Source organism: Bufo gargarizans, chromosome 2 (assembly GCF_014858855.1).
Source record: "Bufo gargarizans isolate SCDJY-AF-19 chromosome 2, ASM1485885v1, whole genome shotgun sequence".
NCBI classification, from domain to species: domain Eukaryota; kingdom Metazoa; phylum Chordata; class Amphibia; order Anura; family Bufonidae; genus Bufo; species Bufo gargarizans.
In genome coordinates, this window is record NC_058081.1 from 109,449,714 (window position 1) to 109,593,892 (window position 144,179).

Here is a 144,179-nt window from a genome sequence, read left to right on the forward strand (position 1 = left end):
GTGAAGACAGAAGACCGGCAGGAGGACCAGAGAGTCTCAGGTAGATGCACACATACAGGAATACACAAGTTATACATCCTGGACACTTTGTTATAACTTTACATTAATCTGATCTGTAGCGCTGAGACCTGAGACAAGCAGAAGGAAGGGGATTCCACATTTACACCTGGGGGGTTATTAGGGGTGGGGGAGGGGTGCTATCCGCCATGTATCCTGGGTGCTCAGTTACTTGGGAGCGACAGCAAGCCATTCTGTCTTGGTCAGGGTGTTTAGATACAGGCCTGAGGCAGTGACGTGTGAATTAGGCCATACACAGTCCAATCTTAAGTATTTCATGTTATTACAGCAATTATTTCTAATCCCCCCAATAGTGTCCTGTATGAGTTGTCAGCAGAGCCTGTGCATGGACAGAATACAGGCTGTCATAAACAGCAGCCTATAGTGTGTACAGTACTGCAGCAGCTTTACAAACTGTATTTATTTAGGTGGTTTGGGGTCTATATATATTATGGGGCGAGTATTAACTCCAGGATTCGTATTCAGGGGTCTGGTCTGCAAGTTTACAAAGTTTTTGTTTTTATGGTGTTCACTGTAAAATGATGTTATCTGTATCCGGCCGGTCATTACAGTCATGGTGATACTAAATATATGTGTTTACTACATGTACAAAATAAAATATTCTAAAACCCAGAACTTTTGTATTTATTCAACAGACCTTTAATTTGTTTTGGTACCAAACATACAACTTTTTGTCCACTTTTTATTCCATCGTTTGGGAGGTGAAGTGACCAAAAAGCAGCAAATCTCACATTGTGTATTTTTTTAAGTGTTCACTGTATGGGTTATTTTAATAGGTTGGAAGTTTACAGGCATGGTGATACCAGTTATGGATATATGGTTATTGTTTGCATTTTCAAATGATAAATGTGGAGGGAAAAAATCATTGTTTAACATATATTTTTTAAATGTTTTGAAACATTTTATTAAACATTTGACACCCGCTGTGTAAGGTATTTTTCAAAGTAGGTGATTGTCTTCGGCCTCTTTCACACTTGCGTTGTCCGGATCCGTCGTGTACTCCACTTGCCGGAGGTACACGCCGGATCCGGAAAAACACAAGTGAACTGAAAGCATTTGAAGACGGATCCGTCTTCAAAATGCGTTCAGTGTTACTATGGCAGCCAGGACGCTATTAAAGTCCTGGTTGCCATAGTAGTAGTGGGGAGCGGGGGAGCAGTATACTTACCGTCCGTGCGGCTCCCAGGGCGCTCCAGAATGACGTCAGAGAGCCCCAGGTGCATGGATGACGTGTACATGCGATCACGTGATCCATGCGCTTGGGGCGCCCTGACGTCACTCTGGAGCGCCCCGGGAGCCGCACGGACGGTAAGTATATTGCTCCCCACTACACTTTACCATGGCTGCCAGGACTTTAGCGTCCCGGCAGCCATGGTAACCATTCAGAAAAAGCTAAATGTCGGATCCGGCAATGCGCCGAAACGACGTTTAGCTTAAGGCCGGATCAATGCCTTTCAATGGGCATTCATTCCGGATCCAGCCTTGCGGCAAGTCTTCAGGATTTTTGACCGGAGCAAAAAGCGCAGCATGCGTATTTTCTCCGGCCAAAAAACTTTAGACATCCTGAAGACATCCTGATGCATCCTGAATGGATTTCTCTCCATTCAGAATGCATTAGGATAATCCTGATCAGGATTCTTCCGGCATAGAGCCCCGACGACGGAACTCTATGCCGGAAGAAAAGAACGCAGGTGTGAAAGAGCCCTTAACAAGAAAAAATAAAAACACCCAATTCACCATTTTGGGTCAACTTGTGCCACCCCCAAAAAAATGAACAAAAAGTGACTAAAAAGTACCCACAAAATGTATTAATAAAAACTGTAGTTAATTTTGTAAAATACAAGCTCTCATACAGCTCTAAAATATAAAAAAGTTGTGGCTGTCAGAAAATCTTGATGCAAAGAAATGCTTTTGTTTATTCAATATAACTGCTCGTATCCAGGAGTTACGACCACCCTGCAATCCCTCAGAGGTGGCCATGCTTGTACACTATAGGAAAAAAGTGCTGGCCTTTCTGGTGGCTGGGACTGCAGGAGTGCGCATAGGCCGGCACTTTTTCCTATAGTGTGCAAGCACGACCACCTAAACTGGATTGCAGGGTGGTCGTAACCCCTGGGTATGAGCAGTGTAAAATTTGATGGAAAAATGAATCAAGCCAGCAAAGGAAGCAATATGGACAATCACAAAACATTAGTAAGTTTCTTGTATTAACTTTCTCTACATGGTAAATGCAACTTACTGTACTGAAGTGAGACAACCCCTTTAAGGGGTTAAGGTACTTGGCCTGTGGTCTGTATTTATTTAGGGGGTCTGTTTTCTGTATTTATTTTGGAGTCTGGTCGGAGTCTGTATTTATCTATGGGTGCAGGATGCTATTAAATAGAATAATATAGTCCCCCACCTGTCTCCATTCCAAGTCTATGGGACTGCTGGAGATAGCCCAGCTCTGTGTTTGGCAATGCAGATTCATTACTGTTGTCAACAATGGTCTATGAGAGTAACAGAAAAGGCCAAGACAATCAATGTGGTATTAATGCCTCAGATGAGAATATGCCTTTAATTGTCTTCTCATGTTTTTCTATTATTTTCCCCCAGTCGAGGACAGTGGTGTTCGGCCAACCTGCTCTAGAAGCACAATCTCCGAGAACATCAGGGAGACACTAATATTCCATCGTGTGCTCGGGCAGGGAAGTTATGGAAAGGTCGTCTTGGCTGAGGATACTTCTAACCATCAGAAGTATGCTGTTAAGATCATCAGCAAAAGAGACATGCTTGCCGACTGTGATGAGGCGGATGTGTTGGTGGAGCACCGCGTGTTACAGCTGGCATCTGGGAGCCCCTTCCTTGTCCACGCGGCCTTTGCATTTCAGACCAAGGTAAACTACTGACAACTTCACTTTTTTCAAATGTCTCCACTCATAACCCAATCAGCAGAAAAGGGGCAGCAGCAGTTGCTGGAGAACCCAAGACCCTTCACTGTAACACCTGACATAATGACTATCCATGTCAGAGCGAATGGGTCTGGTAGAACTGTAGGGACCCCCAGTTATAAGAAGAACAGGGGTCCCTGAGTCCCCCTTCATGTGAATGAAGAGGTAGTTTGCATATGACCAATGCTTTATTTAAAACTCCATTAAAACACATACAAACAGAGCTGTGTGCTCTCTGCTTCCGGGTGCGTACTCATACGCTCCGCGATCTGCAAGATGCGGCTAAAGAGGGGACGTGTGCTATGTTTTGCGGTATGGCTGCACAGACTCAGAAGCACTTGGAAGGACCGGTGTCTGTTTTTGGCAAATCCGTAGTTTGCGGTCTGGAAAAAAGGATGTGGTCATGCGAATGGGACCTAAGGGTTGTCCACCGTGTCTCCATCACAAGACCAGGACAGATTTATAGCAGCTACAGCAAGCAGAGATCATAATAACTGACAATCTGATACTGTATAATCTTTCACTATATACAACAAATAACCGTTACTTAATGAAACTGGAATATCCCTTCAAGGATTACAGAAGCCACTACAATATTCTGTACAGTAAATGTGATCTGATGGTTCAGTAATGGCGTCTTCTATGTCACAGATGCTTTTTCTACTTGGGCTGGAATACATGAGCTGCGGGGACTTTGATCAATTGCTGAGGATAAAGGGGCGGCTTGACATCCCCAGTGCAAGGTAAGTCTGAATATAAAACCTCAGAAGATGCCATGAAATATTAGATACAGCGTCCTGCCTCGTGTAAATCACACTGATGAGATCTGCTCCCCGTTTCTTCTCTGCCGAAGAAGGATTAAAGAAATGTTCCTCAGGAAATGTTAGGGAATGTTTCCCCTCTTCCTTGGGCTGTGATCCCCCATCTGATATTAAAAGACATACAGGAGAACAGATCTCCCCTGTGTGATGTGAAGAAGCCTTAGTCACATTCCCAAATATGGAAACTGAAGGCATACGGAGTACCTTCCTTTTTTTTGCGGATCAATTGAAATGAATGGTTCCGTATATGGTCCGTATACGGAACGCAAAAAACGGAACGTAAAAACGTAAAACGTTTGTGTGCAAGGGGCCTAATGGTGTGAGGGATGTTAAGCCACCATGCAGCCCTGGCAATAAGAAATTGCCTCCTCAGATGACAGTGATAAGATATATATATTTTGACTCTTATTCCAGTGACTGGTAAGAATGTCTAACACTCTTCTGTGTTATCCTCGCATTCTATTCATTGAATTACTTTTCTGACAGATTCTATGCCGCTGAGCTCGTGTGTGGAATCCAATTTCTCCATTCGAAGGGAATCATCCACAGAGACCTCAAGCCCGAGAACATTCTGGTGGCTGAGACGGGCCATATTAAGATCACGGATTTCGGTCTCGCACTTGACAACATGCTTGGAGACCGCACAGCCACCGAATATGCTGGGACAAAGGGCTATGTGGCTCCTGAGGTGAGAAAAAGGGAGTTTCCTCATTTCCACCATTCCATTTGTATTAAAGGGGTTTTCCAGGTTTGGAATATCGGTCGCATATCCTCAGGATCGGCCATCAACATGAAATTGGTGGACGTTCGACTCCTGGCACCCCCCACCTATTACCTGTTTGAAGGGTCCACATTGATGACGTGAGCTCTACAGCCTCCTCATTGATTACTGCACACCATCTACCTGACGTCGGCTACTGCAGCTTCTTCTCATTGACGTGAACGGGACAAGGCTGCAATAACCTGCAGGTAGCGCCCGGCCCTTCATACAGCTGATTGGTGGGGATGTTGAGAGTCAGACCCCAACTGATCTGATACTGATGGCCTATTCTGAAGAAAGATAATGAATACTCTGAACCCAGAAATCCATTTAATAATGGTAAATATTCTTATTATTAATCATTTATTTTCAGATAATTATGTATTGATGAATGCCTCATCTTAACTCATTCCTTTTTACAGACACAGGGGAAGAGTTATCAAGACTCGCACTTTCTGCGCCGGTCTTGATATCTCCTGGGTTGCTCCTGCAGTCCATGTGCCTTACCAAAAATCTACGACATCTCTGAGCGTCCGTACATTTCTGGCTTCAAATGTACCAGAAAACTGTCATAAATAAAGATAAATTATTCACGGGTGGCTGACCATGCCCCTGTGACAAAAACCAAAACAGCAATTCTGGCATTGAGATGTTTTTTTTAATGTTTTTTTTATGGTGTTCTCTTAACAGCAATACGTCTGTATTATTGCAAATAGTGATTTTTCATGCTTTTTTCTACAGAGTGTATGAGGTTCCCCTACAGCAGCAGATGACTTTGTGGTTACAGTTTATCTGCAGCTGGATGGAGGCAGAACATCTTGTCCTCATTCAGCTAAACACCTTGTGTGACCCAATACTACGCTATGCCAGCAATGGCCACAGCCTGAGCACCTACAGTGCGGGTTTATAGTATAAGCCATGTAGTCACTCTTCTCTCCTTTCTGGCAGATGCTGGCTAAGAAGGAGTATGGCGTCGGAGTGGACTGGTATTCATTTGGTGTCATCTTAAAAGAAATGATCACCAGTCAGCGCACTTACCATCCTGCACGCTCCGGCGCTAAAGACATTATTAAAAAGGTCAGTATGTTCCTACATGACACTACTGTATTGTATACAATGTTACATGACAACCTGTGATAGGAGACATCTCCCCCTACAATGCCCCATAGTGCACCATGATCTCCTTCACTAATACTCACCACTGTAGTGTTCAGGAGGGGTCGCCCCTCAGAGGTGCTGCTAGCAGGATAGCAATACACAACCAGCACTTCTGTAGTATACAAGGTGACAATACTGATCTCCACCAGAGAGGATGCTGAGTAGGATGCTGGAGCCACAACTTCTCCAGCACAGTCTCAGCAATAGAACAATGTCTCCCAAAAGTCCCAAGGACTGCCCTGGAGCCAGGTTACATAGGAGCAGCATAAGCTACCTTTTTTACCAGCATGGAGGCAAACATTATAGTCGTTCTCCAGTGGTGACATCGGGCCTAATGGATAATTGGAATAAGAGTTTCCCTTTAAAGTTATAATCTGGTAGTTAAAGGGCTTCTGTCACCCCACTAAAGTGATTTTTTTTTTTTGGGCTAGTGAAATTAGTTATATTGCGATATATGACAATCTAATTGTGTTACTTACTTTGATCCAGCAGTTTCTGCAAAAAACAAAGTTTTATAATATGTAAATTCGGTCTCTACCAGCAAGTAGGGCGGCTACTTGCTGGTAGCTGCTGCAGAAATCCGCCCCCTCGTCGTGTTGATTGACAGGGCCAGCCAGGATCTCCTCCTCCGGCCAGCCCTGTCGGCATTTCAAAAATCGTACGCCTGCGCCGATGACGTCTTCTATTTCAGTGATGTCATCGGCGCAGGCGCACTAACGGAGTTCTGAGGAGACGAGCCTCCTTATCTCAGAGCGCCTGCGCCGAATCAACACAGGCGCGCGATTTTTGAAATGCCGACAGGGCTGGCCAGAGGAGGAGATCCCGGCTGGCCCTGTCAATCAACACGACGAGGGGGCAGATTTCTGCAGCAGCTACCAGCAAGTAGCCGCCCTACTTGCTGGTAGAGACCGAATTTACATATATTAAAACTTCGTTTTTTGCAGAAACTGCTGGATCAAAGTAAGTAACACAATTATATTGTCATATATCGCAATATAACTAATTTCACTAGCCCCAAAAAAAAAAATCACTTTAGTGGGGTGACAGAAGCCCTTTAATGTTCTGAGGACTTGTCTACACACTTAGTCCACCCCTTTGATTGTGGATATTGTTTCCCAGCTAGCCTCTGAAAATGTAAGATATGGAGTCTGATTGGTCCTGGTGCTTAAATGTCTTTACAGTCACTAAGTTATAATTACATTCCTCGTTTTCAGCTCCTCCAGAGAGATCCTGCCAAGCGCTTAGGAGTCCACGGGAACATCCGAGGCCATCATTTCTTCCAGCATATTGACTGGGTCTCAGTGGAAGCCCTTCGGATGACTCCACCACACATCCCTGTAGTAAGTAAATGAAGAGAAGCTCTACCCTGGTCTAGATACACTTTATATACTATATATGATTCTCAATGTCAGGGGCTTGATATAGGGTGGCTACTGGCTTCACCTCAGAAAGACGGACCTCACTCACCCCACCCCCAAACCGATAAACAACGCCCGCATCCGTGAAGCCACGATAGTTGTTGAATGGAGCTGGTCGGAGGCAGACCTCTGTAAGGAGTGTAGGCTACTACCCTAATATGGCATTTAAGATGCTTTATACTTCTCCAGAAAGACTATATCTTATTATGGTGGAGGATGAGTGCATAAGGTGATCATATTATATGTGATAATACTACCACCAGAAGCTTCATATCTGGTCTGTGACGACTTGTGATGATCATATCCTCATTTTTAACTATTTATTTGCTTTTAGCCATCTACACCTCGACGCAGTGCCAGGGGATTCATCCTGGGCACAATGGAGGCAGCAGCGGCCAAGGAGGGACCTTTACCATCTAAACATCAGGCCATTTTCAGAGGGTTTTCATTTGTCACCTGGTAAACCCTCCACCAGCTCTAATGTCATCAGAGCAAGATGTCCTCCTGAGCTCCTGCAGAAGATCGATGGAGGGACAGAAGAACGGACCCAGGTATATAGCTGGAAATAAGTGGTGTTCCTATAAAGCTGTATGAATTTCCTAATGATTCAAGATTTAAGGTGCTCCAAATGTATAGCTTCAGTTTTATGACCATTAGGCTTCATGTACATGAATGTGTTTTGCGGTCCACAAAACATGGATACCAGCCATGTGCGTCAGGCATTTTCCCGTTCCGTAAGTCCCGCCTTATTGTAAAAATTACTTTTCTTATCCACAAATCGAAGAACAATAGGATATGTTCTATTGTGTTTTTTGCAGGGTTACATACGGCTGCATGGATGCGGACAGACAGATGACATCCATGTGCTGTCTGCAATTTTTGTGGCCCCATAAGGATTGGCTCCACCTGTGATCTGCAAAAAATACATTCAGATGTGGACCAAAAATATAATCACGTGCCTGGTGCCTTAAATGATTGTGTAAAATCCCTCATCTTCACATGTAGCGCTCAGTCTTTATATACAGTATTATACCACATCTTGTGGTATTTGTATTGATTCATCCTGTCATATATCCTACAGTGTGAAGACCATGAAGAATTATGACAACAGGACCTGCGATTGGCACTGGGCTGAAGAGAAATAACATCTGGAAGACACTTGATGAGAGAGGACACTGGTCCTGGAGCTCACAGATCAACGCTGGATGACTGTGGGTATGTATACGGGCATTTGATCCAGGGACTATATTCCCACTGCCATATTTGCAGTCAGGAAGGAGTGTTTTTCCCCTTAGATCAGGACAGATTGGCAAATGTCATAAAGGGGTTTTTTCTCACCTTCCTGTGGATCAACACAGTTGCCCTTCCCCCATTCAGCCATTCCCCTAATCAGAAGTACAATTCGGACAACCTTTTGTGGACAGATTATTTAGTAATTGATTCAGGGACTAATCTGACTGCCATGCGTGGAGTCGGGAAGGAATTTTTCCTCATGTGAAGCTGATGGCTGAGGCTCAGTGAGGTTTTTTCGCCTTCCTCTGGATTAATGATATCTGATCCAGGGAAATAGTCTGACTGCCCTAAGCGGAGTCGGGAAGGAATTTTTCCCCCTACAGGGGGTTTTTTCGCCTTCCCCTGAATCAATAAAAGTCAATGGATCTAACATATCCTTGACTTTGATTTGGAGTTTACACCAAATCATCTGTCCCATCATTAATAACATTATAAATGAAATAAAATTCTCTATTCCCCCCTATATTGTTGTGTGCCTGGTCTTATTCCCACTGACGAGCCATGTGCTGCTCAGGGCTGTATTTCACGGGTCTCCTCATATGATGACATATTAAGTTTCTGTTCTACTTTCTGTAAGTAAAAAGAGAACATAAGAATTCATGGTAAAGAAGATTAACCGCCTAACATTCACATTCAAATTGGAAAAACCCTCCCAAAAATGTAACTTTTTTATTTTAGATTTTTATTATGTGTCTGAAGTAAATCCTGTTGGGCACAACTCATGGGACACAATTGCATTTTTTGTCCCTTAGTGACAATTAATTTAATCTTAAGGACCAGTAACATTTTCCCCTTAGTGACCGCCCATACGTGTTTTTACAGCGGTAACTACGGGGCCTTAGGCTGGGCCGTCGCTTTTTTTAACGGCGCCCTAGACTAAGCGCTGCACGGGTTAGCGCTGTACATGAGAGCCGGGCTGTTTAACACTTTACACGCCACAAGTCGTCCTGCAAAAATCAAGTCCTCACACAACTCCATAGAAGGAAAAATAAAAGAGTTATGGGTCTTGGGAAGCGGCAATGCAAAAACATTTTTTTCTTTATTGTACTGACTGAGAATAAAGACATTATGTTATTTATACCAAAAAATTTACGCCGTAAAATTTATAACGGAAAAACCGTGGCAGTATTGCTGTTTTTCCCATCTCCCTCCCAGAAAGAGTTAATAAAAGTTAATCAGAAAGTTATGTGTACCCAAAAATGGCGCCATTAAAAACTACAACTTGTCCTGCAAGAAACAAGCCCTCATAAAGCTATATAGATGGAAAAATAAAAAACGTATAGCTCTTGGAATGCGACAATGAAAAAAGGAAGAAAAACGCTTGGTCAGTAAGTCCCAAAACAGGCTGGTCACTAAGGAGTTAATTTTATTTTTTAATTCAGTAAAATGATAATAATGCCAAATTTCTATATATTTTTATTTTTTCCTCTTGCAGGCTATCAGCTCCCCAACTGCCCCCTCCTCCTCCAGAATGCTTTAGCTGCTCATTTCTCAGATTTGGTAGCAGCTAGAGATATTAGTATTGTTTGAAAGTTGGCATTCTAAACTTTCAAAAAATACCAGAACCACTGCATTTTCTTTACTACATGGGAAGATATCGCTGTTAGAAATCAGAATTCGGTGAATGCCTCTGAAAGTGAAGCAGGTTTTACTGAGTTTATTCTTTAGCTGTATCTCCTGCTGATGTTGTGCTAATGTTGTTATTCTAGTCTTTGAATGCCAGCTTTCAAACAAGACCAGGCCCAGCTGCTAACAATATAGAGATATCAGCAGTTAAAGAGGTCCTCCCTCCTCTTTCTCATTTTGCTCAAGCTGTGCTGGGGCAGAACATTTAAAGTTGTTGTCCAGCAGTAAATATTGATGACCTATCTTCAGCATAGGTACTTAATATCTGATCGGTGGGGTCCGACACCGGGCTCCCCCGCCAATCCTTGTCATCACACTATGTCTTGTTTCCCCTGTAGCAGTGGCGCAGTGTAATTATAAGCACTAGCTCCATTCACTTGAATGAAGTGGGTACTTGTATTACACTGGACAAAGTGCAGTGTAATAAGGAGGAAGCAGCACTCACATGGAGCGCCGCCTGCTCTTCTAACAGCTGATGAGCGGGGGTGCCGGGTGTCGATCAGATATTGATGACCTATCCTGATGATAAGTCATCAATAATAATGGCTGGACAACCCCTTTAAGTGCATTTCCCAAAGCCGAAGTGAGTTCAGGCGAAACTGTTAGGTGATTAATATCCAATATTCATCTGTATTCAGCATTTTTTTTTTACTGAGGACATCAGTATAGAAGATAAAAACGTAATACCTGTAGGATTTGAGGATTTCTGTAAAGAATGAATATAATCACTATTACAGATCACAGCAGGGGCCACATTCACATTCACCTTGTACTGTACCTAGGATGTTAGTAACCAGGTAACATTTATACAGAATTGTCTCTTCATAATGGATATACAAGAACACAGTGGAAGAGAAGATAAAACCATCAATGCTTCTACCAAACACGGAGAGTAAATATCAGAGCTGGTATCTAGAACACACTGTAGTGATGCAGGAACACCTAGACATTTTGTAGTAACACGTTGATAAAAAAACTGCTGAGTAAAGCATTCTTACCAACATTTGTTTTGATGTGGGGCATTATGCACAGACATACCCCAAGCAAGGTCCAGCATGGCTACTTCTGGGTGTGGATTACATAAATCCCACCCAGAATTTGCTGGGATCCTCTCTGAAAATTTGCTACAAAAGCAATATTTGGCCTGGTGATGTCCTGTCAAAAAACAGCCCATGGGGCACTTTGGAGAAATGGCTGCACCACTGGTTCTACACCGAAATCTATGTGACGCTGAGCTGTTGGTGTATCCGAAATGAAGACTAGAGGGTTCTGCTACCATACATTATGCCACCCCACATCATCCTCACCAGTGGGACTGGTGTGATGTTCCCTTGTGAAGGCCTCTTCATGGCATTGTCCACATGGTTTCCAGAGGCTGTTGTTGCCTCCAAGACAAAAGTGGGACTCATTAATGAAGAGAATAGACCTCAATTCCAGCCTCCATTGCCATCTTCTTGTGCACCATGCTAGCATTTGAGAGCGTAGCAAGATGGAACACCTGTAGCTGGACGTCTGGCTCCAAGCCCAATGTCGTGCAAACGTCTTCTGATGGGTCTAATTACCAGATGTGGATTCAGTTACATATTTATTCCCAGAATTTTTTGTACAATCACTCAGAATTGAGAAAGCTCGTTGGAAGAACGAGTGAAACGTTTTCAAGAAATCTACAGTACGTCCAGTTGCCTTGATTTATTCTTTACAGATATATACCATGACCTGGATAAATGAGAACCTTCACAGACTTTTGGGGATGAGGTAGGGTTGCCACCTGGCCGGTATTTTAGGGGCCCTGCCGATGGCGGTAATTAATTTCTTTCTACCGGCAATAATAATTTCGTTGTGGACCGCTCATTAGTATAGCCTTTAAAGGGGTTGTCTCACTTCAGCAAGTGGCATTTAACATGTAGAGAAAGTTACTACAAGACACTTACTAATGTATTGTGATTGTCCATATTACTTCCTTTGCTGGATGGATTCATTATACATTGCTCGTTTCCATGGTTACGACCACCCTTCAATTCATCAGTGGTGGTCATCCTTGCACACTATAGGAAAAAGCACCAGCCCCTCTGGTGGCCGGGACCATGGGAGCTCACATAGGCTGGTGCTGTTTCCTATATTGTACAAGCACGTCCACCGCTCATGCATTGCAGGGTGGTCTGTAACCATGGAAACGAGCAGTGTATAATGTGATAGAAAAATGAATCCAGCCATCAAAGGAGGCAATATGGACAATCACAATACAATAGTACCGTATTTATCGGCGTATAACACGCACAGGCGTATAACACGCACCTTCATTTTAAGAGGGAAATTTCAGGAAAAAAATTTAAATTTCAAATAAAGAACTTTGAAGAAAAATAAGGGTAGCTCAGAACTTTTTTTTATTAATATTATTACCACTTATAAGGTAAATAATGTAAAAGGATGACACTTATGGGGCTCTGTGGATGACACTTATGTCATCCACAGATCCCCATAAGTGTCATCTACAGATCCCCCATCAGATGGATCAGTGTAGAGAGAGGAGGCGGGGACACTCATGGCGGGGCCCGGTGCAGTGACTCTACTCTAATACACCGGGCCCTGCAACTGTTAAACATTCAATCTGATCTCTATATCTAATTGTAGACGCGCTGTACGGTACTTACTGTAGTACGGGAGGTATAACATTAAGACGGCGCAGACCTGCATCTCCCTCCTGATGCGCCGCCTGTCTCAGCTCCCTCCTGATGCGCCGCCTGCCCCAGCTCCCTCCTCATGCGCCGCCTGCCCCAGCTCCCTCCTCATGCGCCGCCTGCCCCAGCTCCCTCCTCATGCGCCGCCTGCCTGCTTATCTCACTTTATGAATGAACAGGCAGGCGGCGCATGACAGAGTGAGCTGGGGCAGGCGCCGTATGACAGAGGGAGCTGGGACAGGCGGCGCATGAGGAGGGAGCTGCGGCAGGCGCTGCGCCGTCTTAATGTTATACCTCCGGTATGTAAAAACATGGCTTCTTAACATTATATCGGCGTATAACACGCATACATCATTTGCCCCCTATTTTCAGGGGGAAAAAGTGCGTGTTATACGCCGATAAATACGGTAAGTGCCTTATACTAACTTTCTCTACATGATAAATGCCACTTACTGAAGTGAGACAACCCTTTTAACTCCCACCCCCATCCCTCCCTTTTGTGTTAAGAAGAAGAAAAAAAAAAGTACTCATTTCCTCCATTTGCTTGAGCCGTGGTGAACACTCACTGCTGATTGGAAGCTCAGGACAGGACCTGCGAGATGTCATCACGCTGGAGCACAGGTCCTGTCCTGAGCTTCCAGTGAGCAGGAAGTGTTCACCATAGTGCGAGCAAATGGAGGAGGTGAGTTTATTTATTTTTTCACAGAGAAGAAAAGGGGACATTACTATTACTGGGGGAGGCACTACTGGGGGCACTAATGGGAGCATTACTATTATTGGTATTAATTCTGGGAAGCACAAATGGGGGAATTATTAATTCTGGGGTGTACTAATGGAGGCATTACTATCACTGGGTACTATGGGGGCATTATTAATTCTGGGGTGTACTAATGGAGGCATTACTATCACTGGGGCACTATGGGGGCATTATTAATTCTAGTGGGCAATAATGGGGGCATTAGTAATTCTGGGGTCACTGATGGAGGCATTACTGGGGGCACTAATAGGAGCATTATTTATTCTGGGGGGCAATAATGGGGGCATTATTCATTCTGAAGGGCACTAAGGCCTCTTTCAGACGGGCGTTGCAGGAAAATGTGCGGGTGCATTGCGGGAACACGCGCAATTTTTCCGCGCGAGTGCAAAACATTGTAATGCGTTTTGCACTTGCGTGAGAAAAATCACACATGTTTGGTACCCAAACCCGAACTTCTTCACAGAAGTTCAGGCTTGGGATTGGTGTTCTGTAGATTGTATCATTTTCCCTTATAACATGGTTATAAGGGAAAATAATAGCATTCTGAATACAGAATGCATAGTACAATAGCGCTGGAGGGGTTAAAAAAAAAAGAAAAAAAATTTTACTCACCTAAATCCACTTGATCGCGCAGCCGGGAATCTCCTTCTGTCATTATCTTAGCTGTGTGCAGCAACAGGACCTCTGGTGATGTCACTCCGGTCATCACATGATCCATCACATGATCTTTTACCATGGTGATGGATCATGTGATGACCGGAGTGACATCACCACAGGTCCCGTTGCTGCACACAGCTAAGAAGAAGACAGAAGAGATGCCGGCTGCGCGATCAAGTGCATTAAGGTGAGTTAAATTATTTATTTATTTTTAACCCCTCCAGCGCTATTGTACTATGCATCCTGTATTCAGAATGCTATTATTTCCCCTTATAACCATGTTATAAGGGAAAATAATAATGATCGGGTCTCCACCCTGATCGTCTCCTAGCAACCGATTATAGAGCATGCTGTGATTTTCACGCAACGCACAAGTGATGCGTGAAAATCACCGCTCATGTGAACAGCCCCATTGAAATGAATAGGTCGGGATTCAGTGCTGGTACAATGCGTTCAACTCACGCATCGCATCCGCGCGGAATACCCGCCCGTGTGAAAGGAGCCTAAAGGAGGCATTATTATTAATGGGGACACTAATGGGGGCATTATTGATTCCGGGGGGCACTAATGAGAGCATTATAAATTCTGGGGGCACTAATGGAGGCATTATTAATTCTGGGGGCACTGATGGAGGCATTACTATTACTGGGGGCACTAATAGGAACATTATTAATTATGGGGGCACTAATGGAGGCATTACTATTACTGAGGCACTAATGGGAGCATTATTAATTCTGGGGGCAATAATGGGGACATTATTCGTTCTGGAGGGCACTAAAGGAGGCATTATTATTAATGGGGACACTAATGGGCGCATTATTGATTCCGGGGGGCACTAATGAGAGCATTATTTATTCTAGGGGCACTAATGGGGGCATTATTAATTCTGGGGGCACTAATGGAGGCATTACAATTACTGGGGACACTAATGGGAGCATTATTAATTCTAGGGGCACTAATGGAGGCATTATTATTAATGGGGACACTAATGGGGGCATTATTGATTCCGGGGGGCACTAATGAGAGCATTACTAATTCTAGGGGCACTAATGGAGGCATTATTAATTCTGGGGGCACTAATGGAGGCATTACTATTACTGGGGGCACTAATAGGAGCATTATTAATTCTGGGGGCACTAATGGAGGCATTACTATTACTGGGGCACTAATGGGAGCATTACTAATTCTGGGGGCACTAATGGAGGCATTATTATTATTGGGGGCACTAATAGGAGCATTATTAATTCTGGGGGGCAATAATGGGGGCATTATTCATTTTGGAGGGCACTAATGGAGGCATTATTATTACTGGGGGCACTAATGGGGGCATTATTAATACCGGGCGGCATTAATGGAGGCATTACTATTACTGGGGGCACTAATGGAGGCATTATTATTACTGGGGGCACTAATAGGGGCATTATTAATTCTGGGGTGCACTAATGGAGTCATTACTATAACTGGGGGCACTAATATGAGTATTATTAATTCCTGGGGGCATTATTAATTCTGGGAAACACTATAGGGGCATTACTATTACTGGAGGCACTAATGGGGGCATTATCAATTCTGGGGGGCAATATCCATTCTGGGAGGCACTAATGAAGGCATTAATATTACGGGGGGAGCACTAATGGGGGCACTATTAATACTGGGAGCCATATTATGACATGGCAGCTTAACCTGACTAGTATTTTGTGTTGGGAAAGGTGGCATCCCTAGGATATAGTTCGCTGAACATGGGGGATGGGGGTCAGTGAAAATTACACCTGCTGTGTGGGAAATACAGTATATTTTATCATGGTTTAAGGCAGTGAATCTATTAGGTATTTTTTAGCTGTGATGTGTGAACTGGGTCGTTACTCTTCATGTTCTGAGGCTGTGGCTTTGTTTGGGGTCATCACCTCTACTCTCTGCCGTTATTATGGGGGCACTGAATCTGGTGCGGTGCGCTGCTCTACCCTCCATTATAGACAGTCAGGCTTCTATAGGCAATGTGAAGTCGCTCCTACAAAAAACGCAAGGAGCAGCACGTGATCTCTGTAACCATGTTATCGAACAAGATGCTTCTAAGACGGAATCCATGTTGCCATAACAACAGGGGGCGGGCCCTGAAGTGCGTCATTCGCCCCGCCCCTCAGGAGGCTTCCAGTAGTGAGGCCGAATCCCCGGCTCGTAGTTCTACATCCTGCCGGCTGGGTGAGCTCATTGGCGGCTACCCTGAGCCGTGCGCCGCCCGAGATGGAGGGCTTCTCGGAGGAGCTGGTGAGCGCCCTGAAGGAGGTGGTCGGCCACAGTAACTGGCAGTGTGTCGGGGACAAGGAGAGGTTTAAATCCTCCTGTACTAAGTAAGAGCCTGCAGGTGGTAAAGTAGAGCCCTGTACAGTATATGCGACCGCTGCACCACATGTAGTAACATGCGACCGCTGCACCACATGTAGTAACGTGTGACCGCTGCACCACATGTAGTAATATGTGACCGCTGCACCACATGTAGTAATATGTGACCGCTGCACCACATGTAGTAATATGTGACCGCTGCACCACATGTAGTAACGTGCGACCGCTGCACCGCATGTAGTAATATGTGACCGCTGCACCACATGTAGTAATATGTGACCGCTGCACCACATGTAGTAACGTGTGACCGCTGCACCACATGTAGTAATATGTGACCGCTGCACCACATGTAGTAATATGTGACCGCTGCACCACATGTAGTAACGTGCGACCGCTGCACCGCATGTAGTAATATGTGACCGCTGCACCACATGTAGTAATATGTGACCGCTGCACCACATGTAGTAATATGTGACCGCTGCACCACATGTAGTAACGTGCGACCGCTGCACCGCATGTAGTAATATGTGACCGCTGCACCGCATGTAGTAATATGTGACCGCTGCACCGCATGTAGTAATATGTGACCGCTGCACCGCATGTAGTAATATGCGACCGCTGCACCACATGTAGTAATATGCGACCGCTGCACCGCATGTAGTAATATGCGACCGCTGCACCGCATGTAGTAATATGTGACCGCTGCACCGCATGTAGTAATATGTGACCGCTGCACCGCATGTAGTAATATGTGACCGCTGCACCGCATGTAGTAATATGTGACCGCTGCACCGCATGTAGTAATATGCGACCGCTGCACCACATGTAGTAATATGTGACCGCTGCACTGCATGTAGTAATATGTGACCGCTGCACCGCATGTAGTAATATGTGACCGCTGCACCGCATGTAGTAATATGTGACCGCTGCACCACATGTAATGATATGTGACCGCTGCACCGCAGGTAGTAACGTGCGACCGCTGCAACGCATGTAGTAACGCGTGACCGCTGCACCCAGTGGCGTAGCTAGAAATGACTGGGCCCCACAGCAAATTTTTGAATGGGGCCCCCCTCCCCCAGTAATTTTTTTGCAACCCCTTCCTTTCATGCCGCCCATTCCTGTGGCTAGTCAAGATCGCTCTCTCAGACCAGGCCCGGCAGATGTTCCATCCGTTTCCTACACTGTCTATACTGTGACTGTATCTAATGTCACTGTGTGATACTGATGAGGGGGCCCTGACAAAATCTTTTAGTCCTCCTCCACCTGGATGGGCCCCTTCTGGGTCAGGGCCCCAAAGCAGCCGCTTCCCCTATAGCTACGCCCCTGGCTGCACCGCATGTAGTAATATGTGACCGCTGCACCACATGTAATGATATGTGACCGCTGCACCACATGTAATGATATGTGACCGCTGCACCACATGTAATGATATGTGACCGCTGCACCACATGTAATGATATGTGACCGCTGCACCACATGTAATGATATGTGACCGCTGCACCACATGTAATGATATGTGACCGCTGCACCACATGTAATGATATGTGACCGCTGCACCACATGTAATGATATGTGACCGCTGCACCACATGTAATGATATGTGACCGCTGCACCACATGTAATGATATGTGACCGCTGCACCACATGTAATGATATGTGACCGCTGCACCACATGTAATGATATGTGACCGCTGCACCACATGTAATGATATGTGACCGCTGCACCACATGTAATGATATGTGACCGCTGCACCACATGTAATGATATGTGACCGCTGCACCACATGTAATGATATGTGACCGCTGCACCACATGTAATGATATGTGACCGCTGCACCACATGTAATGATATGTGACCGCTGCACCACATGTAATGATATGTGACCGCTGCACCACATGTAATGATATGTGACCGCTGCACCACATGTAATGATATGTGACCGCTGCACCACATGTAATGATATGTGACCGCTGCACCACATGTAATGATATGTGACCGCTGCACCACATGTAATGATATGTGACCGCTGCACCACATGTAATGATATGTGACCGCTGCACCGCAGGTAGTAACGTGCGACCGCTGCACCGCAGGTAGTAACGTGCGACCGCTGCACCGCAGGTAGTAACGTGCGACCGCTGCACCGCAGGTAGTAACGTGCGACCGCTGCACCGCAGGTAGTAACGTGCGACCGCTGCACCGCAGGTAGTAACGTGCGACCGCTGCACCGCATGTAGTAACGTGCGACCGCTGCACCGCATGTAGTAACGTGCGACCGCTGCACCGCATGTAGTAACGTGTGACCGCTGCACCGCATGTAGTAACGTGTGACCGCTGCACCGCATGTAGTAACGTGTGACCGCTGCACCGCATGTAGTAACGTGTGACCGCTGCACCGCATGTAGTAACGTGTGACCGCTGCACCGCATGTAGTAACGTGTGACCGCTGCACCGCATGTAGTAACGTGTGACCGCTGCACCGCATGTAGTAGCGTGTGACCGCTGCACCGCATGTAGTAACGTGTGACCGCTGCACCGCATGTAGTGAAATGCGACCGCTGCACCGCATGTAGTAACGTGCGACCGCTGCACCGCATGTAGTAACGTGCGACCGCTGCACCGCATGTAGTAACGTGCGACCGCTGCACCGCATGTAGTAACGTGCGACCGCTGCACCGCAGGTAGTAACGTGCGACCGCTGCACCGCAGGTAGTAACGTGCGACCGCTGCACCGCAGGTAGTAACGTGCGACCGCTGCACCGCAGGTAGTAACGTGCGACCGCTGCACCGCAGGTAGTAACGTGCGACCGCTGCACCGCAGGTAGTAACGTGCGACCGCTGCACCGCAGGTAGTAACGTGCGACCGCTGCACCGCAGGTAGTAACGTGCGACCGCTGCACCGCAGGTAGTAACGTGCGACCGCTGCACCACGTGCCACTCTACCTGTGTAGTAGTGATATGTGTCCGCTGCACCACATGCCACTCTGTGTAGTAATATGTGACCGCTGCACCTCCGTGCCACTCTACCTGTGTAGTAGTGATATGTGTCCGCTGCACCACATGCCACTCTGTGTAGTAATATGTGACCGCTGCACCTCCATGCCACTCTACCTGTGTAGTAGTGATATGTGACCGCTGCACCACGTGCCACTCTACCTGTGTAGTAGTGATATGTGACCGCTGCACCACATGCCACTCTGTGTAGTAATATGTGACCGCTGCACCACATGCCATTCTACCTGTGCAGTAGTGATATGTGACCGCTGCACCACATGCCACTCTACCTGTGCAGTAGTGATATGTGACCGCTGCACCACATGCCACTCTACCTGTGCAGTAGTGATATGTGACCGCTGCACCACATGCCACTCTACCTGTGCAGTAGTGATATGTGACCGCTGCACCACATGCCACTCTACCTGTGCAGTAGTGATATGTGTCCGCTGCACCACATGCCACTCTGTGTAGTAATATGTGACCGCTGCACCTCCGTGCCACTCTACCTGTGCAGTAGTGATATGTGACCGCTGCACCACATGCCACTCTGTGTAGTAATATGTGACCGCTGCACCACATGCCACTCTACCTGTGCAGTAGTGATATGTGACCGCTGCACCACATGCCACTTTACCTGTGCAGTAGTGATATGTGACCGCTGCACCACATGCCACTCTACCTGTGCAGTAGTGATATGTGACCGCTGCACCACATGCCACTTTACCTGTGCAGTAGTGATATGTGACCGCTGCACCACATGCCACTCTACCTGTGTAGTAATATGTGGTGCTCTCTCTCCTTTTATGATCCACTCCTGATTTTGGCTTCAGAAACTGCATTCAATGAACCTGACGCATTCTGTACGGACCTTTGGTAGGGCCTTTACTGAACTGATGCCTCCGATTGTGAGCAGAGGGTTTTCCATCAGATCTGCAGATTGTGCCCGTGGGTGCTGTACGTGTGGCGGTAGTATACATGCTTCTAGGGGAAACTCTTTACAGCATCGGGCGAGACTGGAGCCCAAAGTGCCATGATGGGACAGACAGGGGCGTAGCTAGAACTGACTGGGCCCCACAGCAAATTTTTGTACTGGGCCCCTCCCAAACTTAATGGACGCACTCATACACACACTCGCCACATACATGGACGCACTCACCACATACATGGACGCACTCATACACGCATTCACAACATACATGGACGCACTCATACACGTACTCACCATATACATGGACGCACTCATACAGGCACTCACCATATACATGGACGCACTCATACACGCACTCACCATATACATGGACGCACTCATACACGCACTCACCATATACATGGACGCACTCATACAGGCACTCACCATATACATGGACGCACTCATACAGGCACTCACCATATACATGGACGCACTCATACACGCATTCACCACATACATGGACGCACTCATAAAGGCACTCACAACATACATGGATGCACTCATACACTCACCACATACATGGACGCACTCATACAATCACTCACCACATACATGGACGCACTCATACAGGAACTCACCACATACATGGACTCACTCATACAGGCACTCACCACATACATGGATGCACTCATACACTCACCACATACATGGACGCACTCATACACGCACTCACCACATAAATGGACGCACTCATACAGGAACTCACCACATACATGGACGCACGTATACAGGCACTCACCACATACATGGACGCACTCATACACGCACTCACCACATACATGGATGCACTCATACAGGCACTCACCACATACATGGATGCACTCATACAGGCACTCACCACATACATGGACGCACTCATACACTCACCACATACATGGATGCACTCATACACTCACCACATACATGGATGCACTCATACACTCACCACATACATGGACGCACTCATACACTCACCACATACATGGATGCACTCATACACTCACCACATACATGGACGCACTCATACACTCACCACATACATGGACGCACTCATACACTCACCACATACATGGACGCACTCATACTCTCACCACATACATGGATGCACTCATACACTCACCACATACATGGACGCACTCATACACACACTCACCACATAAATGGACGCACTCATACAGGAACTCACTACATACATGGACGCACGTATACAGGCACTCACCACATACATGGAGGCACTCATACACTCACCACATACATGGACGCTCTAATACAGGCACTCACTACATACATGGACGCACTCATACACTCACCACATACATGGACGCACTCATACAGGCACTCACTACATACATGGACGCACTCATACAGGCACTCACTACATACATGGACGCACTCATACAGGCACTCACCACATATATGGACATATATACTGTGTGTGTGTGTGTGTGTGTGTGTATATATATATATGTATATATATACACACACACACACACACACACACACACACACACACACACACACACACACACACACACACACATTACATACACATGAACTTACAAGTAGTTATACACCTATTTCTACAGACAGACACTTACCTTTCCTGTAGACAGCTGATGTCTGGTCCTCACAGGCAGCCTGGTGAAGTAGGTGCCATCACCCCTCTGTGCCATCCAGTGACAGCAGTAGTAGGTTTTAGGCGGGACCAGTCTCCCTCCATAGTCCCACTCCCAGTCCCTCCTCCCCACAGCAGGACAGGTAACAGGACAGGACTTTTTTTCTCTAGGTTTTTGCCAGAGTCGTGCACTCCTGATTAGCCTGTCTGCCCCATAGGCTGATTTTAATTAGTTTCAGTATAAGGCCTCATGCACACGACCGTTGTGTGCATCCGCGTCCATTCCGTCATTTTTCACAGTTTAGCGGAGGTCCAATTAATTTCTATGGAGCTGTGAAAAAAAACTGATAGTCCTGTCCTATTCTTGTCAGTGGAAATCGGAGGACGGACCCATTCAAGTCAATGGGTCCGTTTAAAAAAAAATGGATGCACAACTGGTATGTCATCCGTGTCTGCGTCCGTGTCTGTTTTTTTTCTACAAGACCTTGGTGCAATAAAATTACACTTTTTATTAACCTTCCTTTTTTTCCCCCTGTCAGACAGACAAAAAAAAAAAAAAAAGGAAGACACAAGGAAACACAACTGAAGCCAAATCACTGACAGTGAAAAAACACTGTCGTGTGCATGAGGCCTAAAGCTGTAGCCTGCTCTCACTACATTCATTGGAAGCCGTCTGGCACAAGGAAAGGTCTTCAGTTTTTTTTCACAGCTCCATAGAAATTAATTGGACCTCCGCTAAGCTGTGAAAAATGACGGAACGGACGCGGATGCTCACAACGGTCGTGTGCATGAGGCCTTATACTGAAACTAATTAAAATCAGCCTATGGGGCAGACAGGCTAATCAGGAGTGCACGACTCACCGGAGTGCCACATCTCCAGCATTGTAAATCTGCTAAGAAAAGGGGGTCAGTCAGCACCTCCCAGTGCGCAGGTGCACGCTGCCATGGCAAAAACCTACAGAAAAAAAGACAATGCAGCAGCACCCTGCAAACCAGATAAAGTACAATAATGCCAAATATTATAGTGCTAATGCTACGCTTATTTCTAAAGTGAGATGCTTGGCAAATGCATTTTGTACAAAGCTGTGGCCTGCTCTTACTACATTCATTGGAAGCCATCTGGCACAAGGAAAGGTATAAAGTGGGCTCAGCGTGCATGTTGGTACCTGCATCCCTTGTAAGTAATGGAGGCCATTATGGCACCAAAAATGGTAAAAGGCAGAGTGGACCCGGCATGCATGTGGATCCAACACTTCCTGAACTTTATGACGGCCATTATGGCGCATAACAGGTAGTATTAAGTGTTAGGACCCATCTAAGGCTACTTTCACACTAGCGTTCGGGTGTCCGCTTGTGAGCTCCGTTTGAAGGGGCTCACAAGTGGCCCCGAACGCATCCGTCCAGCACTAATGCATTCTGAGTGGACGCGGATCCGCTCAGAATGCATCAGTCTGGCAGCGTTCAGCCTCCGCTCAGCAGGCGGACACCCGTGCGGAGGCGTGCGGATCCATCCACACTTACAATGTAAGTCAGTGGGGACGGATCCGTTTGAAGATGACACACTATGGCTCAATCTTCAAACGGATCCGTCCCCCATTGACTTTCAATGTAAAAGTCTGGACGGATCCGTTCAGGCTACTTTTACACTTAGAATTTTTTTTACAATATAATGCAGACGGATCCGTTCGGAACGGAGCCACCGTCTGCATTATATGAGCGGATCCGTCTCAGATGGATCCGCTCTAAACGCAAGTGTGAAAGTAGCCTAACAGAGATCGCCTTGACATTTGGCAGACGGGCTTAGATGGTTTTGTACAAAATGCATTTGCCAAGCATCTCACTTTATAAATAAGTGTAGCATTAGCACTATAATATTTTTTGTGACTATGGCATTATTGTACTTTATCTGGTTTGCAGGGTGCTGCTGCATTGTCTTTTTTCTCTATCAGCATGGCACATTTTCACTTGGCAAGATTTGCCCACTCTTCTTTGCAAAAACACTCCAAATCTGTCAGATTGCGAGGGCATCTCATGTGCTCAGCCCTCTTCAGATCACCCCACAGATTTTCAATCGGATTCAGGTCTGGGCTCTGGCTAGGCCACTCCAAAACTTTAATCTTCTTCTGGTGAAGCCATTCCTTTGTTGATTTGGATGTATGCTTTGGGTCATGTTGTGTTGTTTTTGCACCAAACATGTCTTTTGGAATTATGGCCAAAAAGTTCAACCTTGGTTTCATCAGACCATAACACCTTTTCCCACATGCTTTTGGGAGACTTCAGATGTGTTTTTCCAAAATGTAGCCTGGCTTGGATGTTTTTCTTCGTAAGAAAAGGCTTTCATCTTGCCACTCTACCCCATAGCCCCGACATATGAAGAATATGGGAGATTGTTGTCACATGTACCACACAGCCAGTACTTGCCAGATATTCCTGCAGCTCCTTTAAAGGGCTTATGTCACCCCACTAAAGTCATTTTTTTTATTGGCTACTTATAATCCCTATACTGCGATATATCAATCTATAATGCTATTACTCATTTTAGTTCAGTAGTTAATTAAAAAAACTGACTTTTATAATATGCAAATTACCTGTCTACCAGCAAGTAGGGCGGCTACTTGCTGGTAGCAGCCGTATCCTCCTTTCATAAAGACGCCCCCTCCTCATGTTGATTGACCGGGCCAGCGAGCACTCTCGTCCTCTGCTGGCCCTGTCTGCATTCAAAATCTGGCGCCTGCGCCGTACCTGTCTTCAGTCGGCGCAGGCGCACTGAGACACTGAGAGGAGGACGCTCGCTCGGCCGCTCCTTCCTCAGTGCGCCTGCGCCGGCTGTAGATGTGACGTCATCGGCGCAGGCGCATTGAGGATGAAGCGACCGAGCGAGCGTCCTCCTCTCAGTGCGCCTGTGCCGACTGAAGACAGGTACGGCGCAGGCGCCAGATTTTGAATGCTGACAGGGCCAGCAGAGGACGAGAGCCGCCCTACTTGCTCTTCAGAGCAGGGGGTGCCTGGTTTAATTATACTCGGGTTCTCACCCGAGCACTTTGGTGCTCGACCAACCCTAATATATACAGTTGCAAGAAAAAGTATGTGAACCCTTTGGAATGATATGGATTTATGCACAAATTGGTCCTAAAATGTGATCTGATCTTCATCTAAGTCGCAACAATAGACAATCACAGTCTGCTTAAACTAATAACACACAAAGAATTAAATGTTACCATGTTTTTATTGAACACACCATGCAAACATTCACAGTGGAGGTGGAAAAAGTATGTGAACCCTTGGATTTAATAACTGGTTGAACCTCCTTTGGCAGCAATAACTTCAACCAAACGTTTCCTATAGTTGCAGATCAGATGTGCACAACGGTCAGGAGTAATTCTTGACCATTCCTCTTTACAGAACTGTTTCAGTTCAGCAATATTCTTGGGATGTCTGGTGTGAATCGCTTTCTTGAGATCATGCCACAGCATCTCAATCAGGTTGAGGTCAGGACTCTGACTGGGCCACTCCAGAAGGCAGATTTCCAGAACGTCCCTCCATGACAGCATCCATGGAGGTTGTCCTATTGGTCTCTGTAGGGACAGGAAGCGAGAGAGATTAAAAGGCACCCTCCCCTCCCACTCTCCAGTGTTCTTCCTGTCCCTACAGGGATAGGAGAAGAGAGAAGTCGTTCCCTGCTCTGGGAATGTAAAGGATTTAGGGCTGAGTCTGGTCGGGGGGTTCTAAATGCTAGCACCTCTCGGGGTAGAGGTCCCCTAGCTATCCCCGATGCCTTTTTTTTCTTTACCTTTGGCCGCTGTATTATGGGAAGCCGAGGCCGCTTCTTTCTTCCGGGTGGGAGCTCTGGGATCGGCTGCGGCGCTCCTCCTGCTCGGCGTTCAGACCATGTGACCGGAAGTCGAGGTCACATGGTCAGAAAAAGATGGCGGCGCCCAGGGAACGCTAAACCCTAGGAAATGAGGAGGTGGAGCCGCGCGGCAACGGGATGGACCAGGTAGGACAAATTGAGAGGTCAATTGCTTGTCTGTGTGTGGTATGGAGGTCCAGATGCAGGACACTAGAGCAGACATCCCTGTCCCGGGTCATGTAAGTGCCTAGAGGGGGCTCAGATTGCTCTTTTTTATGCACAATTTAGCTAACTGTCTCTCTCTCTTCCTATGTAGGAAGAGAGAGACGCTATAGTTAAAGCTCTGGGAGAACCAAAAAAGAAAGCCAGAAGATGTGCTTTATGTAAAAATAAAATAAAAAAAATTGCCAGAGTCATATATGTAGTGACCGTCTGGCAAAGATTCTCAGAGAGAAGCAATCTTCTCTCCTATCAGACTTGAGAGTGATTGTGAAAGAGGAGATCCAGGCGGCCAACTCCAGTATGGTTCAGAAACCATGTGCTGGTTCCCCCCCCCCCCCCAAAAGACCTAGAGTGCTAAGGGAGTCAGAGTCCGAAGAAGAGGGATTATATCTTTCAGAAGAGATGGATGATGATCATGGTTCGTCTTATATGGGTGACGATCAGAAAAGATATATTTTTTTTTCTCAAGAAGATTTAGATCCCCTTCTGTCGGCTATAAGGCAGACAATGGATATTGAGGAAGATGAGCAGACTCGCTCAGTGCAGGATGAAATGTTCGGCGGGTTAAAAGCAAAGAAAAAGAAGTTGTTTCTGGTGAACGAGAACTTTAAGGATTTAGTGATCGACGAGTGGGCTGATGCTGATAAGAAGTTATATTTACCGCGTGAATTTAAAAACAGATTGCTGTTCAACCCTGAGGATACAAAACTGTGGGATGTGGTCCCTAAGGTGGATATTCAGGTAGCAAAAGTGGTTAGGAGAACCACACTACCATTTGAAGATTCGGCCCAGGTAAAAGAGCCAATAAATAGGAAAATTGACGGACTACTCGAGAGCATGGGAGGTTTCAGCCAATATTATCAATACTAATATTGCTGCTACTTCTGTAGCCAGATCTTAAGCAAGACGCCCCTAGGGAAGAAATCCTGGGATCATTACCTCTATTTAAAATGGCCGCATCCTTTATGGCAGACGCCTTGGTGGAGTCCATAAGGTTTGCAGCAAAAGCAGATTCCCTAACTAATACGGCTAGAAGAGCATTGTGGCTAAAATCCTGGTCAGGGGATATAGCCTCTAAAAATAAGCTTTGCGCTATACCCCTTAAAGGTAATACCCCTTAAAGGTTCCCACCTCTTTGGGCCGGTACTAGATGAAATTCTGGAAAAGACAGCGGACAAAAAGAAAGGGTTCCCGGAGGAGAAAAGCAAGAAACCTTTGCCCTTTCGTAAGCCGGCCAGCAGTTTCCAAAACGCTCCCAGAAATAAAGGGAAGACGGGGAGGTGGAGCTACCCGAAAGGAGGAAGGGGCCGAGGGTTTCTCTTTAATCCCAATACGAAGACTGAGAGACAATGACGCCAGGCTAGTAGGGGGCAGACTCCAGTTCTTTTGGGAAAATTGGACCTAAATAACCAAAAATCTGTATATTCTGGAATCCATCCAGAAGGGGTTCAGAATAGAGTTCCGCCTTCCTTCTCCACAACTGTTTCAGACCACAGTTTTCCAGTCGGCTTCACTTCAAGATCAGCTTCTGACGGATGTCCAAAAGCTATTAAAATTAGGCGCAATAGTGCAGGTCCCTCCTTCAAAGGAATTCAAGGTTTACTATTCAAAACTGTTCCTCATAACAAAACCAGAGGGATCCAAAAGGACCATCATCAACCTGAAATTCTTACACAGATGGATAATGCATTACCATTTCAAGATGGAGTCAGTAAAATCTACAATCCTGCTGATAGGTCCAGGGGCTTTTCTGTGCACCCTGGATCTAAAAGACGCCTACTACCACATCCCGTTTCAACAATACTTGAGGTTTGCAATCAAGAAAAACGGGAAGATATTACATTACCAGTTCCAGTGCCTCCCGTTTTGGAATGTCATAAGCCCCATGTATCTTCACAAAGGTAGTGGCAGAGATAGTAGCCTACCTAAGACAGAGACAGGTAACTATAATTCCTTACCTAGACGACTTTCTTCTGGTGGAAGACTCAGAAGAGGAGTTAGAGCTTCACAAAGGAAGGACTCTATCTTTGCTCACAAATCTAGGATGGAAGATAAACCTGGAGAAGTCTGATTTGCAGCCGGCAACACAAAAGAAGTTCCTGGGAACTCTCTTAGATTCGGTATCTCAACATTCTTTCCTTCCTCGGGACAAACAAGTCAACATAAGGGAAAGAATAAAATCCTTCAGGCTAAAGAAAAACTGGACACTATGAGAGGCCATGCAGATCCTAGGCCTAATGACCTCATGCATCACGACAGTTCCTTGGGCCCAGTTCCATTCAAGAACTCTCCAGGCGGAAGTCCTCTCATCTTGGGACAAAGACCACAGATCATTAAACTCCAGGATAGCTCTCTCGGACAGAGCAATAGACTCCCTCTCCTGGTGGTTAATAACAGAGAACCTGTCGAGAGGTTTCCTGGAACATGATACCACTCAAGATAATAACCACAGACTCAAGCAGCCGGGGTCGGGGTACTCACTTAGAAGATCAGTTCTTTCAGGGCAGTTAGTCCAGTACAGACGCTCTAAATTCCTCAAACTACAAAGAACTAAAAGCGGTTTGGGAGTCCCTGAAAGCTGCGGAACATCTCCTCAGAGGCCATCATGTCAGAGTATTATCGGACAATATAACAACAGACTGTTACATAAAAAGACAAGGAGGGACAAAAAAGAAACTCCAGGAGTTAGCGAATCTCATCTTCAAATGGTCAGAAAAGATGGTCTTGTCCATCACAGCCACACACCTGAAGGGGTCTCTCAACTCCACAGCGGATTTCCTCGAACCAGGGGAGTGGAAATTGAACCAAGCATTATTCCAGATGATTTGTCAGAAATGGGGGTAACCTCAAGTGGATTTATTCGCGTCCAGCAGGAATACTCAGCTGGACTATTTCTTCTCGCTAGACCCAAGAGGGAAACCACTAGCGGTAGATGCTCTTTCCCTGAAGAGTCTTACGCTTTTCCTCCACTTCCCCTCATACCTTTAATCTTGAAGAAATTGAGAGTAAGTTCAACCACGCTGAGCTTGGCCCAAGAGAGCCTGGTTTTCAGTTCTAAAGATCATGTCCATCAGAGAACCGATGACTCTTCCAAATAGACAGGATCACCTGTCACAAGGACCACTTTTTCATCCCAACATGGACAAACTGAATCTTACAGCTTGGATCCTGAGAGGCAAACCTTAAGAAACAAGTGACTCTCAGATAAGGTAATCTCAACTCCTACAGGGCTGCCGCAAACCCGTCACGAGAGCGATATATAATAAAATATGGAAGAAATTTTCATCCTGGTTGTCGCAAAATCACGCGGATACCAGATCTCCTTCTGTGGGTTGCATATTAGAATTTCTTCAGGAGGGGTTTGATGCAGGACTAAAACCCAGCACACTTAAAGTACAGATTTCGGCACTCGGCTGTTGTTTAGATACACCCCTTGCAGATCATAGATGGATTAGAAGTTTCCTAAGGGCAGCTTCTAGGTTGAGACCCACCTTGAGACAGTCTATTCCCCCATGGAGTCTAAATGTAGTCTTAGAAGGTTTATGTGACCCCCCCTTCCCTTTCAAGCCTATCGATCTTATTCCTGAAAAATCTCTCTCTCTCTCAAGGCGGTATTTCTTCTGGCCATAACCACAGCCCGCAGGATAGGAGAAATTCAGGCATTATCTATTAAAGAACCATACTTAAGGATTCTGGATGATCGCATAATCTTGAAGCTAGATCCAACCTTTTTACCTAAGGTGGTCTCAACCTTCCATAGAGAGCAAGAGCTAACACTCCCTTCATTTTTTTCCTCTCCCAAAAATATACAGGAGAAGAGATTCCAGTGTCTGGATGTTAGGCTAGAATTGTTCTTCTATCTTGACAGGTCAAGTACTTGGAGAAGATCAAGTAATTTATTCATCCAATTTGGTGGGAAGAATAGAGGCCTGAAAGCTTCAAAGCAGACGTTGGCACGGTGGATTAAGGACACCATTAAAGAAACATACAGACTGCAGGAGAAGACATGTCCTTTAGACTTGAAGGCACATTCTACTAGAGCCATGGCAACTTCCTGGGCAGAAAAGGCAGATGCTACAATTGACCAGATTTGCAAGGAGGCAACCCCCCCCCCCCCCCCAGGAGATTAAGTTGTTTGTTCTCCATGGGTGCTGCCATACAGGGACGTCCTGGAAATACTGGTTTAGTTTACTGGTAAATCCCTTTCCAGGAGTCCGACATGACAGCACCCCAGATTACCCTCCCTAGTATAATGGTTCCAACCTTGATGGCAGTGTGAATGTAACATTGTTATTAATAAAGGTGTTGGATCCTATCCGGTGTAGTAATTTGGAAAAACACTGGAGAGTGGGAGGGGAGGGTGCCTTTTAATCTCTCTCACTTCCTGTCCCTACAGAGACCAATAGGACAAACTCCATGGGTGCTGTCAAGTCGGACTCCTGGAAAGGGATTTATTGGTAAACTAAACCAGTATTTTCTTCTGTTTAAGCCATTCTGTTGTTGATTTATTTCTATGCTTTGGGTCGTTGTCCTGTTGCAACACCCATCTTCTGTTGAGCTTCAGCTGGTGAACAGATGGCCTTAAGTTCTCCTGCAAAATGTCTTGATAAACTTGGGAATTCATTTTTCCTTAGATGATAGCAACCCAGCAAAGCAGCCCCAAACCATGATGCCCCCACCATCATACTTCACAGTTGGGATGAGGTTTTGACGTTGGTGTGCTGTGCCTTTCTTTCTCCACACATAGTGTTGTGCGTTTCTTCCAAACAACTCAACTTTGGTTTCATCTGTCCACAGAATATTTTGCCAGTACTGTTGTGGAACATCCAGGTGCTCTTGTGCAAACTGTAAACGTGCAGCAATGTTTTTTTTGGACAGCAGTGGCTTCCTCTGTGGTATCCTTCCATGAAATCCATTCTTGTTTAGTGTTTTACGTATCGTAGATTCGCTAACAGGGATGTTGGCATATGCCAGAGATTTTTGTATGTCTTTAGCTGACACTCTAGGATTCTTATTCACCTCATTGAGCAGTCTGCGCTGTGCTCTTGCAGTCATCTTTACAGGATGGCCACTCCTAGGGAGAGTAGCAGCAGCGCTGAACTTTCTCCATTTATAGACAATTTGTGTCTTACCGTGGACTGATGAACAGCAAGGCTTTTGGAGATACTTTTATAACCCTTTACAGCTTTATGCAAGTCCACAATTCTTAATCATAGGTCTTCTGAGAGCTCTTTTGTGCGAGGCATCATTCACATCAGGCAATGCTTCTTGTGAAAAGCAAACCCAGAACTGGTGTGTGTTTTTTTTTTTTTTTTTTTTTATAAGGCAGGGCAACTGTAACCAACACCTCCAATCTCATCTCATTGATTGGATTCCAGTTGGCTGACACCTCACTCCAATTAGCTCTTGGAGATGTCATTAGTCTAAGGGTTCAAATACTTTTTAACATGTTAACATTTAATTCTTTGTGTGTTATTAGTTTAAGCAGACTGTGATTGTCTATTGTTGTGACTTAGATGAAGATCAGATCACATTTTAGGACCAATTTATGCAGAAATCCATATCATTCCAAAGGGTTCACTGTCACATAATTTTTCTTGCATCTGTGTATGTATATATGTGGCGGGTGCCTGTGTTAAACCCTTGATCACGGGTGTAGATATAAGTAGAAGAAATCCTCGGCACTCCTCTGTAAAACATGAAAAAAAAGTGTCTTTTATTCACACATGTCACACAGCGACGTTTCTGTTCTCTCACAGAACCTTTCTCAAGCCAAGTGAATTACATAGTGCAAAAATGTATACATCACATAATTAATGAATCAACAATTGATGCATGTTTAAAGTACATGCCCCTCTGTCATTTGCAATCCCAGTGTTGTCTTGCAGCCTGTTTAGACTAGACACTAAGTCCATGTCAGCCAGATCTCCATTACAACGATTAAATCCTGTGGTATATCAGTGTCCATGATTGCATATAATAGTTACATACCTGTGTACAATATTTCACGTGCTAACAAAGTGCTATACATATTAAAAACGCTTGGCCACAACATATATAAAGACTCACAAGGGCATATCGCAGGCTGAACACTCCACCAAGGGCTGTAGAACGGGCACATACGCGGCGCGCACCAGCCAGACGTGCCAAAACCTGTGCATCTTCCTACTCGCAATGCGCATGCGCCGCCGTCCCATGTGTCTGCTCACAGCCAGCGCCATCTTAAATAAAGGTAAATTGATGAGCAAATGAACAAGAATGCATAATTAAAGGAGAACATCAGAATCCACTACCACAAATAGACTGAGTAGATTGGATACTGGTCATTACCTCCACTGCCATGGTGCACATTGCAGCACCCCCTAGGTTGGTGGGATCACAGCACGCACACCGCGGATCCAATTATACATTTAACCCCTCGTGGGAATCAGTTTCTATGCGAACTATTCAGTCAAATACGCCCCAATAATAATACAATATGTTCAGCCGTTGTATGTCCATGTAGTTAATCTTCTGTGACTGTTATCTTCACAACTACAAAACAATAATCATGATGGATAAATATTCAATGATTAAGGTTATTTACCTAATAGTAATATAAATATCAGTATATAAAATATAGTTAATTCACTTGTCGTAATAGCAGGAATATGTAACAGGCAGGGTAATGGAATGGAACACCCTAACTCATCATCCCCCCAGTCACTCTAAAGTCAACATTTAGACCTTTTTGGCTTTAATGAGTCCAGGCGAAAAATCCACCTCAACTCCTTTTTCTATCCTCCTATCTTTACTAGAGATAATCTGTCTCCACCTCTTTTTGATATGGTCCAAAATCATGAACCTCAATTCACTTTCCTTATGGTTTTTTCTGCAAAGTGTTTTGACCAGGGTGGATTTGATTTAAATCAAAATTATTTTAAATCACGATTTAAATCACTAGTCAGTAAGGCTTGATTTAAATCATAGTTTTCTACATAAAGACTAATTCTCGCTGGTACAACTTATAATATGCAAGTAGATGAAGATTTTTAGAATAACAACTTTTCATATTAGTTTGATTAGGCTGATTCTGCATTCATAGGTTTGTGGAAGTTAGGATTAAGGTAGTTTTCTCAACTCTGTTCATGTTATAACATTTTTGCTGTGAAAGAAGAGGCACGTGATCTCTGCTGAGTCAAATTCAGTTTTGAGAACTGCAAAAGTAAACCAAGCATCTGTGATAATATCTTGTAGGCAGAGAAACTGCCCAATGATCTTACAAAAACCTCTGGAAGAGCATGACATTGTGAATGGATTAATGGAATTTATTTACCAAAAAAATTACACATATAGAAACATAGAATGTGTCGGCAGATAAGAACCATTTGGCCCATCTAGTCTGCCCAATATACTGAATACTATGGATAGCCCCTGGCCCTATCTTATATGAAGGATGGTCTTATGCCTATCCCATGCATGCTTAAACTCCTTCACTGTATTTGCAGCTACCACTTCTGCAGGAAGGCTATTCCATGCATCCACTACTCTCTCAGTAAAGTAATACTTCCTGATATGACTTTTAAACTTTTGCCCCTCTAATTTAAAACTATGTCCTCGTGTAGCAGTTTTTTTCTTTTAAATATTCTCTCCTCTTTTACCTTGTTGATTCCCTTTATGTATTTAAAAGTTTATATCATATCCCCTCTGTCTCGTCTTTCTTCCAAGCTATACATGTTAAGGTCCTTTAATCTTTCCTGGTAAGTTTTATCCTGCAATCCATGTACCAGTTTAATAGCTTTTCTCTGAACTCTCTCTAAAGTATCAATATCCTTCTGGAGATATGGTCTCCAGTACTGCGCACAATACTCCAAATGAGGTCTCACTAGTGCTCTGTAGAGCGGCATGAGCACCTCCCTCTTTCTACTGGTAATGCCTCTCCCTATACACCCAAGCATTCTGCTAGCATTTCCTGCTGCTCTATGACATGGTCTGCCTACCTTTAAAGGGCTTCTGTCACCCCACAACAGTCTTTTTTTTTTTTTTTTTTTTTTTTGGATAGTTACATTCATTATAGCGCGATATATGAGAATATAATGTTGTCACTTACTTTCATGCGGCCGTTTCTTGAGAAAACGAAGTTTTATAATATGCAAATCCGGTCTCTACCAGCAAGTAGGGCGTCTACTTGCTGGTAGCCGCCGCAAAAAACCGCCCCCTCGTCGTGTTGATTGACAGGGCCAGCCGTGATCTCCTCCTCTGGCCGGCCCTGTCAGTATTTCAAAAATCGCACGCCTCTGTTCATTCGGCGCAGGCGCTCTGAGATGAGGAGGCTCGTCTCCTCAGAACTCCCTCAGTGCGCCTGCGCCCATGACGTCTTCTCTTTCGGTGATGTCATCGGCGCAGGCGCCGGATTTGCATATTATAAAACTTAGTTTACTCAAGAAACGGCCGCATGAAAGTAAGTGACAACATTATATTCTCATATATCGTGCTATAATGAATGTAACTAGCCCAAAAAAAAAAATGACTGTTGTGGGGTGACAGAAGCCCTTTAAGTCTTCTCTCAGATACTGAGGTTAGGACTGTATCACTGATGTTATATTCTGCTCTTAGGTTTTTACGCCCCAGGTGCATTATCATGCACTTATCAACATTACATTTTAGTTGCCAGATTTTTGACTATTCCTCTAGTTTTCCTAAATCCTTTTCCATTTGGTGTATCCCTCCAGGAACATCAACCCTGTTACATATCTTTGTGTCATCAGCAAAAACACACACCTTACCATCGAGGCCTTCTGCAATTTCACTGATAAAGATATTAAACAATATGGGTCCCAGAACAGATCCCTAAGGTACCCCACTGGTAACAAGACCATGGTCTGAATATACTCCATTCAACAATATGGGAGTCCACGTACAGCCTTATTCTACATGATTAAAAAACAAATCTTTATTTCATGATGGAATAACCTTTGGATGGCAATATATTTTCCTCAAAAAGCATTATATATATATATATATATATATATATATATGTGAAAAATAGCCAGCAGCACTCCAAATCAATTCAAAAGTTGATGATTTATTGGACCCAAAATCAGGCGACGTTTAAACAGCTTGTTGCTGTCTTTATCAAGCACGTGCTTGATAAAGACAGCAACAAGCTGTTGAAACGTCGCCTGATTTTGGGTCCAATAAATCATCAACTTTTGAATTGATTTGGAGTGCTGCTGGCTATTTTTCACTTCTAGTACATTGGACCAAGGTGCTGGTCCACACTGGCCGGACGTGCACCCCCTGCTTATACAGTGTGCTGCTTCCTCACTTTCTTCAAAATATATATATATATATATATATATATATATATATATATATATATATATATATATATAATTTAAAGGGAACCTGTCACCCAAAAATCGCCTATTAAGCTGTTTACAGTACCTTATAGTGCTGTATAGTCGTTTCCTGATGCACTTTTTGTTAGTTTTGCAGCATGTATGCTCAGTCAGAAATCGATGTTATATTCAGCTGCTGCCCCGTGCTTCAAGTCAGGCTTGAAGTCACGGGGGCAGCGGCCTCGGCGTCTTACATGGCCCTCTCCCCGCCCCCTGCCTCTGTGACTGACAGCCGAAATCCGATTCCGGGACCGCGCTCAACGGCCGCATGCGCAGTAAAGGGCGGCAGGAGCGCGGTCCCGGCTGCCGCGCGTACTACGCGCCGTCTTACTTTCGCCGCACTGCGCATGCGCCCGACATCCTGTATCAAACGCGCCCGCGCCCGGCATCTGGGCGCGGGCGCGTTTGATACAGGATGTCGGGCGCATGCGCAGTGCGGCGAAAGTAAGACGGCGCGTAGTACGCGCGGCAGCCGGGACCGCGCTCCTGCCGCCCTTTACTGCGCATGCGGCCGTTGAGCGCGGTCCCGGAATCGGATTTCGACTGTCAGTCACAGAGGCAGGGGGCGGGGAGAGGGCCATGTAAGACGCCGAGGCCGCTGCCCCCGTGACTTCAAGCCTGACTTGAAGCACGGGGCAGCAGCTGAATATAACATCGATTTCTGACTGAGCATACATGCTGCAAAACTAACAAAAAGTGCATCAGGAAACGACTATACAGCACTATAAGGTACTGTAAACAGCTTAATAGGCGATTTTTGGGTGACAGGTTCCCTTTAATCATTGATTTTTATCCACCCTGGTTTTGACACTGGTAAATCCCTTCTCTTGTTTCTAATGGTCTGTCTATGGTTATTCAATCTGGTTTTCATATCACAAGTTGTCTCTCCTACATACAACATTTTACAAGGACACCATAATACATAAATCACCCAGGATGAATCACATGTAAGATAATGTTTAATATCGAACCTCTCATTTGTTATAGGGTGTATGAAGACAGAGCCCTTATTCATTAACTTACAATTTACACATCCTAGACATGGAAAACAACCTGTGCGTCTGGGTCTAAGAAATGTCCGTCTCATGCCTCCACTCTCAGGCACCGCAGAACTCACTACCCTGTCCAAAGTGCTGCAAGATCTCTCATACGCCATCATTGGGGGATCTCTAAAAGCAGTTATTGAAGGATAGCTATGCTTCAAGATACCCCACTGCTTCCTTACTATGCTTTCAATAGAGGGACTTAACTCATTGTATGTGGATACCAATGCCAACCTATCCTTTTTATGTTTTATATTTGGTTTCAAAAGTTCCTCCCTCGGTATTGCTTTGGCCAGATGTATAATCGGATTGATCTCTGTGCCATTTTATCCTCTTTGTTTCTTCCACATCCTTCCACATTTTATCCAGAAACATGCGTTGCCTTTCCAGAAAAACATCCACGTCATTAGTAGACCGAACAAATTTTAAAAGAGATTCCGTTTCGTGCATTTTACATTTTAAAGCTGCCATTTCTTTTTGTGAGAATTCGATGTTTAGCAGAATAATATCTAAGGCATATTTATTGGAAATAGCTTCAAATCGTGCTCTAAAATCCGCATCTTGGGAAAACATATTTGGTTTCAACCGTGACCTAATTTCTCTTGGTTTGCGGTTACATTTGTGATATTGTGCCAGTGTCAATGAGTGCAGTTCCAAGGACAGTGTTTTTTCAGTAATATTGTCATAGTCCCTTTTAATATTGGTAACAGAGGGGACACTGAGAAAAACAGCCTCCCCCTCCAAATTGCCCATTATCCTCTCCACATCCCTACTATTAGAAGAAAAGACACGTGCAGCATTGTTCAATCGTTGAACTTCAATTTCTTGCATTTTTTTAAGAGATGGGTGCGGAGCCTTCAATCGATGCTATAAACGTAACCGCGTACCAAGAGCACGATTTGAAGCTATTTCCAACAAATATGCCTTAGATATTATTCTGCTAATTATTGAATTCTCACAGAAAGAAATGGCAGCTTTAAAATGTAAAATGCACAAAACGGAATCTGTTTTAAAATCTGTTAGGTCTACTAATGACGTGGATGTGTTTCTGGAAAGGCAACACCTATTTCTGGATAAAATGCGGAAGGATGGTGGAAGAAACAAAGAGGATAAAATGGCACAGAGATCAATCCGATTATACATCGGGCCATGTATACACATGGGAGAATACACGGATAGCTGACAAGTTACCAGCAAAAAAGATGCCTAAGAAAAACAAAGATAACAGCAGAGCTATGAAAGATAAGGAGATAACAGTGCATCCACTTCTAAACTTTTTAAAGAGAACTTTACCCAAAACGACCACAAGGAGAGGGGGCCGCCGGCATGGAAGATAAAGGAAAAAACAGATCCCAGAAAATGTTGAGATCCAACACCCCCAAAATGATGAATGTTACCAAGAAAAAAAATAGATACTAATGTGGTGGTAAATATTTCCTCTTATGTATTAGATGAATGTGAAATAAAAGTGTTGAATAAGGGCCTTTCCTTCTGTCCACAAGACAGGATGGACTGGTTTCAGTTGGAGTTGGACTTGAGCCGCTTCTTCAGGAGCCTTAGGGTCCATTCACACGTCAGTATTTTTCTATATCCTGAATTTCGGTCCGTTTTCTGCGGATCCGTTGTTCCTGAAAATGTTTCCGTATGTCATCCGTTTTTTGCGGATCCATTGACTTTGTATTGTACCAGGATCCGATTTTGCGGATAATAATAGGAGAAGTTTTATATTTTATCGGACATGCGGGACAACGGAAACGGACAACACACATTGTGCTGTCCGATTTTTTTTTTTTTTTATTATTTTTCAGGACCCAATGAAAATGAATGGGTACACAACTGGTCCGGATCTGTTCTGCAAAAAAACGGAACAGATCCGGAAATAAACAACGGACGTGTGAATGGACCCTTAAACTGAGGGTGTGGTTCGACTCCAACTCCACTGAAACAGAGTGGGCCAATTCTGCTTTCGCAGCGTGCCCACTTGACATTGAAACAGTTCGATCTGCATATGAAAAGTGATTTTGTTCCTATGGTAAATTCACTTGCTATGGAAGCTTTTATTAGAGCAGTTAAGAATGATATAACCGTCTTGAGACAACATGAACAACAAGGTGTATTGTCTAAACCCAATATTACTTCTAGAGAAATGATGGCTTTGGAGGGTTTGCCCAATAACCCCGATCTAACCATTAAACCCGCTGACAAGGGTGGTGGGATCGTGGTTATGGACACCTCTAAATATATACAAGAAATGTACAGACAGTTGAATGAACCAGGTACTTATGAACAATTAAAGAGTGATCCTAGATTCGATATCACTAGAGAAATTGAGGGATTATTGACAAAAGCTGAAGAATGTAATATTATAGATAAACAGCTTAAAGAATTTTTAACCATAACATCTCCAGTGACCCCTGTGATATATGCACTGCCCAAGATTCATAAGAGGCTGGAGGACCCTCCAGGGCATCCAATTATATCTGGCCGGAATTCCATTTTTTTTTAATATTGCTATTTTTTGGGGATAAAGTGTTGAGAGAATATGCGGTTGGGACAAGGTCATATATAGGAGACGCTGGTGATTTTATAAATGAACTGAACGCTATACGGATTCCCAAGGGGGCGATATTGGCCTCATTCGACATTGTATCACTATATACTTCCATCAGTCATGCTAGGGGCTTACTAGCAGTTGAGAGAGTACTGGACAATTCTGTCTATACAAATGAACCAAGGACATTTATTTTGGATCTTTTAGAAATGTCTTTAACGGCTAATTACTTTTCATTTCAAGGCAAGTTCTATTTGCAGAAGGTGGGCGCTACAATGGGCTCAAACGCCGTGCCCACTTATGCAAATATCTGTGTACGTTCACTTGAAGAACGTTTTGTCTATGTATCTCCCCACTTCAACCAAGTTTTGTCGTTGTGGAGGTACATAGACGACATTTTCCTCATTTGGACTGGATCTATGTAGACATTAATGGAATTCCATCAGTACTTGAATTCCATTGATGAGCAGATCCGATTAACAGTGGCAGTCTCTAGAGAAAGAGTACAATTCTTAGATACTCAGGTGTATATTGACCAGGGCCAGTTGCAGACAGGAATACATTGCTACACTACTATAGTGTTCACCCTAGGAAAATGGTGAACTCTTTACCATACAGCCAAATATTAAGGGTGAGGAGAATAGTGGATGTAGAAGAACATGCAGATCGAGCATTACAAATTATGGAAAATTCATTTACGGCTAGAGGTTATCCCAGGAACCTAGTGCATAGACCTGCACTGAGGGCCAAAGCAATACCGAGGGAGGAACTTTTGAAACCAAATATAAAACATAAAAAGGATAGGTTGGCATTGGTATCCACATACAATGAGTTAAGTCCCTCTATTGAAAGCATAGTAAGGAAGCAGTGGGGTATCTTGAAGCATAGCTATCCTTCAATAGCTGCTTTTAGAGATCCCCCAATGATGGCGTATGAGAGATCTTGCAGCACTTTGGACAGGGTAGTGAGTTCTGCGATGCCTGAGAGTGGAGGCACGAGACGGACATTTCTTAGACCCAGACGCACAGGTTGCTTTCCATGTCTAGGATGTGTAAATTGTAAGTTAATGAATAAGGGCTCTGTCTTCATACACCCTATAACAAATGAGAGGTTCGATATTAAACATTATCTTACATGTGATTCATCCTGGGTGATTTATGTATTATGGTGTCCTTGTAAAATGTTGTATGTAGGAGAGACCACTTGTGATATGAAAACCAGATTGAATAACCATAGACAGACCATTAGAAACAAGAGAAGGGATTTACCAGTGTCAAAACACTTTGCAGAAAAAAAACCATAAGGAAAGTGAATTGAGGTTCATGATTTTGGACCATATCAAAAAGAGGCAGAGACAGATGATCTCTAGTAAAGAAAAATGAGTTGAGGTGGATTTTTCGCCTGGACTCATTAAAATCAAAAGGTCTAAATGTTGACTTTAGAGTGATCGGGGGATGATGAGTTAGGCCCCTTTCACACGGGCGAGTTTTCCACGCGGGTGCAATGCATTGCACCCGCACTGAATCCGGACCCATTCATTTCTATGGGGCTGTGCACATGAGCGGTGATTTTCACGCATCACTTGTGCGTTGCATGAAAATCACAGCATGCTCTATATTGTGCGTTTTTCACGCAACGCAGGCCCCATAGAAGTGAATGGTGCTGCATGAAAATCGCAAGTATCCGCAAGCAAGTGCGGATGCAGTGCAATTTTTACGCACGGTTGCCAGGAGACGATCAGGATGGGGACTCGACCATTATTATTTTCCCTTATAACATGGTTATAAGGGAAAATAATAGCATTCTTAATACAGAATGCATAGTACAATAGGGCTGGAGGGGATAAAAAAATAATAATAATTTAACTCACCTTAATCCACTTGTTCGTGCAGCCGGGCTTCTCTTCTGTCTCTTCATCTTTGCTGGGCAGTAGGAAAAGGACCTGTGATGATGTCACTGTGCTCATCACATGGCCTGTCACATGATCCATCACCATGGTGCTGGACCATGTGATGAGTACAGTGATGTCATCAAAGGTCCTTTACCCAGATCCAGAAGAAAGAAGAAAAGCCGGGCTGCGCGAACAAGTGGATTAAGGTGAGTTAAATGTTTTTTAAAATTTTATTATTTAACCCCTCCATCCCTAATTTACTTTGCATTCTGTTTTAAGAATGCTATTATTTTCCCTTATAACCATGTTATAACTGAAAATAATACAATCTACACAACACCTAAGTTCGGGTTTGGGTACCAAACATGCCGATTTTTCTTACACGCGTGCAAAACGCATTAAAATGTTTTGCACTTGCGCGTAAAAATCGCACATTTTCCAACGACGCACCCGCATCTTATCCAGGCAAAAAACATGACGCCCGTGTGAAAGAGGCCTTAGGGTGTTCCATTCCATTACCCTGCCTTTTACATATTCCAGCTTATTATGACAAGTGAATTAACTATATTTTATATACTGATATTTTTATTACTATTGGGTAAATAACCGTAATGATTGAATATTTATCAGTCATGATTATTGTTTTGTAGTTGTGAAGATAACAGTCACAGAAGATGGATTACATGGACATACAACGGCTGAACATATTGTATTATTATTGGGGCGTATTTGACTGAATAGTTTGCATAGAAACTAATGCCCGCGAGGGGTTAAATGTATAATTGGATCCGTCCATTTGCGGTGTGCATGCTGTGATCCCACCACCCTAAGGGGGTGCTGCGACGTGCACCATGGCAGTGGAGGTAATGATCAGCATGCGATCTACTCAGTCTATTTGTGGTAGTGGATTCTGATGTTCCCCTTTAATTATGCATTCTTGTTCATTTGCCCATCAGTTTGCCTTTATTTAAGATGGCGCTGGCTGTGAGCGGACACATGGGATGGCGGCGCATGCGCATTGCGACTAGCAAGACGCACAGGTTTTGGTGCGTCTGGCTGGTGCGCGCCATGTATGTGCCCGTTCTACAGCCCTCTGTGGAGTGTTCAGCCTGCGATATGCCCTTGTGAGTCTTTACATATGTTGTGGCCAAGCGTTTTTAATTATGTATTTATTTACATTTAGTCAGAGACTACTAGTTGCCTGCTCTTGACATGTGCATTCTTTATTGTTGGTATTTTATTTTATTTGATAAAATTTAACTTTTATTGGTTATTTATTTTAATAAATTGTGAGCACTTTCATCTAACCTACTGACTTAAAAATCTCACGGCAGACCCTTAGTGTGCTGGATTATTTATTGATTTGTCTTTAAACAATGAGGCTTCTGTATGTGCTCTCTAAACTGTAATGGCACTGTTATCTCTGCCACTGCTTGCTAGCTTTTCAGTATATATATTTGCAAACACTTTGTGACATTTGCTGAGCTTGATTGCTATAATGGTAGCTATTTAATCGCTACACTTTTCTGCTCACTGGACACTCTCTCTGTTACTTGTTCAATTCCTTGACTCAGTTTCTGATAGCGGCGCTGTCACTGCCTATGCTGCCTAATAGCTACTCGGTAGCTTTCACACTAAGGCTACTTTCACACTAGCGTTCGATCGGATCCGTTCTGAACGGATCCGATCGTAATAATGCAGACGGAGGCTCCGTTCAGAACGGATCCGTCTGCATTATATTAGCTAAAAAAAGCTAAGTGTGAAAATAGCCTCGGACGGATCCGTCCAGACTTTCAATGTAAAGTCAATAGGGGACGGATCCGCTTGAAGATTGAGCCATATTGTGGCATCTTCAAACGGATCCGTCCCCATTGACTTACATTGTAAGTCTGGACGGATCCGCACGCCTCCGCACGGCCAGGCGGACACCCGAACGCTGCAAGCAGCGTTCAGCTGTCCGCCTGTCCGTGCGGAGGCGAGCGGAGCAGAGGCTGAACGCCGCCAGACTGATGCAGTCTGAGCGGATCCGCTCCATTCAGACTGCATCAGGGCTGGACGGCTGCGTTCGGGTCCGCTCGTGAGCCCCTTCAAACGGAGCTCACGAGCGGACCAGCGAACGCTAGTGTGAAAGGAGCCTAAATCGCTGCCCCCCCGACATGTTTTGCCATATACATGGCGTCTTCAGGGGATCGGGCAGTCTGCACCGATCAGTAGGTTAGATGAAAGTGCTCACAATTTATTAAAATAAATAACCAATAAAAGTTAAATTTTATCAAATAAAATAAAATACCAACAATAAAGAATGCACATGTCAAGAGCATGCAACTAGTAGTCTCTGACTAAATGTAAATAAATATATAACGAGTGCCTCTACATGTGCAGGGTATACAAAAGTGTAATCCATTTAATTATGTATAGCACTTTATGTTAGCACGTGAAATATTGTACACGTAATGATACACAGGTATGTAACTATTATATGCAATCATGGGCACTGATATACCACAGGATTTAATCGTTGTAATGGAGATCTGGCTGACATGGACTTAGTGTCTAGTCTGAACAGGCTGCAAGACAACACTGGGATTGCAAATGACTTTAAACATGCATCAATTGTTGATTTATTATGTGATGTATACATTTTTGCATTTTGTAATTCACTTGAGAAAGGTTCTGTGAGAGAACCGAAACGTCGCTGCTTGACATGTGAATAAAATACACTTTTTTTCACGTTTTACAGAGGAGTGCCGTGGATATTATATATATATATATATATATATATATATATATATATATATATATATACACTTTAAATAACATTTTTTATTTTTATTTTTTTAAAGGTTATATTCAGAGGATGGAGAGCACTTGGTCCTTATTCATACAAATAGTAAATTTTACGCCATGGATTCAGCATGTCCCCATGAAGGTACCCTATGAGATTTAGTTATTTAACATCTGTATGGAGCTGTAATTGGTGTCAGCTATTATGTAATGGAATGGTATTTGTCCTCCTCCATTAGGTGGTCCATTGGAGCAAGGAGACATAGAGGAGCTCTGTGATGGGCGACTGGCATTAACCTGTCCATGGCATTACTTTGAATTCTGCTTGGATGACGGTTCCTCTACCTCTGGATTACAGGTCCAATGATTTTCTATTGAACAAATAGAACCTTTAAAGAGGTTTTCAGGGAGTAAAATATCAATGACTTAGGCCTCATGCACACTTTCTCGTCCGCGGAAAACTGTTTGCGGACCCATTCAAGTCAATGGGACCGCTAAAAAAACGCAGAGGCACACAAGATTGTCGTCCGCATCCGTTTTATTCCTATCATTTGCATGGCAAACCTGTCTTAGACATTTTTTTTACCTTACTTTATGTCTGGTTGTCCTCCAAAAATAAAGGCAGACACACGGAAACAGAACCCCATTTCGCTTAACGGAACACAACAACGGTCGTGTGCATGAGGCCTTATCCTCAGCACACCGTAGGTCATCAACATCTGATTGGTGGGCATGCGACTTCTGGCACTCCTGCTGATCAGCTTTTAGAAGATGCCACAGCGCTCCGGTGAACACTGAGTCCTCTTCCTAGGCCTTTGAGGTCACACTCCTCAGCCACATGGGAAAGGTGCAGCTCGTTCCCATTCAAGTGAATGAGCCTGGGCTGCGATACCAAGCACAGCCACTATACACTGTACGGCGCTGTGCTTGGTGTGCTGTGAGGGGGCCGCAGTGCACGCTAGAGGGCCATAGCTGTCTTGAGGATGGTCATCAATATTTGACGCCTGTAAAAGGCATTTTAACCCCTTTCCAACATTTGACGTACTAGTAAGTCATGTGCAGGGGCAGTTACAGCCCTGCCCCTGCTGTATCTGCCAGTCCCAGCAGAATAACCCCTTATATGAGAACTGACAAAAGGAGATCCCTGGAGGGTGAAACCAATGGGGATTTTGACAAAAACTGAATGAGAGGGATGATAACCCAAAAATTAGTCCCCGTACAGAGTCACCCTTGTTAAAGGAGTTGTCTCACTTGGAACAATGATTAAAGGAAACCTGTCACCATGATTTTGCGCATAGAGCTGGGGCCATGGGCTGCTAGATGGCCGCTAGCACATCTGCAGTACCCAGCCCCATAGATCTCTGCGCTTTTATTGTGTTAAAAAAACGTTCTGATTGATATGCAAATGACCTGATATGAGTCCTGTAGCCAGAGATGAGTCAAGCGGAAAGGAGCCCAGCACCGCCCCGCGTCCTCCGAATCTCCTCCTTGCTGGCTGACGTCACAGAGCTGGAGCGCCGAAATCTCGCGATGCGCGAGCTAGCGCATGCGTAGTTCGTTACCTGTGTTGATGCCAGTACAGGGAATGAACATGATGCCGACACTGCGCATGCGATAGCTCGTGCATCGCGAGATTTCGGCGCTCCAGCTCTGTGACGTCAGCCAGCAAGGAGGAGATTCGGAGGACGCGGGGCGGTGCTGGGCTCCTTTCCGCTTGACTCATCTCCGGCTACAGGACTCGTATCAGGTAATTTGCATATCAATCAAAACGTTTTTTTAACACAATAAAAGCGCAGAGAGCTATGGGGACTGGGTACTGCAGATGTGCTAGTGGCCATCTAGCAGCCCATGTCCCCAGCCCATGTATATGCGCAAAATCATGGTGACAGGTTTCCTTTAAGCCCTCACACAGCTCCATCGACTGAATAATAAACGTATGTTTCTCAGAAGATGGCTGTACTGGTCCCCAGAGGCTGTGCAAAAGCACCATGGTGCCCGTAAACCAATCCATCAAAGTCTGCGCTGCAAAAGGCGGTCTTTCCCTTCCCTGCAATGTACCCAAACAGCAGTTTATAGCCACGTTTATGGCATTTCCGTACCCAGTAAAAACCGCCTAACAATTTAAAGGGTGTGGTGTGTGCATATTGGGCACTGAAATCTGTGGAAAACTTGCAGTTTTCATTTTGCACAGTCCCTGCTCATTCATTTCTGCCAAACACTTGTGCGGTCAAAATGCTCACACCTTGGGGGTGTAGTTTCTGAAATTGGGTCACTTATCAGTGGTTCCATTTATTATTTCAGCCCAGGGCCTCTACAGTTGTCAGCACAAATGCGTAAATCACCATATTGGGCCTCAAATGGTCATGGTGCTCTTTCATTCCTGAGCCCTATGGTATGGCCAAGCAAAAGATTAGGGCCACATGTAGGGTTTTTAAAACCAGGAAGGACGGCATAATAATAATAAGGATTATTTTTCACAATGGCACATGCTGGGCACAACATATTGGGCACTGAAATGGCATATCTGTGTAAAACTTCAAATTTTCACTTTCATCTGCTGTGAAATTTTTTTTAATTTTTTTTTCAAAACACCTGTGGGGTCAAAATGTTCACTATGACTTGGGTCTAAAGAGACATTTTCATAGCCAAGGTTTTCTATCATTAATTTCGAGTGGATAGAAATCTTTCCTCATCACGTGATGATCACAGAAGTGCACTGCTCCTTACCCGACACAACTCCTATAACTGTAAATACAGTTGCAAGAAAAAGTATGTGAACCCTTTGGAATGATATGGATTTCTGCACAAATTGGTCATAAAATGTGATCTGATCTTCATCTAAGGCACAACAATAGACAATCACAGTCTGATTAATCTAATAACACACAAATAATTAAATGTTACCATGTTTTTATTGAACACACCATGTAAACATTCACAGTGCAGGTGGAAAAAGTATGTGAACCCTTGGATTTAATAACTGGTTGAACCTCCTTTGGCAGCAATAACTTCAACCAAACGTTTCCTGTAGTTGCAGATCAGATGTGCACAACGGTCAGGAGTAATTCTTGACCATTCCTCTTTACAGAACTGTTTCAGTTCAGCAATATTCTTGGGATGTCTGGTGTGAATCCCTTTCTTGAGGTCATGCCACAGGATCTCAATCGGGTTGACGTCAGGACTCTGACTGAGCCACTCCAGAAGGCGTATTTTCTTCTGTTTAAGCCATTCTGTTGTTGATTTACTTCTATGCTTTGGGTCGTTGTCCTGTTGCAACACCCATCTTCTGTTGAGCTTCAGCTGTTGGACAGATGGCCTTAAGTTCTCCTGCAAAATGTCTTGATAAACTTGGGAATTCATTTTTCCTTTGATGATAGCAATCCATCAAGTCCCTGACGCAGCAAAGCAGCCCCAAACCATGATGCCCCCACCACCATACTTCACAGTTGGGATGAGGTTTTGATGTTGGTGTGCTGTGCCTCTTTTTCTCCACACATAGTGTTGTGTGTTTCTTCCAAACAACTCAACTTTGGTTTCATCTCTCCACAGAATATTGTGCCAGTACTGCTGTGGAACATGCAGGTGCTCTTGTGCAAACTGTAAACATGCAGCAATGTTTTTTTTGGACAGCAGTGGCTTCCTCTGTGGTATCCTCCCATGAAATCCATTCTTGTTTAGTGTTTTACGTATCGTGAATTCACTAACAGGGATGTTAGCATATGCCAGAGACTTTTGTAAGTCTTTAGCTGACACTCTAGGATTCTTATTCACTTCATTGAGCAGTCTGCGCTGTGCTCTTGCAGTCATCTTTACAGGATGGCTACTCCTAGGGAGAGTAGCAGCAGTGCTGAACTTTCTCCATTTATAGACAATTTGTCTTACCGTGGACTGATGAACAGCAGGCTTTTGGAGATACTTGTATAACCCTTTCCAGCTTTATGCAAGTCCACAATTCTTAATCGTAGGTCTTCTGAGAGCTCTTTTGTGCGAGGCATCATTCACATCAGGCAATGCTTCTTGTGAAAAGCAAACCCAGAACTGCTGTGTGTTTTTTATAGGGCAGGGCAGCTGTAACCAACACCTCCAATCTCATCTCATTGATTGGACTCCAGTTGGCTGACACCTCACTCCCATTAGGTCTTGGAGATGTCATTAGTCTAGGGGTTCACATATTTTTTCCACCTGCACTATGAATGTTTACATAGTGTATTCAATAAAAACATGGTAACATTTAATTCTTTGTGTGTTATTAGTTTAAGCAGACTGTGATTGTCTATTGTTGTGACTTAGATGAAGATCAGATCACATTTTATGACCAATTTGTGCAGAAATCCATATCATTCCAAAGGGTTCACATACATTTTCTTGCAACTGTATATCCAGTCCTGTATCAATATGTCCTTTAGGTCATATTCCCACAGTGGATTATTGATGAGGATTATGGCTTGCCTTCCACACTTAAAGAGGACCTTTCACCGATTATTACAATGTGAACTAAGTATACAGACATGTAGAGCGGTGCCGGGGGATCTCCCTACACTTACTATTATCCCTGGGCGCCGCTCTGTTCTCCTGCTATGCCCTCCGGTATGTCCGCTCACTAAGTTATAGTAGGCGGAGATTTCAGTCACTAAGTTATGGTAGGCGGAGTCTGCCCTTGTTCTGCTCTAGTGCTGGCCAATCGCAGCGCAGAGCTCACAGCCTGGGAGGTTATTTTCTCCCAGGCTGTGAGCTCTGCAATGCGATTGGCCAGCGCTACAGAAGAACAAGGGCAGACTCCGCCTACTATAACTTAGTGAGCGGAGATACCGGAGGCCATAGCAGGAGAACAGAGCGGCGCCCGGGGGTAATAGTAAGTGCAGTGAGATCCCCGGGCGCCGCTCTACATGTCTGTATACTTAGTTCACAGTGTAATAATCGGTGAAAGGTCCTCTTTAAAGGGGTTGTCGGAGTTATATAAAAACTCAGGCCTAAAATCTGTTTCTTAGAGCGCTGTGCTTCGGTCCTCCTGCTGCTGATGTCATCTTCTTGGCTGCAGCGGTGACCTCAGCCGTGCACAGGACATCTCTGCTGAGGTTAGTTATTGGCTGCAGCAGTGACCTGTGTGCACAAAACCTCACCACTGCAGCCATAACAAAATAGCAGCAGTGAGGACTGGAGCGCAGGAAGAAGAAAAGGATAAAACAGGTGAGCATACATTCTATTTAACTCTTTAAAAGGGTTATCCAAGGCCTATAATGCCCCCCATATGCCTGGGCACCCTAACACAGATTGCACTTGCCTTGCTCCCCGGCACTCGCGTCACTTCTGATGCTGGCGCGGCCACCGCTGCATCTCCCTGTCGCGCGGATGAAAACATTCGGAGCGGGAGGGGGGGTTCCTGGTCATCCTCGTGAGTGACGCTAAGGAGGCTCGTTGCTGCCTGCTATTGGCTGCTCCCCCCAAACGCTGGATGTTTTTGTTCACGCAACGGGGGGATGCAGCGCCGGTTGTGCCTGGATCAGAAGCAATGCAGGTGCCAGGGAGCGAGGTAAGTACAACCTCTGTGAGGGTCCCGGAATATGGGGGGGCATTATAGGTCTTGGATGACCTCTTTAATATAAGCTTCCCATTGTTTTAGTTCATATAACAAGGACCTTACCACTGGTGAATTTGAAATTTGTGTTGATGGAAAAAAAAGGTCACATTCTTGCCATGGTTTCTGTGGATTAACCTCTTTGAATAGGGCTAAATCCGCATGCAGATCTGCAACGTCTACAAATGCAAATCTGTGGCAGAAATCCAAGGGTAAGGGGGATTTTTCAAATAACATTTTTTATTGTGTCTTTGATAGTGAACCCCATAATATAAGAAAAGACAGCATAACAGTTATGAGACATAGAACGCATTAAGTTGTATGAATTTAGCAATAAAAACAACATTTCTTTAAAAAAAAGTTTATGGATTCTCCAAGCTACAGATATTGGTCACTTATCAGATCAGTGGGGCGTCTGACACCCATCACCCTTACCGATCAAATGTCTCAGTGCTGGAAAATATACAGTGTACACATGTTAAAGTAGACCGCTCCATACACCATGTAGTGGCCATGTCCAGGTACTGCAGTTCAGCCCCCATTCAAGTGAATGGGAGCTGAGTTTCAGTACTCTGGTACACAGTCCATGGAGCCCTCTGCTTCCCCTTTGTACACTGTTAGTTTCTGGCACCATGACTGCCCAAAACAGCTGATCGGTGCCTGGTGTCTGTTCCCCACCACAGGATAGGTCATCAATATCTGTAGTCCAAAGAACCCCTTTAAATCTTCACATCACATTTGCTAGATTTGTGGTGCGATAGTGGATCGGTGATGGTGGTTAGGCCAGCTGGATTCCTACTTTAACTAATTATTTAAAATTTTGTGATTTTAGAACCAAGTGTATGAAGTGAAAGTTTGTGAAGGGAAAGTTTATATCCAGACGCAGAATGCATTATCTCTTAACCCTTGGAAGATAACTCAGCCTAAACAGCCAGGTATGAGCATTTTGATGACCTTGTACATTGTCTGTAATGGCAACTAAAAGAGTTGTGCAGGCAGAGCCAGCACCACACAATGGGCGGATGAGTATGGTGCACCGGGTGCATCTGTTAGTATTCTAGGTCATGTGCACAATAATTGCTGGGTGTCGAATGCTTGCCTTAACAACTGCCCAACCCCCATCCATTAGTATGCATGTCATATTTAGTGGGAGAGTGTGCCTCCATGACCCCTTTAAACTGGTACTGCCAGCATCATACTTAACTTATCATGTTGCGTCAGATTTCATGTAACAGAAATCTCTAAATGGGGCCAAAGAGGGATTAGGTACTTACATTCTGTACATCAGTGGTCGTCCAATAACACATATGAATCTTATGTATCTGTGATATCACAAAAGCATTTTGAGTGGATTTCCCTTTGAACCATGCTCAGTAGTCAGCAGTCGAGTTCCCTCAAACCTAGGTTGTAGTATCAGCACTAACATACAGGTAATATGTTTTATAGGTAACACTGAGGCTACTGGAAGCACACAAGCCATAGGTGATGAATGTTCCTTGACCTTCTGGGCCAGCAAAATCCTTTGCACTCCAGATCCAGAAGAGAAGGTGCGGCTGCAAATGTGAAAAAATTGCTGTCCATCATAAGAGTCCACTAGTCTGCGTGGCAGAATGCGATTGTTACTATTACTTTTATATTTTATTTTGTGTAGAGGCAGTACATAAGTGTGGTGTTCTCCCCAGGCTAAACTGACTCATCAAGCACAAGAGTTGTGGAACTCAGGGAGAATTACAGAAATTGGACACGCGGAACCCCCTGTCCAGCCGAGCCGCAAAGAGAACCTCACCATAGTACAGCCAGGCCGAATCAAGAGAGGCAAGGGAGGCACACTGGTGAGACAGGTTGATTTCTTGAGCTTTTTTGTTTCACCTCTGAGAACCTGGCTATATAAGCAATGCCTTGTTTTACAGGGAGTGTATTAAAGGGTTTTTCTCACAACAGATAGGTGATAAATGTCTGATCACTGAAGGTCCCACCACTGATCACTAGAACAGGGGTTCCAAGCCACTTCTTCCTATTAACTGCACCTCTGCAGTAAGTGTGAGGGGTTGAAATGAGCTTCAGCCGAACCTGAGCCATGTCATTCCATGCAATGTCTATGGGACTGACAGAAAGAGCTGTATTTGGCTCCATCATTTCCATTGATTTCTTAGACACTGGACCACCATGTCATTCAAACTCCTGAGTGCGGATTAATGGGGGGCATGTAATGCCTGTTCTAGTGATCGTGGCGGGGCCCTTAACAGTCAGCTATTTCTCACCTATCCTGTGGGAGTGTCTGACAGCATTGCGCTGTGCTTTATTCAGATGGTACACAGAGTAGAATGCCATATACTTGAGGATTCTAATCATTGCAAGTATGTGAACACTGGTTATAAATGCAACTATGTGTATTGCGTATCCCAGCAGTGAATTTTTAATAAATGAGAGATGGCTCACAGAAATAGATAATTAAAAATAAAGAAGGTGAAGTGAATCTATTGTTCAAAAAAGCCATATTGTTTCAATAAAAGAAAAAACACCCTGAAATCATGAAGTTTTCACACAGGCTGACACTTCCTGTTCTCTGGGGATCACTTTCAGGCAGGATTACAGTGAACGGCAACACCTTTATTATTAGCTGGAAGAAGCTGTGATAGTTGCAGCACACCATCTCGCCATCTCCCCCTCCCTGCACAGTGACATATGCACAGGCTACAAAGCATGCCCACAACACTTTCCATAGAAGTCAATAGAGAGTCTCTAAGTATTTCTAAAGAAAGTCTGTGAACCGATTAGAAAATTGATGTTTCTGTATCTGCCTTTAATTAGTAAAAATAAATATGTATCTTCCATTATTGTAGATAACACTACTGCCTACGGTGGCTTCGAATATTATCTGGGGAATAGAAGTCCACCTTTTTTTTTTTTTTTTTTTTTTTTTTTTTTAAATATTGTTCACAGTAACAATAAGTTGTGTAATGGTGCCTTCTATAGGTGAAATATGGATTTGAGCAGTTAGGAAAAAATTAGATACTGTGTATTTATTTATCTTTTATTTTGTGGGGCCTAGGCCCAGATAAATTCTCGTAGTCAGTGGTTTCTGATAAGCAGATTACATCCATTTAAAAAAATGTTATACATTTTAATTTCCATTTCCACAATATCCAAAGAACTGTCTATGATTCATGTAGCACTTATAAAATTTCTGTGGAACGGTAACTATTTTAGTCCCCATGGTAACACGGAATTTGTTTTCATAAGACGCATTCCACCTGGTGGTTCAGACAAATCTTCTGGGTCAGTGTCTTAGATAAAGAAAATTGCCTTTTAGGGATTTTACACTAAAGTGTTGTCTGTTGCAGCTACAGTATACAGTCCTGATCAAAAGCTTAAGACCACTTGAAAAATGGCAAAAAATCATATTTAGCACGGCTGGATCTTAACAAGGTTCCAAGTAGAGCTTCAACATGCAACAAGAAGAAATGAGAGTGAGACAAAACATTTTTTGAGCATTAAATTTAATGAAAACAACGATTAAACTGAAACAGGCTGTTTTTCAGCTGATCCAAAGTTTAGGACCAGTGCAAAGATGTGGATTCATTCTCATTTTCTGTCAGGTAGTCACACGTTGTGATGGCAAAGGCAAAAAAACTCTCCCTTTTTGAACATGGTTGGGTTGTTGAACTGCATAAGCAGGGTCTCTCACAGCGCGCCATCGCTGCTGAGGTGGGACGCAGTAAGACAGTCATTTGGAATTTCTTAAATGATCCTGAGGGTTATGGAACAAAAAAGTCAAGTGGAAGACCCAAACAAAATGTCATCAGCACTGAGCCGGAGGATCCAATTGGCTGTCCGTCAAGACGCTGGATGATCCTCGACCCAAATTAAGGCCCTTACTGGTGCTGACTGCAGCCCCATAACCATCAGACGGCATCTGAGACTGAAGGGCTTCAAAAACAAAAAACGTCTTCAAAGACCTCGTCTCCTTGAACGCCACAGAACTGCTCGTTTGGAGAGCACCAAACATAGGACATTCAAAGGTGGAAGAAAGTTTTATTCTTTGATGAGAAAAAATTTAAGCTTGATGGTCCTGATGGTTTCCAACATTACTGGCATGACAAGCAGATACCACCTGAGATGTTTTCTACGCGCCACAGTGGAGGGGGCGCCATAATGGTCTGGGGTGCTTTTTCCTTCAGTGGAACAATGGAGCTTCAGGAAGTGCAGGGGCGTCAAACGGCCACTGGCTATGTCCAGATGTTGCAGAGAGCATTCTTCATGACTGAGGGCCCTCGTCTGTGTGGTATCCACTGGGTTTTTCAACAGGACAACGCTACAGTACACAATGCCCGCAGGACGAGGGACTTCTTCCAGGAGAATAACATCACTCTTTTGGCCCATCCTGCGTGTTCCCCTGATCTAAATCCAATTGAGAACCTTTGGGGATGGATGGCAAGGGAAGTTTACAAAAATGGACAACAGTTCCAGACAATAGATGGCCCTCATGCGGCCGTCTTTACCACTTGGAGAAATGTTCCCACTCACCTCATGGAAACACTTGCATCAAGCATGCCGAAACAAATTTTAAAAGTGATCAACAATAACGGCGGAGCTACTCATTACTGAGTTCATGTTTGGAAGTTAGATTTCTCTTTTGGGGGGTTTAGTTTTTTTTGGGAGGTGTGGTCCTAAACTTTTGATCAGCTGAAAAAAAGCCTGTTTCAGTTTATTAGTTGTTTTTATTAAATTGAATGCTCAAAAAATGTTTTGTCTCACTCCCATTTCTTCTTGTTGCATGTTGAAGCTCTACTTGGAACCTTGTTAAGATCCAGCCATGCTAAATATGATTTTTTGCCATTTTTCAAGTGGTCTTAAACTTTTGATCAGGACTTTATCTCCCTAACATAATGGGACAGTAAAATTCTCACAGGAAAAACGTGCGCTCGTGTGATCAGGAGCTGTGCAATGGCTGTAATACACAGTGTAGCCTCGCTGTAATGGTGGAGATCAGAGGAACCACTGATATCACTGTTTCACATCTCAGATGTTGCAGTCAATAGTGACACTGGCGTCTAAGGTGTTTTTCACAGAAGGTTTCTGTTAGCCCATTAGCTTCCACTTCCATGTTTGCTATCCATATCAACCTTCTAGGCCCTGCTAGAGGCATGGGCTAATAGGCTGCCTGTCAGTGCAATAAAACCCTCTAAAACAGGGTAAAAGTGATCAAGCAATCATTGTTTAAAAAATGAAAAGTTTAATAAACATTAGTAAAAAATAAAGCTCCCCTTCACCCCCCAAAAAAATATATTTTGAAGCAAATTCACCATAAAAAAAACCTTGGTACCACTGCACTTATAACAATCCATAGAATAAAACTGCTTATTTATACCGCATGGCACAAAATTCTGGTGGATTTTGCTGGGGGTTTTAAAGTAACTAAGTCATCAATATTACAAAAACTGACAACCTCTTTAAAGAAAACCTGTCCCCTTGGATACGCCATTTTAGGCTACTTTCACATCTGTAAGTCAATTGTGCTGGATAAAAAAAAAAAGATCCGGCGGCCATTGACTTGGTTTTAGTGTCAGATCCGAATTCTTCATTTTTGATATAATACAACCAGATCCATTCTTAGGGGTTGCAGCCGTTTGTATTATCCGAACGGAAGCGCTTTGCTGTGGTTTTGAGATCCCCTGTGAAAGTAGCTTAAACTACCCACGCGCTCATGGAGCTCTGGAAGTACCTTTAGGCCACCTGCACACAGGTGCGGGTGAATGCACATAAGATCTACACAATTTCTGTGCAGATTTATATGCGTTTCTGCAGCATATCCGCACCAAAATCCGCAATTTCTAACAGCGGTTTTTGGTGCAGATTTAAGGTGGTTTTGCCGCAGATCTCGCCCTTCCATTAAAAAAAAGGAGAAATCCGCAGTTAAAAGTGCAAACATAATTGACATGCTGCAGATCCGCAAAGCAGGTCAATTTCTGCACAGAATAAAATCTGCAAAGTGTACATGAGATCTGTATAATCTCATACACTTTGCTGGTTCTGTAATATGCTGCGTTTTTTCTGCACGAAACCCGCGTGGAAAAACCCGCAACGCGTGCAGTCATATGCAAATGAGTCTGTTCAAGTCAAGGAGGCCGGCTGTTTACTCCTCCAGGTTAAGGTTTCCCTGCCCGCCCCTCATCTCCTGCATCTTGATTGACGTTCTCTCGGGCAGGGAACATCACCCCCAGGTTTCATTAGATCCCCTGCATGCCAAGTGAATGTGGTTGTATCAGCAAGAGAGTACAGCAATGGAGCCTGCGCAAGATTCCGTGAGCCCCGGTGAAGACATTCCCTGCCTGAAATCACCTAAATCAAGCTGCAGGAGACGCGGGGCGGACAGGGAAACCTTGATTTGGAGGAGCAAAACGCTAGCCTCCTTGACTTGAGCAGGCTTATTTGCATATGGCAGGAGGAAAATTTTCAGCACATTTACTAGTTAGAAAACCACAAAAAGCTCCTTAAAGGGAACCTGTCACCGGGATTTTGGGTATAGAGCTGAGGACATGGGTTGCTAGATCCGCAATACCCAGTCCCCATAGCTCTGTGTGCTTTTATTGTGTAAAAAATATGATTTTATACATATGCAAATTAACCTGAGATGAGTCCTGTCCCTGACTCGCCTCACATACAGGACACATCTCAGGGACGGGACTCATGTCAGGTTAATTTGCATATGTATCAAATCGGGTTTTTTACACAATAAAAGCACACAGAGCTATGGGGACTGGGTATTGCGGATGTGCTAGCGGCCATCTAGCAGCCCATGTCCTCAGCTCTATACACAAAATCCCGGTGACAGGTTCCCTTTAAGCACACGAATATGGTACTATAGGCAGTTTAAATAGCATATTCAAGACGACAGGTTCCCTTTTAAATCCCAAACTAGACAGGGGGGTCTGACACTCGGTTCTCCAGTAGCTTCGGCATAGGACAGGGCTGGTCACTGCTGCACTGCTCCCATTGCAGTAAAGGGAGTTGTGCTGCCATCGTGTCTACTACGAAGTAGATGGAGTTGTGAATTTTTTTTTTTTTTTTTTTTATTCCAGAGCTACTCTGAAACAGCTGATCAGCAGGGGTGCAGGGTGTCGGATCCTCCCCGATTAGATATTGATATCCTATCCTAATGCCTCATTTACACATCAGTGTTCGGTCAGTAGTTTCGAGCCAAAACCAGGTGCAGCTCTAAACACAGAACAGGTGCAGATCTTTCCCTTATATCTTAGGTCTGTGGAGGCTCCACTCCTGGTTTTGGCTCACAATCACTGATAGAAATCACTGACCAAAACACTGATGTGTGAATGAGGCTTAAGGATACACCCTGGAACACCCCTCTAAGGGCTCGTTCACACGACCGGCAAATTGCGGTCCGCAATGCACGGGCACTGTCCGTGGGGCAGGTGCATGGGGAACGCAGACCCATTCACTTGAATGGGTCCGCGATCCCTCCGTTCCGCAAAAAGATAGAACAAGTGGTGCGGAAGCACGGAATGGAACCCTAGAAAGCACTCCGTAGTGCTTCTGTTCCGGATTTGCGGACCCATTGAAATGAACGGGTCCGCATCCGTGCCACGGAACGGTGCCGTGTATTGCGGATCCGCAAATGTGGTCCGCAATACGGAAACGAGCAGCACACGTTCATGTGAACGAGCCCTAACGGATTAATTCAGCATCAGGACAGTTTGTGCCAGATAATCACTCTGAAGGGTGCATTATGGGATGCCATATTAAAGGAATTGTCTGTATTATCAGGACAAATCCCTTCCCTGTCTAAGGGAGCATGTGGGGGAGTTTTTAAGATCCCTAAAGAATGAAGAGTAGTCACATAATTTAGTCTAATCTGGCATTTTTCTAACAATTGTTCTGTATGTTTGCCTCCTAGGCCAGTAGAGTAGCATTGCTGCACTCCCTGGCAAACATCGAGCAATGGGCAATAGACTTGTCCTGGGACATCATTACCCGCTTTGCTACCTTTGAACTGCAGACCGGTGAGAGGCTTCCAAAAGAATTCTTCTCAGATTTTGTGAAAGTTGCTGGTGATGAAGCAAAGGTTTGTAACTCTTGTAATGCATAATGCTGGAAATCTTTTCTCATGTGATGCAAATAACTTATGATGGCTTGTCTTCCTTAGCATTACTGCTTGCTGGAGAAGCGGCTTGTGGACCTGGGCAGTCATTTTGGAGATCTACCTGTGCACAATGGTGAGAACATGCATCAGTGGATCAGTAAGGCTCCATTCACACGTCTGTGGTGTGTTGCGGATCCGGCACCCCTATAGAAATGCCTATTCTTGTCCGCAAGCTGCAGACAAGAATAGGACATGGTCTATCTTTTGCGGAGCTGCGGACCCGAAGATCGGGGCTGCGCTCAGCAAATGCAGATGCGGACTGCACACTGTGTGCTGTCCGTATCCATTCCGTCCCTATAGAGAATGAATAGGTCCGCACCTGTTCTGCAAAATTGCGGAACGGATGCGGACCCATTTGCAGACGTGTGAATGGAGCCTTATCAGTATTTTGTGCACAGACTCCTATGACCATGGATATCTTTGCAGGCTTGTGGCAGTCTGCTTCAGATACAGCACATGACTTACTTGGACGGTTGGCTATTGTACATATGGTCCATGAAGCCAGGTAATAAGCTGCAAATGTGAAGCCATCCTAACACCAGCGAGTGGGAATCGCCTATAGCAGGTGCTCCCCCACGATTGTTAGCTTTGCCTCCATTCACTAGTGCAGTCTGTGTGATGCACAGGCCACATGAGATGTCCCTGACTGTGATGTACACTAACATATATTAACCCTGTAGTTCTTTATCTTTGAAAGAGGTCTAGATGTCCACCCCCAGACGCTGCAAAGATTTTTGGCACAGGGAGATGACAGTTCAGCTCAGGTTTTAGAAGTCATTTATACAGACGAGATCACCCATGTGGCGGCAGGCCTGAAGTGGTTCACGTACATATGTGACAAGGAGCAGCGGGTAAGAGGCTCAGATCTAATGGATGGCCTGTTCTCCTATGGTGTGCCTGCTTGAGATGAAATGCCTGGATATTTGGTTGCTTGTGGGGTCCTTTTGTATACCGCCAATGGTTGACAATATGTGCTTAGTGCTTTAAAACTTTTTTAATAGCATACTGATTTGGTTATGTCGTAAATGTCTGATCGGTAGGGGTCCAACTGAAGGAACCCTCACAATCCCAAGAGGTAGGCTGCAAGACCAAGGGTAAATTCAAAAACAAACTGCTCAGTATTTTTAACTTTTTACTGTATGGGAGAGTTACTACATGTTCAAGACCACCGCCCTGATGGGAAGGGGGGCAGCACCAAGATCACTGTGGGTCTCAGCAGTTGGATCCCTTCCGCACTAAAAATCTGCAACAATTTACAGAAATTCGATGTGGATGGTGTTTACAAATGTAATGTATGAATGCTTCATCACGTCATGTTCTGCGGAAGTATTGCTTCTAGCAGAAAACATTGGGGCAGATTTACTAATCCTTTCTAGCATCCAGCTGTGTAAATGTTCAATAGACACTCTAAAAATCAAGGTGGCTGATGCTGGAGAGTAAGGGTGGGTTGACATCTTGTCGGGTATTTATCATATATAAAAATATGAAATTATAAAAATTATGATTTCATATTTTTTTATGAAAAATAAAAAAAATAAAAATGGAAATTTAATTGGCGGACATATAAACGCCAGTTCTTTTATTGATGAGATCTAAAGTTAATTTGTGCAGCTAATGAAACAGGGTGCAATTAATTATACAAAATATAATTTATTATAAATACAAGCAGTACAAATGGCATACAAATGAATACAAAGATATATCAAAATTGACCATAAGATGGTGCTCCACCGTTTACAGGCTGACTTAAGTACAATACAATACTACTTTTCCTTTTTATCAAATTATTACCGATTAATATACTGGTAATCAAAATATTATAATGCAACAACAACAACAAAAAAAAAAAAAAAACAATAGAAATGAATCTGTGGAAAATCCCTTATGCTCAATCAGAGAATATGGCAGTAAGAGACACCTTATAAATACGCCCGTTGACCTAACTACGGATAATAAAATCCGATCAGAGATTTCACTCTGATAGCAATATTACAGAAATTCTAATGATGTGCACGTTCATTAAAATTTCCCATAAAATTATTGTTTTAACACTATAGACCCACTAATAATGGGGTCTCAACTATATGCCAATTGGAGCGATTTATAATTACTGCAAGTAAAATAGATCATACATTACCCCTGGCTTTGGGATAAAGAGCTTTTAGAAGGGACCCAGCTTTCCAAGATTCAGATCTATCCCGTCCTAAGGTACGTTCCTGACGTGTGAAGTGATGCTGATGAATGAATTCCCAAGTGTTCTCCCTGAAGAAGTTCCAAGTGATGTTTGGCTCCAGTCCTCTTTGTCCCAAGTGATTTTTCAAGTGATCTTAGTTTTTTTTCTTCCCCAAAAACTGGTTCAGATATCCTAATCCTTATCTATGCCCATCCCCTCTTGGATTAGGGATTTCCAATTAGATAAGGTGGGTGTGACGTATGGTAATCATGGGTATGATGTCATTTTATTGGCATTTTTGAAAAGCTTCTGCCCATCTACCACTTGATGGCACTGTTGTATCATATAGCAATTTTAAGAATTAACATATATATCTGGCTTTATTACACCTCTTAACCTTTGGTCTCTCCCAACTTAAATCAATTAGGAGGTATTCTTTCTGACACTTTAGGATCACTTTCCCAGACACCATGGATCCATTTTGACAGTTAACAGACCATCTTATTTATGGTCAGATAAGAGAACCATAAACTTCTAGCTTTTGCCCTGGTTTGTATACACCTAATTGTCACAGCTATTTGAATAATGATGTTTGAAATACCCTCAGCTCCTCTGAATAGACCCTTCTTAAGAGAAGAAAACAACAACTTGCTATATCCCCTCAATGAGATACAATACAAAAAGATACATTAATAATGTCTGGTTATAATACTTAATATTGCTTATTATATATGAATCATTAACAAGTTCAAACGCTAAATAAATGCACACAGGAATATATATATATATATACATACGAAAAGATACCCATTCCACACCAGATGTGTTTTATGGATGTCTCTTATTAGATCATAGCTTAGCTATATAACACCCATTGTTCCTCAGACTGATATGTTTAGAGAAACCAGTGTTTTTAAGCAATAACCTCTCATGACCCCGGTAGTTAAGACAGTTCATGTGAGACCCATTACAATCTCTAAGATACCACATCTGTTGGCAATAACTTTTAAAACAATATACATTGTATGCCAGTGACCATTCCTTCTCTGGCTTATTCCAGCAGAGAGTTTGGCCTCTTAAAGGTAATGTGAATCTCCATTTTGGTTCTAATATTGTCAGACCTTAATGTGCAGATATGAATATGCCCGACAATCTGCGTTCTGGATTCCGTTATGGCTTTCCGTTTTAACGGAAAATAACGGAATCCATGAGATGGGCGTCAAAAACCAGGATGGATCCGTTCTGCTGCCCATAGACTTCTATTAAGACGGCTAAAAACAGAATGCCTTATAAAGGCTTCCGTTTTCACTTCCGTCCTAATACAAGTCTATGGGCAGCAGAACGGATCCGTCCTGGTTTTTGACGTCCGTCTCATGGATTCCGCTATTTTCCGTTATAACCATGTTATAACGAAAAGCCATAACGGAATCCAGAAAGCAGATGTGAACCCACCCTAAATCTAGCACACGTATCGACTATCAATTTATACCATCTATTGCAGGGGTGGCCAACCTTACAGACACAAAGAGCCCAAAAAGAAAACGTATGACTACCAGGAACCACAAACTATACATTTGCACTCAAGTCACCATATTTTTCGCCTTACAAGATGCACCTAGGTTTCAACAAAGAAAAATAGGAGAAGAAAAAATATTTTTCATTAGCAGAGAAAAAAAGAAAAAAAATATTTTTCATCAGACCTCAGATCAGATCCCCAAATCTCACCAGACCTCCAAATCAGACCCCCAATTGGATCAGACAACACAAATCAGACTCCCAGTGTCAGATCTCACCCCCCCAAGCTCAGATCTCACCCCCCAAGCTCAGATCTGATCCCCCCCCAGCTCAGATCTGATCCCCCCCCCAAGCACAGATCTGATCCCCCCCCCCCAAGCTCAGATCTGCCCCCCCCCAAGCTCAGATCTGATCCCCCCCCCCCCAAGCAGAGATCTGACCCCCCCCCCCCCAAGCTCAGATCTGACCTCATTGCTCAGATCAGCTCCCCATTGCTCAGATCAGCTCCCCATTGCTCAGATCAGCTCCCCATTGCTTAGATCAGAACCCCCATTACTCAGATCAGACTCCCATTGCCCAGACCAGGACCACCCCCCCCCCCCCAATGCTTAGATCAGAGCCCCATGCTCAGTTCTATGATTTTAAAAAATATCTTCCCTCTCCTGATCAGGCACTGGGCTCCTGCTTGGGCACCTGCTACTCTGCAGGTCTGACACGCTCTCCGCTGTGACCCGATGAGCACAACGTCAGGTCATAGTATTTCTCCACGTACTATGTTCTCACACTGTGTGCATCAGGACGTAGTGGAGAGTGAGCTGGAGCTGCAAAGTAGCAACAGTGCCCGATCAGGGAAAGAGATCTGAGCAATGGCGTGGAGAGTGAGCCGCCTGACTGCTTCCCGGCTCCACAGCTGGAGTCGCACTTGAAGGAGCAAAGAGCCGCATGCGGCTCAAGAGCCACAGGTTGGCCACCCCTGATCTATTGGCTTACTTTGCACCAGAATTTTGTGCCAAAATGTTTGTGTGCTCTTTGTCAGATGTGATAAAGGAAGTGTCCAAAATATTGTCCAATAAGTAAATGTGGCACATGCTATGTGAGCAAAATTCTGACTCGATTTGAGCTGAAATTCTGCTGCATTTTGATAATTAAATCTGCCCCATTGAGTGTGTGCCACAGTATGAGGCTTATTCTTGTGGCACTGCCATGTGCATGAGCTTTTACTTACCAAAGGTACACAGTTAGGCCTCTTTCACACTACCGTATGGCTATTTCAGTGTTTTGCGGTCCGTTTTTCACGGATCCGTTGTTCCGTTGTGGTTCCGTTCCGTTTTTCTGTTCCGTTTTTCCAGTATACAGTAATTACATAGAAAAAAATTGGGCTGGGCATAACATTTTCAATAGATGGTTCTGCAAAAACGGAACGGATACGGAAGACATACGGATGCATTTCTGTATGTGTTTGGTTTTTTTTGCGGACCCATTGACTTGAATGGAGCCACAGAATGTGATTATCGGGCAATAATAGGACATGTTCCATCTTTCAACGGAACAAAAAAAAACGGAAATACGGAAATGGAATGCATACGGAGTACATTCATTTTTTTTTGCGGTACCATTGAAATGAATGGTTCCATATACGGAACGCAAAAAACAGCCCGCAAAACAAAAAAAAACGGTAGTGTGAAAGAGGCCTTAAAGGAAAATTACATCAATTTTCTCTAATGCATTACTAAGAAACATGAAAAGTGTGCATTTTGTAATGACTGTGTAGAGAATATTTGAATGCATTGATTATCTTTCTTCCATTAGGACTGCTTAACAACCTTCCACGAGCTAGTACCACTGTATTTCAGAGGATACCTAAAACCTCCATTTAATACGGAGGGCAGGCAATCGGCAGGGATGTCTGAAGAGGTAATGTGAACTTTCCTGATGTAGCTTTCTGTCTGCCTTGTACTCCTAAATTTCAGGCCTCATTCACACAACCATATTTTCGGTCCACATCAGATCTGCATTTTTTGCAGATCGGATGTGGACCCATTTATTTCAATAGGGGCCACTATTTGCTGTCCGCAACCGCAGGTCCATACCATGGCCCTGTGAAAAAAAATGGAACATGTCCTGTTCTTGGATAAAACATTTTGCAGGAGTTTGAAAGAAATGGTGACATTGATACAACCAGGATCCATGTTTTTTGTGTATATGTATATACAATGTATGCGTGTGTGTGTGTGTGTGTGTGTGTGTATATGTGTGTGTGTGTGTGTGTGTGTGTGTGTGTGTATATATACAGTACAGACCAAAAGTTTGGACACACCTTCTCATTCAAAGAGTTTTTTCTTTATTTTCATGACTATGAAAATTGTAGATTCACACTGAAGGCATCAAAACTATGAATTAACACATGTGGGATTACCGTATTTATCGGCGTATAACACGCACCTTCATTTTAAGAGGGAAATTTCAGGAAAATAAGGGTAGCTCAGAACTTTTTTTTATTAATATTAATACCACTTATAAGGTAAATAATGTAAAAGGATGACACTTATGGGGCTCTGTGGATGACACTTATGTCATCCACAGATCCCCATAAGTGTCATCTACAGATCCCCCATCAGATGGATAAGTGTGGAGAGAGGAGGCGGGAACACTCATGGCGGGGCCCGGTGCAGTGACTCTACTCTAAAAAACCGGGCCCCGCAACTGTTAAACATTCAATCTGACTCTATATCTAATTGTACGGTACTTACTGTAGTACCGGAGGTATAACATTAAGACGGCGCAGACCGGCATCTCCCTCGGTCATGCGCCGCCTGTCTCAGCTCCCTCCTCATGCGCCGCCTGCCCCAGCTCCCTCCTCATGCGCCGCCTGCCTGCTTATCTCACTTTATGAATGAACAGGCAAGCGGCGCATGACAGAGTGAGCTGGGGCAGGCGCCGCATGACAGAGGGAGCTGGGACAGGCGGCGCATGAGGAGGGAGCTGCGGCAGGCGCTGCGCCGTCTTAATGTTATACATTCGGTATGTAAAAACATGGCTTCTTAACATTATATCGGCGTATAACACGCATACATCATTTGCCCCCTATTTTCAGGGGGAAAAAGTGCGTGTTATACGCCGATAAATACGGTATATACATAACAAAAAAGTGTGAAACTACTGAAAATATGTCATATTCTAGGTTCTTCAAAGTAGCCACCTTTTGCTTTGATTACTGCTTTGCACACTCTTGGCATTCTCTTGATGAGCTTCAAGAGGTAGTCACCTGAAATGGTTTTCACTTCACAGGTGTGCCCTGTCAGGTTTAATAAGTGGGATTTCTTGCCTTATAAATGGGGTTGGGACCATCAGTTGCGTTGTGGAGAAGTCAGGTGGATACACAGCTGATAGTCCTACTGAATAGACTGTTAGAATTTGTATTATGGCAAGAAAAAAGCAGCTAAGTAAAGAAAAACGAGTGGCCATCATTACTTTAAGAAATGAAGGTCAGTCAGTCCGAAAAATCTGGAAAACTTTGAAAATGTCCCCAAGTGCAGTCACAAAAACAATCAAGCGCTACAAAGAAACTGGCTCACATGCGGACCGCCCCAGGAAAGGAAGACCAAGAGTCACCTCTGCTGCGGAGGATAAGTTCATCCGAGTCACCAGCCTCAGAAATCGCAAGTTAACAGCAGCTCAGATTAGAGACCAGGTCAATGCCACACAGAGTTCTAGCAGCAGACACATCTCTAGAACAACTGTTAAGAGGAGACTGTGTGAATCAGGCCTTCATGGTAGAATATCTGCTAGGAAACCACTGCTAAGGACAGGCAACAAGCAGAAGAGACTTGTTTGGGCTAAAGAACACAAGGAATGGACATTAGACCAGTGGAAATCTGTGCTTTGGTCTGATGAGTCCAAATTTGAGATCTTTAGTTCTAACCACTGTGTCTTTTAGCGACGCAGAAAAGGTGAACGGATGGACTCTACTTGCCTGGTTCCCACCGTGAAGCATGGAGGAGGAGGTGTGATGGTGTGGGGGTGCTTTGCTGGTGACACTGTTGGGGATTTATTCAAAATTGAAGGCATACTGAACCAGCATGGCTACCACAGCATCTTGCAGCGGCAAGCTATTTACTTTTCAACAGGACAATGACCTCAAACACACCTCCAGGCTGTGTAAGGGCTATTTGACCATGAAGGAGAGTGATGGGGTGCTGCGCCAGATGACCTGGCCTCCACAGTCACCGGACCTGAACCCATTCGAGATGGTTTGGGGTAAGCTGGACCGCAGAGTGAAGGCAAAAGGGCCGACAAGTGCTAAGCATCTCTGGGTACCTCCTTCAAGACTGTTGGAAGACCATTTCACGTGACTACCTCTTGAAGCTCATCAAGAGAATGCCAAGAGTGTGCAAAGCAGTAATCAAAGCAAAAGGTGGCTACTTTGAAGAACCTAGAATATGACACATTTTCAGTAGTTTCACACTTTTTTGTTATGTATATAATTCCACATGTGTTAATTCTTTGTTTTGATGCCTTCAGTGTGAATCTACAATTTTTATAGTCATGAAAATAAAGAAAACTCTTTGAATGAGAAGGTGTGTCCAAACTTTTGGTCTGTACTGTATATATATATATCTCAATCAACATATTCAATATTCATATTCTCTGTATATGTATACATAGATAGCTGTCAGTCACTGATAGCTGTACACGGGGAGGTGTTATCAGTGATGGATAGCATTCTGTGTAAGGCCTTGTTCCGTGCATTGGGCACCGCAATTTGCGGTCCCCAATGCACTGAGAACGTTCGTGCAGGCTCCGGGACAGATCTAGACCCATTCAACTTGAATGGGTCCGCATCCTTCCGTTCCGCAAAAAGATAGAGCAAGTTCTATCTTTTTGCAGAATGAAAGTACAGAACGGAACCCCATGAAGTGAATGGGTCCGCATCTGTGATGTGGAATGTACACGGAGTGGTGTCCGTGTATTGCGGATCCGCATATGCGGTCCACAATACAGAAACTGAATGGCTTGTTCACACGAACGTATATGTTCCGTTGACGTATTGCGGACCGCATATGCATCGTGGATGCGGACCCATTCACTCCGCAAACCCAGAGATGCGGAATGGAAGCACGGAATAGAATGCTACGGAAGCACTACAGAGTGCTTCCATGGGGTTCCGTTCCGTACTTTGGTTCTGCAGAAAGATAAAACTTGCTCTATCTTTTTGCGGAACGGAAGGATGCGGACCCATTCAAGTTAAATGGGTCTGGATCCGTCCCGGAGCCTGCACAAACGTTCTCCGTGCATTGGGGACTGCAAATTGTGGTGCCCAATGCACGGAACGGAACACATACGTTCGTGTGAACAAGCCCTAAGTGTATATACATAGATAGCTATCAGTCACTGATAGCTGTACACGGGGGAGGTGTTATTGGTGACACACGCTGCGAGTTCCTCACATTGAACTCGCTCGTGTGTCTGGTGTTTAAAGGGGTTCTGTCACCAGGATTAACGATATGTAGATATTTATATGTGTCCATTAGTCTTCATGCAGTGTTTACAATGATCCCTCTGTTTATGCTCTGTGTGCCTTATATTCTTATAAAATTTGATCTTATTCATATGTAAATCACCTCTGTCAGGAGCCCAAGGGGTTGTCCCACGCCTACTACTTTAATTTATTTACTGCACTATCCTGACGTCATGTAATCTCTGCTCCGTAGTCTCGCGCAGGCGCAGTGGACACTGTAGTCTGCGCCCGTGCGGACTACTGGCACCGGCTTCAACTTGTCCACTGCACATGCGCCGGCTCCCTGCGCACCCCGATCGGACCGGAAAAGACTCTTTCTGTAAAAGGACCCTTAGGGCTCTTTCACACGTGCGGATAATCCGCTGTGTGAAAGACATCCCATTCTGGACAGCAGAGACACGGAGCAGTAACATGACTGATAATGCTCCGTGCCTCTTTGTGATCTTTTTACTACAAAATCACAGTGAGATAAAGTTGTCACCGTGATTTTGTAGCAAAAAGGTCACAGGGAGGCACGGAGCATTATCAATCATGTTAATGCTCCGTGGCGCTGCTGTCCAGAATGGGACTTGGCTCTCTTTCATGCAGCGGATTACCCGCACGGGATCCGCTCGTGTGAAAAAGTCCTTACTCTGTAAGGAAACAGTAGGTTTAGCAACAATGATGGTGGCGGCTTTTATTATTTGTGGTTAGATACTCTGCATACACTTATTAACTGGTATTTATTTTCTTACAGTGGTATCTCCCCTTGGTAAAACCATCCTGAAAGAATTCCTCATAGCCGCCATACATAATCCTGGATATCTGTGCTTATTTTAAAGCACACAGTCTCCTGCTGCTGCTCCATCACAACGGCTGGCACTCCATTTCCATACACGAGGACTCATTGCTGGGCAATGTGTAGCGGAGAATTAAAATTTACTTTCTTCTCTTATATTATGTTTTATGCCAAAATAGACAGTTTGTGTTCTATTATATGGCTCCCAATGATGCTTCATATAGGGTTGTGTTAAACTACTGTTTAACGCGGTGCTAAAATGTAATATCACTGGAGCAGCATAAAATATGAGGGATGCTGTTGAATTCTTTTAAAAGAAAAAAATTATTTTAAAATAAATTTATTACAACAAAAATAAAATAAAGCAGCTTTTTACAATTCTGTAACTGTGCATTGATAAAGTACAAGGAATCCTACTATAATGGTATAGGCTGGATTATTTAAGCAAATGTGTCATCAAAAAATGATCTATTGTATAATATATAGAATATATATATGTGTGTGTGTGTGTATATATATATATATATATATATGTATGTATATATGTATAATCTATATTTATAATATTGAGGTTTCCAGGCCACAGAGGTATCCACATCACAAAGTGCAGAAATACATTCAGGCCAGGGAAGGCATTGACATAACGTTAACCCTTTCTGGACATCCGTCGTACATGCACGGCAGATGCAATGGGTGCCATAGCTGCCAGGGTTCTGCCGTTTCAAACAGCACATATCAGGGATTAATGTGTGTGATCAGTGATAATACCAATCTCACACATTTAACCCTTCAGATGCCATGGCCAAATGTGATCACAGCATCTAAGAACACTAAAACCAGGATCCACGCACTTCCCTGTCCGGAACACCTCTCCCTTGCTGAGAACAGGCAGGGCGTCCGGGCCTGTACAAGACCAGAGACACACGAGTGAGTGCTATGCGTCAAACTCGCGGCATCTGTCAGTGTAATACCATAGATTTCAGGACTGTAAGGATTAAACAGCATTCTACTGATTTTATTATGCTGTTTAATCCTTACAGTGGTACCCCTCACTGACACACACATTATGAGCTTAAAGAGGACCTTTCATTACAATAAAAAAATCTAAACTAAGTATGCTGATATAGAGAGCGTTCTCCCGGTATAGGCTCCGGTATCTTCAGATTTTCGGCTCAACTGCGTTGTGTGAAAATCGCAGCATGTTCTATATTCTGCGTTTTCACACAACGCAGGCCCCATAGAAATTAATAGGGCTGTGTGAAAATTGCATCCACAGTGCAGTGCGGTGCGATTTTCACGCATTGTAGCTCACGTGGCGAGCGTGATGATGTCAGCGAAGGTCCTTTTGCAGGTCCTTCAAGAAGAACAAAGACTAGGATCCCGGCTGCACGATCAAGTGGATGAGGCGAGTTATGTTTTTATTTTAACTCTCAATTTACATTATACTCGTGTGTGTGTGTGTGTATGTGTGTGTATATATATATATATATATATATATATATATATATATATATATATATATATATATATTATATATATAGAGAGAGAGAAAAGAAGTCCAGCGGGAGCACCAACCAGGATATGGGTGCAAGGTCCAACGTGGGGTAACGGCAATCCCCTATAATATAGACATGAGTCCTTACAGTAGGTGGAGCTTTCTGCGGAAGTGAGACCCCTGCCTTTGAGTTGCCTCCCTTTGAATGGATTTTCTTTGGTTGTGAGCACTTTTTTATGGTTGCTCCTAGTTGGAGTCCGTACAAGACATTACACTCTGCACCTGCCTTGATGGAATTCTGGGTTCTGCAATGCTAATCTCTACCCCCCACCTCCCCACTTCTCTTCTTTCCCCCTTTTGTTTTTACTCCCCCCCCCCCCGTCTTTGTTCCTTTATACATTGTTGAGTTTAGAGGTAATCCGATTAGATCTCTAATGGATACTCATGTGTCTGTTTATTGAGATAAGCAGATGAGTTGTATTTTAAAATTTCATCTAGATGAGACTGAATATGGTAATAATTTGCCATTACGATCATATGTTTATAATGTGTGAGCAGGCTATGCGTATACCTCCGAAAGGTTGTAACAATGCTGACCTCTTTGTTACGTATTTCTTGTTGGAAAACAATAAAAACAATTTTAAAACATAATATAGACGAAAGAAGTAGGACTGCACTCCGGAGTAGTGATGAAAACAAAGGATTTTAATCACCCATAATGTGGCAAATCTTGCGACGTTTCGGCTCTCAAGAGCTTGAGGAAGGCTCTTGAGAGCCGAAACGTCGCAGGATTTGCCACATTATGGGTGATTAAAATCCTTTGTTTTCATCACTACTCCGGAGTGCAGTCCTACTTCTTTCGTCTATATATACAGTACAGACCAAAAGTTTGGACACACCTTCTCATTCAAAGAGTTTTCTTTATTTTCATGGCTATGAAAATTGTAGATTCACACCGAAGGCATCAAAACTATGAATTAACACATGTGGAATTATATACATAACAAAAAAAAGTGTGAAACAACTGAAAATATGTCATATTCTAGGTTCTTCAAAGTAGCCACCTTTTGCTTTGATTACTGCTTTGCACTTTTGGCATGATGAGCTTCAAGAGGTAGTCACCTGAAATGGTCTTCCAACAGTCTTGAAGGAGTTCCCAGAGATGCTTAGCACTTGTTAGCCCTTTTGCCTTCACTCTGCGGTCCAGCTCACCCCAAACCATCTCGATTGGGTTCAGGTCCGGTGAGTGTGGAGGCCAGGTCATCTGGCGCAGCACCCCATCACTCTCCTTCATGGTCAAATAGCCCTTACACAGCCTGGAGGTGTGTTTGGGGTCATTGTCCTGTTGAAAAATAAATGATGGTCCAACTAAACGCAAACCGGATGGAATAGCATGCCGCTGCAAGATGCTGTGGTAGCCATGCTGGTTCAGTATGCCTTCAATTTTAAATAAATCCCCAACAGTGTCACCAGCAAAGCACCCCCACACCATCACACCTCCTCCTCCATGCTTCACGGTGAGAACCAGGCATGTAGAGTCCATCCGTTCACCTTTTCTGCGTCGCACAAAGACATGGTGGTTGGAACCAAAGATCTCAAATTTGGACTCATCAAACCAAAGCACAGATTTCCACTGGTCTAATGTCCATTCCTTGTGTTCTTTAGCCCAAACAAGTCTCTTCTGCTTGTTGCCTGTCCTTAGCAGTGGTTTCCTAGCAGATATTCTACCATGAAGGCCTGATTCACACAGTCTCCTCTTAACAGTTGTTCTAGAGATGTGTCTGCTGCTAGAACTCTGTGTGGTATTGACCTGGTCTCTAATCTAAGCTGCTGTTAACCTGCGATTTCTGAGGCTGGTGACTCGGATGAACTTATCCTCCGCAGCAGAGGTGACTCTTGGTTTTCCTTTCCTATAATCCCCTATAATATAGACGAAATTTTTCCGGGACATGAGTCCTTACAGTAGGTGGAGCTTTCTGCGGAAGTGAGACCCCTGCCTTTGAGTTGCCTCCCTTTGAATGGATTTTCTTTGGTTGTGAGCACTTTTTTATGGTTGCTCCTAGTTGGAGTCCGTACAAGACATTACACTCTGCACCTGCCTTGATGGAATTCTGGGTTCTGCAATGCTAATCTCTACCCCCCCCCACCTCCCCACTTCTCTTCTTTCATGTAGAACAATAAATTTTGAGAAAAATTTATATAGAAATGTAGTTTTATTTGCAAAAATTTACAATTTTATTTATTTATTTGCAAAAATTTCTGTCAATTTCAATTAATAACAAAAATGTAAAAACGTCAGCAGCAATGAAATACCACCAAATGAAAGTTCTATTAGTGAGAAGAAAAGGAGGTAAAATTAATTTGGGTGGTAAGTTGTATGACCGAGCAATAAACGGTGAAAGCAGTGTAGTGCAGAAGTGTAAAAAGTGGTCTGGTCATTAAGGGGGTTTAAGCTAGGGGAGCTGAGCTGGTTAAAGTTCTCCTACAGCAGTGAAGATAAATGGCTGGGTTGTTATGGAAACCTGGAGTAAAACTGTGTATGTGGAGGACCTGCGAGTTTCTATGGGCTAATAAGGGTCATGTGACCAAGCTTCTATTGGCTAATGCATTTTTAAGGAATATCTCAGAAACGGTACCTCCTTTAGAGCTGAGACCTGCTCTAAAACCTTCCCGGACACCTTGCATGGGTGAATAAAGGATCCCACTAGTTTCACCTACTAGAAGTGCTGCGGTGTATTTATTTTTATTGATTATCACTCTGGTAAAGTGCAATACCGCTGGCACCCGCTGCTACAGGCTGTTTGATAAGGTGTGCTGCCCTGAACTTCCAATTGCTATATAGCAACCAATCAGATCCCACCTTTCATTTTTTAGAGCTCCTTTGGAAAATGAAAGGTGGAATCTGATTGGTTGCTATGGTCAACTAAGCCAGTTCTACTTTACACCAGTTTTTTTTCTTTTAACCGCTTCCTGCTCTGCTATGTAGATGTGTAGCACAGTGATAACCTTTTTGAGTCAGCTATAGAGCTGATACATTGCTGAAACTGACAGGACTAGAACTAGCTCCAGTTCTGCCATTTTGAACCCTTAAGATGCTGCGTGTGAAAATTACAAACACAATGCGCATAAAACGATGCTGTTCTTATTAGGTTAATGTAGTTTTTTTTTTGTTTTTTGGGAGGGGGCAATTCTGAGTTTTGCTATGGGGCCCCATCATTTCTTTATACGCCCCTGCCATATTTTTTATATGGAAAAATATAAAATGTTCAAATCCCCTTTCCCCAGAATTAAAATAAATAAAGGCAAAAAAAAATAAACATCATAAGCATCGCCACAAATGCCCAAACTATTAAAATGCACATGTATTTATTGTTGGAGACTGAACATTGTTTCATGCTATGTTATACATTGCTTGGTTTATTTCCCTGTATGCCTATGTATTTGAAGTATTGAGTCTGACCACTAGATGTCACTATACACAAATACTCTATCATAATGTTCCATGTGTTGACTATCTGTTATTGCATTTCCCTGTTATCTATGGTTGTTGTTCTTCTATATCTCCTGTGCTAACATGAGCACCATGCTCTCTGCTGTATGTCTCTTCAATACAAATGAATCCTAGTAAACTACAGCCATCCATATATGTCTGATTATTCTCTGCATCATCTGCACCAGCCAACAAAGGTTATGGGCCCAGACAACGTGAATCATCAGACAGTCGGAACAGAGGCCTAGTCTTCATCTGCACACCATCTTTGATCAAGCTGCGGAGGCAATCTGCTCTGAGGTATCCAGGTGCTTGGAATACGAGCAAGGTACATTAATCATGGCTAGCAGCGGGGATCTTAAACTGGGGATCACTAAGCTAAATAGTGACAACTACCAGATGTGGAAGTTCAAGATGGAGATGTTGCTGAGCAAAGATGACACATGTGATGTCCTCACCACAGACAGTCCGGATGTAGACAACCAGGAGTGGGATAAGAAAAACAGACAGGCAAGAGCCACAATAGCCCTACTGGTAGAAGATGAACAGATTATCCACATAAAAGGGGAAGATACTGCCAAAAGTATGTGGAATGCACTCCGTAGATTACATGAGAGCTCTAGCTTAAACAACAAGTTATATTTACTAAGGAAGCTGTATCATTAAAAACTGACTCCAGAAGGGGATATGCAAGAACATATAAGAAGCGTGCTGGAGATTGTTGCACAACTCAGGGACCTCGGAGAGGAGATCAAAGATAACCATGTGACAGCAATACTTTTATGCAGCCTGCCAGAGTCATACAACCCTCTGATTAATGCATTAGAGACAAGATCTGAAGCAGAACTCACATTACAGTTGGTGAAATCTCGACTTTCAGATGAATACAAGCGCAGAAAGGAGCAAACTTCTCACAGGCAAGAGAGCGATACAGGAGCAGCACTTAAAGCGACAGACACTAAGATGCCAAGCTGGAAGGCCAAACTATGTTTCCGGTGTAACAGGGCTGGGCATTTCAAGCGCGACTGTCCATTGTGGAGGAATGAGCAGAGGGAAAAAGATCCCAATCAGGCACTCATAACCATGATGAAAAACAGCGACCAAGCAGCGTGGCACGGAACTTTTAAAGTGACAGATGCTGTCACAAACCATAAATGGTATATAGATTCTGGAGCAACAAGTCACATGACTAACGATAGAGAATTCTTCGTAGAGCTCAATCCAGACAAGAAAGAAACCATATATCTTGCAGACGGGAGTTGCACAACTGCTGAAGGAACAGGATATGGAATAGTCACTTGTAAAAATGAGGCTGGACAAGTGTTAAAAATACCAATGACGGATGTATTGTATGTTCCCGGGCTCAATGGCGGCCTTATATCAGTCAGGCGACTGGCAAGCAAAGGACTAACCACAATGTTTAAAGGTGACCAATGCACTATCCAAGATGGGGAAAGAGTCATAGGAACAGCTAAAGCGGGTAAGCACCTTTATGAACTTGATGTTGTTGAGCAAGAAACAAAGCTCTGCACACATAAGCACAAGAACTGTATTCATTTATGGCACAGACGTCTGGGCCACAGGCACCCTGACAGCATACAGGAGCTGGCCAGACGAGATTTAACGAAAGGCTTCAAGTTAACAGGCTGCCCAAACACGCTAAGGTGTGAATGCTGCATCAAGGCCAAAGCCACCAGAGTAACCCCACCAAAGGCAAGTGAAAGCAGAGCAACAAGACCGATCGACCTAATACACACAGATGTATGCGGGCCTATGAGAACAACCACCCCAGGAGGAAATAAATACATATTAACTTTTATAGACGACTACTCAAGGTTTACAGTGACATACCTAATGAAGAACAAGTCAGAAGTATTCGACAAGCTGAAGGACTATGTTACCAAAGTAAGCAATAAATTTCACAGAAAACCATTAGTACTCAGAAGTGATAATGGTGGCGAGTACACCGGGTTTCAAGTAGAGAATACACTCAGGGAACTAGGAATAGAACATCAAAAGACTGTCCCATATACTCCAGAGCAGAACGGGGTAGCAGAGAGGAAAAACAGATCTCTGACTGAAATGATCAGATGCATGTTGACAGATTCTGGACTCCCTGAAAAATATTGGGGAGAAGCAGCACAAACGGCCACCTACTTACAAAACATTACACTCCAAGGCAACGACCAAAACTCCATACGAGCTATGGCACAGTCGAAAACCAAGCATAGGACACCTCAAGATATTTGGAAGCAAAGCTTTTGCTTACATTCCGGGAGAAAAGCGCAGCAAGCTCCAAAATAGAGCAATTGAAGGTGTCTTTGTTGGTTATGCTGAAAACACCAAAGGATACAGAATCCTACACCCAAAGACCGATAAAGTGACAATCAGCAACAGCGTAACATTTATCGAGGACCTGAGAAATGAAGTAACAGAGCCAGCCATGCCAAGAGCAGAAGAACCAGATAACACTGAGCAGGTTTTTTTTCCTATGGAACAAACACCCGAGAGTGATACTGTGTCACAGAAGAGACTGGAACAAACTGAACCAGCTAATGACGCTGAACCAAGACGCTCAATGAGAGAAAACAAAGGTAAACCCCCCCAACAGACTCTCGTACAAAGTAGAAACATCCTGCATAAGAGAACCCACTTGTTGGAAAGACATAACACAACTCCCGGAGAGGGAAGCCAAGAGATGGATAAAGGCAGCTGAGGAAGAAATCATCTCACTACAGGACACGCAGGCTTGGGTGCTAACGCAACTGCCGGCCAAAAAGAGGGCAATTGGCTGTAAATGGACTTTCAAGGTCAAGTACAACACTGATGGTACAGTTGAGAGATATAAAGCGAGACCCGTAGCCAAAGGATACTCCCAAAAATATGGAGAAGACTACGATGAGACATTTGCCCCAGTGGTCAAACATACCACAATCAGAGCTCTACTCACAGTTGCAACTACAAAACAAATGCTAGTAAAGCACTTTGATGTAAAAACCGCTTTCCTACACAGTGACTTAACAGAAGACATCTACATGGAGCAACCAGAGGGCTTTGTAGACCCACAAAAGCCAGAACAGGTATGCAAACTTAAGAAGGGGATCTACGGGCTCAAGCAAGCAGCCAGAGCATGGAACATGAAGATTAATGAGGCGCCTTTGAGAGAATCCTTTCAGAGGAGCAAGGCCGATCCCTGCCTATACACCAAGAAACTAAATGGTAGGTGGATCTTTGTACTCATTTATGTAGATGATCTGTTAGTATGTTATGAGCAAGAAGGGGATTTTTCCAGACTGCTGGAGGTCTTAAACATGGACTTTGAAACAAAAGATCTAGGTGATGTCAAACACTTCCTAGGCATGCAGATAGAAAGAGAAGAAGATGGTAGTTTTCTTATTAACCAGAGTCACAAAATACAGGAAGTAATTGAAACTTTTGGGCTCAATGATGCCAAACCAGTCAACTCGCCTATGGAGACAAATTATCTTAAAGAATTAAACAACTCAATTAACCCCTTGCAAGATGACTCACAATTCAGAAGAGCAATGGGGAAGTTACTATACATTGCTACAGTGGCAAGGCCTGACATAGCCACAGCAGTGGGATTCTTATGCAGAAAAGTATCCCAGCCAACCCAGATGGACTGGAACGCAGCAAAAAGGATCATACGCTATTTGAAGGGAACAATAGACTTTAAACTAAAACTTTCATCAACAGGGAAAAGTGGTCTGACTGGATATGTGGATGCAGACTGGGCAGGTGACCCCAGTGATCGGAAATCCACCAGTGGACACCTGTTTCTATTCAAAGACGGGCTGATCAGCTGGACCACCAGAAAACAGTCCACAGTGACACTGTCCTCCACGGAAGCAGAATATGTGGCCGCATCACAAGCAGGGCAAGAGGTAATCTGGTTGAGACAATTGCTTGAAGATCTAGATCACAACCAGACAGAGTCCACGCCAATCTATGAGGACAATCAAGGATGTATAGCACTCGCACAGACAGAGCGGATAAACCCGAGAACCAAACACATACAGTCATGTGAAAAAATTAGGACACCCTCTGAAAGCATGTGGTTTTTTGTAACATTTTTAATAAAAGGTTATTTCATCTCCGTTTCAACAATACAGAGAGATTAAAGTAATCCAACTAAACAAAGAAAACTGAAGAAAAGTCTTTTCAAGATCTTCTGTAAATGTCATTCTACAAAAATGCCTATTCTAACTGAGGAAAAAGATAGGACACCCTTGCCCCTAATAGCGAGTGTTACCTCCTTTGGCTGAAATAACTGCAGTGAGACGGTTCTTGTAGCCATCTACCAGTCTTCGACATCGGTCTGAGGAAATTTTACCCCACTCCTCAATGCAGAACTTTTTCAGCTGTGAGATGTTTGAGGGGTTTCTTGCACGTACAGCCCTTTTCAAGTCACCCCACAGCATCTCAATGGGATTCAAATCTGGACTTTGACTTGGCCATTCCAGGACTCTCCATTTCTTCTTTTTCAGCCAATCTTTGGTTGATTTACTAGTATGTTTTGGGTCATTGTCATGTTGCATGGTCCAGTTCCGCTTCAGCTTTAATTTTCTAACTGATGGTCTCACATGTTCTTCAAGCACCTTCTGATACACAGTAGAATTCATCGTGGATTCTATGATGGTGAGCTGACCAGGTCCTGCTGTAGCAAAGCAGCCCCAAACCATGACACTTCCACCTCCATGCTTCACAGTTGGTATGAGGTTCTTTTCTTGGAATGCTGTGTTTGGTTTACGCCAAACATGTCCTCTGCTGTTGTGTCCAAATAATTCAATTTTGGACTCATCTGTCCAAAGAACATTATTCCAGAAGTCCTGGTCTTTGTCAACTTTATCTCTGGCAAATGTCAGTCTGGCCTCGATGTTTCTCTTGGAAAGCAAAGGTTTCCTCCTTGCACACCTCCCATGCAAGTTAAACTTGTACAGTCTCTTTCTGATTGTAGAGGCATGTACTTCTACATCAACAGTAGCCAGAGCCTGCTGTAGTTCTCGAGATGACACTTTAGGGTTTTTGGAGACCTCTTTTAGCATCTTGCGGTCTGCTCTTGGGGTGAACTTGCTGGGGCGACCAGTCCTGGGCATGTTGGCAGTTGTTTTGAAAGCCCTCCACTTGTAGACTATCTTCCGGACAGTGGAATGGCTGATTTCAAAATCTTTTGAGATCTTTTTAAATCCTCTTCCCAGACTCATAGGCTGCTACAATCTTTTTTCTGAAGTCCTCTGACAGCTCTTTTGCTCTCACCATGGTGCTCACTCTCACTTCAACAGTCAGGAGCACACCAAACTAAATGTCTGAGGTTTAAATAGGGCAAGCCTCATTCAACATGCAGAGTAACGATCTACTAATTATGTGCACCTGGTGTGATATACCTGTGTGAGATCTGAGCCGATTTAAGAGGGAATACATGTGAGGGTGTCCTATCTTTTTCCTCAGTTAGAATAGGCATTTTTGTAGAATGACATTTACAGAAGATCTTGAAAAGACTTTTCTTCAGTTTTCTTTGTTTAGTTGGATTACTTTAATCTCTCTGTATTGTTGAAACGGAGATGAAATAACCTTTTATTAAAAATGTTACAAAAAACCACATGCTTTCAAAGGGTGTCCTAATTTTTTCACATGACTGTAGATGTGAGATATCACTTCTTAAGAGACTTGCAAGAGCAAGGACAGATGGATCTACGATACTGTCCCACTGAGGAAATGTTAGCAGACATCCTTACTAAGCCTTTGCCTGCAAAGAGACATATGGATCTAACAAGAAGAATCGGTTTGTCTAATTAAGCACTTCACAATGAGAAGGGGTGTTGGAGACTGAACATTGTTTCATGCTATGTTATACATTGCTTGGTTTATTTCCCTGTATGCCTATGTATTTGAAGTATTGAGTCTGACCACTAGATGTCACTATACACAAATACTCTATCATAATGTTCCATGTGTTGACTATCTGTTATTGCATTTCCCTGTTATCTATGGTTGTTGTTCTTCTATATCTCCTGTGCTAACATGAGCACCATGCTCTCTGCTGTATGTCTCTTCAATACAAATGAATCCTAGTAAACTACAGCCATCCATATATGTCTGATTATTCTCTGCATCATCTGCACCAGCCAACATTTATCCCATATGGAGAACATCGTAACAGAAAAAATAAAATAAAAAAAATGGCCGAATAACAGTTTATATCACTTCTCTTTCGACAATAATTGAATAAGTGACCAAAAAAAAAAGTCACACACTCCAAAATGGTATCACTGAAAACTACAGATCTCCCTACAAAAAATGAGCCCACAGACAACTCCGTTGTCCAATAAAAAAGGGTCAGAACATAGTGATGAAAAGAAAATAAATCCTACGTGTTTTTTCCCCCAGTATTAAAATACAAGAAAAACTATATAAATGCGGTAGCAATATAATCGTACTGACAGGAATGCTGTAAAAACAAAACTCTTTAAACTGCTGGAATTGTGTTGTTTTTTTTCAATTCCACCACATTTTTTATTGTTTCCACCTTCCCACTACATTGTAAGCAATATTAAATGCTGCTGTTAGAAACTTCAACTTGTCCCACATAAAACAATCCCTATATGGCGACGTGGGCGGAAAAATAAAAAAAGGTTATGGTTCTGAGAAGGCAGGAAATAAGAAATGAGAACTCCAAACTGGAACATCATCCAGTCCTGAAGGGTTAAAGGAGCGTTCTGGGCTTTAAAAAATAAAATAAAAATAGCTCTATATGTGATAAATTAATTTAAAAAAAAGGTCCATACTCTACATTACTCCCAGCCACTGGTCCATACTCTCCGGAAATCTGTGCTTACCATGGCTGAAGCTGCCACACTTGAATGTGACTACTCCAGCCACTCATTGGTGGTCACTAGTAAGGTGCCTCAGCAAATAAAATAAAAGCTCTGCGGGACAATGATGGGCTGTGGGAGAGTAAAAGAGTATGGCCTAAAAAAATGACATTAAAGAGGACCTTTCACTAGTATACAAACTAAAAACTAACTATATCAGTGGGCAGAGCGGCGCCCAGGGGTTCCCCTGCACTTACTAGTATGCCTGGGCGCCGCTCTGTTCGCCCGGTATAGGCTCCGGTGTCTCAGCTCCGTCTGTTGTACTGGACTGATTTTTTTTGTAGGAGGCGTGTCCCTTGCTGCAGTGCTGGCCAATCGCAGCACACAGCTCATAGACTGGCTAGTGCTGCAGCAAGGGACACGCCTCCTACAAAAAAAATCAGTCCAGTACAACAGACGGAGCTGAGACACCGGAGCCTATACCGGGCGAACAGAGCGGCGCCCAGGCATACTAGTAAGTGCAGGGGGACCCCTGGGTGCCGCTCTGCCCACAGGTATAGTTAGTTTTTAGTTTGTATACTAGTGAAAGATCCTCTTTAAAGAAATATTATTCATAATATGACCATATTTTTATTTTTTATATTTTAAAGCCTAAAAATGACATTAAAGAAACATTTATTATTTTTGTCCAATTTTTTCAGTCTTTATTATACATAATTACAATGATTTTGTTTTGCGTGTTATTCAGTCACGTTATTAGATTGCACACTTAGCTATTTCTGGCCTGTTAAACATGAATTATTGTATGTGGTAGTTTCACTCTTCATCTGTGTTGCTGTGCTAGCACCCTGTGTTCTTAACAGATCTCTGCTTTGGGGTCTTAGATTTTGGTGGAAGATGAAGCGTGTGGAAGCGGCACTCCTCCAGTGGAATATCAGATTTTTTCACAAACCAAGGATGCAAGTAACCGTTATAAAAATCCTTGGCAGACATCTTCTTCCCGAGTTTTACAGTCCTGATGCCCACCCAACCGTCCTGCCAACACAAAAAAGCCAAAATGAAATATACATGACTAGCAATGTATACAGGAAATGACTGCTCATTTAGGCTCCATTCACACGTCCGCAACGTGTTTTGCGGATCCACGGAGCCGCAAAATACAGAAAGTGGCAATGTGCGTTCCGCATTTTGCCGACACTAATAGAATATGCCTGTTCCTGTCCGCAATCGCGGACAAGAATAGGACATGTTCTATTTTTTTGCGGAACGGAAGTGCGGACCCGCAATTCCGTGTCCGGGCAGCACATCGTGCTGCCCCATAGGAATTAATGGGTCCGCAATTCTGTTCCGCAAATTGCGGAACGAAATTGCGGACGTGTGAATGGAGCCTTACAGAGCTCCTAACTGTATAACCCCACAAGCTATAACTGGCCATATACACTAGGTATATCTCAGTGTATCTGTTGTGCCCTGAGTGTTTGTTTTAGAGCTCATGCACACTGCCCGGCCGTGGCCGTATTGCAGCCCGCAATTTACGGGCACCGCTGTGTGCATCATGGATCGCGGACCCATTCACTTCAATGGGTCCACAATCCGGGAGATGCGGAACGGAGGCACGGATCGGAAGCACTACGGAGTGCTTCCATGGGTTTTCTGTCCGAGCCTCTGCACTGCAAAATAGTGCATGCAGTACTTTTTTACAGTGCGGACAGATCACGGACCCATTCAAGTTGAATGGGTCTGGATCCGTCCCGGCCACCAAACAGACGTTGCCCGTCCATTAGGGACCGCAAATGATGCACAAGCAATGCGTTCACACAACAGGATCAGCGCTGCTGCATCAATAGTGGCATTAACCTCATGTCCAAATTCAAAGCTAAGTAATAGTAGTACAATATCCAATCAAACCAAATATTTTTAGGATGCCTACCTTACACTGAACCACCATGATCTGTGGTGCAGAAAGATAACTAATTGAGCCAGGGAATCTGGGAAAATCTACAAAAAAAAGAAGGAAAGCGAGGACATATCAGAAACAAAAATATTATTGCCATTTTCTTTACAGGCACGCTCCAAGAATTAGTGCATGCAAAGTCAAATTTTTATGCATGACAGATGAAACTACATGAAAAACAGAGACAGACCTGATGTGATTAGGGAATCTGGAACTTCTACAAAGTTGAGGAGTTTAATGGGTGCACCCATCCATACGGCCTGTAGTGGCATCTGCAAGAAATCAGAGGTTTTAGGCTACTTTCACACCTGCGATTATGTGCGGATCCGTCTGGTATCTGCACAGACTGATCCGCACCTATAATGCAAACGCTTAGATCCGTTCACATTACCATGAACAGTGCATGATCCGCTCATGATAGTGCAAACGGATCCGTTTTGACTTTACATTGAAAGTCAATGGGGGACGGATCTGTTTGAAAATGGAGCCATATTGTGTCATCTTCAAACGGATCCGTCCCCATTGACTTACATTGTAAGTCTGGACGGATACGTTTGCCTCCGCACGGCCAGGCGGACATCCGAACGCTGCAAGCAGCGTTCAGGTGTCCGCCTGCTGAGCGGAGCGGAGGACAGACGGTGCCAGACTGATGCATTCTGAGCGGATCCGCATCCACTCAGAATGCATTAGGGCTGGACGGATGCGTTCGGGGCCGCTTGAGAGAGCCTTCAAACAGAACTCACAAGCGGAGCCCCGAACGCAAGTGTGAAATTAGCCTTACTCGTGTTTAGGCCTCTTGTACACAAACGTATTTTCATTCCGTTCACGGAACCATTCATTTCAATGGGTCAGCAAAAAAAAAAAAAAACTGAAGGTGCTCAGTGTGCATTCCGTTTCCGTATTTCCGTTCTGCTAAAAGATAAAACTTGTCCTATTCTTGTCCGCATTACGGACAAGGATAGTACTGTTGTATGAAGGGCCAGCTGTTCCGTTCCACAAAACAAGGAATGCACACGGCTGTCATCTGCATAATACATACGGTCGTGTGCAAGAGGCCTTAATGAGAACTGAATTATATGGTTAAGCTCTGATCACAGACTCAGACGCAGGCACTGATGCCCTAACCTGGACAGTATAAACTTTAAAAAAAAAATGAGAAAACATTTTTTCAAAATGTGTGTTAAAAAAATAATAATAATTCCACAGTAATTTATAGGAACCCTTAAACAGCACCCAAAGTAAATGCACTGTTATAAGAAAAAAAAAACAGAGCCATGTCGATGACTACTTAAATATGGACATGAAGAAACAAAAAAAAATTGCTGGTCACTAAGGGTTAACCCAAAAACCACTGTGGCCAAATGTCCCTAAAAAATTAAAAAAAATTATATATAATACTTTGGCTATAAAACACCCCATCAAAAAAAAGCTGTAAAAAATTAATACGTATCAGTTTTTCACAAGCAAAAAATAAATTAATAAACCAAGAGAAAATGTAGTGTGCAGCATCCTAGTGCTCATGAGCATGACAATAAAAAATTCTGCCCAGACAAAAACTTGTTTACCGCAAATCCAATGGCACGTTCTAGTCGAACGATCTGTTCCGGAGTTTGTTCTGCCCACTTGACACAGCTCATGGCAGCCGTTATCTTGGGTGCTAAACAAAAAGTGAGAGTAATCAGATCTTCCAGACTTGTCCCTTACCAGATCTGTATGGATCGTTATTAGACACTCCTATGATCAGACTACACATATCTGTGCAGTATGTCATCTCCAAGGGGTTTAAATTAGTAAGGACTCACCAAATGTTGCTCCCTCTTTTGGTTGCTCTGTCGCAGTTCTTAGCCGTTCAGGTAAGTCTTTCAAAACGGACATAAGCTGTGAGAAGAAAACCATAAAAATGGCACACAAGTGTTTGGGCAGGCCTGTAGAAATCCTCCTCCTTCCTCACAAGACATCATTTACCCTTTACCATTTCAGCCCCCTGCTTGGACAGCACAGCTTCCAGCTCCTTAGAAGTACATTTTGGAGGAACGGGAAAGGTTTTCTGCATCACTATAGGTCCCACATCAAACCTAAATGAAAATGAATGAATTAGAATACCCACAGCCTAAATTCAATGTGTCCCTTCAATTCCATTCTCCCACCCCATCTGATGCATGGTAGGTGGTACAGTTAGGCCTCTTTCAGACGGGCGTTGCGGGAAAATGTGCGGGTGCATTGCGGGAACACCCGCGATTTTTCAGTGCGAGTGCAAAACATTGTAATGCGTTTTGCACTCGCGGTGAGAAAAATCGCGCATGTTTGGTACCCAAACTTCTTCACAGAAGTTTGGGATTGGGATCAGTGTTCTGTAGATTGTATTATTTTCCCTTATAACATGGTTATAAGGGAAAATAATAGCATTCTGAATACAGAATGCATAGTATAATAGCGCTGGAGGGGTTAAAAAAAAATATCTAAAAAAATTTAACTCACCTTAGTCCACTTGATCGCGCAGCCGGGAATCTCCTTCTGTCTCCTTTTCTGAACAGGACCTGTGGCGAGCATTCATTGCAGGAACAGGACCTGTGGTGACGTCACTCCGGTCATCACATGATCCATCACCATGGTAAAAGATCATGTGATGGAACATGTGATGACCGGAGTGACGTCACCACAGGTCCTGTTCAGCAAAGGAGACAGACGAGATGCCGGGCAGCGCGATCAAGTGGACTAAGGGGAGTTAATTATTTTATTTTTTTTATCCCCTCCACCGCTATTTTACTATGCATTCTATATTCAGAATGCTATTATTTTCCCTTATAACCATGTTATAAGGGAAAATAATAATGATCGGGTCTCCATCCCGATCGTCTCCTAGCAACCGTGCGTGAAAATCGCACCGCATCCGCACTTGCTTGCGGATGCTTGCGATTTTCACGCAACCCCATTCATTTCTATGGGGCCTGCGTTACGTGGAAAACGCACAAAATAGAGCATGCTGCGATTTTCACGCAACGCATAAAAGTGATGCGTGAAAATCACCGCTCATGTGAACAGCCCCATAGAAATGAATGGGTCGGTATTCAGTGCGGGTGCAATGCGTTCAACTCGCGCGGAATACTCGCCCGTGTGAAAGGGGCCTTACTGTACAGCAGCCAGGGAGTATTGTGCATGGATGCTCTCCGGGCATCATGTGGTTGCCCCTGCAGCCACTGGCGTCTCCCCACACCCTATGTCACATGGGAGGATGGTATTTTGAAAACAGACATTTATGGTATAGTCAGGAGACGCTGTATGCCAAAAATGTATTAATCATGGTTCTGGCTTTTTTTCACTCATATAAGGGCTCATTCACATGGCTGTGTCCATTTTGCAGACCCCTCTGCATTGTGGTGGGGACCCATTGACTTCCGCTATATGGAGAAATATATTATGACACAGTGAATTTGGGTGTTTTATTCAGCCCCTTTGCCACAGGTGTATAAAATCCTGCCCCTAGCCATGGGAAAGAATAGCTCTGGGGGTGCCTTCACAAGCGGCACATTTTGACGCAGAAGATTTTCTACGATAACAGATCCATTCACCTGAATGGTGCTTGCAGAAATCCATATGCTTCTCGTCAAAACAACTCCACTCAAACAGAAACTATTTTCAGTGGCAGAAACGTTTTCTGCAACAAAATCCGCCACGTGAGGCATCCTAAAGAGCTCACTGAATTTTAATGTGGTACTGTAATAGGATGCCTGCAAGTCAGTTCATGAGATTTCCTCTCACAGGTGATGGAGGGAGGATCTAGCAGGGAAGAAGAGTTTCGAAACTACAGCAACTCAGCCGTGAAGTGAAGACCACATAAAGTTACATAGTACGGTCAATGATAGATCTAGTGCATACAAGTCACCATTGCTCTGCTAAATCAGTACCTGCAGAGTCCAAACCTTCTCTGCCATTATCCTCTTCATGACCTCCGCTGTATATGTACGGCAGAAGTCGCCCCCTCGTGTATGCAGCAGGCGTCATAGCCGCCGGGTTTCTGCTGCTTCATACAGCAGAGATCCGCGGCACATGTATGCAATCAACCATAAGGCTGATTGCATACATTGCACCGCTCAGATGCCGTGGTCAAATGTTATCAAAAGTGGTTTGGAAACAAGAGCCGGAACAGCATTTCCCGGTAGAGATGGGGGAACCTGTTACGCTGTACTAATTGACCGAAGCCTCAAATCAAGCTTCAGTAACTATTAGTGAAAAATATCAATATAGGCAAACAGGTGGCAGCACTGAAATGCTTAATGATGGCTATATAGCCATCAATGGGCAATCTAATGATTGCCAGTTAGTCACCCAAGGCGACTTAAAAAAAAGTAAAAAAATAATAATAAAAAAAGTTAAATATAAATATAACACCCCACCTTTCCCCAAAATGAAAATAAAAATACTCATGGGCATGCATGCGAAAACACCCGTACTATTAAAATAGAATATTGATCCCATATGGCAAATGACTTAAAGGGAACCTGTCACCGGGATTTCGTGTATAGAGCTGAGGACATGGGTTGCTAAATGGCCGCTAGCACATCTGCAATACCCAGTCCCCATAGCTCTGTGTGCTTTTATTGTGTAAAAAAAACGATTTGATACATATGCAAATTAACCTGAGATGAGTCCTGTCCCTGAATCATCTCACCTACAGGAGATGACAAAAAATAAAAAATTCTAGGAACTCGCCATGCCCCTCACGGAATACCTTGGGGTGTCTTCTTTCCAAAATGGGGTCACTTGTGGCGTAGTTATACTGCCCTGGCAATTTAGGGGTCCAAATGTGTGAGAAGTACCTTGCAATCAAAATGTGTAAAAAATGGCCTGCGAAATCCGAAAGGTGCACTTTGGAATATGTGCCCCTTTGCCCACCTTGGCTGCAAAAAAGTGTCACACATGTGGTATCGCCGTACTCAGGAGAAGTTGGGGAATGTGTTTTGGGGTGTCATTTTACATATACCCATGCTGGGTGAGAGAAATATCTTGGCAAGACAACTTTTCCCATTTTTTTATACAAAGTTGGCATTTGACCAAGATATTTTTCTCACCCAGCATGGGTATATGTAAAATGACACCCTAAAACACATTGCCCAACTTCTCCTGAGTACGGCGATACCAGATGTGTGACACTTTTTTGCAGCCTAGATGCGCAAAGGTGCCCAAATTCCTTTTAGGAGGGCATTTTTAGACATTTGGATCCCAGACTTCTTCTCACACTTTCGGGCCCCTAAAAAGCCAGGGCAGTATAAATACCCCACATGTGACCCCACTTTGGAAAGAAGACACCCCAAGGTATTCAATGAGGGGCATGGCGAGTTCCTAGAATTTTAATTTTTTTTGCATAAGTTAGCGGAAATTGTTTTTTGGTTTTTTTTTTTCTCACAAAGTCTCACTTTCCGCTAACTTAGGACAAAAATTTCAATCTTTCATGGACTCAATATGCCCCTCACGGAATACCTTGGGGTGTCTTCTTTCCGAAATGGGGTCACATGTGGGGTATTTATACTGAAAAAATTTACGCATTTGGATTCCGTGAGGGGTACGGTGCGTTCATGTGAGATTTTATTTTTTGACACAAGTTAGTGGAATATGAGACTTAGTAAGAAAAAACAAACAAAAAAAATATATATATTTCCGCTAACTTGGGCCAAAAAAATGTCTGAATGGAGCCTTACAGGGGGGGTGATCACCCATATAGACTCCCTGATCACCCCCCTGTCATTGATCACCCCCCTGTCATTGATCACCCCCCTGGTAAGGCTCCATTCAGACGTCCGTATGATTTTTACGGATCTATGGATACATGGATCGGATCCGCAAAACACATGCGGACGTCTGAATGGAGCCTTACAGGGGGGTGATCAATGACAGGGGGTGATCAGGGAGTGTATATGGGTGATCACCCCCCTGTCATTGATCACCCCCCTGGTAAGGCTCCATTCAGACGTCCCTATGATTTTTACGGATCCATGGATACATGGATCGGATCCGCAAAACACATGCGGACGTCTGAATGGAGCCTTACAGGGGGGTGATCAATGACGGGGGTGATCAATGACAGGGGGGTGATCAGGGAGTGTATATGGGTGATCACCCGCCTGTCATTGATCACCCCCCTGTAAGGCTCCATTCAGACGTCCGTATGATTTTTACGGATCCATGGATCGGATCCGCAAAACACATGCGGACGTCTGAATGGAGCCTTACAGGGGGGTGATCAATGACAGGGGGTGATCAGGGAGTGTATATGGGTGATCACCCCCCTGTCATTGATCACCCCCCTGTAAGGCTCCATTCAGACGTCCGCATGTGTTTTGCGGATCCGATCCATGTATCCATGGATCCGTAAAAATCATACGGACGTCTGAATGGAGCCTTACAGGGGGGTGATCAATGACAGGGGGGTGATCAGGGAGTTTATATGGGGTGATCATGGGTGATCAGTGGTTCATAAAGGGTTAATAAGTGACAGGGGGGGGGTGTAGTGTAGTGTAGTGGTGTTTGGTGCGACTTTACTGAGCTACCTGTGTCCTCTGGTGGTCGATCCAAACAAAAGGGACCACCAGAGGACCAGGTAGCAGGTATATTAGATGCCGTTATCAAAACAGCGTTTAATATACCTGTTAGGGGTTAAAAAAAAAAATCACATCTCCAGCCTGCCAGCAAGCGATCGCCGCTGGCAGGCTGGAGATCCACTCGCTTACCTTCTGTGCCTGTGTGCGCGCGTTCACAGGAAATCTCGGCCCTCGCGAGATAACGCGTATATGCGTCACTGTGCGCAGGGCTGCCGCCTCCGGACCGCACATCTGCGTTAGGCGGTCCGGAGGCGGTTAAAGGCTATGGACACCTTTGTGCACAAAAAAAATCAATATCCCCATATTTTACCATAATGCAGCACATAATAAAATTGCACTTGTTTACTGGTATCAGCTTTGCTTCACATGCCCTCAGAAATGCTCTTCTATGAGCTTTGCTCAGTCATCTCCTGTGAGGCTCTGTGGGCGTTCCTGTGGCTTTCACATGCTCCAGCACAAGCTCTGCTGCCCCGCCCCCACATCCTGTTACATAGCACAGCTAGCAGCCACTTACCTATAGGCTGCTGGAACTATCATGTAACTTGGTAGTAAGATCTCAGTCTAATCCACAACATAGTGAGTCTTACAGTACGCTACAGCTTGTAATCAGCAGATCTATTTCTCACTTTTCCATCTATAGAAAGTCCATTATTTGTAGACAATAGATATTTCTGCTGGTAATGTCTGCAGCGATCTACAGTCAGAACCATGGTGTTATAAGCAGGATATAGATCTCATTACTGACAGCTCTCACTACATGCGCTCTCTTCTGAATACAGTATTGTGTGCAGTCCGCACAGTGAGCGGTGACTTATCCCACACAGATTAGTACAGTGTAACGACACACAATGCTATGTACACATAGAAGTACACAGTGGGGGAGATTTATCAAAACTGGTGTAAAGTAGAACTGGCTTAGTTGCCCATAGCAACCAATCAGATTCCTCCTTTCAGTTCCCAATGAAGCTGTGAAAAACTAAAGGTGGAATCTGATTAGTTGCTATGGGAAACTAAGCTAGTTCTACTTTACACCAGTTTGATAACATTATATATATATATATATATATATATATATATATATCTATCTATCTATCTATCTATAAAAATGTCCGCACTTTCAAACACTTTATTTACTCCTGTGGTCACAATGTTTTCAGCTAATTCACAGAGTCTCTTTTCAAGCTATGAGATAAATCGTTGTGACTAATGTTGAGTGAACTTGTGTTTTCAAGTTTGGCGTACAAGGTTTAGGTTACCTAAGAATTCCGTTATGAATTCCCCTACCATCGACAATAAGGGTCCATTCACACGTCAGCAACTGTTTTGCAGTCTGCAAATTGCAGATTCGCAAAACACGAACACCGTGGCGGACAAGAATAGGCAATGCTTTTTTTTTTTGTGGGGCCGCAGAACGGAAGTGCGGATGCGGACAGCACATAGTGGTGCTATCCGCATCTTTTGCAGCCCTGTTGAAAATTAATGGGTCCGCACCACTTCCGCAAAATTTCGGAACGGATGCGGACGTGTGAATGGACCCTTAGTTACGCTGGGTTCAGACCTGAGCGTTCTGAAACGAGCGCTCTGTATGCGCGATTGTACGGGCGTTTACAATCGCGCATACAGAGACTGGCGTTCACACATTGTCGCGCGTTCCCGAATTTCTATGTGCGGGAACGCGCGACAAACGCCCAAAAAAAAGCTCAAGCACTTGTTTGAGCGTCGGGCGTTTTACAGCGCGATCGTACGCACTGTAAAACGCCCAGGTGAGAACCATTCCCATAGGGAATCATTGGTTCTTGCCTGTTGTGCGTTTTACAGCGCGTAGGAACGCGCTGTAAAACGCTCAGGTCTGAACCCAGCGTTATGGTCAGTGGTAGCCATTTTTTTTTTTATTCTCATATTGTCTTGGATTTGTTGCCGGATCCTTTGGCCTGCACCTCCATAGTGATATTTGGCCTGATATATATATAAAAATATTTAAAACGAGTTATTCCTGCAGTATATAAATCTTTCTTTTGCTAGAGGTAGTTGTGCAGTGTGTGTGTGTGTGTGTGTGTGTGTGTATATATATTTTACTCTTTTTGTGAGGCAAGGTAACCAAAAAATGGCTGTTCTGGCACAGTTTTTATTTTTTGTTTTTTACAATGTTTACCTGACAGAGTAGATAATGTGATATTTTTATAGAGCAGGTCGTAACGGCGCGGCGATACCTAATACGTCATTTTTTTTATTTTATTTTGGATTTACACAAAAAAAAAAATTTGAAACAAAAAAAATCATTTTTGGGTGTTTCCATATTCTGAAAGCCATATTTTTTTTTATTTTTGGGGCGAATGTCTTAGTTAGGGTCTCATTTTTTTGCTGGAAGAGATGATGGTTTGATTGGTACCATTTTGGGGCACATATGAATCTTTAATCGCTTGGTATTACACTTTTTGTGGTGTAAGGTGATAAAAAAAAAAAAAAAAATGTATGGCGTCCTCCAGACGGGTTAGCGCATGTGATATTTTTATAGATCAGGTTGTTACGGACACGGCGATGCCTAATATGTCAGTTTTTTCAAATATATTTAGGTTTTACACAATAAGCATTTTTGAAACAAAAAAATCATGTTTTAGTGTCTCCATTTTCTGAAAGCCATATCATTATTTGTTGGGTGATTGTCTTAGGTAGGGGCTCAATTTTTGCGGGATGAGATGACCGTTTTTTTGGTACTATTTTGGGGTACATATGACTCTTTTGATCACTTTTTATACCATCTTGTGAGAAGTGTGGTGGGCAATTCCATCAAAGTTTTTCTTTTTTTTTTATGGTGTTCACCGTGCGGTAAAAGTATGTGATCCTTTTATAGATCAGGTCTTTACGGACGCGGTGATAACAAACATGTTTAGTGTTTTTTTTACATTTTTAACCAATTATATGTGCATACATAGGAAGAAGTTAGATTTTTTTTTTACTTTTTCATTTCATTTTATTTTTACACTTTTTAGACTCAGAGCCACTTGGTTATTGAAGATCCAGTGGGTCTGATGCCTCTACAATACACTGCAGTACACTGTATAGCTCAGCTATACCATTGCAATCCGGATGCCTGTGAAGGCGTCCGGTTGTTGCCATGGTAACCATAGGGACACTGCCACAGCAGTGCAGCAGCCAGATGGGGGAGCTCCCTCCCTCAGTTTACCCTTTAAGCATCAGGCCACTGCCACAGCAAAGCAGCGGCCCAATGGTTATCCCCTCCATGCAGTGGTCCCTAAGGACCGCGGCATGAAAGGTATTAAACAGCCAACATTGGTGCCAGCACCGATGTCGGCTGTTTCAAGCAGAGTGTCAGCTGTATGTTACAGCTAACACTCTGCCCCGCTTCCGCCCTGCAAACCTTGATTATGTTACAGCAGACAGCAGAGGTCGCACTACATTTTTTCCAGAAGAGTAAAAATACTCTAACAATTTTGAGGAGTAATTTTAGCCGAGGGGGAAGTACAAATTCTGCGGTAATTCACATATATAATGCATAAGCCTATATAACGTTATGAGGCTGATATTTTTGCAGGGAAACCTAGGAAACCTAAAACTAGTCTCTTATGCAGAAAAAAATGTAGACAATTTAAGATTTATCCAACATCATACAAGATAAGACCAATGCTGCCACACACGGCGCCCACCAGACACTGCCACACACGGCGCCCACCTGACGCTGCCACACACGGCGCCCACCTGACGCTGCCACACACGGCGCCCACCTGACGCTGCCACATACGGCGCCCACCTGACGCTGCCACACACGGCGCCCACCTGACGCTGCCACCTGAAACTACTATATACATATTACACACACAGCTCTACCACATGCCCATTCCACAGATAGTTTACTATATACACGTTGCACACACCACACAGCTCTGCTACATGTCCATTACACACAGACAACTGTACAATAGATTGGTTACACTGATATAGCCCTGCTTTATACACAGCTTCCATACATAAAGTACCTCTGCATTCTCCACCAGTACAGTCCTACACAGAGGCAGTGTTCCCCTAACTCCTCCCACACACATGGCTGATCACATGACTAACATCATCACAGGTCCTGTAACCACAATGTAGTTTGGAGCTGCTCCAGGTGAGAGAGATGTCCGTGAGGGGCGGGGCTTCACGTGTGCCGAAACTGGCAGCTTCTGATACAGCGCTTGACTAGGGGGAAGGGAAGAGGAGGAGGGAGACACACAGGAGGAGTTACAGAAAATCTGTCAGATGAAGGATTCTCTGTAAACTCACTGAGCGCAGCCTGCTGTGCATAGGAAGCACAGCAGGCTGTAGAACAAAAAACAAAATACAAACCGGATTCCAAAAAAGTTGGGACACTATACAAATCGTGAATAAATACTGAATGCAATGATGTGGAGGTGCCAACTTCTAATATTTTATTCAGAATAGAACATAAATCACGGAACAAAAGTTTAAACTGATAAAATGTACCATTTTAAGGGAAAAATATGTTGAATCAGAATTTCATGGTGTCAACAAATCCCCAAAAAGTTGGGACAAGGCCATTTTCACCACTGTGTGGCATCTCCCCTTCTTCTTACAACACTCAGACGTCTGGGGACCGAGGAGACCAGTTTCTCAAGTTTAGAAATAGAAATGCTCTCCCACTCTTGTCTAATACAGGCCTCTAACTGTTCAATCGTCTTGGGCCTTCTTTGTTGCACCTTCCTCTTTATGATGCGCCAAATGTTCTCTATAGGTGAAAGATCTGGACTGCAGACTGGCCATTTCAGTACCCGGATCCTTCTCCTACGCAGCCATGATGTTGTGATTGATGCAGAATGTGGTCTGGCATTATCTTGTTGAAAAATGCAGGGTCTTCCCTGAAAGAGATGACGTCTGGATGGGAGCATATGTTGTTCTAGAACCTGAATCTATTTTTCTGCATTGATGGTGCCTTTCCAGACATGCAAGCTGCCCATGCCACACGCACTCATGCAACCCCATACCATCAGAGATGCAGGCTTCTGTACTGAGCGTTGATAACAACCTGGGTTGTCCTTGTCCTCTTTGGTCCGGATGACATGGCGTCCCAGATTTCCAAAAAGAACTTTGAATCGTGACTCGTCTGACCACAGAACAGTCTTCCATTTTGCCACACTCCATTTTAAATGATCCCTGGCCCAGTGAAAACGCCTGAGCTTGTGGATCTTGCTTAGAAATGGCTTCTTCTTTGCACTGTAGAGTTTCAGCTGGCAACGGCGGATGGCACGGTGGATTGTGTTCACTGACAATGGTTTCTGGAAGTATTCCTGAGCCCATTCTGTGATTTCCTTTACAGTAGCATTCCTGTTTGTGGTGCAGTGTCGTTTAAGGGCCCGGAGATCACGGGCATCCAGTATGGTTTTACGTCCTTGACCCTTACGCACAGAGATTGTTCCAGATTCTCTGAATCTTCGGATGATGTTATGCACAGTTGATGATGATAGATGCAAAGTCTTTGCAATTTTTCGCTGGGTAACACCTTTCTGATATTGCTCCACTATCTTTCTGCGCAACATTGTGGGAATTGGTGATCCTCTACCCATCTTGGCTTCTGAGAGACACTGCCGCTCTGAGAAGCTCTTTTTATACCCAATCATGTTGCCAATTGACCTAATTAGTGTTAATTGGTCTTCCAGCTCTTCGTTATGCTCAAATATACTTTTTCCAGCCTATTATTGCTACTTGTCCCAACTTTTTGGGGATTTGTTGACACCGTGAAACTTTGAATCAACGTATTTTTCCTTTAAAATTATACATTTACTCAGATTAAACGTTTGATCTGTCATCTACGTTCTATTACAAATAAAATATTGACATTTGCCATCTCCACATCATTGCATTCAGTTTTTATTCACAATTTGTTTAGTGTCCCAACTTTTTTGGAATCCGGTTTGTAAGATAGATAAATGGAACCAATTGGAAAAATTATTTTCTCCACAAAATAAATTAATTCGGGTCATTTTTTTATTTTAATTTACAAAGGTGTCCATATCCTTTAATTGAAAAAAATTTGCAATTTTTTGTCACTTCAACTCCCCCAATTATTTTTTTTTAAGGTTTTTAATTCTGTCTTCTACTTTGCAGACTCCACAACATGCGATCAGCGTCTGCGCAGTAGAATAGTTTCCTGCTTCCAGTATCCTGGCCTTGGAACGCAGCTGGCTACAGAAGCGAACATGCGCACTGACAAAGCCGGTAGTGGTGGCCTCTCGGCTGCGCTCAATGGACGCAATACCAGCAGGACAGGGGAACCTATGGAGCCATTTTGAGTGATGTCGTATCAAGGGGACACAGCTGCAAAACCAATCCATGGGCCCCATTTGCAGCAGCAGCCAGTACAAGAAACACATAAAAAACAAGTCAATGAAGACGACAACAGCAGCAGGTACAGAAATACAGTGAATAATCTAACAATATTGCAACCCCTTTAAGCCTCTTAGCAATAAGCATTCTTATACAAAGCAGGAGCAGACATATAGCAAAGCATGGCCCCCAATCATTAGTCATCATTTTCTTGGTTCTGCTTTAGCTCACATATTATCTGTCTCGAAGCAACTTCTGATCTCCTTGGGTAAAACCCTCAGAACTAGACAAAGACATTGTTTTATTTCATTCTGCATTCCACCTTTATAGTGGATATAAAAATGTTAAAATGTCAGGTTTCTGTGATGTAAAAAAAATGAGACAAAGATAAATTATTTCAGAACTTTTTCCACCTTTAATGTGACCTATAAACTGTACCACTCCATTAAAAAACAAACTGAAATCTTTTAGGTAGAGGGAAGAAAAAAAAAAAAAAGAAAAAAAATATAATATGGTTGCATAAGTGTACACACCCTTAAACTAATACTTTGTTGAAGCACCTTTTGATTTTATTACAGCAGTCAGTCTTTTTGGGTATGAGTCTATCAGCATGGCACATTTTGACTTGACAAGATTTGCCCACTCTTCTTTGCAAAAACACTCCAAATCTGTCAGATTGTGAGGGCATCTCCTGTGCACAGTCCTCTTCAGATCACCCCACAGATTTTCAATCAGATTCAGGTCTGGGCTCTGGCTGGGCCATTCCAAACCTTTAATCTTCTTCTGGTGAAGCCATTCCTTTGTTGATTTGGATGTATGCTTTGGGTCGCTGTCATGCTGAAAGATGAAGTTCCTCTTCATGTTCAGCTTTCTAGCAGAAGCCTGAAGGTTTTGTGCCAATATTGACTGGTATTTGGAACTGTTCATAATTCCCTCTAGCTTAACTAAGGCCCCAGTTCCAGATAAAGAAAAACAGCCCCTTGGCATGATGCTGCCACCACCATGCTTCACTGTGGGTATGGTGTTCTTTTGGTGATGTGCAGTGTTGTTTTTGCGCCAAACATATCTTTTGGAATTCTGGCCAAAAAGTCCAACCTTGGTTTCATCTAACACCTTTTCCCACATGCTTCTGGGAGACTTCAGATGTGTTTTTGCTAAATGTAGCCTGGCTTGGATGTTTTTCTTCATAAGAAAAGGCTTTCGTCTTGCCACTCTACCCCATAGCCCAGACATATGAAGAATACGGGAGATGGTTGTCACATGTGCCACACAGCCAGTACTTGCCAGATATTCTTGCAGCTCCTTTAATGTCGACTGACTTAACAATGAGATCCTTCTGATGCTTTGGAAGCTCTCTGTGGACCATGACTAAGAAAATTTCAGGAAAGACCAACTAGAGCAGATGAACTTTATTTGGGTTCAATCAGAGGCACTTTAAATGATGGCAGGTGTATGCTGACATGTAACATGATTTTGAATGTGATTGCTTAATTCTGAACAGAGCTATATCCCCAGTTATTTTTGGTTTTCTTCCCTCCACCTAAAATATTTCAGTTTGTTTTTTAATTGAGTGGTACAGTTTATAGGTCACATTAAAAGGTGGAAAAAGTTCTGAAATTATTTATCTTTGTCAAAAAAAAATTACAGCACAGAAACCTGACATTTAAACAGGGGTGTGTAGACCTTTTATATCCACTGTACATGTACACACATCTGTACCTCTTTGGTCTGATCTGCATGATGGTGACTCCAGTCTTCTGATCTCCGCTCAGTACTGTATGGATTAGAGGAGCTGGCCCTCGCCATCTGGGGAGGAGGCTGGGGTGTACATTCAAGATCCCGCTGAAATGATCAAGTCGAGTCAGAAATGTCCAAACAGATTCATCCATTTTGTGCATCACTGTAATTTACCTACTATGGAAACTTTAAAATGAGGTCTTCACTGAGGAGTCGCCCAAACGATGCCACCACTCCAACATCAAACTGGTCACAGGGGCCAATGTCAGGCCATTCATGGAGTGGGATCCCCTCGTCTGAAGCATAGTTCGCCACTGGAAGACCTTTTGGCAATAAGGTGGGCAGTGAAACCACCTCTAGTTTTCCAACTACTTCCTCTTGTGCCTTTCTGCTTTGCCCATACAAACATAACAGAAAGATGGAGATTAGTGACATCAATGTATGAAAACTGGCCATACACGAGAGAACGGTCGAAAATCAGTCCGTCTAAAGCGATCAGACCAGTTTTCATGTTTATTTCACTGGGGAGAGGAAGACAAGGATCTGCAGACCCCTCTGGCTGCAGCTCATCTCCCACTGATATGCTCAATGTTTCGTTCCCCCCATCTCTGCCATTTTGGGGTCTGTCAGATGGACAATACCAATTATGTTTATTTTTTATTATTTATTTATGTGTTAAATGGTGAAGAGGCGGTGCTTTACACTTTTAACATTTTCTTTTTATTGCTTCACTGTTCTTTTAAGGCCTCTCTCACAAGAGCGAGTTTTCCATCTGGGTGCGATGCGTGAAGCAAATGCATAGCATCCAGACTGAAACCTGAGCCATTCATTTCAATGGTCTGTGTGCACGGGCAATGTTCACGCATCATTTCTATATTGTGCATCCAGATGCAATGCATTTTTCACTGATGGCTGCTAGAAGATGTAGTTGGTAATTCTTCCTTTTTTTTTCTTCACACACGTGAAAACCACTTAAAAAAGTGATTGGAAAAAACAAACACTGAACCCAATCGCAGACAAGACTGACTGAACTTGCGGGCAAAACCATCAGTTTTTCATGAACAGATCCTGACACAATCCGTATCGTTCGTGTGCATGAGGCCTTATACTGATAACCTATCCTCTGGATACGTCATCAGTGTCTGATCAGTGGGGGTCGGCACCCCCGCCACTCATCTGTTTGAAGAGAAGGCCGGGCGCCCTACCGTCGACATCGCAGCGTTGAGCAGGTGCAATCACAAGCCGTCCCATTCACTTCTCTGGAACAGCTCATTCCTATACATTTGAACAGGAAGGAGCTGTCCCACAGAAGTGAATGGGACGGCTCGTGATTACACCTGCTCAACACTGCAATGTCGAGCAGGTAAACAATGAAGACAAGGCTGCCTTCCCTTCAAACAGCTGATCAGCAGGTGGTGCCGGGTGTCTGACCCCCGCCGATCTGATATGGATTACCTAGGCTCAGGACAGGTCATCATTATTAAAATCCCAGAAAACCCCTTTAACCACCTAACTGTTTTGGAGGAGAATGAGGAAGCAGCTAACAGGCTGCAGGAGGAAAGGAAAAAAATTGTAAAATATATAGAAATGTGGTAATATAATCAGTGTACGGACCCACATAATCAAATTATGTTTTTTTTACCCAACAGCAAACACCGGATATAAATTCCACAAAATAATGTAAAAATTGCTGTTTTTTTTTTATCTTTCCTCTAAAAATAAAATAATAAACATTATTTAATACACTATATAGACCCCAAAATGGTTCCTAAAAAAACTACAACTAATCCCGCAAAATAAAAATTTAGAAGAAAAAATTAAAAAGTTATAACTGCTAGAACACAAAGGGTGAAAATATTATTGGTCCTTAGGGCTAAAATTAATGATGTCACTAAAGGGTTAAAAAGTTAACTGTGTCCCCCGAGTTGTGCACCAACAAGATTTACTGCAGACACGCATTAAAAATCTACAATAAAAAAGTGACTTTTTTGGGAGGGTTTTTTCCATTTTAATGCGATTGGCCACTTTCACACCAGCGTTTTACTGGATCCGGCAGGGTTCCACAAAAACACTTTGGTTACTGATAATACAACCATCCACGGATCCGGTAGTATTATCTTTAACATCTTAAGGACACAGGGCGTACCTGTACGCCCTGTGTATTTCCGATCACCGCCGCGCGGCGGGCGGTGATCAGAACTGGGTGCCTGCTGAAATCAATCAGCAGGAACCCTGGGTCAATGCCGAGGGGGGTCCTGTGACCCCCCCTCCCGTATCGGCAATCTCTGGGGATTAACTCCTTCTATGCCGCGGTAGCAGCATAGAAGGGGTTTGTGTTTGAGGGAGCCCATCGAGTCCCCGCGCTGCTGTGGAGGGGACTCAATGTCTCAGAAGGCAGCCCGATGCCGTGTAGAGGCTGCCCTATGACTTGCACGGCATCGGAAACTGCCTTCGACGGGAGCCGAGCAGATCAGCCTGAGGCTGGGTCTCCTAGGCAACCTGTTAGTGTATTACACAGAGTAATACACTAACAGGCAATGCATTACAATACAGATGTATTGTAATGCATTGCAGAGGGGATCAGACCCCCAAAAGTGAACATCTGAAATAAAGTAAAGAAGAAAAAAAAAAAAGTAAAAAAAAAAGTAAAAAAAAAAGTATGCTTTTAATAAAATTAATAAAGTAAAAAAAGAAAAAAAAAAAAAAAACGCCCCTTTCCCCTTATTTTATAATAAACAGAAAAAATAAATTAAAAAACATTAGGTATTGCCGCGCCCGTAATGACCGGCTCTATAAAAATATAACATGATCCACCCTGTCCGATAAATACTAGGGGTGCACCGAAATTCCGGCGGCCGAAAATATCGGCCGAAAATGCACCTAATCCATTTCGGCCGATATTGATACATAGCGGCAGAAAATAGCGGGGAGGGACTGGGAGGAGGAGCTGGGGGCCGGTGCGTTCACTGTGCTCCGGCCCCCAGCTCCAGTAGTTATAAAATGTGTACAATTAATAAGGATTCTATTCATGAGGCCCCCTCTGCAGTAGAACATTCAATATAGCCACATCCTACTCACAGGGCTGTCATCTTAATGCTGGCCGGCTGGGCAGACGAGCGGCAGCGTCACGACTGACGTCATGTGCCCGGCCTACTTTCTCAATGAAGGAGGCGGCGCAGGCATGTGACGTCAGTCGTGACGCTGCCGCTCGTCTGCCCGGCCGGCCAGCATTAAGATAACAGTCCTGTGAGTAGGATGTGGCTATATTGAATGTTCTACTGCAGAGGGGGCCTCATGAATAGAATCCTTATTAATTGTACACATTTTATAACTACTGGAGCTGGGGGCCGGAGCACAGTGAACGCACCGGCCCCCAGCTCCTCCTCCCAGTCCCTCCTCGCTATTTTCTATTAATTGTACACATTTTATAACTAGTCTGTACTGGAGCGGCAATGGGGGGGGTCTGTGGATGGCACTGTTATGGGGTGGGTGGGGGTCTGTGGATGGCACTGTTATGGGGTGGGTGGTGGTCTGTGGATGGCACTGTTATGGGGTGGGTGGGGGTCTGTGGATGGCACTGTTATGGGGTGGGTGGTGGTCTGTGGATGGCACTGTTATGGGGTGGGTGGGTAATATGATTTATTAAATTCATGAAAAAGAATTATTAATAAAATCATTTTAAAAAAAAGTGTTTTAAAAGTATTTGGGCAAAAAGGCAGTTTCGGTTTCGGTCAAGGGGTATCCTGAATTTTCGGTTTCGGACCAGAATTTTCATTTCGGTGCACCCCTAATAAATACCATAAACAAAAATATAAAAAAACGGTGTAAAAAAAAAATGCTATTTTTGTCACCCTACATCACAAAAAGTGCAACACCAAGTGATTAAAAAGGCGTATGACACCCAAAATAGTACCAATCTAACCGTCACCTCACTATACGAGTGTATTACTGTAGTGCAGCGGCGGCATGAAGCGCACGGCGTCATAGCAACCAATGACGCCGTGCGCTCCTGCTCTCAACAGGAATCCAGGCCGTGTTACCACGGACCGCTCTCAGCCGTGGAACACGGCCGTGTGCATGAGGCCTTAAGTAAATAAATAAAAAAGGTATCATATTCGGTATCGCCGCATCCGTAAGAACCTGCTCTATAAAAATATCACATGACCTAACCCCTCAGGTGAACACTGTAAAAAAATAATAAAAACGGCATAAAAAAAGCCATTTTTTGTCACCTTACATCACAAAAAGTGTAATAGCAAGCGATCAAACCGTGCCAAACCGTCATCTCATCAAGAAAAAAAATGAACCCCTACACAAGACAGTCGCCCAAAAAATAAATAAAACTATGGCTTTCAGAATGTGGAGACACTAAAGAATCACTTTAAAAAAATGCTTTGTTATGTAAAACTGAAACAAATATTGTCATATTTGGTATTGTCGCGTCCGTGACAACCTGCTTTATAAAAATACCACATGATCTAACCTGTCGGATGAATGTTATAAATAATAAAAAATAAAAACTGTGCCAAAACAGCTATTTCTTGTTACCTTGCCTCACAAAAAGTGTAATATAGAGCAACCAAAAATCATATGTACCCTAAAATAGTACCAACAAAACTGCCACCCTATCCTGTAGTTTCCAAACTGGGGTCACTTTTTTGGAGTTTCTACATCAGGGGGGCTTCAAATGGGACGTGGTGTCAAAAAACCAGTCCAGCAAAATCTGCCCTCAAAAAGCCGTATGGCATTCCTTTCCTTCTGCACCCTGCCGTGTGCCTGTACCACATTATACGACCACATATGGGGCGTTTCTGTAAACTACAGAATCAGGGCCATAAATATTGAGTTTGGCTGTAAACTCTTGCTTTGTAACTGGAAAAAATGGATTCAAATGGAAACTCTGTCAAAAAAGTGACATTTTGAAATTGTATCTCTATTTTCCATTAATTCTTGTGGAACAGCTAAAGGGTTAACAAAGTTTGTAAAATCAGTTTTGAATACCTTGAGGGGTGTAGTTTCTTAAATGGGGTCATTTTTGGTGTGGTTTCTATTATGTAAGCCTCACAAAGTGATTTCAGACCTGAACTGGTCCTGAAAAAATGGGTTTTAGAAATTTTCTGAAAAACTCTCTCTAAACTTCTAAGCCTTGTAACATCCCCAAAAAATAAAATGTCATTCCCAAAATGATCCAAACATGAAGTAGACATATGGGGAATGTAAAGTAATAACTATTTTTGGAGGTATTACTATCTATCTATTATAAAAGTAGAGAAATAGAAATTTGCTAATTTTTCAAAATTTTTGGTAAATTTTGTATTTTTTTTTAAAATAAAAATGTTTTTTTTTTACTCCATTTTACCAGTGTCATGAAGTACAATATGTGATGAAAAAACAATCTCAGAACGGCCTGGATAAGTAAAAGCGTTTTAAAGTTATTTACACATAAAAGGACACTGGTCAGATTTGAAAAAAAATGACCTGGTCCCTAAGGTGAAAAATGGCTGTGTCCTTAAGGGGTTAACATTGCCAAGACGGATCCGTCATGAACTCCATTGAAATCCAATGAGGGATGGATGCGTTTTCGATTGTGTCAGAGAAAACGGATCCGTCTCCATTGACTTGCATTGGGGGTCATGCCAGATCCGTCTTGCTCCGCATTCCAGGACGGAAAGCATGCTGCGGTTGCTCTCCGATATGAGAATGGAATGGAACGCATTTTGGTGCACTCCGTTCTGATCAGTTACATTTTGTCCGCATTGACAATGAATGGGGACAAAACGGAAGCGTCTTTTTTCCGGTATTAAGACCCTATGATGGATCGCAATACCGGAAAATATTAACGCTAGTGTGAAAGTAGCCTTAGGCCTCATACACACGACCGTAGTTCGGGTCCGCATCCGAGCTGCAGTTTTGGCGGCTCAGATGCGGACCCATTCACTTTAATGGGGCCGCAAAAGATGAGGACAGCACTCAGTGCAAATTGCGGAACGTGCACGGACGCCATCCGTGTTTTGCGGATCCGCGGACCGCAAAACACACCACGGACGTGTGCATGCGGCCTTAGGAGGTTAACATGCAGCTCACTATGACAGGTCCGAGAGCCTTCAAAAGGCTGTCATACCAACCAATTGTAGACAATCGCAATTTTGTTCTACGGATCTCCTTCTATCTAACCCCTCAGATGCCACAGTCACTACTGACCATGGTTTTTGAGATGTGGAGAGTCCCATAGAGTGGCAGTGTTCAGGACCTTGTTCTCATGATCGTGGGGGTCTCAGTGTCAGACCTCAATGATATAAAAGCTATCCACTATCCAGTGGCTAAGGGACAACGCGTTTCCAGACTACCCCTTTAAGGGGAATGTCACACCAAGAACAACCCCTTTCCATATATCAGCAGGGCCTTGTAATAGTGGACACACTGACAGCATCAGCTGCTATGGCAGATGCAGGTTCTCTCTGGACCCCCAGCTGAAGACAGCACATTGGTGTGAGCCCCATGGTGCACTCCTGTGTAGCTGCCCTCACCTCTGCTTGTTCAGGCTCTTCAGACATTCCAGAGCAAACTCATCCGTGCCAAAGAACATGACCTTCCATGGAGGGCGTGTCCGACTACACCCGTCACTGACTGACAGTCGGTGGCCGCAGCTATACAGCCGCACGTGCCCGCAGCCAGGGCACTTCCGGTCCCGGCCATGGCCTCTAGCGGCGCCCTGTGTGCAGGAGCTCCATGGTCGGCTCTGGTAACCGGCTGATAACATCTCCCGGTTACATCTCCAGACACCGGACGTTCTCCAAGACGCCGCCCGCACTGCTCTATGTCTATCCCCGAGAAGCAGAGTATTGTCCGCCACTGTCACAGGCGGGGTGTCCCCTCCGCATGCCACACGTCCATCCCCTGGATGTGCTCCCCACATGCGAATCCTGGAGGGGCAGACATGTTCCAGCCGGGACAGCGCTCTCCACGGCGGGGTATATAGGCCCATAATTCCGTACAGTGACCGTAAATTCACATTCAACAGTGCCTATAACCTCCCGGGCCGCAGCATCGCATGGGCGCAGCCATCTTGGACGTGTGGTGCGCGTGTCAAACATGTTCGGCAGGAACTATAGCGACAGGAAGGTTCCTAGGGATAATGCAGTCCATTAGGACCTACCGTTATTAGTCATCCCTTTCAATATCTCCGCTCATTGAACAAGTATCTTGTCCCCGTCACTGTAATCATGTGTTTCCTGTCATCAGCCATTTCCATGTACTGGCGAAAATCATGAGACATTACCTGCATGTATTATTATCGCTTGTGTATGCAGTGGCTGTGGCTCAAGAGGCTGGAGTCACATATAGCTGGGTGGTGGCGTTTTTTCCAGCACTTTTTCTGTTTGTTAGTTTTTTGTGGGATTTTTTGTGTGGCTTTTTTTCTTCTTCCTGTAAAACACCAGCTCCACGTGTTGGCTGTTTTGAAACTACACTTGTCTGGAAGTTCCAAGAGCAGCCAATCAAGTGTGCATGCTGGGAATTGTAGTTCCACAACAGCTGGAGGATGCTGGTCTGTGGAACTACAGTATGTGTACAGTTTGCACTGTAATATTAGCTGTCACCAGCAGATGGCAGTGCCATACAGAAAAGGATACGAGGACGCTCTATAAGGGTACATGCACACGTTCAGTATTCATGTGTGGAGAATCCGCACTGAAATCCGCAGGTGTAAGCAGGCAAATCTGTGCGGTCAATCCACATTAATTGGTGCGGATTTGAATGAAGAAAATCCGGTCAGGAAAAATAAAATAAATTGACATGCTGCGGATTTTAAAATCCGCATGGAAAAAATCTGCATCATGTGCATTGAGAATTTCAAATTCTCATAGAATACAATGTACATGACCTACGGTGCGGATTTTCCGCACACGAAAATCCGCACGCAATCCTGATCGTGCGCATTTAGCCTAAGGGAACTGATAGCAGGAAGTAGCATCTGTGTGAGGCTGAATGTAGTCAGGTAGGGTGACCATATGGTTTTCAAAAATGGACACTTGGAGCAGGATGGTTGCCAGCACTGCACTACATCCTGACGTCACACACTGCATCAGGTCATAGTTCGTGCCTATGCACACTGTGTCCTGACCCTTACCCTGTTTTTGGTAAAAAGATAGGCAGCGCCGGCACCTGCAGAAGAGGTCCACGGAGTGTTGAAGGTAAAGGCCATATTCACCACTCCCTGGGTCCTGCCTTCCTGTTCTCCAAAGTTGTACTAATGAGCAGGGCCAGGACAAGGTATTTTGGTGCTCTAGGCACAGCAGGTAAATTGTGCCAATATTCATGTGACCCCCCCCCCCCTTGCTCAGATCCCTGCAGACCTCAGATCAGACCTCAGTATTCATGTGCCCCCCACACATACTCAGATCTCTGCAGACCTCAGTATTCATGTGCCCCCCACACATACTCAGATCTCTGCAGACCTCAGATCAGACAAACAATAAACAAATTCAGCTCCTCCACTCTGCAGCCTGGCGCTTCCTGCACTGTGCATAGCGGAAACGCTCATTAGTAACTAATAGTGACTGTCCTTCCATGTAAATGCTGGACATTGTAAATCCCGGACAAGGCCTCTTGCACACAAACGTGTTTTTTTTTTCCCGTTTACGTTCCGTTTTTGCATTCCGTATACAGCCCGTATACGAAACCATTTATTTCAATGGGTCCACAAAAAAAATGGAATGTACTCTGTATGCATTCTGTCTTTCCGTTCCGTTCAAAGATAGAACATGTCCTATTATTGGCCGCAAATCACGTTCCGTGGCTCCATTCAAGTCAATGGGGCTGTAAAAAAAAAAACGGAACTGATACTGGAATGCATCCGTATATCGTCCGTATCCGTTCTGTTTTTGCAGAACCATCTATTGAAAATTTTATGCCCAGCCCAATTTTTCTGTGTAATTACTGTATACTGTATATGCCATGCTTATAAAACTGAATAACGGATCCGTTAAAAACAGACCGCAAAATACAGAAAAAGCCATACGGTCGTGTGCAAGAGGCCTAAGTGATTTGAGCGTCCTGCCTTCTGAGTAAAGTGAAAAGTTCAGTTGTTGCATGCAACCCGGCAAGTTTTGTTTAACCTAAGATAAAGTGTCCATGTGCTCTGGGAAACATTTTGATATACCATAGTGACATATCAAAAGTATTGATTGGTGTGTGTCTGAGTCCCCCACTGATCGCAAGATCGAAGAGAGAGAGAAGCGCTCGCATATTGAGATCTCCCTCCTCACTGCAGGAGACGGAAGACAGATGGACTCGTTAGAGTCTTGATTGTGTCTCCTGCAGAGAGGCGAGAGAGTGCTCCATGTGAGTGCTTCTCTCTCCTCGATCAGCGTCCAGACCCACATTGATCAAAATTTGGATATGTCTCTATGACATATCAAAAGACAATGCTGTAGCTGTATCACTTTAAAGTGATCAGTGTGGCGTTGATCCATCCCATATAAAGGGGGTCATTTACTATACTGAAATACGCCTAAGTTAGGCGTATTTCAGGCGCAGTTGGCTGCACAATGATTAGTTGCGCCGCAATCTCCAACTTCGCCCCGCTCATGCCAGGTCTAAAATTGTTGGTGTGGTGGGGAAGGGGACGAGCCAGAAGGCCCATCTCATTCACCATTTTCTACACCTGTCTTACATTTAGAACTAGTGCTGAATGCGCTCAAGTTATGGAGAGGCCTGTGCCTCTTCATAACTTCGTGGGATCCACCACCAGCACAAGACCTTTATTAAAACGCCGGTCTTAATAAATGTGCGCCAAAGTACTGACAACAACAAACATTTGTAATGCGTTTTTTTCACACAAAGGACTGAAAGCACAGGCATGGTTGTGAAGCAGAAGAGTCAGTGCTAGCCACCATTCTACCCGTACTGATACTGGTTGTTGCTGCAATTCTTACCGCCTGCTATCCGGGACTGAGACATTGTTGACCACTTGGTATGCAGAGTGTTGGGTGATGCAAGTTTGTACTATTGCAGCCGGGGGTAGTTTGGGGTGGATGTCATGAAAGGAAGCTGCCACTAATAAGTGTTTTGTTCCACCAGGGAACTGACGGCCTTCAAGTATACTGTGCTTTTCTGTGTGTTTGTAACAAGCAAGCGTTTGTGCCACTGTTGTGAAGAAGAAGAAAATAATCCCTTCAACCAGTAAATTCTGCAATTTTTCTTAAAGGGAAAGCACCAGGTACTTCTTACAAATCTGTATGGAATTTTTTAGCTCTATTTTCCTATGTATTTGGCTTATTGCACACGAACGTGTGCGCTCCGTGGCCGTATTGCGGACCGCACTTGCGGATCCGCAATACACTGGCACCGTTCCATGTGCATTGCGCATCATGGATGCGGACCCATTCACTTCATTGGGTCCGGAGATGCGGAACGGAAGCACTAGGGAGTGCTTCTGTGGGGTTTTGGACGCCCGTACTTCCGTTCCGCAAAAAGATAGAACATGTCCTATCTTTTTGCGGAACGGACGGATCGCGGACCCATTAAAGCGAATGGGTCCGCGATCCGCTGCGGCTGCCCCACGGTAGGTGTTCGTGCATTGCGGCCCGCAGCATGGCCATGGGGCGCACATGTTTGTGTGCAAGAGGCCTTTGTCTCTTGCATATCACCCAAAAACCTCCCAATATTTACATACAAACAACACATAGTATATGTTTTTATGGTAATTTATTTTGTGCCCTTATTTTTTTCTAATTACTAAATAAATTATACTTTTGTTTCTATCCTTAAAAAGTTAATTGTACTAAAAAAAAATCCTTTCACTGACTACATTTAACCTATGGCTTTCTGCCTCCTGTACAGCAGGTCTTTGGTTCAAGACCGAGCAGAGATAAGCTGTAAAAACAGAGTTAAATATATTTGGAAAGGGGGTAGGGTGTTCAGCCTTGACAGCCCCCCTCCCAAACTGATAGGCCCCATAGCAACTGTGTGCTCTGCCTCTTGACAGTACAACACTGGAAATGGCTCATAGGACAAGGCCACAATAGCAGAGATTACAATTGTGAGAGAAGAAATAAATTTTGAGATGGGAACAGTGTAAAGTAGTTTAAAATAGCGGTTAAAGGCTTTTTGAGACCTTTCTATATGTACTTGATTCTTGGGATAACCCCTTTAATGATTTATGACCCCAAAGTCATAGAGTGAAACACTTTTTTAATAATTATAAAAATCCTTCAGATTTTTTTCCAGGGAGTATTTGATATCAGTTGTCTTCAGATTCCTGACAATTCCGGCCTCCTTATTAATTGCGTTATCTCATACCACCTGTCAGGGCCGGCCCAAGGTTCATGTGGGCCCTTAGGCAATAATGTCTCAGTGGGCCCCCTTACACAGTGATAACTCTGAGTACAGATAATTTAGTAGATATCACCTGCAGTCCTATGTAATAGCACAGATAACACAGTCATGGCTATCTGAATACAGAAAATGTAGTAGTGTTGGCTAGTTTCACACTAGCGGCAAGGAACGCCGGCAGGCTGTTCCGGCAGGTGAACAGCCTGTCGGATCCGTGCTGCTGCTAGTGCACCGTGCCGCCGGACTACCGCTCCGTCCCCGTTCCGGCGGCAGCATGGCAAACATGTCGTACTTTTATTCCGGACGCCTCTCGGCATGTTTTCCGTATAATCAATGGGGACAGAGCAGTAGTCCGGCGGCACGGTGCACCAGCGGCAGGCAGCATGAATCCGACAGGCAGTTCACCTGCCGGAACAGCCTGAGGGAGTTCCTTGCCGCTAGTCTGAAAGTACCCTTACCTGCAGTCCTATGTAAAACCACAGATGACACCAGTGCTAATAATGTGTTAGTGTTACCTGCAGTCCTATGTAAAACCACAGATAACACTAGTGTAGATCATGTATCAGTGTTACCTACGTCCTTAGTGTGCCTCCCTGTGTCTCTCCTACTGACTCCATGCTGGCGGCGCTGCCTCCTCTTCCATCTTCTTCTTCTTGCCCCACACAGAACGTCCTGATGCAGCTGCGTCAAGGCATTCTAACACTGTGGGCATGGTGATGGTGACACACAGGGAGAGACACACACACAGCGAGAGACACACACACACACACACAGGGAGAGTGTCACGTGTGAAGTTGCAGATAGCTGGAACTTATAAATAAACGACCGACTGGCTTTATCCCAAACTAAGGAGCATATAGGTGAGCCCTTTAAAACCCTAAGAGCTCTCCCTGACTGCTATGCACATGCAAGGGTCTCAATGGTAGACGATTGCGTGCCCATGTACCTAAGACTGTGTGACACCTAAAAAACCCTATACTAGTGAGGGGAGACGACCACCGGCTCCCTACACTTAATACGGATGGAGTCAGGGTCACCTAGAATCAAGCCAGCAAGGAAACACAATAAAGGAAAAGACTTATCTGAGCAAACAGCAGCAGCAGCCTCCAGCAGTGAACACTTCATCCAGGAAGTAGTATAAACCGCAAGGTGAGGCAGTATGGGAGGGAATATAAAGGAATACGATTAGTCTAAATAAGTGACACCTGGCAGAAGGAAAGGAGATGACAAAGTGAAACCAAAACAAAGAACGTCATACAAGAGGTAGAGAAGAACGTCTGTCAGACCTTCTCACAGAACTGGCGGTGACAGTACCCCTCCCTCTACGGGTGGACTCCGGACACTCAGAGCCCACCTTCTCAGGATGAGACCTATGGAAAGCCCTGATGAGACGAGTGGCCTTAATGTCCGCCACTGGGACCCTCATCCTCTCCTCAGGACTATAACCCTCCTAATGAACAAGGTACTGAAGAGAACCGCGGATAATGCGAGAATCCACAATCCTAGAGACCTGAAATTCAAGATTACCATCAACAAAAATCGGAGGAGGAGGGTACAGTGGGTTGGACATAAGGTTTTAATAGGGACCTGTGAAAAACATTATGGATCTTCCAAGTCTGAGGAAGATCAAGACGGCAACGGGATTGATGACGGACAAGATCTTGTAAGGCCCAATAAACTTAGGACCCAACTACCAGGAGGGAACCTTCAGTTTGATATTCTTTGTAGACAACCACACCAGATCACCCACATTAAGGTCCGGACCAGGCACACGTCTCTTATGCGCCACACGCTTATATCTCTCACTCATCCTCTTCAGATTACCCTGAATCTTTTTCCAAAAAAATTACAAAGACGAGGAAAATCTCTCCTCATCAGGTAAACCAGAAGACCCCTCTCCAGAGAATGTCCCAAACTGCGGATGAAACCCATATGCCCCAAAAAATGGTGACTTATCAGAGGACTCCTGGCGACGATTATTTAAAGGGCTTCTGTCACCCCACAAAAGTCATTTTTTTGGGGGGGATAGTTACATTACTTATAGCGCGATATAGGAGAATATAATCTTGTCACTTACTTTCATGCGGCCGTTTCTTCCTGCTGGTAGCCGCAGCAGAAAACCGCCCCCTCGCCGTGTTGATTGACAGGGCCATCCGTGATCTCCTCCTCCGGCCGGCCCTGTCAGTATTTCAAAAATCGCGCGCCTCTGTTCATTCGGCGCAGGCGCTCTGAGATGAGGAGGCTCGTCTCCTCAGAACTTCCTCAGTGCGCCTGCGCCGATGACATCACCGAAAGAGAAGACGTCATCGGCGCAGGCACTGAGGGAGTTCTGAGGAGACGAGCCTCCTCATCTCAGAGCGCCTGCGCCGAATGAACAGAGGCGTGCGATTTTTGAAATACTGACAGGGCCGGCCGGAGGAGGAGATCACGGCTGGCCCTGTCAATCAACACGGCGAGGGGGCGGTTTTCTGCTGCGGCTACCAGCAAGTAGATGCCCTACTTGCTGGTAGAGACCGGATTTACATATTATAAAACTTTGTTTTCTAAAGAAACGGCCGCATGAAAGTAAGTGACAAGATTATATTCTCCTATATCGCGCTATAAGTAATGTAACTATCCCCAAAAAAAAATATGACTTTTGTGGGGTGACAGAAGCCCTTTAAAGCAAACTCAGCAAGGGACAAAAAAGAATACCAATCCTCCTGATTCTCCGCCACAAAACAGCGCAGATATGTCTCCAGATTCTGATTGACGCGTTCGGTCTGACCATTCGACTGCGGGTGAAAAGCAGAAGAGAACGACAACCGAACCCCCAAGCGAGAACAGAAGGCCTTCCAGAATCTGGAAACAAATTGCGTGCCCCTATCAGAAACGATGTCTGAAGGAATGCTATGCAATTTAACAATGTGATCGACAAACGCTTGCGCCAGTGTCTTAGCATTGGGTAACGCAGGAAAGGGAATGAAATGCGCCATTTTTCTAAAACGGTCCACTACCACCAGAATCACAGTCTTCCCCGAGGAACGAGGCAGGTCCGTAATGAAGTCCATGGACAGATGCGTCCAAGGACGGGAAGGAATGGGTAACGGGAGGAGAGAACCCGATGGCCGTGAATGAGGGACCTTGCCACGAGCGCAGGTCTCGCAGGCTGCCACAAAACTCTCAACCGTCTTACGAAGAGCCGGCCACCAGAATCTCTGAGCAATGAGATCCACTGTGGCTCTACTCCCCGGGTGCCCAGCAAGGACAGTATCGTGGTGCTCCTTAAAAACCTTGTGTTGTAAAGCGAGAGGCACAAACAACCTCCCAGTAGGACAAAGATCAGGAGCCTCTGCCTGGGCTGCCTGAACCTCTGCCTCCAAATCAGGATAAAGAGCTGAGACGACCACCCCATCAGCCAAAATGGGACTCGGGTCTTCAAAGTTCCCCCCTCCTGGAAAACAACGTGGCAGGGCATCCGCCTTCACATTTTTAACCCCAGGGCGGAAAGTAACAACAAAATTAAACCTAGAAAAGAACAAAGACCATCTGGCCTGTCTCGGGTTAAGACGCTTGGCGATTCCAAGTAGGCTATATTCTTATGGTCGGTAAACACGGTAATAGGGTGTCTGGCTCCCTCTAACCAATGGCGCTATTCCTCAAAAGCTAATTTGATGGCCAACAACTCCCTATCTCCCACATCGTAATTTCTCTCTGCAGAGGATAGCTTCCTTGAGAAAAAGGCACACGGTCGCCATTTGGCAGGAGAGAGACCCTGAGATAAGACCGCACCCACACCCACCTCAGAAGCATCCACCTCAATAATAAAAGGTAGAGAGATATCAGGTTGTACCAAAATGGGAGCGGAAGCAAAACACTCTTTAATACTAGAAAAGGCTTTAAGCGCATCTACCGTCCACGAGGAAAAATCCACCCCCTTTTTAGTCATATCAGTGAGTGGCTTAACAACAGAGGAATAATTCAAGCGCCTTCTGATTCTCAGGAAGCTCCCAATCAAGCACAGCGCAGACCTTGTCAGGGTCCATCCAAAAACCAGAAGCGGAGAGAAGAAAACCAAGAAATTGAATCTCCGGAACTGCAAACACATTTTTCCAGTTTAGCGTACAATTTATTCTCCCGCAGAATCAGCAAGACCTGACATAGGTGGTCCTGATGAGTCTTGAAATCAGGAGAAAAGATCTAAATGTCATCCAGATACACCAGTACAAATATCCCCATTAAATGATAAAAAAAATGCTGTTCACAAAATGTTGAAAGACGGCCGGAGCATTCATCAAACCAAAGGGCATAACCAAATTCTCGAAATGACCCTCAGGGGTATTGAAGGCCGTCTTCCATTCGTCCCCTTCCCTGACCCTGACTAGGTTGTATGCCCCTCTTAAATCCAACTTAGAAAAAACTTTAGCCCCAACAATCTGGTTAAACAGGTCCGGGATCAGATGAAGCGGATATGGGTCACGAATCGTGATACGGTTAAGCTCCCTGAAATCCAGACAAGGTCTTAAAGAAGCATCTTTTTTCTTAACAAAAAAAACCCAGCGGCAACAGGTGACTTTGAGGAGCGGATGTGTCCCTTTCTCAGACTGTCAGAGAAAGGGACGCATAGCGACTCTTTCAGGTTGGGAGAGATTGTATAATCGTGATTTTGGCAGCTTGACGCCTGGGATGAGATCAATAGGGCAGTCCTGGACACCACTATCGGAAAACACATCAGAAAATTCTGAGAGAAAAGATGGCACAGTCTTAGTAGAAACCTCTGAAAGAGACGCCGTGAGGCAATTCTCTCTGCAAAATTCACTCCAACCATTTATTTGCCTTTCCTGCCAATCAATGGTGGGGTTATGTTTAGTGAGCCAGGGTAGCCCCAACACTAGAGGAGTAGGTAATCCGCTTAGGACAAAACATGACATATCCTCAACATGAGCGTCACCCACAGTCAAACGGATATTGTGAACTATGCCCTTTAACGATCTTTGAGAAAGTGGAGCGGAATCGATAGCAAAAATAGGTATATCCTTTTCCAAAGTGCACACCTGGAAACCATGCGTTGTTGCAAATTGATTATCAATGAGATTGACAGCTGCTCCACTATCTACAAAAATCTCACAAACAATGTTCTTGCTGTCTAGCGCCACCCTGGCGATACGCTTTGGGCGTTTCTCACTCTTCCAGGTCCACTGCACCAGCGGCTTATGTAGGTTTGGCTCTCTAAATTAGACCTTATCATGGTCTGTTTGCATTTCTAGTGGTCTTACCTTACTTTATATTTGCCTCATGTTTTGTATTGGATTTTTATATGCTGGTTAATAGTGTATATGCCCATTTCGCGGCAATCCAGTGGACCTGTGTGTGTCGGTTACATATATTATATTGCATACCGCACCTTGTTCTAATTGTATACAATTTTTAAATGTGTGTCTGTTGGTGTGTCCAATAAACTTTATATACATATTTTTAATATCGACTTATTGTCGGATGTGCATTTATAGGGTGGTTCTTGTGACTCTCTCTTGGGTCAGGTGATATTGTTTCAGGGTCACCTAGAATCAAGATAGCAAGGAAACACAATAAAGGAAAAGACTTATCTGAGGAAACAGCAGCAGCAGCCTCCAGCAGTGAACACTTCATCTAGGAAGTAGTATAAACCGCAAAGTGAGGCAGTATGGAAGGGAATATAAAGGAAGACGATTAGTCTAAATAAGTGACACCTGGCAGAAGGAAAGGAGATGACAAAGTGAAACCAAAACAAAGAACGTCATACAAGAGGTAGAGAAGAACGTCTGTCAGACCTTCTCACAGAACTGGCGGTGACAGAGAGACACACACACAGGGAGAGACACACACACAGGGAGAGACACACAAACAGGGAGACACACACACACACACAGGGACACACACACACACAGGGACAGATACACACACACAGGGGCGGACACACACAGGGATAGACACACACACAGGGACAGACATATACATATGGACAGACACCTGTGCGATGGTGAGATCGTCAACCAACTTCTATCTAATGTGTGGCCACCTTTAGGGGACATTAAAAGGGAATTCCACCTTTAGTTATGCTCCAACCTTTTGTTACCTTCTAATATGACTCCCACTGATTCCCTGTACTGAGGGGACATGGACTGGAGTTTAAAAGAGAATTATCAACATGTACCAGAAGGTGGTCTACACTTTAACCCATTAGGCACTGGCTAGATTGTGATATGGAGTCTAAGCAATGCCTTAGACACACACAGGGGCACACATGCACAGGGACAGACATACACAGCTAGGCCTCACCACATTCCAGCCAGGCTCCTGTCCGTACAGGAACACAGCTCTCTGCTCCTCCTCCACTGGTCACATGGGCGGATGACATCAGGAAGGTCCTTTAGCCCGGTAGGAAACTCCATCTATCCTGTTCTGAGTCCTGAGGCCGCCCACCTCAGCAGTGCACATGGCGAAAATTGTCTGCATTGCTGGGGTAAGCTGCCCTAGAATTAAGAAGAGGAGGTTTAATGAAGACCAGGACACAGCTGCAGGAGTTAGTAGGCACAGTGGGCCCCGGCACTTGCCTGGAGTGCAGGGTGCTGACGCCAGCCTTGCCTCCTGTCATTGCAGGGACTGCATAGGAAAATCCGGTCCTCTGAAAGGTTAAAGGGAGAAATGTAACTTTAAAAGCTGTATATTTGTCATTGGTTTGTGGAAAGCTTGGTGACAACCTCTGTGGGCAGTGTACTAGTGGCTAGTAGTTTTCACCCAGTGTCCATATCACTGTGGGAAAGCTGTGTTTTTAGCTAATCATGACCTCGATAAATGTTTTCTTGGCAGGCAAGCTTTTTGTTCTTCCATGGAGTTTGTCATCTTGAGTATATTTCTTTCACAGGTCAAGGATCACTCTGACTTCTTAGCTCTGGTAGTAAGTAACACATCTATTAAAGTAGCACAGTTTTTCTTTGGAGGCCTTTTTGTATGCGTAGCTGGAGAATGCTATAAGGATGACTTGCTCTGTCTTATGAGAATGCAGTGGCTTTTACTTTAACAGATCCATAAATAAGACAAACAGTACTGATTTATCCATTAAATATAATTTAGCTGTTTTTACGGTTAGTAATGTTCCAGACCAAAAATACATAACTATTTGGCTGCAGACTGTGACGTGTCACAAAAAATATTTGCAGTTTGAGACTAGGCAGAAACGCTAAAATAAATCATATCAGCATTTTGTACAAAGATACATTAGGAGCTTTCCTTACAGAATGAATCAGGTCTTCATGCCATTTTGACGTTCCTCACTTTCCACCGCTAGAGCTAATATATGAAAATCTGAGCTTTAAAGGAAAGTCTGTGTAAATTGAAATTCACTGAGGATCCCCCATACACGCTAATTAATATTAGGAGTGAATTGTCCAACCCTGGCGTTAAATTAAACTAATGTCTGGAATATGTTTAAATAATAAATAAAAAAAAGCCATTCACGTCTTGGAAGCAGCTCCATTCTGCTACTTCCCATTCCCCGTGGAACAGAAGTGTGATGACTCATCCGTGGTCATGTGCACTGCTGCAGCCATTCACTGGCCTCAAGGGTGATATATCCCTGAGTGATTTGTGACCACAGAGGTTCAGTGATCATATGCTGCTTGAGGACACATCACCACTGAGGCCATTCATTGGCTCTATATGTGACCCCATCCGTGCAGGAAGTTTACATGCGGAAACTGTAAGTGCAGTGAAAACAGCTAGGGGCACAGAGGCAGAACCAAATGTTAGAGAGCAGTAAGTATGATTCCCTTCACAGGTCCCGCTGGGTGGGTGGAGATTTAGGTAAAGAAATATGGACATTCCCTTTAACTTTTTTCCGACATGTGACGTGATACTACGTCACATGTCAGGTCTTTAAAGATGGTACCCTGAGCGGCGCCATAGCAACCTGGATGCCTGCTGTTTCACACAGCAGACTCCTGGGCCTAATGTCCATGATCGGGTAAATGCCGATCATGTACATTCACCCCTCAGATTCTGTAGTCAAATGTGACCACAGCATCTGGGAGCACAAAAATCCAGGAGCACGCCATTCTGGGTTTATACCAGCTTCCCCTATCGAGGATTGGTGGAGCCGGATGGTGTGTGCGGCAGTGTTTGGAGAAAAAAGAAGGATGAGTTGCATCCCAAGAACACCATCCCTACTGTAAAGCATGGGGGTGGTAACATCATGCTTAGGGGGTGCTTTTCTGCAAAGGGGACAGGACGACTGCACTGTATTAAGGAGAGGATGAATGGGGCCATTTATTGTGAGATTTTGAGCAACAACCTCCTTCCCTCAGTCAGAGCATTGAAGATAGGTCGTGGCTGGGTCTTCCAACATGACAACAACCCGAAGCAGGATAACCAAGGAGTGGCTCCGTAAGAAGCATATCAAGGTTCTGGAGTGGCCTAGCCAGTCTCCAGACCTAAATCTAATAGAACATCTTTGGGGGAAGCTGAAACTCTGTGTTGCTCAGCGACAGCCCCGAAACCTGACAGATCTAGAGGAGATCTGTGTGGAGCAGTGGGCCATAGTGGGCTATAGAAGCTATCTATCTATTTATTTTTGTTTTTTAATGGTTATTGGCCACATAGATGTTAATATCAGTAAGTGCTGAAGTTGTACTTTAATTCCATTTGGTTTGGAAACTTCCCAGGCAGACTTTCTTGGACTTTCATGTGCTCCAGCTTTCCATCCATGATCTGTTATAATACTAACATCGTATTTCAAACTCATGACAAGCGGATATTAGAGAAACAATAACTGTTTTTCCATAAGTGTAGCCTAAAATGGAATGATGTTAAAGATTTAACAAGCTGGGCAAACCAAAGACATGTAATACTCCAAGTTTCTAAAATTTGTTACGTAGGTGAGAAGTTTCAGGGTAGAATTTGGTGCTATGTAAATTTGTATGAGCATATCACCTGAAAACCTCCATGAACATTTACATACAGACAACATATATATGTTCTTATTGTAATTTCATTTGTGGCATTGTTTTCTAATTACTAAGTACATTATACTTTTGTTGTTATCCTTTAAAAAGAACACATACATTGTACTGGTATATAGAGATGTATCTGTGGATGCCAGTACATAATGCTTTGTAAGAACACTATTGAGGTTTTTAGTCAGAGAAAATCCTTCCACTGACTACATTAAAGCTGGTGCATCTGTCAGCAGATTGGCAGCCTATGACACTGGCTGACCTGTTACATGTGCGCTTGGCAACTGAAGGCATCTGTGTTGGTCCCATGTTCATATGTGCCCGCATTGCTGAGAAAAATGATGTTTTAATATATGGAAATGAGCCTCTAGGAGCAACGGGAGCGTTACCGTTACACCTAGAGACTGTGATCTCTCTTCTAACTGCCATGCCCTCTCCTCTTTAATTAACATGGCCAGTCAGTGTAAATGTGATCACGGATAGCCCCGATATCTCCTAAAGTCTCACGCTCCGCTGTGCGCTTCAGTATCCGGCGCAGACGCAGTACAGGAAAGAAGCTCGCAGTACAGAAAAGAACTGCCAGGGAGTCTCTTTCCTGTACTGCGCCTGCACTGATACTGAAGCGCACAGCGGAGCGTGAGACTTTAGGAGATTTCAAAGCCAGGTGTGCTCACATTTACACTGCATAGCCCTGTCAATCAAGTGGACAGGGCATGGCAGTTGCAGAGAGAGCAGAGCCTCTAGGTGTAATGGCAACGCCCCAGTTGCTCTTAAAGGCTTATTTGCATATATTTAAGGGAATTTTTCTGAAACTTTTATACTGATGACCTATCCTCAATGCTGCAATACCAGACAAAGCCTGTGGACAGGTGTAGCACTGTTTCTGTAAGAAAGTAGTTTATTTTATTTATCCCGTACAACCCCTTAAAGGGAAACTGTCACCTCCCAAAACCATCCCAAGCCGCCAGCAGTACCTGCGTGTAGCCAGCAGTGTATTTCTGATGTTGCCTTTCTTCCTGATGGCAGATGCAGCAAAAGTACTGAAAACGTTGTTTTATCCCCTGCCGGCGCACTTCTCCACACATGCTTGAAGTAAAGGAGGCAGCGGCCTCCTTGCTTAAGTCACGGTAACCGCGCCCCCTTCGCTGTGACTGACAGCGCTTATGCATGAGAGTTCAGCTGCCTTTTCCGAACAGCCGACTGTCAATCACAGCGAAGGGGCAGGGAAGGGGGCGTGGTTACCGTGACTTGAAGCATGTGTGGAGAAGCGTGCCGGCAGGGGATAAAACAACGTTTTCTTTTTTTTTAATCAGATAGTTTTTTATTGACAAAAAATCATACAGCTTGTCCATCACATATTGCAAATAAATTGTTGGAAACAACTCATTGTGTACTGTCTTAGTTTCAACAGTTGCGTACTTGAAATACACATGAACTGCAAAAATAACACTGATTCACCACCCACACCTGACATGAGGCTTAGTACCTTTGCCATCACATAGAAATGTGCTGAATAAGCATCCAAGGACCCCCTCAATTTCTCAAACTTTTGGGGACAACCTCTCTTGAGAAAAACTGCCTTCTCACAAATCAGCATATCATGAACTTTAGCTACAAATTCTTCCCTGGTTGGAGGACACGACTGTATCCAATGCAAAGCAATAAGCTTCCTGGCCACATATAATAGCCTAACCACCGCCGTCCTACTATAGTCATCCTCCCCTAAAGCAGAGACATATCCCAAAATACAAACTTTGGGGTCTTTTTCAACTCTGACCTTCATAGAAAGGTGAATTATCTCTAATACATCTACCCAATACCTCTCTATAACGCTACAACTCTATAACATATGGAGCAGATCCGCCAGTTCCACCCCACATGTCGGACAACAGGCATCAGACCTTACACTGATGCGGTGTAAAAATACCGGCATTTTGTACACCCTATGAATGATAAAAAGTTGGGATAATTTCCCTTGCTCACTGAGAGAAACCAGCAGAACCGCATCCAATACGTCATTCCATACGTCACTTGAAATGTTCCCGAGGTCGGACTCCCACTTCTTCATTCTGGACAGCGGATTGAGGGCCAGAAACGAAACATAGCATACAGCATGGATACCATTCCCCTTTTATCACAGCCTGTAAGTATATACTTTTGGGCCGCATCCAACTTGACTACCTGAACAGCCGTCTCCCCCCTCCTCTCCTTCTCATGGCATCATATGCGTGTCGTACCTGCAGGTATTGGTAAAAGTGCGTACAAGCCAACAGGAACTCCTTCTGTATGGCCGTAAAAGCTTTAAAAACGCCATCAACCACTAAATCTCCTATCCTAAAGATTCCCTTTTCCCTCCAGACCTGAAGACCTGGTATGGAAAGAAACTCCGGGAGGAGAGAGTTATTCCATAACGGAGTGAGCTCCCAAATACCCACTACTCCCCTCACCTGCTTGACTTTGGACCACACTTTTCGCATAAGAGTAATCAAAGGCAACTTGACCTCTAGAAATGATAACCCTGCCCCCTGCAGTATCCACACGAGGTCATCTTTACCTAATTTATACTTCAGGATTTGCCCAGTAACATCGCCCAGTGTGTACGATTTCCAACCCATAAAGTACTGACATTGTGCTGCTAAGTAATATAGCCAAGGATTTGGTACTGCCAGACCCCGGCTGCCTTAGGATACTGTAGATACTGTATACTACCCCCCCTCTCCCCCTCCAAATGAGATCCCTGAAGATAGAATTAATTTTGTGGAATCTATCCTGTGAGATCCAAACTGAAGCATTATGAAGTACATATAACAATTGCAGCATCAGTACCATCTTGAGGAGGTTAACTCTACCCACAACTGAAAGGAAAAGTTTATTCCACACCTTAACTTTCTGCTTAAACTGCACCAACAATGGGGATAGGTTTGAATTCTCAAATTCTTTCAACCTGGAAGAAATCTGAACCCCTAAATATTTGATAGACTGCACCCAAGGAATTTTATGAGCCCTAGCCACAGCGGAAATCTCCTGCCCATCAATAGCCATCAGTGCCGATTTCTGGCAATTAATGGTCAAGCCCGACAATCTGCCGAATCTATCCATTAAGGACATGGTCGCCTCCAGAGAGGAGGACGCATCCCCTAAAAACAGAAGAGTGTCATCAGCATACAATGCAATTTTATTATGCAGCCAACCATATTGGAAATATTTAATGTCAGGAGACCTCCGCACTCTTGCCACCAAAGGCTCAATAGCTATTGCAAAAAGGATAGGGGACAATGGGCATCCCTGCCCTGTACCCCTCGCCAGCTGGAAGCAGTCCGATACCCCCCCATTAGCCCTAATCCTCGCTTTCGGACTTGAGTACAATACCTGCACCCATTTAATAAACTGTGGACCAAAGCCCATAAGTCTCAACACACCCCAAAGGTAGTTCCATTCTACACTGTCGAAGGCCTTGGCAGCGTCAAGTGATAAAACAGCCTTGTTACCTCCGTCTTCACCTGCAAGCTAGTATACACCCTACGGATATTAATAGCTGTGGATTTCCGGGGCATAAAGCCGTCTGGTCCGGGTAAATTATACTAAGTATTACTTTTGACAGACGCTTCACCAAGACCTTCGCCAGGAATTTGACATCTGAGGTCAAAAGGGATATGGGCCTATAAGAGTCTGGAAATCTCTGATTCTTCCCGGGTTTGGGGAGTACTACAATAAGGGCTTCTTGCATTGTAGCTGATAAACTACCCACTTCCAACGAATAATTAATTACTTCCAACAATTCTGGCAGCAACACTCCCTGAAAATGTCTGTAAATTTCTATAGGAATACCATCCACTCCCGGGGCTTTGTTACCAGCCATATCCCTTAAAGCCTCCTCCAACTCATCTTTGCTGAAAGGTGCATCAAGTGAATCCCTAACCTTAGCTGACAAAGTGGGTAAATCTGCCTCCCTGATGAATGACAGCATGTCCTCCTCCCTAACGCCCACGGACCTGGAGGTATAACGAGAGGACTAAAACTCCTGGAGTACCCCCAAGATCTCCCCTGTGCTCGTACACGAACTGCCCTGTGAGTCCATTAGCTCCACTATACATGCCGGACCTTGCTGTGCCTTAGAAACAAGCGACAAATTATGCCCCGCTTCCTATCTGCAACCTGCAGCAAATGACACCTTAATTGTTCCTGTGCCTCCCTCATCACCCTCCTGGTAAGTGGAGAGGGATCTCTCTCAAACGCCCTTTCCGCCTCCGCTACAACACCATGCAACTGAACATCCATCGCTCTAGATTTAGTTTTATGCAAACTAATGGACTTAATCAGAAGCCCCCTCAAAAATGCTTTCATGGCATCCCAAATAACGTGTCGGAATGTTGTACCTGAGTTATTAACGAAGTATTCCCTTACATCCATCTCCATCCTTGTCAAGTCTCCCAAGATCTGTAGCAAGACAGGGTTACACTTCCATATTCTCGCCCCGATCCTATCTTCTCCCAATCTCAGCTATATTTTCAATAATGAATGATCTGATAACGATCTAGGAAGATAATCAGAGGAGTGATCCAAAGGAAGCATATCACTATTACCCAAGGCCAGGTTTATTCTGAATAAAGTAGAGTATGTGGACGAACAGCACAAATATGTACGGACCCTCGGGTGACGCAGCCTCCATAAGTCCCACTTCCGTCATAATACCTTGCAGCGCTGAGCTCCCCGGTGACCTCCCCTAAACCTGTCCATTTGGTCATCAGGGGTACAGTTAAAGTCTCCTACAAGTAACCATTGAATCCCTGAGTAAGTAGACACAAAGTTCAAAATCGATCTCAGTATAGGCGACGCAAATGGAGGGGGGCTATATAACGCCACCAGAATCAACTAATCGTTTTCTATCCTGCAACACACACACACGAACCTCCCCTCTGCATCAATGAACTCACTAGTGCATTCCCATCGAATATTCTTGTGCACCAAAATACTCACTCCCCTGGAATGTGAGGAGAAAACCGCATATGCTGCATAACCCACCCACTTCTTTCTAAGCCAGTGGATAGTATCTGAGGTCAGATGTGTTTCTTCTAGACAGCATATAGCTGGCTGAAATTGAGATAAAATGCTATGATGCTTCTTCGACTCACATTCCAGCTGAGCACATTAATCTTATCTTAACAGAACATAAGTGTAACCCCGTCCTCCCAGTAGAAGTATTACATAAGGCACTTGCAAAACTTGACTAATACCATAGCTCCCAGCAGAACCCAACCAAATATTACCAGCCATGACAGGGTGAGTACCCCTTCCCCCAAACCCCCCCACCCCATAGTGGAATCGCTCCATGAGGAATAACTCTCAACTTGTACTCTCTTAGGGCAGCTATTAACAAACATGCCTACCCTGTGAAAAACATGAGTAAACCAAGCAAGGTATAACCAAACTGTGAACAAAATATAAATCACAAACTTATCGTAGAACGCACTTTGCGCACTCTAACTATACTCCTGCGTCGGGAGAAACGACAGGAACCTCATTCTCATAAAGTCCCAACTTAGGAAGCGACTGCTGATGAAAGAGTCCCTCAGTTCCACAGACACCTGAAAAAGAGAAGATAGAGGCAGCACAAAACACAGTGTCGTCATATAAACTCGACACCCTCTCTTCAACTATTCTTGTCTTGCAGTCTCAGTTGTGTTTCATGGCAGTGCAACCAATGCGACGCTTCCTCCGGATCTTCAAAGAACCTAGTAGAACCCAGATCTACCTCCCTTAAGTTTTCAGGGAATAGCATAGAATACTGGACCGCTAAGGATCGGAGCCGTCTCTTGACATCCAAAAACCTTGTTCGCTTCTTCTATACCTCAGCGGAATAATCTGGGAGGATGGAAATTTTACTGCCATTTAAGACCATGTCTACATTGTCCCACGATTGCCGCAATATAGTGTCTCTGTCCTTAAAGTGTAGAATTTTGGCCAGGATAGGTCTTGGCGGTCTACCAGGGGGTGAGGGTCTTGTGGGCACCCTGTGTGCTCTTTCCACAGCATACAACGCGGACAGTCCTTTGTCCTGGAAAAGTTGAAATAACCATTTTTCTATAAATTTTGTGGCATTCGTCCCCTCCGTTTTTTCCGGGATCCCCACAATCTTATATTATTGCGCCGCGAGCGGTTCTCCAAGTCATCTGTTTTTGCAAACAAGGCAGCCACGTCTCCCGCCGCCCTCTTAAGAGGTTTGGTATCATCTTCTAATACAGAGACTCTTTTCTCAACCTCTAAGGTACTTTCATTTATCTTGTGAACATCATGTCTGATCAGTGCTATATCTTCTCTCAAACTGCCCACTTGTAAGTGAAGAGCATTAAGAGAGGAGTTGCAGCAGGCCACTGCTTTAAGTACATCTTTTAATGTAGGCTCTTTCTCAGAGGAGGGCTCAGAAGGGATATCTGCACAGCCCTGTGTGCTAATGAGGGACCCAGAGCTCCGGTCACCAGTGCCCTGGCCCCCCTCTTCATCTGAGGAACGTTCCTCCCGGTCTGAGGAGGAGAAATGGTCACCTGCAGCAGCTTGAGAGCACTCCGGTGTTCTGCCCGGCACCCTGGCATATTTACTGAGGCGCGCCACTATACTCGCGCCGACCGCCTCCTGCGCGCTGTCTTACTCCACTGATCCAGCACCATGTTTTCCCCCGCTTCGGCAGGTTCTCTGGCTCCGACCGTGAGCGCAGAGGGAACCGCTACTGCTTTTGAAGACGGTAAGAGCAACTTCCACAGGCTGGCCAAGAATGAGCCTGGACGACGGGATTCTTACAGGAGCGAAGTAACGCACGGCAGGCCACGCCCCATAAAACAACGTTTTTAGTACTTTTGCTGCATCTGCCTTCAGGAAGAAAGGCATCATCAGAAACACACTGCTGGCGGCTTGGGATGGTTTTGGGAGGTGACAGGTTCTCTTTAAGTTAAAGGCTATGTCCGGCCTAGTAGCCAACAGTGCTCTCAACCTACTGACATGCTTCTGTAGCACCAGAGGATGGCCTAGACTGGATATATTTTAGAAAACCCTGTAAATCAGCAGTATTAGAGCAGGTTCACACACCCCTCAAAATAGTCTTCCATTCATTTCAATAGGAAGCAGCACTTGCCTTTTTTTTTTCACTTGGAAAAAAGAAGGAGCATGCCCTATCTTGGGGAGGAATCCATGCTGAATCTCCCATTGACATGAATGGGAAGCTTTAAAAAAATGCTCCCGCATTTTTTGCACATTTTCTGTGTGTTTTTTCAGGTGGATCCACAAGCTGAAAATGCAGTATTGTATTGAAGTAAATTCCCATTGGTTCAAAAAAAAAAAAAAACAGTCAAAATCTGTCATGTGAACATACCCTTAGGGCTTGTTCACATCACTGCTACACCTTCAGGTTCATTAAAGTAGTATTGCAGGTACCAACTTCACCCACTGGAGGGGGAAGTGCTGTACTATCCGAGATGATGTTTCCTCTGGCCTCTCTGTGCACTGATAGCCACACGGGCGATACAGATGAACGTCCACCCGATGTGGTTCTATGGTGGGAAGACTTGGTTTACCTCATGGGCAGACAATGGGCCAAAGATGTGGGGCTGATGTCCAAGCTCAGAGCTGACCCCAGTGTTCCTATAGAGACCGTAATACTTGCGTCAGTAATTCCACGCATCAGCCTGATGTTTTGGCCAGAGGCAGGGTATGTGTCTTTTGGGATCCTATCAAAGGTAGGACCACCTTGCATGAGGCCCGCGGAAGGCATACCGCTCCCTCTCCCACTGCAGCTAGTGGTGAGAAACCCAATTTCCGCACAACTACCTGGAGGATGGCCGCGCAAATAGCAAATCAGCAGACTGCTTTAGTCATTACTTCGTGTCGTGTATCAAGACCAGTGTCCGACCAGAAGACAAATATGTGAAGTCCACCGCTTACACCACTTAAGGAGCTAATGCCTTTTCTAGACCTACTGTCCCACTACCTGTCTTCCCAACCACTGAGGAGCCAGAAGAGGAAGATACCAGCCTCTGAATGGGATCAAACCAAGGGTGAGAGACTCCATGTTTGTCATGGGATAGTTCCCCGAGTTGCATAGGAGCCTCCTTTCTGATTCAGTAGCAGTGACTTTTCTTTTGTTCCAATCCAAGTTGTGCCAGTTGCACCATCTAACTCTTCTCAGGTTAAAACCCATACCTGAGCTGGAACGCATAAAGGGGTTGTCTCACTTCAGGAAGTGGCATTTATCATGTAGAGAAAGTTAATACAAGAGACTTACTAATGTATTGTTATTGTCCATATTGCTTCCTTTGCTGGCTGGATACATTTTTTCCATCACATTATACACTGCTCGTTTCCATGGTTACAACCAATCAATATGGCCATTTCTCTGCTAAAACACCTGTATTGGTTGTCTAGTAGCTCCTCTGTGGTACTAAATGTCCTGTACTGCTACTGTACTACTTTCTGTGCCAGGATAGGCTGCACCTTTGCACACCGGCGACTCCATTTTATTTTTCTGGTACATTTACAAACTATGCATTACCCTGAAGAAGTTCCTGCCCTCACCATAGAAAGTGATTTACAGCTTCCAGCTTCTATCCCTGTCTGTTTTACTTAACCACTTCCAAACCAGGCTATTTACCCCCTTCCTGACCAAGTCTAATTTTGCAAATCTGACATGTGTATCTCCCTATCGCGCGGATCAAAACATCCGGTGATGGGGAGCCAATAGAAGGCCTCGATGGTGACCAGCCTCCCTTGCATCGTGGATGATGCTAGGGAGGCTGGTCACCATCACAGTCTGCTATTGGCTGCTCCCCCCGTTGCTGGATGTTTTGTTCCGTGCGACTGGGGAGATGCAGCGGCGGCCGTGCAGGGATCCAGAGGGACGTGGGTGCCGGGGACTGGGTAAGTATCATCTATAGGAGGGGCCCGGGCATTATGGGGGTTATTTGTACTATTGGATAACCCCTTTAACATTCACCATATGTCTACTTTATGTTGGCAACGTTATTTTATTTTTTAGGACGTTAGAAGGTTTCGAATTTTAGAAGCAATTTTTTTAATTTTCAAGAAAATTTCCCAAATCAATTTTTTATAGACCAATTCAGTTCTGAAGTCACTTTGAGGAACTGACATAATAGAAACCACCAATAAATAACCACATTTTAGAAACTACACCCCTCAAACTAGTCAAAACTGATTTTAGAAATGTTGTTAACCCTCTAGGTATTCCACAGGAATTAAAGCAAAATGGAGGTGAAATTTCTAAATGTAACTTATCTTAGAGCCATATATTTTACATTTTTTCTGGTTATGGTCTTGAGTGAGGTCTTGTTTTTTGCGGGATGAGATTATGTTTTCATTGGTACCATTTTAGGAGACATAGGCCTTTTTTATCGCTTGTTATTATGTTTTGAGGTGAGGTGACTAAAAAAATGTTTTTTTTAGCATACTTTTTTATTATTTTTTTACATCGTTCACCTGATGCGATAGATCATGTGATATTTTTATAGAACCGGTCGTTACGGATGCAGCGATACCAATATGTCTTTGTGTCCCCCATCTGGGGACATTTAACATCACTATTTTTTTTTCACTATTGATTTCGCCTGTACTGGGGCTGACATAGTAGCCCCAGTTACAGGGGGACTACAGCCCCCAGAGAGGTTGTACAGCAGTATACTATGATGTATAGCCTCACTGCCGGGCTGATCGAGGTCTAAAGAAGAGTCTCCCGGCAGCTCCTGCAGTCTCCCGGCCCTGGTGGTCACATGACCGCCAGGCGCCAGGGCAGGAACAGGAAGCAGCATATCACTTCCTTTAGTCTTAATACACAGCGCTCCTTCCGTGCTGTGTCTACAACAATCTAGAAGACAGGGACACAGAGAAATGGTCTCTGCCTTCTCTATGGAGAGACCTGCAGCGTGCAGCTGCAATCTCTGAATGGACGTTCTAAAACGTCCATTCAGAGATAAATCCCGACCCCCAGGACGTTTAAGTCAAAGGTGGGCTGGAAGTGGTTAGGTTTCCTTTATGTCTTAGTTATCTGCTTATTTTACTTAGCACCTCACTTTTTCTTATTCTGGGATGACATTTGTGGGCTCCTAAACCAATTACCGGTGTTCCATAGAGTTATGCATACAATGGTCGTCCCAGAACTGATTAATATTGTTGTAACTTGAAGGACCACTGTTACTGTGTTCCCATGCTTTCAATATACAGCACACATCATACCAAAGTAAGAAACACTTTTGTTTCCTTCTACAGGAATGTATAATGAAAGCGTTCACCAGGTCCAGGGCAATGAGAGAGTTAAAGATCATTGCCAGTCAGGGCTTTTCTGCTTCTGTGGTGGGGATGGGCTGGTTACAGTATAACCAGAAACCTAGGGTCAAAGACACTAGAGGAATCAAAACGTAATTGCACTTAGAGATAAGCGGGGTTGTATGCCAAGAGTACTGGCATACCTTGAAATATAAAACACTGCGCAGAGTTTGTCAGTCTGTCAGTGACTTCTAACCTACTAGGACTGACCCGTCTGTGAAGGTACATGTAAGATGTATGTTCTTTTCTGCGTGCTTAGTGACTGGTCTACTCATCTGCGTACACTGTATATGGTTGTGTTTTTATGAATCTTACAATATCATAAAACTGTTTGCAGATTTTTAGCAGAGGCGTTGTGATAGCGGGTGCAGAGCTAGGAGAGGCCCTGGAGCTGGTGGGGTCCTACAGGCCCATAGACCACATAAGAAGGCACCAGTTTTATAGTTGGCATATGATAGGTGGGGACAGCTTGTTAGAGACTTGCTTTTACCTGACTGATTATGTACATTGCAGACCTCCCAAGTGTCCCTCTTTTTGACCCAAGTCCACCTGTCGCTCTTTGGTCCTTAAATGTCCCTCTTTTTGATCTGAAGTATTAATTTGAATTATTACATTTACAATATTGATCCAAAAAATGCTTGTCTCGTTCCTCTCTGTATATTACTGCACATTGTATATTATTTCATTATTAGATGCAATTTGGATTTTAGAGATTTCTATATTCAGATAATTTTGTGCGATTGTGTAAAAGAAAGCTATTGAAGCGTATAAATATGCAGGGAAAATTAAGCTTTCACACAATGAGCCGTAAGTGTCCCTTTGACCTTCCTCAGGATTGGTCATCAGTCGCAGATTGGCGGGGGTCCGAGTCTTGGCATCCCCCCTCCCCGCCCCAATCAGCTGTTTGAAGAGAACGTAGCGCTTGTACAATGTGTACTTACAACTCTGCTGTCCCCTTCACTTGACTGGGAGGTAATAAGTGAAGAGAGCACAGCACTTGCAGCATTGTGTCTCTGTTGCCCATAGCAAGCAGTGTACGGTATATGAGAAATGATGGTTTTGTGGTTCATAGCAACCAGGGTATCAGAGTTGTGATAACTAGCAAAATGTAATTTTTTAAAAAGTCAGTATTCATAATGGGAATTATGGGAATTCCACTGTATATTCCACTGTATATTCTAGTGTTTACTGGCCCCATGAAGGGTCATTGGGGACAAACCAAGACTATTTCTGGTCATGTGGTCTATAGCAGGAGGATTACTGCATTTCTGCTTTTAAATGACTCTTCTGAAAGATACAAATAGAATATGGGTGTACTTGTGGCAGCACAAGATTATTTATGCATCGAAAGGCCCTTCAACATTTTACATGCAGCAATCCTAACATGATTTTGAAGAATTAGGGTACGGCCATATGTTCAAGGTTCCCTGATGCAGTTTTGGAAGTGACAACCAGGAGTGAATTCCAAAAAGAAGAGAAGTAATTTCTGTCCTTTATACTTTCTCTCCTTTTATGATCCACTTATGATTGTGGCTTTCAAAACTCCAACAGGAAACCTGACTGTGTGGTCACACCCTAAGTTTCCTAATTCCTGAAATGTGAATCGATTGTATTAGTTAAAATTTGGCAGATGTCGCTCACCTAAATTTGCCATTACAGTTAGTCTTGAGCGAATCGAAGTATCCAAAGTGGAATTTGATATGAATTTCAGGGAAAAATTCGATTCGTCACAAAGCCGAATTTCCTCATGCTTCGTGGTAACAAATCAATTTTCCCTGAAATGGCGGTAATAATTAAGCATAAATCATACCTCATCCATTTGAGCGTGAAGAGGCCGTCGTGGCCATCTTTCTTGAAAATCCCGCACATAATCTTGTGTGCGGTGACGTATGATGTCACCACGATGGCCAGCATGATGACATCATCACACACCGTGATGGGATTTCCTGCAAGATGGCCACAGCGGCCTCTTCGCGCTCAAATTGATAAGGCAAGTACAGTTTTTTTGTTTTTTTTTTACTGATCAATCCCTAAAAGGCCTTAAAGGGAACCTGTCACCTGGATTTTGGGTATAGAGCTGAGGACATGGGTTGCTAGATGGCCGCTAGCACATCCGCAATACCCAGTCCCCATAGCTCTGTGTGCTTTTATTGTGTAAAAAAAATGATTTGATACATATGCAAATTAACATAAAAGAGTCATATCTTGCTTGTGTGACCAGAGAAGAGTCATCTTTTCAAGCTCTGACTCATCTCAGGTTAATTTGCATTGTATCAAATTGGTTTTTTATACACAATAAAAGCACACAGAGCTATGGGGACTGAGTATTGCAGATGTGCTAGTGGCCATCTAGCAACCCATGTCCCTAGCTCTATACCCAAAATCCAGGTGACAGGTTCCCTTTAATATTCATCTCAGGTGCCTCAATCACAGATGAATGCGGCATCTAAGGGGTTCAATGATGGGGTGCGGCCGTTCCCCTTCATTGCATCTGCTACTTACAAAGAAATGCGCTTTGTGATGAAGTAATTCTTACAAAGCAAACTTTTTGTAAAATTCGGTGAAGCAGCTGAATCAAATTTTGAAGAACTTCGCTCTTTAATTACAATGGGTTGACCTAAAGGAAATATTCCTAGCACATTAACATGGTTAGCAGTGCTGAGCGACAAACTCAGTTCTGCTACTTGAATCATACAAATGGTTACTGAGAAAAACACATTGGGGGTGATTTATCAAGACTGGTGTTCCTGTGCTGAAGTAAGATGCGCCTGATATACCGTAGGTGCCTCTTAATAAATTAGTTGCATCTCTGGCCCTCTGTGCTCCAGAAACTAAAGTCTACGCCAGCTAGGGGCTAATGCAGACTTGACCTATAACCTAGGCCAGTTTCTGGTGTAAGTTATGGTAAACCTGGCAGGCCACACAAAGCCTAGTCCCTTTTCTCACCACTTCAGAATAGTGTCGAGAATCTCAAAAAGTTGCAAGTTATTGTGTGAATATGGCGTGTGCCATAATTTGTGACTTTCTTTTCACCACAATAGCGGCGTAAATGGCTTAATAGATGTCCCCCAAAGGGTACGCAATCTATGATATCCCCTGCGCAACCTGAGGATGCGCCTACTTCTGATAAATAAGGTGCATCCTCCAGCAGTCTCTGTGCCCCTAAACTGAAATCTATGCCAGCTGGCCTTGATTCCAGTCTTCTTTTACATCAGTAGACTGGCATAAAAGAAGATAATATGTCAGCCCCGTTGGCCCCACCCTCGTCATGCCCGCTTCTCGGGAAAGTGGCAAGGGCAGTGCTGAAACGCCACACGTGCCTATATTTAGGTGCAATGACATTTACAAAGTAGCAAACATACTGTTTGTGTACTTTTATAGGGCAGAAAACTGGTGTGGGGGGACTGCTACATTTCCCCCATTATGTGTGACTTCTTCAGATCCACCCCAAATCACCAGAATGTGTCCCTTGCACCCACTGACTTGCGCAGGGCTATGGCTGCTTGACACTGCTCACATTGATAGTTCATGTGCAGGTTTCCTGGGTGAAAGTCTTACTGTGCGTTCACCTAGGGGTGTGTTTACTTGGATAGGACATCAGAAAGAGAAACAGAGAGAGAGGAGCCGTGAGTCACAACTGCTGACCTGGGGGACAAATACCCGGCAGAATCACCAAGCCAGCAAGGACGATAAGAGAGATAAGGGGATGTTTGCAGAAACTGGATCTGACCCTCGGCAGCTCACACATGAAACCACAGCTGTGATCTCTATCCGTAGGCACATTTTATATGCAAAAGTGTCAACGTTATCATAGACCTACTTCATAAACTACAGGGTGTCTCCAAAGTAAGGAAACTGTTGGCAGAGGATGGTCCAATTTTAGACAAAATGGGGGAAGCCTGTTAGGCCATGTTGTGAACATGGTGGCCATTTTGAATGTTGCCATCATTGGACTCAACTTCAGTTTCTCAAATAGGAAGGTACTGTAGGCGTTTGAGACATCACCTGTAGAGAATCTCACCAGAAAAAGTCAGGTGCTTCATGTTAATGTGACTTTATCTATTCTCCTATGAGTTTTCTGCACACTGGATTCTTTACGGTAAGAGCAGTGAGACTATGGAACTCTCTGCCTGAGGAGGTGGTGATGGTGAGTACAATAAAGGAATTCAAGAGGGGCCTGGATGTATTTCTGGAGCGTAATAATATTACAGGCTATAGCTACTAGAGAGGGGTCGTGATCCAGGGAGTTATTCTGATTGCCTGATTGGAGTCGGGAAGGAATTTTTATTCCCCTAAAGTGGGGAAAATTGGCTTCTACCTCACAGTTTTTTTTTTGCCTTCCTCTGGATCAACTTGCAGGATGACAGGCCGAACTGGATGGACAAATGTCTTTTTTCGGCCTTATGTACTATGTTACTATGTTACTGCAGTGTCGTTTATGCAGATTTTCCCGCAGTTTTTTGTTTCATTTTCTCAGCATTTTGGCTCTAAATCTGCAGCACAGTTGGCATGTGTTGCTTGCGGGGTTTGTTGCGGATTTTGACACGGATTTGCCCCAGTTCTCATCCTTTGCGTTGCGAAGGGTGAAGTCTGCACAGCAAACAATTGACATGCTGTGGATTTCAAAATGTAATTGAAATATCCTTGTGAAAAATGTCTGCGTTGTGTATATGAGAGTTTGAAAATCTCATCTGCTTAGCTGGTACTGTATTACTGTGTAGATTTTCAGCACAAAAATCCATGCAGAAAGTCCATATGCAATACGCACTGTGAATGTACATTTATAGTAGATTCATACATAGACTTTTAGTGCTTTTATTCTTTTTGCATGCAGTTTTTTTTGCCTTGTTATTTGCTGAGAAAAAATGCCAGTTCCAGTCTATGAAAAAAGACCCTTGGGGTGATTTCGCACACAGTGAAAAAGTTGTTTTGTTACCGTTTTTGTGGATCCAGCAGGAGGTAGAAGTATAAGTTTCTTCCTTTTATATTTCCCATCCTATGTGAATCCACTCCTGGCTTTGGCTGAACAAACTGCACCAAAAACTGTATCTTCTTTTCCACAAAATGCTGTGTGTGAACCTCATTTAAACATAGAGAGGGAATGGAGACTGGCGATACATACGAATAGTGACATAAAAATAGTGACATAGTTTGTAAGGCTGAAAAATAGACATCCGGCCATCCAGTTCAGCCTTTTATCCTAGAAGTTGATTCAGAGAAAGGCAAAAAAACTCCAATCAGGCAGTCAGAATAATCAGGCAGCCAAAAATAGTAGTGAAGCCTACTGATAGATATAGTCAGGTCCTTTACATATTGGGACATCAGCACAATTCTAACATTTTTGGCTCTATACACCACCGCAATGGATTTGAAATGAAACGAACAAGATGTGCTTTAACTGCAGACTGTCAGCTTTAAAGGGAACCTGTCACCAGGATTTTGTGTATAGAGCTGAGGACATGGGTTACTAGATGGCCGCTAGCACATCCGCAATACCCAGTCCCCATAGCTCTCTGTGCTTTTATTGTGTAAAAAAAACGATTTGATACATATGCAAATTAACCTGAGATGAGTCCTGTCCCTGACTCATCTCACATACAGGACTCATCTCAGGTTAATTTGCATATGCATCAAATCGTTTTTTTTACACAATAAAAGCACACAGAGCTATGGGGACTGGGTATTGTGGATGTGCTAGCGGCCATCTAGCAGCCCATGTCCTCAGCTCTATACACAAAATCCGGGTGACAGGTTCCCTTTAATTTCAGGGTATTTACATCCAAATCAGGTGAACGGTGCAGGAATTACAACAGTTTGCATATGTGCCTCCCACTTGTTAAGAAACCAAAAGTAATGGGACAATTGGCTTCTCAGCTGTTCCATGGCCAGGCGTGTGTTATTCCCTCATTATCCCAATTACAATGAGTAGATAAAAGGTCCAGAGTTCATTTCAAGTGTGCTATTTGCATTTGGAATCTGTTGCTGTCAACTCTCAAGATGAGATCCAAAGAGCTGTCACTATCAGTGAAGCAAGACATCATTAGGCTGAAAAAACTAAACAAACATTAGGCATGACCAAAACAACTGTTTGGAACATTCTTAAAAAGAAGAAACGCACCAGTGAGCTCAGCAACACCAAAAGACCCGGAAGACCAGAAAACAACTGTGGTGGATGACCGAAGAATTCTTTCCCTGGTGAAGAAAACGCCCTTCACAACAGATCAAGAACACTCTCCCGGAGGTAGGTGTATGTGTGTCAAATTCAATAACCAAGAGAAGACTTCACCAGAGTGAATACAGGGGGTTCACCACAAGATGTAAACCATTGGTGAGCCTCAAAAACAGGAAGGCCAGATTAGAGTTTGCCAAACGACATCTAAAAAAGCCTTCACAGTTCTGGAACAACATCCTATGGACAGATGAGACCAAGATCAACTTGTACCAGAGTGATGGGAAGAGTAGAGTATGGAGAAGGAAAGGAACTGCTCATGATCCTAAGCATACCACCTCATCAGTGAAGCATGGTGGTGGTAGTGTCATGGCGTGGGCATGTATGCATGTATGGCTGCCAATGGAACTGGTTCTCTTGTATTTATTGATGATGTGACTGCTGACAAAAGCAGAAGAATGAATTCTGAAGTGTTTCGGGTAGGGATCGACCGATATTGATTTTTTAGGGCCGATACCGAAAATTTCAGGCCGATAGCCGATAATTTATAGCGATATTCTGGGAATTTTCATTTTTGAAAAAAAAATAAAATTCCTACACAAATCTGCTGGAAATTAATATGTTTATTTTTAACGTGTAGGTTTTTTTTTTGTAAATCTTTCTTTTTCATTTATAATTAATATTTGTATTTTTTTTTACTAACTTGTAGCCCCCTTAGGGACTAGAACCCTTGTCCTATTCACCCTGATAGATCTCTATTAGGGGTGAATAGGAGCTCACACTGTCCCTGCTGCTCTGTGCTTTGTGCCCACAGCAGCATGGAGCTTACCATGGCAGCCAGGGCTTCAATAGCGTCCTGGCTGCCATGGTAACCGATCGGAGCCCCAGGATTACACTGCTGGGGCTCCGATCGGAAGAGCAGGGGAGAAGGGATCCTGTGGCCACTGCCACCAATGATTAATATTGGGGGTGGGGGGACGCACTGCGCCACCAATGTTTTTAATACTGGGGTGGGGGTGGGGGGCGCACTGCGCCACCAATGATTAATACTGGGTGGCTTGGGGGGCACACTGCACCACCAATGATTAATACTGGGGGGCTTGGGGGGGTGCACTGCGCAACAATGATTAATACTGGGGGGCTTGAGGGGGCACACTGCGCCACCAATGAAGAGGAATTTCTCATTAATTCATATACAGGAGGCGGGAGCTGGCTGCAGAATGACATAGCCGGCTCCCAACCTCTATGAGCGGTAGCTGCGATCCGCGGCACCTGAGGGGTTAACTACCGCAGATCGCAGCTATTGCTCATAGATGTCGGGAGCCGGCTATGTGATTCTACAGCCAGCTCTCGCCTCCTGTATATGAATAAATGAGAGAGGTATCTTCATTGCTGGCGCAGTGGCCATAGCCCCTCCCCTCCTCTTGTCCTCCTTCCTCTATTTGGCCGCAGCAGCAGCACAGGGGAAGGAGACACTGCTTCCTTCTCCCCTGTGCTGCTGAGGGAACACGGAGAACGCTGTCAGCGGTGAGATCTGTGTTCCCAATACGTTATCGGAGTATCGGCAAAATAGATGCCGATAACGGTCAAAATACTGAATATCGGCCGATAATATGGGTAAAACCGATAATCGGTTGATCCCTAGTTTTGGGCAATATTATCTGCTCATATTCAGCCCAATGCTTCAGAACTCATTGGACGGCGCTTCACACTGCAGATGGACAACGACCCAAAGCATACTGCAAAAGCAACCAAAGAGTTTTTTAAGGGAAAGAAGTGGAATGTTATGCAATGGCCAAGTCAATCACCTGACCTGAATCCGATTGAGCATGCATTTCACTTGCTGAAGACAAAACTGAAGGGAAAATGCCCCAAGAACAAGCAGAAACTGAAGACAGTTGCAGTAGAGGCCTGGCAGAGCATCACCAGGGATGAAACCCAGTGTCTGGTGATGTCTATGCGTTCCAGACTTCAGGCTGTATTTGACTGCAAAGGATTTGCAACCAAGTATTAAAAAGTGAAAGTTTGATTTATGAGTATTATTCTGTCCCATTACTTTTGGCCCCTTAACAAGTGGGAGGCACATATGCAAACTGTTGTAATTCCTACACCGTTCACCTGATTTGGATGTAAATACCCTAAAATTAAAGCCGACAGTCCGCAGTTAAAGCACATCTTGTTTGCTTCATTTAAAATCCACTGTGGTGGTGTATAGAGCCAAAAATGTTAGAATTGTGTCGGTGTCCCAATATTTATGGACCTGACTGTAAGGTATAATGGAAAGATTTCCTCCTGTTCTGTGTTTTTGACCCACACCTAGTTTTGGTTCACAATAACTGATGGAAATAACTGAAGTATGAACTCAGCCTAAGGCCTCTTGCACATGACCGTATGGCATTTTCAGTATTTTGCGGTCTTGCGGTCCGCAAAAAACGGATCCGCGAAAAATACGGATGAAGTCCGCGTGCATTCCGTTTTTTGCGGAACGGAACAGCTGGCCCCTAATAAAACTGTTGTACTATCCTTGTTCGTTATGCAGACAATAATAGGACATGTTCTATCTTTGAAGGGAAATGGAAGGCAGACAGAGTACCTTCCGTTTTTTTTTTTGCGGATCCATTGAAATAAATGGTTCCATGTACGGAACGCAAAAAACGGAACGTAAACCGAAAAAAAAACCTTCTCCAGAAATCTAACTGTAACCTGTAATATTATTACCCTCCAGAAATACATCCAGGCTCATTATGAACACTTTTAGTGACATATAAGTGAATACTGACATATAGGTGAATCCATCATGTCCTACCTTTCTCATACCTGTAGAACTTATTTGGTCCAGAAGAAGGCTGTACAAAACCCCCAGAGCAATTGTAGCCAGTTTTGCCTTGTGAAAAAATAAAACTTCTTAACCACACAAATACATTTAGAATCATAGTGAATCAAGTGTAAACTATATTTACATACCTTCTTATCATTCTTAGTACCAATGAAGGTACGTGCTAGTTCTTTAGGGTACGGCTACACAGCAGACATTTGAGATACTGTGTAGGGTGACCATACATCCTCTTTTTCCCTGGACATGTCCTCTTTTTGGGACCATCACATTATACACTACTCATTTCCATGGTTACAGACCACCCATGCAATCCATCAGTGGTCGTCATGCCTGCACAATATAGGAAAAAGCACTAGCTATATGCGCTCCTATGGTCCTGGCCACCAGAGAAGCTGATGCTTTTCCCTATACTGTGCAAGCACGACCACTACTGATGGATTGCAGGGTGGTCTGTGTGACGGTAGTAGAAAATATCCCCGTCAAGCATTCCATTCTTCCCATAAAAGAAAATCACCCAATATTCCACGAGTAGGAATATCCCTGGAATCGCCGAATAATCCACACATGAGTCAAAACTTAATGCTGGAAACACGAGACTGGAAGGCCTCACATTGAAAAATACAATTGCTTTTATCAACAGGGAGAGGAGACAACCAGTCTCTCTCCCCAGCGGCAACCAGAGTTCCAGGGGGAGGTGATGCTGGGTCCCTCTGCCTTACAGCAACCAGAGTCCTGGGAGGAGAGGCAACCGGCCTCACCTTCCAACAGCAGCCGGAGATACCGGGAAAAGGGGAACACAAACCCCTCTACACGGGCGCAGATGAGACCGCGGGCTCGGTGCCAGTCCTACAGGGATGCTGGACGGTCGGTCCAGATCCCCAGCCATCTCCACAGGGATACCAGGAGGAGGAGGTAAGCGAGCCCCCCCCTTCCCAGCTACTTCCCAACCGAGTTCTGGGGGCAGGGGATGAGCCTGCGATACCCACTGATCCCTCCAACCGAGTTCTGGGGGCAGGGGATGAGCCTGCGATACCCACTGATCCCTTCCCAGCAGAAGAGCTGGCATCCGAGCAGAGCGCCGCTAGCCTCTGCTCCACCGACCCCCTTGTTACAGGACTGGCTTGCACCCCCCTCACCCCAGCAGAAGTGCTGGCATCAGGGCAGAGCGCCGCTAGCCTCTGCTCCACCAACCCCCTTGTTACAGGACTGGCTTGCACCCCCCTCGCCCCAGCAGAAGTGCTGGCATCAGTGCAGAACACCGCTGGCCGCTGTTCCCCAAGTAGCCCCAGCGGTTTGCCTAGCTGCACCAGGGAGACTGAGGATGCGGAACTGTTTTACCACAACCTGGGACCTACAGACCAGTACAGTCCCTGGTGGGTGAGCTACCCTGTTAACTATTTACCGTGGGTGGGAAACTCTGCTAATGTTTCTGTGTGGGTGGGCTTCCCGACTAATCTAGGTACTGACCGACAGGAGGTCAGATACCTGTTTAGTCTTAACCCCAAAGGGAAGATATGTGACAAACTCCCCTCTTTTGAGGTTGCCACGAGTGCTTGGAAAGGACTACTTGCCCGCCTCTTACCATGCGATTATGGTCCCATGTTGAATGTACCGATTTTGTGCAGAAAAGCCATAAGTACATCCAGGCCAAAGAGACTTGTACTAACTTTTGAATTCCTGGTCTAATTCGTGCCATTTTGGGATGTGTTAAATGTCTATGTGCATTGTAAAGGGTGGGACATTGTATGTTTGAGTAAGTGATGTCTGTTCCATTGTCTCTCTGTGTGTATTGGTGATTGTCCTCTGTCCTGGAGACAACCGAGTTGTAATTCAATTGTCTCTCAGGACAAAGGGCAATGTGTATTCTCCTGATTATGTTAACCATGGTGTCTATGTGGGTTGTAACCTTTGTGTTATGGGTTAATGTATGGTTGTTGTGGGTGTCTCCCTTGCATGGGAGCAGGGGATAAAAGCAATTGTATTTTTCAATGTGAGGCCTTCCAGTAAAGTATTTCTAGCATTCAGCTTGGGCTAATATATAGACTTATTTGGCGATACCGGCGATACCAGCGATACTAGCTATAATAGCGATTTTTTGCTCTGTGGATTACTTGGCGGTGCTATTTCAAGGGGAGAAGGGAATACTAGACGGTGACACGGATGATACCGTCACAGTCTGTAACCATGGAAACTAGCAATGTATAATGTGATGGAAAAATGAATACAGCCAGCAAAGGAGACAATATGGACAATAACAATACATTAGTAAGTGCCTTGTATTAACTTTCTCTATATGATAAATGCCACTTACTGAAGTGAGACAACCCCTTTAACTTTTATTACTTCACTTTTGTGACGTAAAATTACAATCATTCACCTCTGTTGCTTATATTATGATTGTAATATTATAATAATTATATTATTTCTGTATATGCACATTTCCTTATTAAGCAGATAGTTAATAAAAACCTATTGAACTATAAACTGTATTTGCAGCAATCAGAACTTTCACTTGCCCCTTTCAAAGGAGTTGGATAACAGCTGAAGAAATTAAACAGGCTGCTGGAAATTTTATAAAATAAAAAAACAAGCATTACTCATCTAATAAACCCCCTGCCGCTCCAGCGCGGATGCTTCGGTGTTCGTTGCTGGTCATTGTTTTTTTACCTTTCGTCCATCCACATGACCAATGCAGCCAATCACTGGCCTCAGTGAACATGTACTGTACATGCTTCCACCAACACTGAGGCCAGTGATTGGCTGCAGTGGTCATGTGATGCTAGGGCATGTCATTGCTCCAGAAAAGTAAACAAAGACACGTGGCAAAGATCAGAGTTTTGGCGCTTGAGCGGCGAGTAATGATTGATATTTACCTGATAACATTTCCTGCAAATAGTTTAATGTCTTCAACAACTCCTTTAAAACACACGGACACCATAATTTTCTGCAAGGGAATTTCCAGGAGTATAATATTGATGGCCTATCCTCAGTGCAGGTCATCAGTGTCTTATCAGTGAGCAATCCCACCAATCAGCTGTCTCTTCCTAGTCCAGTGATGTCACATTCATTGGTCAGATGACTTATGTGCAGCTCAGTCCCTTTCAAGTGAATAGGCATGGGCTGCAATACCAAACAAAGCCACTGTACAATGTATGGCGCTGTGCTTGATATGTTGTGAGGAGGCCATAGAGCTCACTGGAGTACTGCAGCCTCTTTAAAGGGCATCTGTCAGCAGATTTAATAACCTATGAAACTGGCTGACCTGTTACATGTGCACTTGGCAGCTGAAGACATCTGTGTTGGTCCCATGTTCATTTGCACCAGCATTGTTGAGAAAAATTATGTTTTAATATATGCAAATGAGCCTCTAGGAGCAACAGGGGTGTCGCCGTTACACCTAGAGGCTCTGCTCTCTCTGCAACTGCCGCACCCTCTGCACTTTGATTGACAGGACCTGGTGCGATGACATTTAGGCCTCATGCACTCATATATATTTTCTTTCCTTTCTGTTTTTTCCTTTCTGTTGACTCTGTGTGCATTCCGTTTCCGTATGTCCGCATGTCCGTTCTGCCAAAAAATAGAACATGTCCTACTCTTGTCCGTTTTGCGGACAAGAACAGGGATTGTTACAGTGGATCCGCAAAAAGAAACGGATGCGATGCGGATTTCACACGGATGTCATACGGATGTCATCCGTTTCTTTTTTTGGGGCGGATCCTTGTTTTGCCGACTGCAAAATGTGAATGTAGCCTTACACTGCCTGGCCCTGTCAATCAAAGTGGAGAGGACGTGGCAGTTGCAGAGAGAGCAGAGCCTCTAGGTGTAATGGCAACACCCCTGTTGCTGCTGGAGGCTCATTTGAAAATATTAAAACTTAAAGGGAACCTGTCACTGGGATTTTGGGTATAGAGCTGAGGACATGGGTTGCTAGATGGCCGCTAGCACATCCTCAATACCCAGTCCCCATAGCTCTCTGTGCTTTTATTGTGTAAAAAAACTGATTTGATACATATGCAAATTAACCTGAGATGAGTCCTATCCCTTACTCATCTCACACACAGGACTCATCTCAGGTTAATTTGCATATGTATCAAATCGTTTTTTTGACACAATAAAAGCACACAGAGCTATGGGGAATGGATATTGCCGAAGTGCTAGCGGCCATCTAGCAGCCCATGTCCTCAGCTCTATACACAAAATCCCGGTGACAGGTTCACTTTAAAGGTGTTGTCTCACCTTGCAAGTTGAGCTCAGGCTGAATCTTTAGCTGTGCGCTTTCAGTAAAGCCTGGGGGTCGGTCACATTTCTCTTGATTGATTGCACAGGAAGTACTCGCTCCACTCCCCAGGCTGCGAATGAAAGAGCAATCTATATTACAACGTTAAAGGGGTTTTCCGAGATTTTTATACTGATAACCTATCCTCAGGATAGGTCGTCAGTATCTGATCTGTGGTACAAGTCTGCTGACAGATGCCCTTTAAACAGCTGATCCGTGGCAGGGCTGGTCAGATACTGATCAGATATTGATGACATATCCTGATAACAGGTCAGATTTCACTGACCCATGGATGTTCTAAAGTGCATATGTAGCTTGCTCTGATCAAATATGTCAAATATAACCTTTAGATAAGCTGTGACATACTGCTGCGGTAAACATGAAAAAAGCAGATAAGTCTACTGTACCCTGAAGGGCACTCACCTATATGATGTAACATCCACGGCTGCTTCTGGTTAACCACAGACCTTATCCATGTTCAACTTCTGTCTACTGTCCATGGAATACGTGCACATAAGTTTACAACTGGGGCCCATTCACATGGCGGATTTTGAGTCTGTTGTACGCTTCAGAGGCAGCGGACCCACTCTCGCCTTAGCTCCAATTTTAAATTAAATGTCAAAAAGGTATTTGAATTTCAAATTTATTTATTTTTCTTTCAATTTTTTTTTTTTTGGGTTGCTGTTACCTCCCATAATGGCAGTGTTAACAGGGGACATTTTGCCTGGCCACGCAAATGTACTATTATCTGGTGCTCATTCAAATAACAGAGGACCTTCTGTAACCTGACCTAACTACATCAACAAGAGCTGGAACCATTCATATAAGCAGGAGCCTTCTAGAGACAACCCTTTCTAATATACCGCTTTGTTTGCCAGAAATAGCGCTACATATTGCTCAACACCCTAATAAACAAAATAGACCCTACTTTTGTAATCCCATACAATTGCTTTCCATTTTTGTCCTCCGGCAGAAGGACACTTGGCACTAATGACAGTAAACGTTTAATATTGTTTTGCAGGATTAAAAGAAGTAACTGCAATCATGGCTGATACAAGCAGAGGGCAGGATCAGGCGATGGCTGCAGCAGAGGAAGCCCAGAAGAAATTGGAGCGAGCTATTTATTTCTACCGCAGTGGAGACTGTGAGTATTATCATAGATGGTAATTTAGCTTGTATCTTGGCAAGACCCAGCAATCAGTAAGCAGACTGTAATAATAAAGCTGGATTTAGATTGACCAATATTAAGGCCAATTATCGAGAACAAAACCTACGAACACTCATTCTCGATAATAATCTGCCTGTCTAAAGGTGCCGCAGATCACCCGCTGATCAGGCTTGTTCATTGGGTGAAATGATCGGTAGTGCCGGACAACTCAATTATCGTTCCCGGGCAGCAGATTGTGCTGTCTAAACAGGACTCTGCTGCCCATGGTCAATGATTTTGTATGGAAACAAGCAATAGCAGTAGCCATCACTACTCCCCATATAATGGAGGTGATCGCTGCATTATGCAGCACTTCACCTCCACTTAAAGGGGTATTCCCATATCAGACAATGGGGGCATATCGCTAGGTTTGATAGTTGCAGACCCTTGAAAGTCACGGAGGGCGCACCGCACATGTGCGCCCGCCCTCCATTTCTATGGGGCCACCGAAAATAACCAAGCCCCAGAGGTGGGACCTGCACCTTTCAGACAATTGGGGCATATCCTAGCAATATACCCCCATTGTCTGAGATGACACAACCCCTTTAATGAGCAGTCGACTGTCAGGAAAGAACTCTTCTTTCCCGACAATCTGCTGCTCATCAGTCTAAATGCGCCTTTAACGGCTGGCTGGCCTTAGGGGTGTGTGACATCCCACAGGGTGTGTCTTTTGTCATTACTGAATGGGCACCACTGGCTCTGATCATACGGGCACCCCAAGCTTACACCCCTGATCCCGCACTTCATGTTCAAAGCTATGGATTGGTAGCCACACAGATGCTTCTACATTCCATGGTTCTTGCAGCATCCTGCCGGTGTCACTGAGGTGCGTTATCATTGTATTATTGTAAGGCAGGGGGTCGTGAGAAGATATTGAACAGAACACCAGCCAACCTAAGGCTGGTGAAGAGGGACTGAGATTCTCTGTGAAGTTCTGTAATAATTTTGTGTTTTCATTTACAGTAACAGCCTGGAACTATACTATCCTGGCCCTATCCTTCCTTGGGTTGTTTTTGGGATTATTCCTTCTTGGCAAGAATATTTTCAACAATAGGTAAGCTTTAGGATTTCTTCCCCAGTGCCATATTCTAAAAGGACACATTTACATTTCACATTAAAATGAATAGAGGCCATTTTCCTGAAAGAGGAGAATTTTTGCACATGGCGAAATTTCATGTAATTTTGGCAGGCAGACCATGAGATTGTCAACTGTTCAGAAATTTCTGGATGGTCCACAAAAATAGGCACTATTTTCCCTGTGTATGTGAAAAAAAATTGATGTGTCCATGATTATTTTTAGGCTGGTGGTACTTGAGTAGCTTATTTTGGTGGTAATTATCATCATTTTTCAATTCACAGTAGATGTTGGTAATGAGTTGTTATCAGTATATTGACCTGTAGACATGTATTACTTAGAATCGTTATCATTCATTGTGGTTTTCCAATTTTTCATGTAATTTTTTTTTGGATGTCCGTGATTTTTGGATAAGTTGTTGAGAAAAAAAAATTATGGTTGGCAGCCTTAGGCCTACCAAAATTATTAACAGTTGGGCATGTTGCATGCCAGCATATTTTTTTAATATTAATACTGGCATAACAAACACTAAGGGCGGGTTCACATCAAAGTTACGAACTCCCATGTTATAACGGAAAACAATAACGGATTCGTAATGTTGATGTGACCCCCCCACTGTGTGTACTGACACATCTGCATCATAGCTAGCATTAACTCTTTCAGCAGTTTGTGCTACAGCAGTTCTTCTATGCGATCAAATCAACTGGCTTAGCCTTTACCCATGACTCTAGCTCAGATCCTCACACTCGCATACATTTCCTGCTGATAACATGTCAAATTCAAGAACAGACTGCTCACTTGTGGCATGCTATATCTCACCTCCTAACAGATGCTATTGCCATGAGCTAATCCACTGTTATTCACTAATTAAGTGGGTGTTTCCTGGCGTTACCTGGGGTAGGACTGATATATTTTACCAACTGAAGTGTTGGTAAGTATGTGATGCCCTTTCCTCAGGGTGGGTCATCATTATCAGATCAAACAGAGAGGATCGGCACCCGACTTTCCTGTTGTGTCCGCACGAGGAAGAGGAGATCATTATAAGTTCGGCGGGGGATACAACTGCCAGCACCCCTGCTGATGAAGCTGTTTGAAGGGGTAGCAGCACTCGTGCAAGTGCAGCATCCACTTTAAAATTACCTGTAGTAACTATGTTTGAAACCCCAACTACAATATGCAGTTTCTCTACACATATGCTTGTTACATATGCTTGTAACGCATGCTCTGATGTTTCCTCTTCAAGTGGTATAGAAAGCAGAAACAGCTCCTCACTTGTCCATCTGCTGCCTCTGGTGCTGGAAGTAACTTTGGCTGAGATGGAGTATATTAAACTCAGCACATGGAGTAAAGTGTTGTTGTTTCTAGAAGGAAAACAGCTAAATATTCAGGTTAAACCCATGAAACAGTTGTAGGAACAACTATTAAATTACTTTCATGTCACATATGTAAGTATTGACTATGAAAAGAAGTCATGAATGATGATCTTCACCTAAAATGTGATGAATAATACGGTCAAGCTTCCACGCACTTCATTAAGCATTGGGCACACATGATCCTGATTCTAGTTCATTGGTTTGGCTGTGCTCCCTTTGACCACTTTTGGTATGTACTAACTACTGCATACCTGGAACACCCCATAACATCTGTGTTTTGAAGAAGCCCTTACTGGGTCATCTAGCCATCACAATTCAGCTCTTGTGAAAGATGCTTAGATTCTTCCACTTAGCCGGTTTTTCTGCTTCCAACACATCAACTTCATGAACTGACTGTTCACTTGCTGCCTGAAATATCCCACCACTTTACGGGTGCCAGGGCATGATTTTATTGTCACAAGATAATAGCATTGACTTTACCTGTCAGTAGTTGTGAACGATTGCTATATAATCTATTCATAGCGCTCTCTTGTGTTTTATTTCATATGCCTCATTCTGGTTTGTGTTCCTCAACGTCATAGTCTACTGTGTAGCTCTACTCAAATCCTCACTTTTTTTATTCTTCATATTACAGAAAAAGGAAAATGATTG

The 144,179-nt window shown here is 44.1% G+C and overlaps 3 protein-coding genes across 7 annotated transcripts in view; 2 read left to right on the forward strand and 1 right to left on the reverse strand.

The window, feature by feature from the left end:
* The first annotated feature begins 16,321 nt into the window (after window positions 1-16,321).
* On the forward strand, window positions 16,322-67,903 carry LOC122929552 (uncharacterized protein HI_0077-like). 2 transcript variants are annotated; one of them, XM_044283167.1, is made up of 12 exons: window positions 16,322-16,441; window positions 43,862-43,947; window positions 44,042-44,160; window positions 50,210-50,312; window positions 50,824-50,924; window positions 51,060-51,209; window positions 57,293-57,460; window positions 57,542-57,611; window positions 57,965-58,043; window positions 58,236-58,389; window positions 63,036-63,140; window positions 67,481-67,903. In XM_044283167.1, the coding sequence occupies exons 2-12, from the start codon at window positions 43,923-43,925 to the stop codon at window positions 67,508-67,510; spliced, it is 1,104 nt and encodes a 367-aa protein (XP_044139102.1). In that variant the 5' UTR covers window positions 16,322-16,441; window positions 43,862-43,922; the 3' UTR covers window positions 67,511-67,903. The 2 variants fall into 2 exon arrangements, with proteins under 2 accessions (XP_044139102.1, XP_044139101.1); XM_044283166.1 differs by having other exon boundaries at window positions 16,328-16,524.
* Window positions 67,904-79,942: 12,039 nt separating this feature from the next.
* On the reverse strand, window positions 79,943-103,042 carry MTFMT (mitochondrial methionyl-tRNA formyltransferase). 3 transcript variants are annotated; one of them, XM_044283168.1, is made up of 9 exons: window positions 102,494-103,042; window positions 96,145-96,354; window positions 95,949-96,071; window positions 83,267-83,369; window positions 83,097-83,172; window positions 82,860-82,951; window positions 81,485-81,566; window positions 81,271-81,338; window positions 79,952-80,375 (listed from the first exon to the last, which is right to left on the reverse strand). In XM_044283168.1, the coding sequence occupies exons 1-9, from the start codon at window positions 102,949-102,951 to the stop codon at window positions 80,181-80,183; spliced, it is 1,407 nt and encodes a 468-aa protein (XP_044139103.1). In that variant the 5' UTR covers window positions 102,952-103,042; the 3' UTR covers window positions 79,952-80,180. The 3 variants fall into 3 exon arrangements, with proteins under 3 accessions (XP_044139104.1, XP_044139105.1, XP_044139103.1); XM_044283170.1 differs by lacking the exon at window positions 102,494-103,042 and having other exon boundaries at window positions 79,945-80,375; window positions 96,141-96,279; XM_044283169.1 differs by lacking the exons at window positions 95,949-96,071; window positions 96,145-96,354 and having other exon boundaries at window positions 79,943-80,375.
* Window positions 103,043-126,704: 23,662 nt separating this feature from the next.
* SLC51B (solute carrier family 51 subunit beta) overlaps window positions 126,705-144,179 on the forward strand; it is an 18,809-nt gene continuing 1,334 nt past the window's right edge. Inside the window, exons 1-4 of one of the 2 annotated variants that reach the window (XM_044283171.1) lie at window positions 126,705-126,814; window positions 140,895-141,017; window positions 142,044-142,134; window positions 144,163-144,179. The exon at window positions 144,163-144,179 is cut by the window's right edge and continues 1,334 nt beyond it. In XM_044283171.1, the coding sequence (XP_044139106.1) occupies window positions 140,918-141,017; window positions 142,044-142,134; window positions 144,163-144,179 (208 nt within the window). In that variant the 5' untranslated portion in view covers window positions 126,705-126,814; window positions 140,895-140,917. Of the gene's footprint in view, window positions 126,828-140,894; window positions 141,018-142,043; window positions 142,135-144,162 lie in introns of both variants that reach the window. The other variant, XM_044283172.1, reaches the window with a different exon arrangement.

What these genes read in the sequence shown, in the direction of transcription:
- LOC122929552 (XM_044283166.1), top strand. Translation starts at nt 16,418, where the DNA reads ATGGAGGGCTTCTCGGAGGAGCTGGTGAGCGCCCTGAAGGAGGTGGTC. An exon ending in TTCAGCATGTCCCCATGAAG is followed by an intron (nt 43,948 to 44,041) that starts GTACCCTATGAG and finishes CTCCTCCATTAG; the next exon opens with GTGGTCCATTGGAGCAAGGA. An exon ending in CCTCTACCTCTGGATTACAG is followed by an intron (nt 44,161 to 50,209) that starts GTCCAATGATTT and finishes TTGTGATTTTAG; the next exon opens with AACCAAGTGTATGAAGTGAA.
- MTFMT (XM_044283168.1), bottom strand. Translation starts at nt 102,951, where the DNA reads ATGGGCCTATATACCCCGCCGTGGAGAGCGCTGTCCCGGCTGGAACAT. An exon ending in AACGTGCCATTGGATTTGCG is followed by an intron (nt 81,567 to 82,859) that starts GTAAACAAGTTT and finishes GATTTCTTGCAG; the next exon opens with ATGCCACTACAGGCCGTATG. An exon ending in AGATTCCCTAATCACATCAG is followed by an intron (nt 81,339 to 81,484) that starts GTCTGTCTCTGT and finishes TTTTTTTTGTAG; the next exon opens with ATTTTCCCAGATTCCCTGGC.